Source organism: Miniopterus natalensis, chromosome 18, assembly GCF_054644295.1.
Source record: "Miniopterus natalensis isolate mMinNat1 chromosome 18, mMinNat1.hap1, whole genome shotgun sequence".
Classification (NCBI taxonomy): domain Eukaryota; kingdom Metazoa; phylum Chordata; class Mammalia; order Chiroptera; family Miniopteridae; genus Miniopterus; species Miniopterus natalensis.
In genome coordinates this window covers 40,833,909-40,965,619 of record NC_142098.1, presented here as the reverse complement: position 1 = coordinate 40,965,619, position 131,711 = coordinate 40,833,909, and the positions used below count along the sequence as shown (strand labels likewise).

At 59.1% G+C, this 131,711-nt stretch overlaps 11 protein-coding genes across 14 annotated transcripts in view; 9 read left to right on the top strand and 2 right to left on the bottom strand.

Moving 5' to 3' along the window:
* Positions 1 to 14,317, bottom strand: part of BRSK1 (BR serine/threonine kinase 1) — a 15,602-nt gene extending 1,285 nt beyond the window's left edge. Inside the window, exons 1-18 of the mRNA XM_087826946.1 lie at positions 14,182 to 14,317; positions 12,299 to 12,393; positions 12,103 to 12,188; positions 10,060 to 10,200; positions 7,631 to 7,747; positions 7,517 to 7,550; positions 7,365 to 7,433; positions 6,968 to 7,114; positions 6,464 to 6,495; positions 5,989 to 6,159; positions 5,394 to 5,491; positions 5,074 to 5,233; positions 4,794 to 4,854; positions 3,995 to 4,364; positions 3,560 to 3,608; positions 3,289 to 3,412; positions 2,599 to 2,803; positions 1,241 to 1,330 (exon numbers count right to left, since the gene is read on the bottom strand). Coding sequence (XP_087683072.1) covers positions 1,241 to 1,330; positions 2,599 to 2,803; positions 3,289 to 3,412; positions 3,560 to 3,608; positions 3,995 to 4,364; positions 4,794 to 4,854; positions 5,074 to 5,233; positions 5,394 to 5,491; positions 5,989 to 6,159; positions 6,464 to 6,495; positions 6,968 to 7,114; positions 7,365 to 7,433; positions 7,517 to 7,550; positions 7,631 to 7,747; positions 10,060 to 10,200; positions 12,103 to 12,188; positions 12,299 to 12,393; positions 14,182 to 14,317 — 2,185 coding nt within the window. The remainder of the gene's footprint in view (positions 1 to 1,240; positions 1,331 to 2,598; positions 2,804 to 3,288; positions 3,413 to 3,559; positions 3,609 to 3,994; positions 4,365 to 4,793; positions 4,855 to 5,073; positions 5,234 to 5,393; positions 5,492 to 5,988; positions 6,160 to 6,463; positions 6,496 to 6,967; positions 7,115 to 7,364; positions 7,434 to 7,516; positions 7,551 to 7,630; positions 7,748 to 10,059; positions 10,201 to 12,102; positions 12,189 to 12,298; positions 12,394 to 14,181) is intronic.
* A 3,815-nt stretch (positions 14,318 to 18,132) lies between these two features.
* HSPBP1 (HSPA (Hsp70) binding protein 1) lies at positions 18,133 to 24,676 on the top strand. The gene is made up of 8 exons (XM_016218343.2): positions 18,133 to 18,155; positions 18,488 to 18,784; positions 20,298 to 20,502; positions 20,833 to 21,057; positions 21,656 to 21,811; positions 21,928 to 22,024; positions 22,521 to 22,632; positions 24,229 to 24,676. The coding sequence occupies exons 2-8, from the start codon at positions 18,581 to 18,583 to the stop codon at positions 24,301 to 24,303; spliced, it is 1,074 nt and encodes a 357-aa protein (XP_016073829.1). The 5' UTR covers positions 18,133 to 18,155; positions 18,488 to 18,580; the 3' UTR covers positions 24,304 to 24,676.
* Positions 24,677 to 33,101: 8,425 nt separating this feature from the next.
* PPP6R1 (protein phosphatase 6 regulatory subunit 1) lies at positions 33,102 to 45,716 on the top strand. Its single transcript, XM_087826945.1, has 22 exons — positions 33,102 to 34,159; positions 35,734 to 35,920; positions 36,003 to 36,140; positions 36,239 to 36,304; positions 37,748 to 37,860; positions 37,950 to 38,063; positions 38,484 to 38,646; positions 38,747 to 38,899; positions 38,987 to 39,127; positions 39,644 to 39,708; positions 39,788 to 39,903; positions 39,988 to 40,073; positions 40,174 to 40,263; positions 40,344 to 40,441; positions 41,595 to 41,652; positions 41,739 to 41,902; positions 44,278 to 44,453; positions 44,534 to 44,711; positions 44,815 to 44,885; positions 44,996 to 45,077; positions 45,448 to 45,558; positions 45,641 to 45,716. The coding sequence occupies exons 1-22, from the start codon at positions 33,933 to 33,935 to the stop codon at positions 45,714 to 45,716; spliced, it is 2,673 nt and encodes an 890-aa protein (XP_087683071.1). The 5' UTR covers positions 33,102 to 33,932.
* Positions 45,717 to 45,793: 77 nt separating this feature from the next.
* On the top strand, positions 45,794 to 49,369 carry TMEM86B (transmembrane protein 86B). 3 transcript variants are annotated; one of them, XM_016218357.2, is made up of 4 exons: positions 45,794 to 46,871; positions 47,440 to 47,535; positions 47,808 to 48,054; positions 48,648 to 49,369. In XM_016218357.2, the coding sequence occupies exons 2-4, from the start codon at positions 47,485 to 47,487 to the stop codon at positions 49,028 to 49,030; spliced, it is 681 nt and encodes a 226-aa protein (XP_016073843.2). In that variant the 5' UTR covers positions 45,794 to 46,871; positions 47,440 to 47,484; the 3' UTR covers positions 49,031 to 49,369. The 3 variants fall into 3 exon arrangements, with proteins under 3 accessions (XP_016073843.2, XP_016073845.2, XP_016073846.2); XM_016218359.2 differs by lacking the exon at positions 45,794 to 46,871 and having other exon boundaries at positions 47,314 to 47,535; XM_016218360.2 differs by lacking the exon at positions 45,794 to 46,871 and having other exon boundaries at positions 47,315 to 47,535; positions 47,811 to 48,054.
* A 2,296-nt stretch (positions 49,370 to 51,665) lies between these two features.
* Positions 51,666 to 64,951, top strand: PTPRH (protein tyrosine phosphatase receptor type H). The gene is made up of 19 exons (XM_016218333.2): positions 51,666 to 51,716; positions 52,582 to 52,615; positions 52,822 to 53,088; positions 53,964 to 54,230; positions 54,591 to 54,854; positions 56,150 to 56,416; positions 57,324 to 57,593; positions 58,252 to 58,551; positions 58,886 to 59,152; positions 60,273 to 60,351; positions 60,465 to 60,489; positions 61,442 to 61,642; positions 62,058 to 62,148; positions 62,344 to 62,420; positions 62,506 to 62,640; positions 62,975 to 63,097; positions 63,313 to 63,473; positions 64,566 to 64,701; positions 64,805 to 64,951. Exons 1-19 carry the CDS (start codon positions 51,666 to 51,668, stop codon positions 64,949 to 64,951), a joined length of 3,162 nt encoding a protein of 1,053 aa, XP_016073819.2.
* A 2,267-nt stretch (positions 64,952 to 67,218) lies between these two features.
* SYT5 (synaptotagmin 5) lies at positions 67,219 to 72,133 on the top strand. 2 transcript variants are annotated; one of them, XM_016218352.2, is made up of 8 exons: positions 67,383 to 67,461; positions 68,055 to 68,227; positions 69,794 to 69,913; positions 70,005 to 70,172; positions 70,445 to 70,612; positions 70,825 to 70,942; positions 71,209 to 71,342; positions 71,895 to 72,133. In XM_016218352.2, the coding sequence occupies exons 1-8, from the start codon at positions 67,383 to 67,385 to the stop codon at positions 72,093 to 72,095; spliced, it is 1,161 nt and encodes a 386-aa protein (XP_016073838.2). In that variant the 3' UTR covers positions 72,096 to 72,133. The 2 variants fall into 2 exon arrangements, with proteins under 2 accessions (XP_016073840.2, XP_016073838.2); XM_016218354.2 differs by lacking the exon at positions 68,055 to 68,227 and having other exon boundaries at positions 67,219 to 67,461; positions 70,828 to 70,942.
* Positions 72,134 to 74,859: 2,726 nt separating this feature from the next.
* Positions 74,860 to 79,864, top strand: DNAAF3 (dynein axonemal assembly factor 3). The gene is given in 12 exon segments (XM_087827341.1): positions 74,860 to 74,944; positions 75,231 to 75,373; positions 75,758 to 75,851; positions 77,049 to 77,206; positions 77,546 to 77,728; positions 77,830 to 77,955; positions 78,061 to 78,183; positions 78,387 to 78,516; positions 79,124 to 79,238; positions 79,334 to 79,408; positions 79,490 to 79,817; positions 79,820 to 79,864. Coding segments are annotated over 12 exon segments (1,605 nt in total).
* A 1,383-nt stretch (positions 79,865 to 81,247) lies between these two features.
* TNNI3 (troponin I3, cardiac type) lies at positions 81,248 to 84,735 on the top strand. Its single transcript, XM_087827340.1, has 8 exons — positions 81,248 to 81,258; positions 81,527 to 81,539; positions 81,675 to 81,755; positions 82,188 to 82,229; positions 82,520 to 82,651; positions 83,052 to 83,141; positions 83,670 to 83,846; positions 84,652 to 84,735. The coding sequence occupies exons 1-8, from the start codon at positions 81,248 to 81,250 to the stop codon at positions 84,733 to 84,735; spliced, it is 630 nt and encodes a 209-aa protein (XP_087683466.1).
* Positions 84,736 to 87,739: 3,004 nt separating this feature from the next.
* On the top strand, positions 87,740 to 94,421 carry TNNT1 (troponin T1, slow skeletal type). Its single transcript, XM_087827339.1, has 10 exons — positions 87,740 to 87,765; positions 88,440 to 88,461; positions 89,870 to 89,933; positions 90,220 to 90,336; positions 90,564 to 90,641; positions 91,377 to 91,490; positions 91,817 to 91,926; positions 93,228 to 93,318; positions 93,455 to 93,495; positions 94,131 to 94,421. Exons 4-10 carry the CDS (start codon positions 90,238 to 90,240, stop codon positions 94,174 to 94,176), a joined length of 579 nt encoding a protein of 192 aa, XP_087683465.1. The 5' UTR covers positions 87,740 to 87,765; positions 88,440 to 88,461; positions 89,870 to 89,933; positions 90,220 to 90,237; the 3' UTR covers positions 94,177 to 94,421.
* Positions 94,422 to 96,825: 2,404 nt separating this feature from the next.
* Positions 96,826 to 113,546, top strand: PPP1R12C (protein phosphatase 1 regulatory subunit 12C). The gene is made up of 22 exons (XM_087826912.1): positions 96,826 to 97,146; positions 100,646 to 100,776; positions 100,859 to 100,977; positions 105,879 to 106,038; positions 108,034 to 108,178; positions 108,268 to 108,342; positions 109,000 to 109,073; positions 109,152 to 109,282; positions 109,420 to 109,493; positions 109,751 to 109,909; positions 109,985 to 110,052; positions 110,680 to 110,763; positions 110,973 to 111,063; positions 111,185 to 111,268; positions 111,352 to 111,412; positions 111,549 to 111,634; positions 111,747 to 111,787; positions 111,860 to 111,947; positions 112,156 to 112,260; positions 112,553 to 112,603; positions 112,793 to 112,843; positions 112,917 to 113,546. Exons 1-22 carry the CDS (start codon positions 96,826 to 96,828, stop codon positions 113,001 to 113,003), a joined length of 2,286 nt encoding a protein of 761 aa, XP_087683038.1. The 3' UTR covers positions 113,004 to 113,546.
* A 703-nt stretch (positions 113,547 to 114,249) lies between these two features.
* EPS8L1 (EPS8 signaling adaptor L1) lies at positions 114,250 to 124,886 on the bottom strand. Its single transcript, XM_087826911.1, has 19 exons — positions 124,870 to 124,886; positions 123,636 to 123,676; positions 123,307 to 123,365; positions 122,598 to 122,759; positions 122,172 to 122,321; positions 121,672 to 121,754; positions 121,015 to 121,276; positions 120,616 to 120,742; positions 120,337 to 120,425; positions 120,173 to 120,247; positions 119,921 to 120,069; positions 119,163 to 119,304; positions 119,015 to 119,043; positions 116,457 to 116,589; positions 116,228 to 116,359; positions 115,935 to 116,055; positions 115,618 to 115,792; positions 115,113 to 115,245; positions 114,250 to 115,034 (listed from the first exon to the last, which is right to left on the bottom strand). The coding sequence occupies exons 1-19, from the start codon at positions 124,884 to 124,886 to the stop codon at positions 114,948 to 114,950; spliced, it is 2,166 nt and encodes a 721-aa protein (XP_087683037.1). The 3' UTR covers positions 114,250 to 114,947.
* Positions 124,887 to 131,711: the final 6,825 nt, after the last annotated feature.

The window sequence follows — 131,711 nt, the reverse complement described above, 5'->3', positions numbered from 1 at the left end:
CAATATGGCTCTCCCCTAGGCAGACCAGAGGTCACCTCCTGCCCCATTCCCTTTTATAAGTCACCTGGCTAAGCCCCCAGGTGCCTGCTGGTCCTTCATCTTTGAGGGTGTGCTCTTTTGGGAACCCTGGTGCTAAGGCCAGCTTTCTTGGAAACCAGGCCTAGAAAGGGTCAAGGGCCCAGCAGAGACTCAGAGGCAACTTTCTCCACTTGCCACTGGTAACACTTGGGGCCAGGGAATGCCTTGCTGTGGGGGCATCCAGTGCACCCTGGGATGTTCCCCAGTATCCCTGGCCTCCAGCCACAAGATGCCAGTAGCATCCCCTTTCCCCCGAAATTGAGACAAGCAGAAAGGTCTCCAGACATCGCCAGATGTCCCCTAGGGGCTGCGGTGGGCCAAATCGTGCCCCCCTCCAAAGATGCCCACCTCCTCCTGCTGAGAACTAGGACTATGTTACATTACAAGGCAAAAAGGACTCTAGCTGTGACCCAGAGGTGAACAGGTTATTTGGATTATCTGGCTGGGTCCATAACAGAACCTTTCCCAGATGAGGTCAGTGTCACAGGGAGACATGACCTTCAAGGAGGTGCCCCATCATCAGCTGTAAAGATGGATGAAAAGCAAAGGAATTCCTACCTGTGGCCTCTGGGAAGGCAGATCTGGATACCCCCAACCCCTAGCCCCCAGAAGGGAGTGTGGCCCTGCCCTCCAGACACCTTGATATTAGCCCGTCAGTTCTGACTGGGGAAAGGGGCCCCAGTCTGGAACCACTACTCTCGAGCAGACTTTACCCTGGGAGTTGACCTTCTCTGGTGACAAGGCCACCCAGGTGTCTGCCCTCATGGCTCAGGTCCTATTTGCCTGCTCTTTCTCCCTAGGACCTATGGGACCCCTATTCCCACCCTATCTCATGAGAGGAACTGAGCAGGGCTCTCCTCACTTAGGAGTTCTGGTTATTCCTGGTTGCTAGGGAATTCCGCTCCCTGACAACAAGGCTAGCATCCAGGAAGCCCTACCCCCTAGAGCACAGAGCTCATGCGCCCAGGTGAGGCCAAGTCCTAGAAAGGGAACAAGCTTACAGCCCTGCGGGTGAGGCCTCAAAGTGACAACAGGTGGGCCTTGCTTTCCCACAGCTAAAGTCTCGCCTGCTAACCAAATGCTGCAGCACTTGGTCACCAGGGAGTTTCCCCTCCACCCCACAGGACAGAAGACGAGACAGCCCCATACCCCAGCCTCCCACCTGCCAGGGCCTGCACGGAGGGCTGGTCGTGAGTGCTCAGCAGCTGTGCCTGGATGGTCTCCACCACACGTTTGAACCGACGGCTGGGACCTGGAGGGGGCAGGGAAACAATGACTTGGAGATTGACAACCAGTGAAGCCCGATCCCTGCACCCAGAAAAGGACTCCCCTTCTCTTGGCCCCAATTTCCCCCGGGGCATCAAGCCATCATTTGCAAATGGAGCTAAGAGATGTTGGACTTAGAATAAAAATGGGTGTTTTCTATTTAAATAGTTTCTGCTGGAGGCTATGAAGAGCCAGAAATGTAAGAAAAATCAATGGGAGGAAAAAAAATCTTAAAATTGAGAACCTTCTGCCTATTAATCTTTTTTTTTTTTTTTAAGATTTTTCATTGATTTGGAGAGGGAGAGGGAGAGGGAGAGAGAAACATCCATGTGAAAGCCAAACATCGATCAGCTGTCCCCTGCATGCCCTCTACCAGGGATTGAGCCCAAAACCCAGGCACGTGCCCTGACTGGGAATCGAACTGGCAACCTTTCTGTGCCCTGGATGATGCCCAGCCAACTGAATCACACAGGCCAGGGCTGCCTATTAGTCTTTAAGGAAGAAAACAAAGAGCCATAATTCACTTTGGTGGTGTAACACCCCAGTGTCCCACAGCTGCCCAGTTTAGAAACTGGGAGCAAGCTCATCTCCCAGTTGTGACATATTAAGATTGGTGACAAAGACAGCAAACAGAGGTTTCCCTTGTCCTCCAAATTCTTGTTATCAGGACTCAGGAACCAAGTAGAATTGGAAACAAGGCATTTCCGTGGTTCTCATCTCTTGATTGGTCGAGGCTGCCTGGAGTTGGAGGCTGCAGCTGAGTTTGCAGGAAGAAGTGCTGCGATCTATTGGTAACATCTGCTCTGGGTGCGGGAATGGCCTGGCCCGAAAGCAGCACCCTGTGTCCTTGCTCTTCTGATATACAGTCTTAAAGTCATAGGAAGAGCCAGGTCAGGAGGTGCACCTTGAGCCTAGCTCTGTCACCGTGTGCAGGGCGACTCTGGTCAAGTCCACTGACCTCTTTAGAACTCAGTTTTCCTCTCTGTCAAGTGGGTGATTACTAACACATCAAAGGAAACAGTGCAAGTGAAGCACCGGGCACGTTGTAAACACTGTGTTACACGGTTAAACGTGGATGAGAAAAGGGGAAAGGAGAGGACGTGGGGGCCTGAGTGAGGGGGGGCTCGCAAGTCAGGCCCAGCTGAGCACTGTCTCCTCCTACCCCACGCTGCCCTCCTGGGCTGCTCTCCTGTCTCGGCGGAGTTGAGCATCCCAAACACGGGGCTGGGGGCAGTCCAGTCCAGCAAAACGTACCGGAGATGAGCGTAAAGGTGACAGAGTAGATGCCGCCGCCGCCGCCGCCGCCGCCATCCCGTCGCGGGGAGGGCTCCGGCCCCTCGGAGGAGCTGATGTCCACCTGGAAGCGGACGGGCTTCTGGAAGACGGAGGGGCCGCCGCTGGCCTTGTACTCGGCCCTGAAGCTGGTCTGTGACAGCACACTGTGACTCAGGCTGGGGATCTGAGAGGCGGGGAACACGAGGACGGGTGACCCAGGGAATGCAGAAGCAACCCTACACCTGCCCTCGCCCAAGGACTACAAGTTCCATCAGCCACTGGGGCAAAAGTACAAGGCAAGGCATCGGAATGCCCCACTGCCCCCTGGGATTTGTAGTCTTCCATCCTACCAGGACTAGGTTACACAGGGATGAATGGCTGAGGAACAGATTCCCAAAGCGATGGAAGGGGAATGTCAACTCGCCAGTCCTCAGGGGGCACTAGTACGTGGAGAACTGTAACGCGGGATCCTAGTCCACCACTTCCAGGCCCCAGGACACAACCAACCTCCTGCCTCCCTGCCTAGACAGTCACCAAACCCAACCGGCTGGGAAAGGACAAGCCCCACCAGCCGTAGGAGGAAGGCAGGCGGGTGCCAAGGTGAACCCCAGGGGCTGCTGAGACTGCAGTTCTGTGGCGCCCGGGGTGTGCGGGGACCCAGCTCCTCACCGACAGGAAGGCATGGACGATGTCCGCTTTGATGCTGCTGAGAGGTTTGTCCTTTAGCACGAGGAATATTTGTTCTTCTTTGTCCAGGGAGATAAAGTTCCCGAACCAGGAGCGCTTTGCCAGCCTGAGGAGGAGGGGATGGTGGGAGGAGGGTCAGGAGGGGTGCTGCGGAAATGGAAACCTCGTCCCGTCCCGTCCCGTCCCGTCCCGTCCCCTGCCCTCCCCTCCCCTGCCCTCCCCTCCCCTGCCCTCCCCTCCCTGTCTCACTCACTCCGGAGAGGACTCCGGCGTCAGACTGGACATCTCCTCGGCGGTGGGGACTGGGGAGGGGAGAGCATGGTCAGCACTTGTCCACCATCCTCACGAGCAGCACACAGGCCAGCAGCCGCCTCCAACCAGGGGGTCCACACCCAGCGTCTATGCACCGCGCCCAGGAGCTGAACCCCAAACGGCAAGCAGCCTAATGCTCCTTCCAGGGATGCGGCCCACCCAGGCCACGCCCCTGGGTGGGGCTTGCGTGCCGTGAGCCAATGGGAAGGCGAGGCGCAGCGAGTGGGCGTGTCCTGCAGAGGCGAGGCTCCGCTTCTCCCCGCCCAGTATCTGCATCTTTGCTCACAACTCGGTCTCATCCTAGGGCCTGGGAACCCCTTGCTCCCGCGACCCAGATGTCAGCCCCTAGCCCCTGCGCCACCAGGGACCCCCGTACCCTGCATCTTGCGCCGGTGGAAACGCGGGGAGCCCAGGAAGCTGTTGCGGATGGAGTTGAGACGACTCCTCCAGGCGGCTCCCCCGACGCCACCGCCGGGGCTGGGGGGCGGCGTTGTCCCCGGGGTCCCGGTGGGGCTGGCTCGGGGAGTGTGCAGGGGCGAGTGCAAGGGGGTACCCCCAGAGGAGCGCGGGGAGCCTGGAGGGCCAGGCAGGGGCGTGGAGCGGGCACTGGGGGGTGGGGGCTGCTCCCCGGCGCCCCCACCCCTGGGGCCTCGAGAAGGCAGCGTCTGCGTTTTGGAAGTCGGGGAGCCCCCTCCCCGAGCCTCATCTCCAGCCCCGGGCTCTGGTGAGAAGGAAAAGACCGGACTCTGCGGAGGAATGGAGCAAGGTGAAGATGGGCTACAACTCCCAGGAGGCTCCAGGCGCCCACTCTTACTCACTCACACAGGCGGCCCCACGAGGGCTGGACCTTGCAGTCCTATTATTTCCCCCCAACCCCTATCGTTAGAGGAGAGCAGGGATTTTTCCTACCATGCTCACTGCTATAAACCCAGCAGTGACTGGTGCATAGTAGATGCTCAATTAGCTTCTGTTACATGAGTAAAGGCACCCTATGAGGTGGGAATGGACAATGAATGTACTAAAATACTAATGAAGTCTTGGGTCTTTGGCCCTTCGGGGACAAGGGGGCAATATCTCTAAACTTGATGGGAATTGTAGGTTCTGCTGCTTGATCTTTGCTCCCCAGGGTCTTCACCCCCTTACCCTTTCTCCATTCACTGGGGGCCTGGCCTTACCCGAGGACTGCTCAGAGGACTGGAGGACAGGCCGGTGGAGGCTCCACTGACACTACGGGATCTGTTTCCAGGATAAATTTTTAAAAATCAGAAAGGAAAGGTTTCAAAAGGCTCAGATGTTCTTTCCTTCCACACTCCTTCAAGATGAGGAAATGAGGCCCAGAGAGGGCAGGTGGCTTGGCCCAATCACACAGCACCTTGGAGGTGGCGCTGGGGTTAAAACCTTGAACTCCCTCCCCATCCAGAATTGGGGATCCCACTGCAGGGGCCAGGTTCCCACCTCTGACTGTGCTGGGCCATCTCCAGGGCCCGCCGGGTGGGTACGGGGGAGCCGCCACCACCAGCATCAGTGATGCTCAGGACTTCCATGGACTTCCGCTCTGGCCGCCTTTTGCCATGTCGGCTCAGCATGGGCGAGTCCACACGCTTCCGAGGGGGGTCTGAGGGCAGATTGAAAGACTGATTTGTCCAGCTGTATGTGGCACTCAGACAAATGGGGAAACTGAGGCCCCAGTAGAGAGGGGTTTTGACAAGTCATATCCTACAGCCCCTTCCCCACCTCAGGAATCCAGGGCCTGGATTCCCAGCCCTGCCTCTCACCAACATCATTCCGGGGAGGCAGGTCCTGGTCCTCACAGCTGGGGTACCGCTCCTTCCGATCCAAAAGCAGATAATATATCATCTTTTCTTGGTTCTCCCTATGGGGATAGGAGATGATTGGGGGTCAGAGGTCAGGTCCCAGAAATAGTCTCATCCCCTCCCTGCAGCTATGGCTCTCTGGGGGTTGAGTCCATCCAGTAGCTCTATCTACAGTTCCATTTTCCTAGGTATCAAAATGGTTGGTTCTTTTGTCTTGGTGTACATCTCAGTCTCACTATACTAAAAAATGATAAAATTATCTAACATGTGAACGCTTACTCTATGGAAGTACTATGGGGGGCACTGTCTAAATCTGCCTCAACATTTATTAATACTTTTCAGCACCGGTTGGGCCTTTTCGCTGCTGGTCCTACTGCCCCCTTGTGGTTCCTCTGGGAACTTAAAACTCCACGCGGGAGTTTTAGGCCATTATGTCCAGAGTCTGGGCCTGAGCGAGGCTAGGCGTGCCCCCATCCCGCGGGCCCTCCACGGGGCTAGGGCAGTTGGCCTGCCTGACCTGGGCGAGGTGCATGGGTGACGGGGCGGGGTGTCTTACTCCTCGCTGCGCAGCTCTCGGTGCAGCCGCTCCCGGTCCCTGAAGCAGCCCAGCGAAGCCATGCTCTCCAGAACATCGGGGTCCAGCTCTCCATTCGACGGCAGGCTCCGCATGGCCACCCGACGGCCTGGGGCTGGCTCCAAGCACGGGTCCGGTTCATGTTTCCCGCCCCTGGGGAGGGGGAGAAACATCATAGGGAACCCGGACTTGAACCCTCAGCTTCATCCGAGTCTCAGGGGTCCTGGGTCCCAGCCTGCGCCTTTCTGGGGAACCCAGGAGTCTGGACCCCCAGCGCCTCCACCCATGTCTTCTCCCCTAGGACCCAGAGGTCCAAGCATCCTACCCCTCCTCATTCAGGAACCTCGGCATCCCACCCCCTAGCTGGCTCTGGCCCTGCTGTTCTGGGGGCCTTTGATATTTGGGCCCCTCTCCCTTCCTGCCCCAGAGACCCAGGTGTCCAGTCCCCCATACTCACAGGTACCAAGGATGTTTCTGAATTTGCTCCAGCTGTGAGGGGGATGGGTCGTAGAGAAACAGAAGTGAGGTCGCATTGTCACAGCTGGACGCAATGAAAGCTGATGGGGTGGTGTTGGCGGTCCCTAAGAGTGCCTCCTCCCTCCCCATCACCAAGGGCAGGATGACAGTTTATGTATCCCCCCGAGAGGCCAGTGAGCGCATCGCCTTGCGCACGCGCAGTCTGACTCCTGTAGACCAGCCCGGCCACATTTCCATGAGCAGTGGCACGCTGCCTGGGTGGGCAAATCTGCGCAAGCCCCCTCCCACCGAAGGCGGCATCCTTGCCTTTCCCAAGGGGTAGGTTCCCAGGGTTGCAGGCTCCCGGGGGGGCTCCTCTCCCAGCCGTCACCCCGGGCACCGACAGGCCGGTCCTGGAGGCCCATCCTCAAGACTGCCCTAGGGATTCTGTCCCTCATCACCCACTGTCCCTTCCCCTGTCCCGATTCCGGTCCCCCCAACTCACGCTGAGCCTTTTCTCGGGCTCCACTTCGATCATGCCCCTCAGGAGGCTCTGGCAGTCTGGAGGGATGAAGTGGGGCATATGGAAGACTCCCCGTTTCACCTTCTCCAGCAGCTGGCGGAGGTTGTCATCATCGAAGGGCAGAGCGCCCTGGGTGACAAATGGTCGGCTGCTGTCTCCAGGGCTCCTGGCTGCCCCATCCCACCCGGGGCGCCCCAGGACCACCCCACAGTTCTGTGACTGAATAGCGAGCTCCTGGATCTTGGTCTGTGGGTGGGTATCCCCTCCCCCAATACACGCCCTTTCCTGATACCAGGTAACTATGTGGGGAGAAGCCCTGGGGTGATGTGGCGCCAGGGGCTGCTCTTGACCCCGGGCGGGAGGGGTGAGGGCGCCTTACCACCAGCAGCGCGAAGAGGATGACACCACAGCTCCACATGTCAGCCCGGCGCCCGTCATACTTCTCCCCCTGGACGGGAGCAGGCCCGGCCCGACGGTCAGGTCTGCCCCCGGCTCCCTCCACCCGCTGCCCTCCGCCTGCTCCACACTCACCTTAATCACCTCTGGACATGCATAGTGGGGGGACCTGCGGGAGAGACGTGGCGTGAGCCTCGGGCCGGCTTCTCACCCCTCCCCGGGCACTCGGGAGGCCGGGCCCGGACTCACCCGCAGCTGGTCTCCAGGAGGCTGTCCCCCACCTGCAGGGACGCCATGCCGAAGTCTGCGATGCGGATGTTGTTCTTCTCGTCCAAAAGCAGGTTCTCGGGCTTCAGGTCTCTGTGGCTGAGACAGGCAGGTGGGGCTCAGGCCTCCTGGAGGCCTAGGCCCCCCCATTCACCATCGCTCACGGGGGGGACACGCCTGGAAACCTTGATGACAGACAGTTTCGTACATGCCCCAAAGTAGAAAGAACAAAGGGAAAGTCCCTGTACCCGCCTATCCCCTGGCTGCCCCCCCATACGAACTCAGGGTGAAGCTCTCATCCGCACCCCTAGGCACGGTCTCCTCTCACTGGATTCTTCTGTGAGAGAGCCCAAATGTCATTACTATTTTACCCACAAATATCTGAACATGTATGAAGTGAGTTGAGGTAAGCAGGGCTGATACTGAGCTGGCTCTTTAAATATTGAAATATTTCCTTACTGAGTAATAAAAAAATACTGCCACCCAAGCTGGTTACTGATTCTTCCCCTGGGACACACTCCCTATCTTCCCCCAGGCGAAACTTCTCAAGATTTAAGGGTTTAGCCTGGCCAGGCGTGGCTCAGCGGTTAAGCATCAACCTAGGATCCAGGAGATGGAGGTTCAATTCCCAGTCAGGGCACATGCCCAGGTTGCGGGCTCGATCTCCAGTCAGGGGTGTGAAGGAGGTAGCTGATCAATGACTTTCATCACTGATGTTTCTATCTCTTTCTCTCCCTCTCCCTTCCTCTCTCTGAAATCAATAAAGATATATCTAAAAAAAAAAAAAAGATTTAAGAGTTTAATATCTGGGGGGAGGTGGGGCCCAAGGATTCCACAGTTTCTGTGGGAAGTGGTGGGTAACTGGGTGCTACTGGTCATTAAATATATTGATATTGCCCCCTAGAGGTCAGTGTTTTTAATGTTAGGGTTTTGACAGTCTTGTCAACAGGGAGGTGTCTACAATTTAAATGGGCTACCTTTTTATCACCTGGATTTACCCTCAAGTCTGAGCCCCTCCACCCTGATCCCCAGAGCAGGAGGGGTGCAAAGAGATGAGGTTGAAAGATGAGCTGAAGGCATCCTTTTTTTCACTGTAATTAATCATAAAAATACTGCATATGTAATATCTTGCTTTGTGAGCTCAAGGCAATCCAGTGAGGAAAGGACAATCTTTTCATGTGGGCGTTCATATGCCAAAAGATGCACCTCAACCTTTACCTCGCACCATATACAAACATTAATTTGAAATGGATCCCAGGCCTACGTGCAAGAGCTAAAACTATACAACTTCTAGAAGAAAACATAGGAGGAAACCTTAGCGACCTTGAGCTGGGCAAAGATGTCACAAATAGACAAAAAAGCATTAACTATAAAAAAAAATTTCAACAAACTGGAGTTCATCAAATTTTTAAATTTTGCTTTTTTTTTTTTTTTTTAAAAAGATTATTCCCATTTAAAAAGTGATTTTATAGAGAAGAAGGGGGAGAGAGAGAGATTAGAGAGAAACATCTGTTGATTGCCTCCCGAACATGCCCTGACTGGGGATGTAACCTGCCACCTTTTGGTGATGCTCCAACCAACAGAGCCACACAGGCCAGGGCTAAAACTTTGCTTTTTATAAAACATTGTTATAAAAATGCAAAAGCATGTCACAAATGGGAAGAAAATACTTGAAAAATATACATCTGATAACAGATTTGTCCTTAGGATAAGTAACTCTTACAACTCAATAATAAAGACATATAACTCAATTAAAAATGGGTAAAGGATCTGCACAGACATTTCTCTGAAGAAGATGTATCAAGAGCCAATAAGCACACGGAAAGATGTTCTGCGTCATCAGCCGTCCAGAAAATGTAAGTCAAAACCACAGTGAGATTCCACTTCACACCCACTAGGATGATACAGTCAAAAAGTCAGACAATAACAAGTGCTGATGAGTAGAGAGATTGGAACCCTTACAGGCTGCTGGCAAGGACGCTGAATGGTGCAGCTGCTCTGGAAAACAGTCTGGCACCTCCTCAAAAGGCTAAACACAGAGTTACCATACGACCCAACAGTTCCACTCCTAGGTACGTACCCAAGAGAACTGAAAGCATAGGTACACACCAAAACCTGTCCATGAATGTCCACATTATCCATAACAGCCCCAAAAGAGAAAGAACCGAAGTGTCCATCAACTGGTGAATGGATAAACAAATACGGCTAATGCACACACTGGAATATTACTCAGCCACGAAAAGGAACAAAGCACGGACACCTGCTACAACATGTATGGAACTTGAAAACATTTTGCTAAGTGAGAGAAGCCAGCCGCAAAAGGCCACATGCAGTAGGGTTCTATTTCTAGGAAATGTCCCAAAAGGTGAATCCATAGAGACTGGAAGCAGATTACTGGCTGTGCCCCTTACCAGATGGAGTAGCTGTGGCAGAAGTCCAGAGCTGACACGATCTGGCGGAAGAACTTCCGGGCCTCCTTGGGAGTTAGTCTCCCCTTCTTTACCAGGTAGTCAAACAGCTCACCTCCAGAGACATGCTCCAGAACCAGGTACCTGAGGGACATGGAGGGGGCAGAGGGCTGGAAGGGGCATGTGGAGGACCAAAGAGCCTGGTCTCCCTCTTCCATCATTCCCTTGACCTCAGCATAAGACCTCAACCCCACTGGCCCCTGGAGGCAGAGAACCCCAATTCCCATGAGTCCCTGGGAGGAGGAGACTCCAATTCCCATGGGTCCCTGGGAGGAAGGGATTGCAATTCCCATCAATCCTTGGTAGAGACTCCAATTCCCATCAGCCACCAGGAAGTGGAAACTCAATTCCCATCAGGCCTGGGCAGCAGGGACACCCAGGTCAACTTCAGGGGTCAACACTTTGACTTATAGTTGTCCTCAGGAGAGAAGGCAATCAGAGGTCCCACTTTTCCTAGGAAATAAAGCCCCCTATTTCCATCGGCCTCGGGAAAGCTGAAGTTCTGACTCTCATTTGTTTCTGGGCTGTAGGTAATGGAATTCTCATCTGTTCTTAGACAATGACATTTGCAGTGTTTGCCGCTTCAACTGTCAACTTCTGGGAAGTAAAGACTACAATCAACCCTGGGAGGTAAAGACTGCAACGCCCATCAGCCTCCCAGAGGAAGAGACTCCAGTTCCCATCAGCCTTTGGGAAGCCAAAATTTGGTTGCCATCAGCCCTGGGCAGCAGAGACTCCTATGTCAACTCCAGGAGTATTAACACTTTGACTCTTAGTTGTTTCAGGAGATAAGGCAACTGTTAGCACCTGGAGGGTGGGGACCCCCAATTATCATAGAATTCTGGGAAACACCCATTAGCCTCTGAAAAGCCACTAAGCCTCTGGGATGAAGAAGCTCAAACTCTCCCTAACTCTTGGCAATAATGTTGGCAGTGTGCACCAATCTAAGTCAACTTCTGCGAAGGAAAAGAGGACAGCTCCTATCAGCCCCAGGGAGGTGGTAGAACTCCCAACTCCCATAAAGCTCGGGGTCCTAGACTCTAAATCCCATGAGGCTTTGGGAGATTAAAACTCTCACTCCCATTAGCTCCTGGGAAACAAAAGCTGTTTCTGTGAGCCCTTGGTAGGCTGCGAGTGGCCCCATCTGAGTGTGAGTGATGGCACCTGCAGCCACAGCAACACCTGGGGAAGTCCAAGGACTCCAATTCCCATGAGCCCCTGGGGCCACTGCAGCTTGCTGCCTGGGAAACCTGCCCTCCCAGCATCTGATGGGTGTTGGAGCCATTTCCTCCTGGGCACTGTGTGGCCGGGTTAGCGGGGCTGTCCCCTCTCCTGCGGCCCAGCTGTCCCTTGGGTCACCAGAGTCCAGACAAAGGCCCATTGTCTGAAGCCTGGACAGCTGGACTCCACCCCCAACCTTCCTGGGGGGCGGGTAATTGACTTCGAGATAGGGACTCAGAACACCCAAGGAGTCCCATTGTTGGGGTGTCCACTCATAGTGCCCAGAGTCATGTTGGGGGCTGAGGGCTCCAGTGCTCCAGGGTGGGGGGTTGGGAGGAGGCAGGAGACGCTGGGCTCCATGGCCTTAGCAAACGGAGGAATCTGCTCTTAGCTGAGGGATCCCGATTATCCAGTCAGTGTAGAGTGTACCCTGAAGTTCAGGAGGGCTGGACATGGGCTAGCGGGCAAGGGGATGGGGTCAGCCACTGTCCCGCACTCAGGGCGTCTCAGGCCTGGCAGGCCTGTGGCTGGGGCACATTATGCTCTCGGCATGTAGCTGGGTCAGCGTGGGGACAATCAGGGGTAAGCATGCATAGGGGAGTGTCCCTGGGCAGTAGGGAAGGGACTGGGCCTTCAACGGCCCAACCAGGAGACCTCAAGTTTCCCCAGGCCCCTCAAGGCCTTGTTTCCAGAATGGCTCCACCTTAGGAACTCGAGAAGGGTGCATGGGGTGGGGTGGGGGGCCGGGTGTCTATAAATACCTACAAATATTTCTTGTTCTCGTAGACGTCGTGGAGCTTGAGGACGTGTGGGTGTTCGATGAGCTTCAGGATGGCGATCTCCCGCTCCACCTGGGGCGTGGGGAGGGGCAGTGAAGGTGATGGTCACAGAGGAATGGAGGTCAGAAAGGCCTCGCCTTCCCACCCACTCCCAAAGCGACCCCCTCTCCTCACACACGCACCTTCATCAGCACCGATTCCGACAGCTTCTCCCGGTTCACGATCTTGATGGCCACCTTCTGGCCGGTGATGCAGTGGACCCCGAGTTTAACCAGTCCTGGGGAGCAGAGTTGAAAATGTGGGGTGTTCTTCTATAGCATCCTACCCTGCTCTGGCTCCTGAGACCCCTTTGCCGCCTGTGTCTTCCTCCTTCCCCTGCTGGCTGTTTCAGAGCGGCCCGGAGCACCCTGACCTGACGTCCTGTGGACCCACAGCCGCCATGCCCACACCCAGCTCTCCCCACCCGCTGCTGCCCATTTCTGCTGCTCCTGATGGCCCACCCACAGCCGCCCTTGATTCTCACCCCAATCCTCTGACCTTGGGGGGCCTGTGTAAGTTCATCTCTCTGCTCTGTCTCCATAGTGTGGTCTCCCCCATCTGCCTCCAACCCTCTCTCTCCTTCAACCCCGCAGTTCCCTGAATTCTCTGAGCTTCAGTTTTCTGGAGACTCCATGTCTCCAAGGAAGACAATTTCATGTTCACCCCTTTCCCAAACCATGCCCTCCGTTTTCTTCCAAACCCTGACCCTCCAATCCCCTTCTTTCATCTGCTGCTCACTGCAGCTATAGCTGGGAGCAGGCAAACCCCAAGGGTATGTCCCCTCCCCAAGGAAGCCCCAAAGCCACAAACCCATGAGACCAGGCCCCCAGCCCCTCCTGCCTCAGACCCATGAGTCCAGGCCCCCAGCCCCTCCTGCCTCAGACCCAGGAGTCCAGGCCCCCAGCCCCTCCTGCCTCTGACCCAGGGGTCCAGGCCCCCAGCCCCTCCTGCCTCCCACCCAGGGGTCCAGGCCCCCAGCCCCTCCTCCCTCCCACCCAGGGGTCCAGGCCCCCAGCCCCTCCTGCCTCCGACCCAGGAGTCCAGGCCCCCAGCCCCTCCTGCCTCCGACCCAGGAGTCCAGGCCCCCAGCCCCTCCTCCCTCCCACCCAGGGGTCCAGGCCCCCAGCCCCTCCTGCCTCCCACCCAGGGGTCCAGGCCCCCAGCCCCTCCTCCCTCCCACCCAGGGGTCCAGGCCCCCAGCCCCTCCTGCCTCAGACCCATGAGTCCAGGCCCCCAGCCCCTCCTGCCTCCGACCCAGGGGTCCAGGCCCCCAGCCCCTCCTCCCTCCCACCCAGGAGTCCAGGCCCCAGCCCCTCCTCCCTCAGACCCCAAGCCCATGGCTCCTTCCCTTAACTCAGGAATTCAGGTCAGCAACACCTTCACACTCTCGTCACTAGGACCTGAGGTCTGACTGTCCCCCCTCCCCCCTCCGGCCCAGGCCCCAGTGTCAGGGACGCCCTGGCCGGTCCCCAGGACACAGGTGTTCAGCGCCCACCCCACCAGCAGGAAGGCGCCGTGGCCGGTGGCCAGCGATTAGCAGCAGCACAGGAGGAGCCCCCGCCGGCGCGGCTGGGGGACTGCCTCTCACGTCCGCCCTCCGCCCCGCTCCCGGCCCCGACGGAGCGGGAGGATGCCGCAGGCACCGCCGCCCGGCCTCCCTCCCGTCCCCCCGCGGCCCTCGGGCCGGAGGGCAGTGCGGAGCGCGGCGCGGCCGCCGCGTCACCGGCCTGCGGCTCCGCTGCACCGAGCGGCTCGGCTCCCGCGCCCGGCCGCCCTGCCCGCAGCGCGCGGCCCCGCCAACCTCCGTCCCGGCCCCCGGGCCCAGGCCTGCGGCGCCCGCCGCCGGGACCCCGGAGTCCGAGACCCCTCCGCCCTCCCTTCTGGGGACCAGGCCGCCTGCACCCCAAGCCCCTCTCCTGCGCGGGACCGGGGGTCCGGGCGGCCGGCCGCTGCCCTCGGAGCGCCGGAGTCCCGCCTCCGCCCCGGCGCCCGTGCCCCCGCCCCGGTGTCCCCTCCCCTGGCTCACCTGTCTGTCCTTTGCCCAGCGTCTTCTCCAGCCGATAGGGGCCCACATACTGGGCGTGCTGGGGTGGGTGCGGGTGTGGGTGCGGGAGGTGGTAGGCGGGGGAGCCCCCACCTCCCTCCTTGGCCCCGGACGACATGGTGCCCTTGGTCCCGGCCCGACCGGCCCCCCGGCCGCCCCCCCTGCGGCCGGTCGACCCCTCTCTCCGGTGGGGGCCGGCGACCGCTCCGTCCCGGCCCCCCCGGCTGCCCCCCACCTCTCCGGGGGTCCCCAGGGGGCTGGGCTGGGCCCCCCCCCAGTCGGCGGGCCGCGGAGCTGGGGGAGGGGGGGCGGGCCCGGGGGGGGTCAGGCCCCGGGAGTCAGCATGGCCCGGGGGGGTGGCGCGGCCCCCCCTCCCCAGCGCGCCCCTGGCCGGCCCCCCTTGCTGTGCCTCCCCCCGCAGGGGGGGTCTGGAGCGCGGGCCGGCGGATGCTGCAGGCCGCGGCCCCCGCCCCCCACGCGCCCGCTCTCCTCCGCCTCCTCCTCCTCTCCGCCTCCCCCCGCCACCTAGTCCTTTCTCTCCCGCACGCTGACATCACCATCCGGGGACTCCGGGCCCTTCCCCAAAGTTAACCCTTTCGGAGGGGGGAGCGGGGCAGGGGGCGGGCCTGGGAGCCGGGGGGAGGGCGAGGCGGCGGGTGCGGGCGGGAGGCGGCGCGCCCGGGCTGAGGCTGCGGGGATGCGGGGATGCGGGGATGCGGGGCGGAGGGAGACGGCGGCCCCGCACAGCCCGAGGGGCAGCGAGGGGGACCCCAGGCGGGGCCACGCGGGGCGGGCGGCGAGGGGCAGAGGCGGGAGGGAGGGAAGGCGGGGAGGGGGGCGGGGAGAGCGCGGGGAGCTGTGCGGGAGCCGCGGAAGGCGCCAGGTGGGGAGGCAGGGACGCGCGAGGCGGCAGGTGCGCAGCCGGGGGGCGGAAAACGGGCGCGGGGAAGGCGCGGGGAGAGGTGGGAAGAGCTACGGACAGACGGACGAAGACGGGAGAGAAGGGTGCGCAGGGCGCGGGGCAGATGCCTGGAGGACGGGCCCGGTGGAGGGGCAGAGGGGCAGAGGCAGAGGGAAGGAAGGAATTCGGGAAGTTGCTGACCCGACTCGGAAATTTCCGTTTCTCCAGGCCCCGGAGCACGCCCGCCGGGGTCCCCTTTCTGACTCATATCCCCCCACCGCCCAGGGCAGGTGTTTTCAAAGCAGCTTGGTCCCATAGGTGCATGTAGGATCCCCTGTGTCCCCACAGAAACTTCCAGGGCCCCCTGAGGGCCCTGTGCATTTTTTTTGACCACTGGGTGTTCTCTGTGCCCGCCACAGGGTCCCTAGATTCTCATGTACGCCCCGACCGAAGCGTATGTCCCCACCATAGCATATCCATGGGTCTGCTCAGCTAGATTGTCTCACCATCCAGGACTCCCCTATACCAGGTTCCCAAAGGCGTGAGGCAGCCATGTCACCCCAAGTCCCCTCCAGAGGGTACCCCGGAGCCTCCAGCCTCCCAGTCAAACACCTGCATGCCGTAGCCGCTACTGACGCCAACTCTGGTGCAAGTGGTGAGGGCCCAAAAAGATCCCTGCCCTGTGGGGCTCCCGGTCCAGCGGATGAGGCAAGTGATAAAAGCACATAAACAAGCAAAACATATGGTCCGTTAGATGGTCCTGATGAGTGCTGAAGAGGAGACTGGCAGGGGAAGGGAACAGGAAGTGTTTGTTGAGCGCAGTATTTTAGATACAGTGCCAACAGGAAGCTGGAAGGCCGAGTGGGATCCTGCCTGATGGGTGTAGGAACATTGAAGGGGCCAGTGTGGCTGGAGGGGAGTGGGGGTGAGGGGTGAGACCAAAAGGGGTGAGGAAGCAGACCTTGCAGGGCCTCCCAAGCCCTGGTTTACTCCTGGTATTTTGTAATTATTAATAGGGCCCATTTTCATTCTCAAGTGTCTTACCAAAAATGAAAAATTATATGAGCACCCTACTTAGAGGTCATTGCAAAGGCTATGGCTTTTTAAAAAAATCCTCACCTGAGGATATGGTTATTTATGAGAGAGAGAGACAGACATCCATGTGAGAGAGAAACATCAATTGGTTGTCTCCTGCACCCACCCCGACTGGGGATCAAACCCGAAACCTAGGTATGTGTCCTGACTGGGAATTGAACCCACAACCTTTTGGTATATGGAAAGCTTCAACCAACTGAACTACCTGGCTAGGGCAAGGCTGTAGCTTTTATACAGTACCTGGGACCACCATTTAGGCCATTAACATTTTACCTATATTCATATATATATATTGTTATATACAGTTACATGTTACATGTGCATATATACTATGTATAATTTTATATGTATTATGTATAATTTTATATGTAAATATATATTATAGATAGACTTGTGCATAGATGTATGTATGGTAGGTCCCCAAAGATGTCACATCCACATTCCCAGGACCTGTGAATATGTCACCTTATACGGCAAAAGAGACTTTGCAGATGTGACTTGAGATGATCCTGGTTATCTGAGTGGCCTTTAAATGTAACCACAAGAGTCCTTAGGGGAGCGAGGTAGGAGGTTCAGAGTCAGAGGAGATGGGGCCACAGAAGCCGAAGTGATGTGGCCACAGTCTAAGGAATGCAGATGGCCTCTACAAGCTGGACAAGGCAAGAGAACAGATTCTCTCCTGAAGCCTCCCAAAGGAACACAATCCTGCTGACACCTCGATTTTAGCCCAGTGGAAGTCCACAAGTCCAAAGCCCATTTAGGACTTCTGATTGCCAGAACCATAAGATAATAAATCTGTGTTGTTTTAAGCCACCAAGTTTTTTTGTAATTTGTTACAAAATAGGAAATGAACACAATAGGGTACCCATGGGCCCAGACTCCTGTCTGATAGTTATCCTCCACAGTGCTACAAACACGCACACTCACACAGGCCCATATGTTTGTATTCCCTTCTCTGTCCAAAATATCACCCTGCACAACCCAGTCCCAGCAGCTCAATACACCTGAGACTCTGGGCCTCAACTAAAGCTGGAGAGGGGGCTCTTATGGAAGACTAGATCTAGGAGTTCATTAAGCCCACCCAAAGCAAACACCTCTGCATACCAGGCCTGCAGGGGCTCGTTCCCAGCCTTGAGCTCTGAATCTGGTGCGCGGAGGCTGCGAGCTTTCCGAACAACCTTGCCTGGGTATTTGCTTCAAGAACCCCCCTCCTCTGCACCTGGTAGGACACAGGGAAGATTCTACTAGGGAGAGGGGGTGATCAGGCGGGTCTGCACAGGGGCTGCTGCATGGAAAACGGGCAGATGGGGAAACTGAGGCCAAGAGAAGGGGTGGGGTGCGTCAAAGGCTGCCTAAGTCAGACATTAGGGGTGAGAACCCGGGGCTCCAGTAAACGATGGGGTAAGGGCTCAAATGAAGAGGAAAAGGCCCGCAGGTGAGGAACCAGCGCAACCTGACAGGAGAGGGCGGGGCGGGGCCAGAGAAGGGGCGTGACCGCGGCAGGGGAGGGGCTTACCGGGAGCGGCCCGTGCACTGGGCGGGGCTTAGCTGGCAAAGGCGGAAAGGCCTAGAATAAGGGCGGAGCCTGAGGCGGCGGGGCGGGGCATAGTGCAGAAGAGGGCGGGGCATGGGCTGGGCGGGCCAGATAGAGGCGGGGCCAGGCCGGGGAGGGGCGGGGCGTGCTGAGGGCAGGGTTGGGGGCTGCCGGGAGGATGAAGAGACCCGGCTCGCTAAGGGGTGGGACCCGGGGCGGGGCAGGGGGCGGGGCCGGGCGCCGCACGGCGCGGTGGGAAGGGCTTAAGGGCAGGGCGAACGCCTCAGCCCGAGCGTCGGAATCGGGCGGGAGCGCCGGAAACTTCCAGACGAGAATGCGTATTTCCGGTCAAGATGGCGGCGCCCACTAGAGTCAGGTGCGGGCCAGTCTGTCTTCAGTAGCGGCGGCGACTCGGAGCCCGGGGAGGTGAGGTCCGCCCCGCTCGGGCTCCCTTCTTCCGAGAAGAGGGAGGGAGGAGATTCGTTGATATGACGACCCAACGGGGAGCTTTGGAGGCGGGACAGTGGCGTTGCTAAGAGACGGGCACGCACACACTGGAGTTAGGGGAGGGGGTTGCTACGGTGCTGGGGAGAGTGGGTGGGGCCTGTTGCTAGGGAGGAAGGCGGGGCTTGTGGCTTTGGGGACGGGTCCCGCGGGCCCTGAGGGAGGAAAGGGGGTTGGTTGAGGTGCGTGTGGGCAGAGTGACTCGGTGTCATGGGGGGCCTCCGAGCCTCCCTAAAACGCCACCTTCTCAGCAGAACCCCAGGAGTCGACCCGTCGGGACGCCAGAGCTACCTCCGCGGTGACCACCCCTACCCCCAACACATTATCCGCTTCTGCACAAACAGCCCATGGCGGACCAAGGCTCGGGGGGCAGCCGCCTCCCCCTGGCTCTGCCCCCGGCCTCCCAGGGCTGCTCGTCAGGGGGCGGCGGCTCCTCGGCAGGGGGCTCGGGCAACCCGCCGCCCCCCCGCAACCTGCAAGGCCTGCTGCAGATGGCCATCACGGCGGGCTCTGAGGAGCCAGACCCCCCGCCAGAGCCCATGAGCGAGGAGGTAAACGGGGGGGCGCGAGGAGCCGGGGGGGGGGGGGAGCGGGGGGCGTGGGAACAGCTACCTCTTGGAAAGCGTGGCTTGGGGAGCTGGGAGCTGGAGTTTTCCTGGTTGGGGGGCGGGAGCCCGGGTGTGGAGGCGCAGTAGGCTGTATTTGTGCTAGACGGGGTTCTCGTAGGCTGAATGAAGGTCAGATCTCATAACTGTCTGAGGGGGCAGACCCCTGGGTCCTATGCTGGAAGGTAGAATAGCATCGTGGTAGAAAGAAAAGCAAGGGCTCTCCAGCCAGACAGTTCAGCCAGACAAGACTGAATTCCGCATTATCCAGCTGTGTGACCTTGGGTATATCACTTAGTCTCTCTGAGCCTCAAGTTCCTCATTTGCAAGTTGATGATGTTAAAAATAATAACAGCGCTTCCTAGGGTGGTTCTGAGGTTCCAGTTTAAGTAGGGCTCCACACTGGGCCTGGCGCTTAGGCAGCCTGGGGTTCATGCTCAATAACAGCACAGGCTGGCTCAGTTGGTTGAGTGTCATCCATGCACCAAGAGGTCACCGGTTTGGTTCCATCGGGGCACATGCCCTGGTTGCGGGCCAATTCCAGTGGGGGGGCGTGTAGGAGGCAGCCGATCTAGGTTTCTCTCTTATCGGTGTTTCTATCTCTCTCCCTCTCCCTTCTCTCTGTAAAATCAATAATAAGTTAAGAATGTGTTTTAAAAAAGAACACCAGCTCTATCGGCAGACTGCTTAAGTCTGACCACAGGCTTTGTGGATGGCTGACTGTGTGATTTTGGGAAAGTCACAACCTTTCTGTGCTACATCTCTGAGGTGGGGATGACAGGAATACTTCATAGGGCTATTTTGGAGATTAATAGCAATATTTGTTATAATGGCACTTTGTTAGTGATAGTGGTTACTGTACAGGCATACCTCGTTTTACTGTGTTTCATGGATGTTGCCTTTTTTAGAAACTGAAGGCAGGACCTTCCACCAGCAAAAAGATTAGGACTCTCACCCTGGCCAGTGTGACTCAGTGGTTAGAGCATTGGCCTGTGCACCAAAGGGTCTCGGGTTCAATTCCCGGTCAAGGGTACGTACCTGGGTTGCAGGTTCGATCCCCAGCCCGATCAGGGCGAATGTGGGAGGCAACCAATCAATGTGTCTCTCTCACAGCAATGTTTTTCTCTTTTCTCTCTCTTCCTCTCGTTCTCTCTCTAAAACAAACAAACAAAAAAACAGCCAACAAGATCTAATCTTCTCCTGCCCCATACCTGCTTCTCCGCAGTCTTCCCATCTCCTAGGTAACTCAGGACAGACACCAAGGAGTGCTGCTTCCTCTCTGTCTCCCACCCCATAGCCCATCTCTCCATAGATCTAGTGTCTAGACCAGCTGTGAGTAGAAATGAAGCTTGATATGTGTTGATTGAAGGATCAGTCAGCTCTCAGATGTTGGCAGTTGTTATTAATGACTTATTCATGAATTAATTTGTTGACTAACTCACCCCACCTTGTCCCCCAGCGGCGCCAGTGGCTGCAGGAGGCCATGTCGGCTGCCTGCCGGGGCCAGCGGGAAGAGGTGGAGCAGATGAAGAACTGCCTTCGAGTGCTGTCCCAGCCTCCACCCCCCTCAGCTGTCGAGGCTGAGCTGGCCATGGACCAGCAGGAGCGCGAAGGGGCCCTGGAGCTGCTGGCTGACCTGTGCGAAAACATGGACAATGCTGCAGGTATACCCTGGCTCACCCCAGGCTTGTGCCAGCTGCTGGGTCATCTTCACCTCCTGGTCTCTTTTTTGTCTTGCCTCCTCCTTAGTGCATGTCCTGCTGTGGCTCAGCCCTTGTCCTTTGTCTTGGCTTCCTCTCCAGGCTCCCAGCCTCCAGCCTTTTCCCCTCTAGTCTGGCTCTGACTCCATTCCCAGATGGGACTTTCCTGTCCCTCTCTGTTCGGTCCCCATGCCATCAGGAGTAAGGATGGCACCTTCTCTCACCCCACCCAGACAGCCTGGGGGGGAACAGCTCTGCCCATAACACTGGCTCTGTCTCCTCTCTACGGCACAGACTTCTGCCAGCTATCGGGCATGCACCTGCTGGTGGGCCGGTACCTGGAGGCAGGGCCCGCGGGGCTACGGTGGCGGGCGGCACAGCTCATCGGCACCTGCAGCCAGAACGTGGCAGCCATCCAGGAGCAAGTGCTGGGTCTGGGCGCCTTGCGCAAGCTGCTCCGGCTGCTTGACCGGGACCCCTGTGACTCAGTGCGAGTCAAGGCCCTCTTCGCTATCTCCTGTGAGTATCCTGGGGCTGCTGGGGAGGGGCCTGGGTCCCCAAGGTCTGGAGCTGGCAATGGAGGCAGGCCCTGTAGGGATCTGCTTGGGGGCAGAGGGAGAGGGGCTTCATTTGTTCATTTACCCCCAGCACTTGTCAGGACTCCGTGCTGGGTGCTGACACCAGGGTGGTGAGCTTGCCAACTCGATCTAGTCAGAGAGCCAGGTCTTAATGACACAGGACTGTCACTCAGCTTGTCACTTGTGCCCATCAGGGTTTTCAGCCTCAACCCTGTTGACATTCCCAGTTGTATCTCAGTAAAAATATACTTAAAAAAGTAATGCTTGTGAAGAGCAGGCGCATAAAAATTGATGATTGTGATGATGCTGGTGAAGATGATAATGGTGGTAGTGGTGATGATGATGATGCTGGTGATGCTGGTGGTGATGGTAAAGATGATGCTGGTAAAGATGATGATGGTGATGGTGGTGGTGGTGGTGCTGCTACTGGTCAAGATGGTGAAGATAATGATGAAGATGATGGTGATGATAGTGGTGGTGATGGTGGTGACGATGGTGGTGACCATGACCTTAAGGCCCATCCTCTCTCCTCTCCCCAGGCCTGGTCCGGGAGCAGGAGGCCGGGTTGCTGCAGTTCCTTCGGCTGGACGGCTTCTCTGTGTTGATGCGGGCCATGCAGCAGCAGGTGCAAAAGCTCAAGGTCAAGTCAGCATTCCTGCTGCAGAACCTGCTGGTGGGCCACCCAGAACACAAAGGTGGGGTGGCTGGGGCAGGGAGCCTCGGGTGGAACTGGAGGTTGGGTGGTAGGGGAAGGGAATGCACAGAGGAGGGGTGGGGACTGTCCCTCTGACCCTCGAGCCCCTTCCCTTAGGGACCCTGTGCTCCATGGGGATGGTTCAGCAGCTAGTGGCCCTCGTCCGGACAGAACACAGCCCCTTCCATGAGCACGTGCTTGGAGCCCTGTGCAGGTGTGCTGGGGCCCATGAGAACAAGTTCTGGGGCGGGTACCCCCACCTCCCAGAATGGTACCACTAGGCTCCGGCTTCCTCTTTCCTGGGACCCAGGAGTCTGGGGCTTTCCCTTGGGGAGTACTGGCCCTCTCTGAACCTGTTTCCTCACCTGTAAGGGGAGTGACACAACAGCCCAAGGAGGAGGGGGGAGGCTTTCTTTCACACCCCCACCCACTACAGTACAAGCGGATTAGTGTCTGAAAAAAGTGATAGGAGGGAGCAAATGAGTGAGCCGTGGCAGCCTTGTATGTGGAGTCGGCTCCAGGCCAGGCACTTTGTGAAGTGCTGTTTTATACAAGTCCCTGGAATGGGGTGGGGCAGCATGAGGTCCATGTTGCAGATGAGGAAACTGAGGTCTGGTGTGGGGAACTGTCTTTCCCCAGCTCCTTTGGTAGCACTGGGAGGTGGGCCTATGTTGAGGGAGGTCCCAAGAACTGCTCTCCTGCCCCTGCAGCCTGGTGACAGACTTCCCCCAGGGTGTGCGGGAGTGCCGGGAGCCAGAGCTGGGCCTGGAGGAGCTCCTTCGACACCGCTGTCAGCTGCTGCAGCAGCATGAGGAGTACCAGGTAGGGCTGGCAGAGGCCTGGCCTAGGGCACTCACCCTGGGGTCAGCAGGCGTGCCCTGCCCCATCCCTGCCCTCCCGATCGCTGTGGTCTGTTCTCCATGCTGTGTTTATGTTTTATCCACGTGTCTCATCACCCATGTGCCTTGTGTTGTCAGCAGGGACGAAGGAGGAACCCTTTCTTAAAGGGTTAATGAATTCATTTAACTATTATGCAGATCATTTATATCACATTCAAATATTCAGTAACTATATGTTAGGCCAGTAAAGAACAAATAAATGATAAATAGCAACCAACTAAATAAATAGATAAGTAAGAAATACATGATAAATAACAACTAAGTAACAGTGATAAAACTGGCTAGTGAAATAGATAAGTAACAAATCAGTCATAACTCATTAGGTATTTAATTACATAGATATTAATTAATGTATAAGTGATAAATAGCTCAGATATTTAAATAGATAACCACAAATAAGTGATAAGCAACAACCTGTCCCTAACCACCCAGTACCTCTCCCAGTTCCTGTGGCTTTCCTGAGATAGTCTGTGCACAAATGAGCACGCGTGCCTGTAAATTGCTGTCCCCTCCCTTCCTCTGTGTTCTGCCAAGTCAGCCTGTCCTGAGCTCCGAGTGCTCCTTGCCAGCACCCCCGAGTGCACACACTGCTTTCCTCGTACAGCTGCACTGTCACCACCCTTGTTGACGGACGCGCAGGTTGTTTCCACTCTCTGGGTACTAAAAACACTGCTAAAAGAGTAACCCTTCATGTATGTTACTTTATATGCATGAGTGTGTGTACACAACAAATTTCTAGGAAGGAAAGGACAAGTTAGGTACGATAAAGGTGAAGTCACAGGGTGAAGGGCTGTTTCGTCAGCTGTTGCCCAGTTGCTCTCCTTAGAGGTTGAACTGGTCCATAGTGTAGCCACCAGGGTGCCCAACATCCTGGCCAGGAGTGGCTGGCCTCAGACCATTGGACCTTTTTCCAAGCTGATGGGTGAAGCCAGTTGGCATTTGCGTTTCTCCCAAACGAAGTTGGGCATCTTTTTCCTTTCCTGTTAGCTGCTCATTCACATTTTGCCCCGTTAGCTGTGGGGTGGTGGTTTCTGCAGTTGATTTCAGTATTGACCATGTCATCCCTGTGTGAGGAGTCACAATTATTTTTCTGCCAACTTGGTTTTCTTTCATTTTGTTTCTGGCATCTTTTTGCTAGGCAGATACCTTGTATGTTTATGCGGTCCAACCCATCAGTGCTTGCTTTCTTGGTTTCTGGAGATTGGCTCGGTGGAAGGGGTTTTAAGTAGGGATAAGTAGTTGAGTTGTGTCAGCGAGTTAGAAAGAGCCTAGGGGGCTAATGTGGGGACAGACCAATGGGGTGCGGCTAGAGGCTGGGAGACCTGGGGTCTAGTTCAGGAGTCCAGACATGGGCGAAAAGAAAAACAGTGAGTCATGGATCTGAGCAGAGGTTGGAGAACTCAGGGAGGCTTCTGGGGCCCCGTGTCCGGGAGGGAAGAGGAGTGTCTTTGGGTGCAGCGCGCCTTGGAGGCAGGGGCGAGCCTCTGCGCTCAGGGGTCCTGTTCTTGCCCCAACCCAGGAGGAGCTGGAGTTCTGCGAAAAGCTACTACAGACCTGCTTCTCCAGCCCGACGGACGACAGCATGGATCGGTGAAACCCCGTGGCCCCTGGCCCCCTCTCTGTGGGAACCGTAGGCCTCCTGCCTCCCAGCCACGAGGCCCTCTCCCAGGGGAGAGCAGGGCCTTGTTGGTGCGGGGCGGGGGCGTGCCAGCTGGTCTCTGCTCAGCCCCCTGGAGGGGCACTGAGAAAGGCACCCCCTGGAACCCCACCTCATGCTCTCACTCCATTACCCCTTATGCTTCCACACGTCTTCCAATAAAGGTTTTGCTCTTCCTCCTTCGCTGCAGCCTTTGCCACCACCTCTGGACGGTGCCTGGGGAGGGGAGGAGGGGCTCAATGTTAGGGGGTCTAGGGAGCCACGAGTGGGCGGAGCCTGGGAATAATAAAAGTGCTGCTCCAAAACTCAGGGTCACTGTCTCCTGTCATTTACCCAGCCTCCCTTGAGAGGGAGTGTGAGGTACACCCATTCTTCTTTTTGGCCACCCGTTGTGGGATTTCTCCTCTATGTAGGGAATCCCCCAGGTTAGGTTTTCGCTCCACAGGTCCTCAGGCTGAAGCCCTCTTCTTTACCAGCATCCCCTGTAGGGGCACATCGTGGAACTTTAGCCCCCCAATTGGAGCCTGCTGCACAGCATGCTGGGGAGCACGTGCACCAACAGCTGGCGGTGCTGCTCAGATGGTGGAGGCCTGTCTGTGCCTGGGGCAGGCCCCTGCTTGGACGTGGGGTTCGTTCCCAACTCCAAAGCATGGAGCCTTCTCTCCAGCCTCAGAGATTTGGGGTGGGGTGGGGAACTGCCTCACTCCTTTAATAAATTGTTTTGTATATTAGGTAAAGGAGGTTCCACCGTTTGCAACCAAGGGTCTGACCATTGTCATTTTTTAGACAAGGAAGCAGAGCCCAAGGTGGTTAATCCATGGCTGAGTTCACAGAGCCAGGACTCAGACCTGGGCTGATTCCCAAGGCGGGCCCCTCCACCTTGTATCCTGGTTTCCTAGCTCCGTCTGGTGCCACTAATACCTCTCCTGTGGAATTTACTTGTACTCCTGGGATTTTGGAGGAACCGGTTATTTTCACCTGTCTTCCCAAATTCAGGATAAATGTGGTTACAGGATCCAAGAATTGGAGGTCAAATGCCATGTTTATTACTTGCTGCTACTTCACTCCAGCAGTAGTCACTCTTGTCCAAGTGTTCACAGACAGTACTGGGCAAGCACTGACCTCTGCTTGCCAACAATCACACCTGCAGCTCCAAGCTGTGACCGTGCCTCAGGCCACTGAGGTTGCAGTTGTCTGTCACTGCAGTCCCCACCTGATGCAAGGACCAAAAAAGTATCACATGCAACAAATACACTGGAAATAGCAAGGACCAGACCAGACATGGCTGGAAAATCAAATTATGGCCATGGGGTAATCAGCGAATGCAAGAGGAAATGACAAAGATTAAGGCAATTAGAAGCTAACAGATGTAAAAGGAAAAATGTACTCAAACATGATTCACTAAAATGCCTCTGAAACGAAAAAGGTAACTCTGCAGGTTAAAAGTAAAAGTTGAGTCCTTACACAGATTTGCTTGCCTTACTCTTAACAGTGGGCCTGTAACATGGGCAAGGGGTGGCTGTGAAAGTTGGGGAAGCTGAGGCTCAGGACCTTGCTGAGTATATTATATATAGATATCTTTATTGATTTCAGAGAGAGGAAGGGAGAGGGAGAGTTGAAACATCAATGATGAGAGAATCATTGATCAGCTGCCTCCTGCACGCCCCCGACTGGAGGTCAAGCCCGCAGCCCGGGTACGTGCCCCGCCTGGGAATGGAACCGTGACCTGGATGCCAGGCTGATGCTCAGCCGCGGAGCCAGGCCCGGCGGGGCTCTTGCTGAGCGTTGATGCCAGGTCTGGGGGAACCTTTCCAGTCGGTGCCCTAATAGAGGATTCTTTGTGCGGCCACTGGCAGCAGGAAAGGCTGGGTCTGGGCAAATGCCTGGCGATGGGACTGGACGAAGTCAGCAGCTGGACTCTGGAGCCAGAAGAGGAATATGAACCGTCCGGACCGAACGCCGAACGGCTCCCGCCTGCAGCGAGCGGGAGGAGAAACCCCGGAGCGGGATTTCCTCTGAGCTTTGGAACGGAGTCGCAGGGCGGGCGGGTGTGTGCAGCGCGCCTGCGCACTGGGATGCCTGGGTTTATTCGGGGAGACCGTTGGCCACAAACGGCGCAAGCGCACCCGAGGGGGCGGTTTTCTAGGTGGGCGGGGTCTGGAGAGGCCCGGCGCACGCGCACTGCCGGGCCCGGGCGCCCGCGGCCTCGGCGCACCGAGACGACCGCGGGAGGGCGTGGTCTCCTGCGTGCCCCCGCGCGGGGGGGATTGTGGGATAGTGGCGGACCGGGCCTGGCGTCGGAGGCCCTGAAGCCGACTGCAGAGCCGGGCGACGCTGCGGGAGTGGGGACCGGGAGGCGGAGGAAGCGCGCCCGAGTTCCGTCGCCGCCGCTCGGCGCCGCGGCCTGCTCGGACTGCGAAGGAGGACGTCTTCCCGACCTGTCTTCGCTTTGCCGCGGGGCGCTGGGCCGGGAAGACCGGGGAGACCGGGGCGGCTTCCCCGCTGAGGGCCTGCGCGGGCCTCGCGACCCCGCCGACCTCCCGCAGCCCCCGGGCGGGCGCGCGCCCACCTCGCCGGCGACCCCGCACCTCCGTCCGCACGCAGCCGGCGCGGACCCCCGAATTCTGGAACTCGGTGCGCGAGCGCCCCCCGTAGGCCCGAGGGCGTCCGCGCGAGACCCCGCCGCCCCCCGCCCCTCGCCCCTCACGTACCGGGCCCCTGAGCAGGGCCAGAGCCGCCAGCGGCGGGGCGGGGGGGGCGCCCGGATGAGCCCCGAGTGCGAGGAGCCGCCGCCCCCCCGCGCAGGTGAGCGGCCGCCCCGGGCTGTCCCCCAGGCCAGGTACCCCGAGTCCCGCACCCCGTCCCCGGGAGCCCCGCCTGTACCCTGGAGTCCACTCTACCTTTCTCCTCGGACCCTTCCCTGCTCCTGGGGCTACCCCTATTCTCGTCCCTCAGACCCCCAAGTCTCTTAGACTCTTTTTTCCAGCCCCCAAGTACCTTACGCTCTTTTTCTCAGTCCCCCAGTCTCTTCCCCTGTAAGTCATACCCACCCCATCTCCTCCATGGGTGCCCCTTGACCTCCCCCTGCCCCAGCTCACCTTCCCCAATCTCATCTCCCTCTGGACCCCGACCTCTCCCTAACCCCCAGGACTCAACCCCACTCTCTCCTCTGCTCCCCGACCCTCACTTTTCCCTCAGACCCTTCTGGTGGACACCCCATCTCCCCTCCTCCCCTGTCCCTTGCCATAGACTCCATGGCATCTGACTCTCACCCTTGGGCTCAGAGGGAGTGGGGCTTCCCTTCTCCCTGCCTAGGCTCTGCTGGGCTCGGGCTTCTTGTGAGCTGGGCTTTGGAGGTGCTTCCCATTCTTAAAGATCCGGCTTGCTGAGGGCAGGGCGGGGAGCCTGGGGCTGGGGCCCTAGGAGGGGGACCAGCCCTGGGAGACACCCGCAGAGCCAGACAGTCACAGTTACTGGCCGTGGGATAGAGGTCACTCAGGGTGCCGTGGGAGAGAGGCCCAGAGCTGAGGCACCCGTGAGACTGGCTCAGCAGGTGGGGTTTTCTCTCTAGGAAGGATGAGTAGGTGTTGACAGACGATGCTGGGCAGAAGGGCCTTCCCTGTGGAAGCAACAGCAGTTGCAAACATGAAGGCGGGAACCCTGGAGCCGGCCTATGCACCTGGAGCACAGATGTGTTGGGAGGAAGTAGCCAGGATACCTGGGGGTGTGTGGGGGAGGCTGCTTGTCCAAAGTGCCCTGGAAGACAACCTGGTGGGGTCTTTCTTGCTGCTCTTTGATATATCTGTACCTCTGTACTGAGGACGCACACATCATGATTACTTCCAGTCTGAAAAGCGAGGTGTTTCTGCCAAGAAAGATAGGTTGTCAGGTGTGGTTTGGGGTTGAGAGTTGTAAGGCAACATTGGGGGGGGGTCAGGTGGTGCTGACCTCAGCGCTCCCCTCCTAGGCTGCTGCTGGTGGTTCGCGCAGTATTTGTAGAAGCCTGTAGAATGCAGGGCACAGGTAGCTTTTAGGGTTCTTACTTGGTTTGCGATTATCTAGGGGGTGATTGTGTCCCCCAAAGGAACACTTGACATTGGCTAGACATATTTTTGGTTTTTATATCTAGCTGGGGGGATGTTATAGGCATCTGATGGGTAGAGTCCACAGCACTGTGTCAGTAGGGCCACGGTGGCTGCACCCTGCTCTCTCACTCGGTGTGACGTAGTTTTGGCCTATCTGCTCTGTTGCAACCCAAGAGCGGCTGTGTGTGGTGTGTTTTTATTTACTTTCGTGGTTTTAGTACTTTTTGTCAGGCCCTCTGCTGTTTCTTTCTATCAGGAAAATGCTTGTTCTGCCCCTCAGCCCCAACAACTTTTATTCAGGACCCGTGATGAAGCGACTTTACTTTTTATTCATCCATTAAGTCCCTCTAGCTGTGAGCCTACTCTTGTGCTGGGTCCTGGGAAACAGGCACCTGGTCGGGGAGGCAGGTGACCAAACAGGCAGATGCTGTCACAGAACCCTCAGATGCTGTCACAAGGTGACCACGGAAGCTGTGGAAGTGTGGAACAGGCCCCCCGACGCAGTCAGGGGAGGCTTCTTGGAGGAAGTGGTGTCTGTGCTGAAGCCTGAAGGACCCAGGAGGAGCTAGCGAGGTTTGGAGAGGAAGGCGGAGGGAGCAGCTGAGCAGGGCAGAGGCCAGGGCGCAGAGGAGCAGTCAGGTGTGGCAGGAGTGTTGAACGCCATGTGGGTGGCAGGCAGAGATGAGGTGAGAGAGGCCTAGAAGTGTTTGTGACAGTGAGAAGCCTTCCTGGTGGCCATGGGCTCCCCTGGGCGCCTCTGCTCCTCAGTGGGCAGGGTCAGCGCTGGGGGTGGGGACACGCCATCCTTTCAGGGCCGAGCCAGGGGTTTCACGATCTTCCCCTGGGAAGTGTGGTCAACTGCGAGCTGTCTCAGGTGAGGAGCCGAGGCTCTGTGGGGTTAGGTCCCCGTCTGAGGCCACTGGGGTTTCAGTTTGGACAGGCAGGACTGGAACCCAGGCCTTTCTGATGGATCACTCACTCTGCCCCTCTCTTTTCCCAGGTCCACTGCAAAATCTGTATGTTGTGCTTTTTCTTTTTTCCTTTGAACCCACAACCCATCCCAGACACTGTACTGAATGAGAGCCTTTGGGCCTTTCCTCAGTGCTTGGCCTGGTGTCCCAGCCCCTTCTGTTTCCTAATTACTCCATCCTCTGGGGTTGGCCCAGCACAGCCACCTCCCTTAGGAGAGTCTGCTTGGGGGTCAGAGGGCAAGGCACCTAACTGGGGACCCCCCAGGCTTTCCCAAGCCACAGTGAGGTCCCAGGCTATCCTCCCATGTGGCCTTAGCCAGGTTCTTCTGTGGCCTCCTCTCCCACGTAGGTGTCCTGCCGCCTGCCTTGCTGGGTCTGGCTTGGGTTGTATGGCAGCACACACACGAGATTCTGCTAACATTTTCCTGTCCATGGAATCAGAAGTTCCCCATCCCCTTTCCAGATTTGGCTGAGAGGTGACAGTGGGTTGGGAGAAGTTAGAGGAAGGTGGTCTTGCTGCCCTCTGACCTGCCATACCCTGCAGGGGGCTGGGGACTGGCTGCCCAGGAATGGATTCTCCCCTCTGGGCTCGCCTGGCCTGTCTCATGAGAGCAGCTGGTGGCCTGTGAGTAGAGATGGCTGAGGGTGGTAGCAGTCAGCAGGTCCCAGATAGCCTCTCCCAACACTGGAGCGTCTGCTGAGCCTCTAGGCAGCTCAAGTGGCCACCCCGGAGGCCCTCCCAGAGGTCTCTGCGCCCTTGACCTCCACTTCCGGGTGCTTCAGGGCCAGGGCAGGTGAGGAGGGGGTGTCAGATAAAGGATCTGCCCACGGTTCCCGGCAGACAGAGCTGTGTGGACTCTGGTGGCAGCTTAGTGACGGTGAGGATGGCTCTCTGGCAGCTGCAGGAGGGCCCTGTCTGAGGGACAGGAGCCCAAGAGCCACACAGCCACGCGAGACCCGAGGCAGTGGTGCAGAGTGGCAGAGGAAGAGGTGCTCTTGTGTCTAATGGCTTCCTTTCTCGTTTACAGTTTCCCCTTCTTCCGTTGGCAGTCAGTCTTGGTTTTCAAACGGTCGCTAAAAACCAGTGGTAGTCACTTCCGTTTTCTTGAAATTTGCTACAAGTTGAAAAGGGTGGGGGCGGCAAGGAGTGTGTCGACCGACTGAGTATTTGAATGACTTGAGTCACTCAGGCAAACGGGGCGCTGTCTTTCTCCAGGCCTGCTCTTTTGTTTTTAGCACTATCACCCAGGGGTATGGTGGTCTCCTTCCCTCCTACTACAAGTGTCCGGGCCTCAGCATGGCCTCAGGGACAGGCAGGAAGGGGCCGGCACCTGCCAGGCTCTTGCCTATCACCTGCCTGACCCAGCTGTCCTCACAGCGTGGCCCTTCCTGGCCTGCAGTGCCTCGTTTCGCAGACAGGAAGCGAGGCTCCTGGATGCCAGGACCCTGGCCCAGGCTCACCCACTAGAGGGTGAGAAGGAGAACCACCTCTCCTGTCGGCTCCCAGGGCTGCCAGCAAGTTCCATTAAGCAAGAAGGTGGGGCTGAACCAATAGGACCTGGGGCTGGAGTGAATTGAGAGTTTGTGGCAGGGAAGTTTTCTCCCTTCTCTTTTTTGTGTGTTCTCTTTTCCTGTTCTATATCTGCACTCTCGTTCTGTGTAGAGTTGAGAAGTGATGTGTGTAGGGTACCATCTACCACTTGGTCCTTGCAGCCTCCTGATTTTCAGAGGGGCGACCTGAGGTCCTGAGAGTTTAAGGAGCCACCTGGGTGGTGAGGCCCCTGGATCCACAGTGTGTGCCACCCAGCCCACCCCCAGTCTTGTTGCAGCAGCACCCCCCCTCACTGTAAATCTCTGGAAAGCCAGCTTTGGGAGGGAAGTCCATCTGCTGTCCAAAGCAGGTGGGGACTTCGGGGGATAGCCTGCACCTTCTAACCATTTGCTTTGGAAGTGGGTGGGCCTCTAGTCAGGACAGCGGGGCATGCAGCTGGGATCTGGGATCTGCCTCTTTGCAGCTGGGGCTCCCCCTGTGGGTCCATGTCCCTGCATCCATCAAGTGGGTATAAAAACAGTGCTCCACCTCATCATCTCAGTGACATGGTACAAAGTGTGCCACGCTGATACACAGATTCTCTGCAGGGTTGGCTGGGCTCTGCCCTGCCCCCCACCTGGGGGGGCTACCTAGCTTCGGGGGACCATGATGTGAGGGAAGGAGGAACCTGGGTGGGCTCCACCTTTCTGTGCTTCAGTTCTGTGGGCAGCTGGCGCCCAGTCAGCAACGGATGGCAGGCCATGGAGTGAGGCCTGGCCCCGCAGGGTGCTCAGAGCTCTGGTCTGTTTGTTTTGGTGACGGTTTTTGTTGAGATGTAATTCATACACCGTATGATTCACCCATTTATAGTGTGCCGTTCAGTGGCTTCTGGTCAGCCGCAGAGTTGTGCAGCATCACCACTATGGGTGTTTTAGTGGAGGTGTAACTGACAAGGAAAATGGTATGTAATTGGTTTTAGAACTTTTGGGGGACTTTTTTTGAACAGCCTTTTCCCAAAAGGAAACCCTGTACCTATCAGCAGTCATCTCTCTCAGCTCTTGAGAACCACTATCTTTCTCTGGATGGAGTCATGCCGTATGTGGTCCCTGGTGACCCCTTCGCTTGCTCTGCTTGGCGGCCTTTTGGGCTCTCTGGTCCCCTTATTGCCACTTTGAAGTCTCCGATGTAGAAACAGATGTTGTTCTTACAATTTCGAGGTTCTTGTAGCTCCAGGTGGTGGTCCCAGCTAAGGTTCTGTGCTAGGTGCTGTCCCCAGGCACTGACGGCGGCCTAGTGAAGAGGGTTCTGTGCGGTTCCATCTGCATCCAGCCCAGGCATGTGTAGTGCACAGGATCATTCCTGTGGTAGTGGATGTGCTGGGCAGGTTGGGACATACTCCCGGAGGTGGTGGACGGAGGTGGGCAGGGGCCCTAGTGCTTTGAATGTGGAGACTGGAGAGCCCATCATGGGGCTTCGGGCCGGGAACCAACTTGAGACACTCAAATTTGTGGCTCAGAAAAGTGGCCTGAATGGGGGTGGGGTGAAGGACTGGGACAAGTTCCTATGTGCAGTAGGATAGGACCCCGTGAGGTGCTGTGCCCTCCTGCCTGTACCTGCTCACGGGCTGTCCTCCACTGTCCAGGCGTGGGCAGCCAAAGCTTAGGAACAGACATGAGTCCCTCGGGATTGTTGCGGATTTAGAACCACTTGTTCCTGGTCACAGCCAGTAGTCAGCTGGTCGGCTGGGGTGACTGAGGTGCCTGTGGAGGCTGGAAAGGACAGCTGGGGGCAGCGGTGTCTTGAATGCACTGGGGCTTAGAAGGCTGGTCACCTGTGCCCACTGGCTCCACCCAGCTGCTTCCCGAATCAGCGTCTTTCTCCTCAGGCTGTTGCTTTGTCAGTGGCTGGAGCACTGTCCATGGCCAGGGTAGCGTGGGGCAGAGAAGACTCGGAGGGCATCGTAGGAGAGGGACTGGCGTCTGCGGGCCTGGAGGTGCCCAGGAGGGGCGTATCGGCCTCTTGATCTTTCCGCAGTGGCCTCTACCTTAGGTGGTCTTCGTGAGGCAGGTGACAAGTGAGCTTCAGTCAGCGCCTGTGCTGGGGTGACGGCAGCCCCTCAGTCATGGCCATGGGTACAGCACTCAGTGCATGGTGGACTTGTGGAGCAGCTGGTGGTCTGGACTGAGGGGCCTATAGGTGGCGCTGACTTCATGTTCGTCAGGGGCTTTGGCCTGCCTGGCACCTAGGGAGCACTCGACAGGAGATGCTCCTAATGCCAGTCAGCTACCTGTGCCAGGTGGGCTGGGCCACTGCCAGGCATGCAGGGTAAGAGCCAGGGCACCATCCTTTAGGTGGGGGGAGCTGGCTTGCCCTCCCTGCTGAGCCGGTTACCCCATCTGTCTTACATCTTTTGGGCCCATCAGTGGCTGTTCTAGGAGGACTCCCTCCCATTTCCCTCTTCCCTGTCCTGGGCTGTGGGTGGGTAGGGGTTTGGGTGTGTTTGTGTGTGTGGCATCCAGGCAACAGCACAGACTTCCCTCTGCCTGCCACTGCCCCACACCCTGCACCACGTGGCAATTTGTTGGGCTAGATGATAGCTGCACGCTGGCTGTCATGGGGCACGAATTTGTCCAGCAAACAGATTGAAGCGAGTGTGATGGCAGGGGTTCCAGGATGAGCACAGCTCTGGCTCCGCCCCTGGGGCCCCTGTCCAGATGTGGGGACAGTGAACACAGGCGGGACCATGGTTGCTCCAAGCACGACATCAGGACTCTCTCTCACAGGCCCTGTGCACGGTCCACGCCAAAGGGCTTTCTCTGGGCCTGGGGGCCGACAGTTGGGCAGGACAGTTCACCTCAGGTGTGAAGGCACCCCTGGACCTTGGGTCTGGACCAGAAGCACCTGGAAGCGTCATCAGGTCTGGTGCTTGCTGGGCTGGGTGGCGGGCTCAGTAGTGAAAGCCCCTACCCACAGGGCGCCATGTTTTGGAAGTTTGACCTGCACACGAGCTCGCACCTGGACACGCTGCTGGAGCGGGAGGACCTGAGCCTGCCCGAGCTGCTGGACGAAGAGGACGTCCTGCAGGAGTGCAAGGTCGTTAACCGCAAGCTGCTGGACTTCCTGCTGCAGCCGCCACACCTGCAGGCCATGGTGGCGTGGGTCACCCAGGAGCCTCCAGCCAGTGTTGATGAGCGTCTGCGCTACAAGTGAGCCACCTGTTCTGTGCCAGGGCCCCTGGTGGGGACAAGGAAACCAAGGCAGAGGAGGCTGGGCCCCTGGGTGCAGACCCGCAGCCTGTGCCCCAAAGCACTCGTGGTAAAACTGTTTAGGAGCGTCTTTATTACAGGTTTTGCAGACAGTCTCCAGTGGGGGCTGAGTAGGGCCCTCGGGGGCAGCATCTAGCTGGTCTTGTTCCAATGTACCCCACCCCAACCGCAACCCCAGATTCTTTTTCCTGGTGGTCTTTTCAATTGGATTTTTGTTGAGATGAGTGGAGAATCACAGCAGTTGTGAGAGAGAATGCAGAGCTCCCTGTTCACTGCCTGCTTTCCCCCTGGCAGCATTGTGCAGAGTACAGCAGTCACAGCCTGGGTGGTGGCATGGGACGGCCACAGGCCCTGGTGTGGTTTACAGCAAGTTCTCTTAACTCCAGATGACATCTTTTTACCTGTAACTCTCTTGTAAATTTCCCCTTTTTGGAGCATGAATGGGTGAGGTCTCCCCATGCCCGGCCTGGTGCCAGGCTGTGAGCAGAGTTGGCACGGGCCCTAGGTGGGCACCGTCCCCTCCTGCACCACTCCTCAGCCCTTCTCTCCCCGCTGCCCCAAGTCACTCTGTGGGTCCTTAGGGCCCTGGGGTGTGCTGGGCACCGGGCTGTCAGTGGCCTGTTGGGGGTGTGATTGGCATGGTCTCCATAACAGGACTTCTGTTTTCCCTGGTCTTCGCCGCCCTTCTCGGGCCCGCATAGTCCATCCCAGACATGGGCTCCCTTCTGGCTCACCTCCTCATTCCCTGGTGCCACCCCCTGCCCAGCCCCCCTGCTCTGCAGAGGGGCATGTGGTCCTCATCCTGCTCTGCATCTTCTGTGCCTGGAGGCCTGAGCCAGGTGGTACAGGGTGTGGGCTGCCCCTCGGTGTGCCCTTTGTGAAGTGGGAGGTCAGTGAGGGTGCAGGGACTTCTGGCAGGGTCAGCAGAGTCCTCCGTGCCTCCTGATGTCCATCTGTCTCATATACCTGCTCCCACGTGCGTCTTTTCCCTGCTTTGTTCTGACCTCTGTTCATCTTTCCCCTCCCAGCATCCCCCCTCCCTTGAGTGTGTCCTGTGGCCCCAAAGACTGGGCTCTGGCTCACAAAATTAGGGAGACACAGAGGGAGCCCCCATTTTTACCTCTATGCCCTCCTGGCCCCTGGGTCCCTGCCCTGCTCCAAGGGACCCAGGGGAGGAGGCACACAAGACCCCTACAGTTCACAGGGTACCTCTAGCAGGTGTGGTCACCTGGGGCCTTGGTCACTGCTGAACAGGGCGGCCCTGGAGCCAGTGTACAGAGAAGGGGTGAGGGGCGAGGTTGGGTTTTAGATCACCTGGATAGACTGAAGGGGAAGCTCTGACAGTGACCTGCTGGGGCAGGGCCATGGGGACCGGCAGGCAGGTGTCCAGGAGGTGACAGGCTTGCCTGGTAGAGGTCAGGAGGGTGGACACAGGGAGGGGAGGATGGCCCCACCGGCCCTCCCCCTTATCTGCTGCCCTCTCTGGATGTGACAGCCCCCCCGCCCCTCCCCAGGTACCCCAGTGTGGCCTGTGAGATCCTAACCTCAGACGTGCCCCAAATCAATGACGCGCTGGGCGCGGACGAGTCCCTGCTGAACCGGCTCTACGGCTTCCTGCAGAGCAGCGGCTGCCTCAACCCGCTGCTGGCCAGCTTCTTCAGCAAGGTCATGGGCATCCTCATCAACCGCAAGACCGACCAGGTGCGCCCGGGCCCGGCGGGCGGGGGCTGGGGCGGGGGGCCGGCGCGGCCGGGGCCTCCATCTGACGCGCCCGTGCCCCCAGCTCGTGGCCTTCCTGCGGAAGAAGGAGGACTTTGTGGACCTGCTGCTGCGGCACATCGGCACCTCGGCCATCATGGACCTGCTGCTGCGGCTGCTCACCTGCGTGGAGCGGCCCCAGCTGCGGCAGGAAGTGGTCAACGTGAGCTCGCGAGGGCGGCGGGCGCCCGGAGGGCGGGCGGGCGGGGCGGGGAGAGGGGCGGGGTCGGAGCCGAGCCCCGCCTTGTTTCTCACCCCAAGTGGCTCAACGAGGAGAAGATCGTCCAGAGGCTCATCGAGCAGATCCACCCATCCAAGGACGACAATGTGAGTGTCCCCTTCCTCCCTTCAAAGAGGACAGGGAGCCTTGGGAACGGTGTGCCCCGCTGCCCACGCCCAATGTAGGGGCAGAACAGAAAGGGGTTCACATGAGGAAGGTTCTGAGCCAGAAAGTTGGCCTGTCCTCCCTGAGCCGGCAGGTCTGGTGAAGGTCCTCTGACTCGGGCTCTGTTCCCTGTGCCCTTGCTGCTGCCCTTCCCGGGCGGTCATCCTCTCTCCCTCCTTGCCGGCTCTGTACCTGGACGAGTCCTGCTTGTCCTCCAGAAAATCCACCTGGGGCCCTGCATCCTCACCAACGTGTCCCCAGCCCACAGTGTAGGGAGTCAGCACCCAATGCTTAGCCAGCCCCCATCCCAGGAGGGTGATGGCTATCCAGGCCTTTGTCAGAGGGACAGCGGTACCCACTGTGAGCCTACGTGGGTCTAGGTTCTGTCTGTAGGTCCCAGGGCTGCTGGGTCCAGGGTCCAGGGTCCAGGGTCCAGGGTCTGCCTGTGGGCCCTGTTGGGTTAGACTCAGCATTCCGCTCATGCTTATTTCTTGCTTTTTTTTTTTTGTAACAGCTTTGTTGAGAATAAGTTATGTAGTACACAGCCCCCTCCCCCCCATTTATAATACGGGATTCGGTGGTTTTTCTTTTTAAATGTTTTTATTGATTTCAGAGAGAGGAAGGGAGGTGGAGAGAGAGATGGGAACATCAATGATGAGAGTCATTGATCGGCTATCTCTTGCACGCCCCCCGCTGGGGATTGAGCCTGAAACCTGGCCGTGTACCCTGACTGGGAATCCAGCCCTGACCTGGTTCATGGGTTGACGCTCAACTGCTGAGCCACGCCAGCTGGGCTTCAGTGGCTTTTAGTATATCCAGTTGTGCAGCCATCCCCACGCTGGTTTTGGGATATATTTCATCACTCCCTATGCCCATTAGCTGTCACTCCCTCTCCCCTCATGGTTCCCCAGCCCCGGCAGCCACCAGTCTGCTTTCTCTCTCTCGGTTTGCCTCTTCTGGGTGTTTCGTATACATGGAATCATACAATGTGGGGCCTCTTTGCCTTAGCACTGTGTTCTGTGTGTATCCGTGTCAGTGCTTCATCCCTTTCTGATGCTGAGGAATGTTCTGCTTGTGGGCAGAACACGGTTGCTTACCATTCAGTAGTTGGTGGATGTCCCTTTTTTGGCTACTGAATGTCGCAGGAGACATCTGTGGGATGTCTCCTTTTCCAGGAAGCCTCCCCTGGTTTCCCCTTTCTCTGTGTCTTGAGCTTCCTCCTTCGGTACTTGTATCCCTGTATCTGTGCCATTCTCCTCCCTGTCCCTAAGAGCCAGGGCCAGTTGGTCAACTCATTGGTGGAGGCATAGGGGGGGTCCCGACACCAGGCTTTGGAGGGCCCCACAGCCAGACTGGGGTACTCAGCTCTTTCTCCATCTCCCCAGCAACATTCCAACGCGTCCCAGTCCCTGTGTGACATCATCCGCCTCAGCCGGGAGCAGGTGATCCAAGTCCAGGACAGCCCGGAGCCTGACCAGCTGTTGGCCACCCTGGAGAAGTGGGTTTGCCAGCGCACCCTGGCCCAAGGAGGGTAGCTGTCCTGGGGACCTGGGTCCCAGGCCCTTTACCCTGACCCCTTCACTCCAGGCAGGAGACCATCGAACAACTCCTGAGCAACATGCTGGAGGGGGAGCTGAACCCGTCCGTGCTCGTCAGTGGGATCCAGGTGCTGCTGACCCTGCTGGAGCCCAGGAGGCCACGGTGAGAGGCTACCTCCCAGGCGGCTCTGCAACTCCCTGAGGACATGGCCTCCTTTCAGGGATGGAGGTCACGGGACACGACCTCCATAGTAGTGTCCACTTCACAGTGGTCACTGTGGTCTGAGAGGAGAGTGCTCCTGTTCCCATCTGACAGCCAAGGAAACAGGCCAGGTCAATTAGCCATAGCTTCCAAATCCAGGGTCCCTTGGGCAGGTTACTGCCCAAATGCAGTGGTGTGTCTACCCTAGGGTCCCAGGGCCCCCGGCCTGGGTGCCTCCCTCTCAGTCCCTCCCTTCACGTCCTGACCAAGAGCAACTTCTCTCTCCTTTTCAGATGTGCTCTGTGCCCACGCACATGCCCACGCCCACGCCCAGGCTGTCTGGGCAGCTCACTTGGCCCTCCACTCTTTCCCCTGCTGCAGGTCTGAGTCTGTGATTGTGAACAACTTCTTCAGCAGTGTGGACGGGCAGCTGGAGCTCCTGGCCCAGGCGACCCTGGACAGTTCTGTGTCCAGCATGGGTGCCCTGCACGCCCTACGCCCCCGGCTCAGCCACTTCCACCAGCTGCTGTTCGAGCCCCTGGAGGTGGGCTGGGCAGGCGGGGAGTGGCGGGAGTGGTGGGGAAGGTTGCTCCTTGGTCCTGGCTGGCAGTGGGCCAGGAATCGAGCCTCCACTGTGTCTGCAGCTGGAGCCGCTGTGCACGACATGGGGCACCCTGGACCCACCCCTGGGCAACACACGGCTGCATGTGGTCAAGCTGCTGGCCAGCGCCCTGAGCGCCAACGATGTGGCCCTCACCCAGGAGCTCCTGGCACTGGACGTGCCCAACACCATGCTGGTGCGGGGGTGGGGCACTGGGCAGGGTGGGGTGTGTTGGGCGAAGCCTCAGGGGTCTCTCCATGCCAGCCTGCACCTCACCCCCCAGGACCTCTTCTTTCACTACGTGTTTAACAACTTCCTGCACACACAAGTGGAGGTGTGTGTGAGCACCATGCTGAGCGCTGGGCCCCCTTCCCCTTCTGACAGCATCCTCGAGGCACCTGCCCCAAACCCTGTCGTGAAGCACGTAAGCTGGGGTGCCCGGATACCCCTCCTTCCCCAGGGGTGGGCTCTGCCCCCTATCTGTTCCTCGCCTGTTGTGGAGCTAGTACTTGGTGGGTGACTTCGCGTCCTGGGTGTTGGGGGCTTGGCTTTGTCTTTAGGTTATGTCTGGGGGAAACAGAGGGTGACCTGCAGGGAGGTGAGTGGACACGCGACCCTAGGATAGTGGGTGTCCTGGGAAGGATGCTGCCAGGGTGACGGCTGCTGCAGTGGACAGGGATGCTGCCCTGGGTGTAGCCAGGGCCCTGGGGGAGGAGCTGTTCAGAGGGAAGGTTGGGGTTTGTGGTCTAGATTGAGTAGGACTTGGACAGGCGAATGATGTTTCTGGGGGAGCAAAGCGGGGCGCACAGGAAAGGGGGCAGGTGTGCGTGTGTGGGCTGTTTGCAAGGGTGTTGTTCAGAGAGTGAGCAGAGGCTTGAGTCCAGACCCTGGTGGGGGCTGCCCTGTGGGTGGAGCGTAACCTGGCTGGTCCCTCCCCCAGCTGCTGCAGCAGTGCCGCCTGGTAGAGCGCATCCTGACGTCCTGGGAGGAGAATGACCGTGTGCAGTGAGTGTCCTGCCTTCCTTCTGGGTGGGGAGGTGGCATGAGCAGCCTGTGTCCAGCTCCGGCCTCCCCTTTCCTTCAGGTCCACAGGGGGCCCACGGAAAGGCTACATGGGCCACCTGACGAGAGTGGCCAACGCCCTGGTGCAGAACTTGGAGAAGGGGCCCAATGCCGAGCAGCTGGGGCAGCTGCTGAAGGGTGAGGTGGGCCTGGCCTGCGGAGGAGGGGTGGGGATGGCCTAGGGCTGCCCTCACGCCCTTGTCCCTGTCCCTCCCCGAGCAGAGCTTCCCGCCGAGCAGCAGGAGCAGTGGGAGGCCTTCGTGTCGGGACCCCTGGCCGAGACCAACAAGAAGAACATGGTAGACCTGGTGAGGCCCCTGCTTCCAGCTTCTATGTTCTCAGCTTCCCTGTCCTCACGGCCACCCCTGCGGCCACAGGCCCTCACAGCCCTGTCCCCTGCCCGCCCAGGTGAACACCCACCACCTGCACTCCTCCAGCGACGACGAGGACGACCGGCTCAAGGAGTTCAACTTCCCCGAGGAGGCCGTGCTGCAGCAGGTGGGCTGCGGGCTGCAGGGGTCCTGGGCCCCGGCTCTACGCGCCACCAGCCTCTGACCTCCACCCACCGACCCCCGCAGGCCTTCATGGATTTCCAGATGCAGCGCATGACCTCGGCCTTCATCGACCACTTCGGCTTCAATGACGAGGAGTTTGGGGAGCAGGAAGAAAGTGTGAAGTGAGTGTGCCCCTCCGTGAGGCTGCCTGCCGTGTGGCTTCTGCTGTCCTTCCTGTGTGTGTCCTCCCTGGGTTGCTGGAAATGTGTGGGATGGGCCCCAGAGGCCAGGGCCACCTGTTCCCCCTCCAGAGGCCTTGGGGTGATGAGATTTCTTTTTAAGTATGTTTTTATTGGTTTTTAGAGAGAGAGGAAGGGATAAGTAGAGAGAGAGAGAAACATCAATTGGTTGCCTTCAGCAAGCATCCTGACGGGGGTTTGAACCCACAACCTGGGCATGTGCCCTGACCAGAAATCGAACCCACAACCTTTCAGTGCACAGGACACTCAACCGAGCCACCTGGCCAGGGCAAGGTTTCTTTTCAGTGGCCAGTTCCGTGTGTTTGTATTTGGGGCAGCCGCATTTCATCATTGCCTCTGGCGTTGTGTCGTGAATGTTATTTATCCCCTGAATTTTCTGCCACAGGCATCTGTTTCCTTTAGAGTGAGAGAAAAACTGAAAACTGAGTAATGCTTTGTAAATTGTGTGGGCAACCTTGTGGCCACACCACGTAGACCTCGAGGGGGAGGCACCCTGGGAGGAATGCAGGACACTGGGTTGGGGCACCAAGTGGCTCTTCACCACCCACCTACCCAGGGGCCTCCTTTCCGCGCCTGGTCCTGCCACTGTCAGCCCCCGGCCCGGGGCAGGTCACTTGGGTGGGTCTGGTCTCCTTGTGTGCACCTCAGGGCTGAAGGGTCTGGCAGGTTCCGAAGGGAGCCTGCCCTGCAGGGCCCTGAGGGAAGTGCCCACTGAGCGGAAGAGGTCACTTTTGAAGAATGAGCCCTGATGCCCTCAGGCAGACGGTGGGGAAGCAGATGGAGAAAGGCCCTTTTGGCCCCTTAGGGAAGCACACAGGGCATCCAAGGGGTGGATCCAGGGACAGAGTCCCCTTGGACACCTCTGGATGAGGGTTGGGACAGGAGGGCAAAGGGCAGGACCTCAGCTCTACAAACGTCCACAGGTGATGGGCATGCGCTGCTAGTGTTCGCTTGGTGTTAGTGAGTGGGGAAGTTTGCAGGGACGCAACTGAGAATAGTGAGGGTACAGGCATGGACGGAGCAGTGGGAGACAGCCTGTCTCAGCGTCTCCTCCTTGCCCCTGCTGCTTTCCCAGTGCGCCTTTTGACAAGACAGCCAACATCACCTTTTCCCTCAATGCTGATGATGAGAATGTGAGTGCTGCCCCATCCTCGGGGGGGGGGGGGGGGGGGCTGTGGGCAGTACCGCCCACCCCACCCTCCACCCCTGCACCCTGCAGCCCAACGCCAACCTGCTGGAGATTTGCTACAAGGACCGGATCCAGCAGTTTGATGACGACGAGGAGGAGGGCCAGGGCTCTGGGGAGTCTGATGGGGAGGACGGCGCCTGGCACAGCAGCCAGCTGGCCAGGGGGGCCCGCCTGGGCCAGCCCCCGGGTGTGCGGTGAGTCCCGCTCCCACCCCCTTTTCCAGGAGCAGTTCTCATTGGCTGAGTGAATGAGAAATATGGGAGAATGGAGTGTGTGTGTTAGTTGGGGCATTCTGAATTCTGAGTGATAGAAACCCAGTTCCCGTGGGTTAAGCTACAACAGGCATAGGGTATCAGCTTGTGTGTGGCTGGAACATGAGGCTCCTTCAGGTCTGGCACGATCCAGGTGCATCTGCAACCAGTATCACTCCTTCACCCCTTGACTCTGCTTCCCAGTGTGAGCGCTTATGCAGGTATTCCTCATGATGGGGTAGGATGGTCCCATCAGCTTCTCCTCCTAATTTCAGTAAAATGACAGGTGTGGGCCATCCCTTCATCACAGGCCCAAGGTCAGGAAGCTGTGACCAGTCCTTTGTGCCAATGTTGTGTTATTTGTCTCCATACTGGCTGGCCCAGCATCACTGGCCATGTAGGTTTCCTACTGGGGACAACTCAGTGCTTGCGGCAGCCTCTGCCCCTGGAGCTTCTGATTGCAGGACTAGAGGGTTTTACCTCTTTAACAGACGTATAACAAGCGCAGAGGCGAGTGTGTGAATCCTGAGTGTGTGGCCACATGGGACCATCCCTGCACCCCGGAGGCTGCTGCCTGCCCTCTGAGGGTGCCGCTGTCCTGGCGCCTTCTCTGTAGATGGGTGTAGATGGCTGTGGCTTTTCTGCTTGAGAGGCCCTCGTTGCAGTGGGTGTGGTGGGCTCATTGGCCCTCAGGTGTCCAAGGTCGTGGTTCACCCACGCTCTCCTAAGTTTGCATCGCTAGCTCTCACGGTGACATCTGGCCCATTCTGAGTGGGGCGGGGTCCAACTTTGTTCCCTTGCTGTGGGATGCCGCTGTCCCAGCAGCACTGTTGAGGGTACTGTCCTTTCCCCACACTGGTCCTGGCACCCTTGCTGGCAGTCACTGGACTGCATGCAGGGTTTATCTCTGTCCTCTCTCTCCTGGCCCCTTGGCCTGGACATCCCTCTGTACGCCGGGACTACCAGTCATGGTCACTGTTGTGTTGTAGTGTTTTGAGATTGGGAGATGTGAATCCTGCCGCTTTGCTCAAGGTTGTGTTGACTATTGGGTCCCTTGAGATTCCCTGTGAGTTTTGGGATCAGCTTGTTGGTTTCAACAAGGGAGCAGGCTGTGCTTGCTGATGGGGCCTTGAGCCCCTGCTTGGGGGCGTGTGGCTGTTGGAACCGTCTCCTGTCTCCTGGTCTGTGAGCGTGGACTGTTTCCATAGGTTAGGCTTTTTAAAAAGTATGTATCTTTATTGATTTCAGAGAGAGGCAGGGAGAGGGGAAGAGAGAGAAACATCAGTGATGAGGGAGTCACTGATCGGCTGCCTCCTGCACACCCCCAACAGGATGGAGCCCACAACCCGGGCCTGTGCCCTGACTGGGAATCGAACCACAGTCTCCTGGATCCTAGGTTGATGCTCGACTGCTGAGCCACGCCAGCCGGGCAGGGTTGGGCCTTGTTAATGTTCAGTAGTGTTTTGTAGTATTCAGAATACGTTTTATGCTGCTTTTGTTAAAGTTACTCCTAAGTGCTGTATTCTTCTCGATGGAGCTGTGAGTGGAATTGTCTTCCTGGCCATTCTGAGACTGTCGCAGTGTACCACCCGCAGTAGGTTTTTGGATGCCGACCCTGCGTCCTTGCTCTCGCAGAACGCACTCCCCTGATGGTTGTCTCGATCCCCAGGATTTCCTCACTCAGAGTCGTGCAGTCTGCAGTTAGTTTACTCCTTTCTCTGTTCTGGGTGTTTTTTGTGTCACTTTCTTGACCACTTGCCGTCCAGGATGGTGTGGAGCCGATGTGGGAGGGGCCGTCTGGTTCCTGATTTTGGGGGACTGGGTGTGGTGCGAGTGGTGAGTTTGGAGCTCCCCTTTTGGGTTCGAGAAGCTCCCTTCTGTCCCCCGTTTGCCAAGTGCCTGGTGTATTTTCGGTGATGAGCAGATGCACTCCTGTGGGGGTGGGGGTGGGGGTGGCCCTCGGCATGTGCTCGGCCTTCTTGCCGGGGGCAGTCGGGCTCTGTCCCAGGTCTCAGCCACGTTAGCACGGCCCCACGTGCCAATGTTGCTCTCGGCCAAGGACACAGTGGTGACAAAAGTCCCCTGAGTTTGTTGTTGGGGGAAGAGTCCCCCCGCGAGGTCGTTTGTGCAGGAGGGTCTGTGAGGGAGACGGGTGGCCTTCCTGCCCTGGTGCTGGCCTGGTGCTGTCACACTTGGGCCCGGGCCGACCTGCCTGTCCCCCGTCACCTGTTGCTCCCTCGTCGACAGGCCTGGGGCTGGGAGGTGGGCAGGCGCCTCCCGCTCGGCCCTGCCCTGCAGCTCACGCTGGTGTCCGGCAGGAGCGGAGGCAGCACCGACAGCGAGGACGAGGAGGACGACGGGGACGACGGGGACGACGGAGACCAGGACGAGGGGGAGGATGGGGAGGACGGCCCGGCGGATGGCCAGGACGGCCAGGCGGCCCGCGGTGGGGCCGGGCCCTCCCCTTTCCCCAGCCCCGGCCCCCAGCCTCCCGGTGAGTGACTGTCAGGGTGGGCGTGGTCGGGGTCGGCGCTGCGCCGCCTGCCCGCTCACCGCTGCCCACCTCTGCGCCAGGCCCCGGCTGGACAGCCGCCTTCGACCCAGTGCCTGCAGACACCCCCACCAGCCCCCGGGGCTCGGGAGGGGAGGAGCCATGCGCTGGGCTCCCCACCCCTCCAGGGCCCCTCGGCGTGCCCCAGGGCCTCCCTGCCCCAAGGCCTGCCAGCCCTGCCCTTGGCACCCCGCAGCTCAGGTGAGGCTCAGAGGGGACACAGGGATACGGGCACCCGTCCTGGTTCCCTTAGGCTCTGGGGCCAACCCAGCCACCTCCTTGGGCTGCTTCTCTTGCCTTCCAGGTCCCAGGACCCCACACCCTCCTCAGCACCTCAGGAAGCCTCAGACAGCGGCAAAGTAGCGGAGCCCTCAGGTCAGCCATTGCCCACCCTGCCCACTCCATGCCCTCCACCCTCTCCCTCTGTCCCCGGGCCTGGAGGAGCTCGCTGAGTCCCATGTCTCGGGCCTCTTTCTCCCACACAGCCCCCTGCCAGGCCTTGGTCAGCTTCAGGGACTTCCAGGCCACCCTCAGAGAGACAAGCTCCGTCCCCAGCTCCTTGGACAGGTAACCTGCTGGGGAGCAGCTTCTGGGCGGCCTTTTGGGGGAGGTGAATAAAGCCTGGCCTTAGGATTATCCCAGGCCCCAAGCTGCTCCAAGGGGCCTCTGTAGGAACCGCCAGGGGTGTGCCTGTGTCACACAGGATCCTGGATCCCAGGCCACCAGCTCAGTCCATGGGCAGGAGGGCGGCTCCCTGAGGACCAGGAGGGGACAAGGAGCATGCAGAGCCATGTCCCAGTCACCCTGGAGTTCCTTCTAGGCCCGATCCTGGGGTCTGGATGTGAGGCCCTGGGCTGTGCCCTGCATCCCTGCTCACAAGGCTTCCTTCGAGGGCTCCAGCAGGGTATAGGCCACTGACCCCACCCATTCCCCACAGGGCAACCGGAGACCCTGCTACCTCTGTCCCAGCCCCTGGATTCCCCCCACCTCCCCAGACCGTGGAGAGGGAGAAGAGCCCAGAGCCCTTAGGGCTCCCCCAGAGCCAGAGGTGAGCATGGGGTGGCCTCGCTGCTGGTGGGGGGGTCATTGTGGGAGGAGGCACGGACCTCTCATGCCCTCTTTCCTGACAGTGCCCAGACCCTCCAGCTGCCTCCAATGCCCAACGGCTCTGCCCAGGGAGGGCCAGTTTCCCCAGGCTCCCAGTGAGTAGCAGAGACCAGGAGGCTGGGGGGGTGGCCGGCTGGCCGGCGCCTCACTCCGTCTCCCTCTTGGTTCCCAGGTGACTGCCTGGTTCTGGTGATGGCGGCTGAATCCTCACCCTGTGCGTGGACCCTGCCTGGGCGGGGTCAGGGTGGGTCCTGCGATGGCCTGTTGCCCTGTCACCCCATCCCGTCTTCATCCCCACCCCCATGTTCTCTCCTCTGGGCTCCAGGAGGCTGGTACCAGGGAGACAGGCCCCACCCACCCCCATTTGCACTGAGAAAAGAAATGATGGAGTTTTGTGTCCTAGAATAAAGATATAGAGTCTGGTAGAGAGACAGGTGAGAGAGAGACAGAGAGAGGCTTATATTATATATTATATGTGTGTTGAGGGAGGAGGGGTAGGAGAAGAGCAAGAAGGAAGCCAGGCCCTGGGGCAGCGGGAGGGAGGGGGGTGGGCCTTCACCCCATCCCAGCAGGGCTGCGTTGGGGTCCCCTAGATGCTGCCCACCCTCCCCTCCTGCCATGCCCACACCCACACTTGGCCTTTCAGCTCATGTCTACCTGGAGGGCCGAGTGGGGCCGTGCCTTTGCCCAGCCCCACATCCGGACCCTGCACTTTCCCTGGGGCTGGGAGTTAGAGGACTCTCCGCCTGGCCCAGTGGTTCTGGGGCTGGGGTCCCCATCTGAGGGCGCCTCACTGGTGACATTCCCATGAGGCCCTGATACACTCATGAGACCCCTGCGCCTCCCACACACCCTGTGGCAAGGGGTTAGGGGGTCCGGCTGGGGTCCCCTCCAGTGCCTGAGGTCTAGGGTCCAGCCAGCTGCCAAGTGCCCTTGTCCCAGCTCCTCCTCGGGCTGGTGAGTGCACGCCCTGCGAGCTTCTGTTTCATATTGCAGATATAATAAACAAAGGAGGACAGTTTAGTTCCTGCTGCTCAGACCTTGAGTTCTGGGGTGTGGGGTGAGGCGCCTGAGTATGGCCCGGCCTCGCCTGGGACCTGGTCACGAGAGCCGTCGCCACGGGTCCCTAGTCGCCCCAGCCCCTGTGTCTGCCATGTCTACCATTCAATCCTCATTTGCCTGGCCATGGAGGGGACCTTGCAGAAGCCACATGTCCCAACCCCTCTCCTCTGGTGGAGCAGAGAGTGATGGGAGGTGGGTCACCAAGGAAGCCAGACTGGCCTGTGGTGTGCCCAGTAGGTCCATACCTTCCAAGGGGGAAGTTGAACAGATGGAGGGCATTCACCAGACATGCACTCACCAGACCCTCGTGGGAACCCTGCCATGTCCAAGGCTGGGCCATGGGCTGGTGGTGACCTGCCACCAGGAGGGCTGTTGTCATTGGCACTTGTTATATCAGGAAGTGTCCCTGAGGAGGCCCTGGGGTGGTGCAGGGTGGTACAGGCTCCCACAGGGAGGGAGGCCCAAGTGTAGAAGGACCCCGTGGCAAGGGGGGAGGGGTTTTCTCCTGTCCCTTGCTCTGGGTGGTCCTCCACCGAGCACAGGATGGTACCCATCCCCCGGGAAAGGAGAGCGGGGACTGTAAGGGGCATGTGGTGGAGGGGCAGGAAACCAGGGGGCAGGGGCACCTTATCTGCAGGTGCCAGGCAGGGCTATCCCTGGGTAGGGCAGGGGCAGCATCTCCCTGGGCTGCTATCAGTCCCAGAGTCCACAGGACGCTCCTGGGTTAACGTGTAACCACACTGTTCTGCCACCCCCAAAGCCATTGGTGCCCACACACAGGCCACTGTGGGGGTCACAGGCTGACATGGACGCCCGGAAAGAGGGGCTGCCCCGAAATCCTCAATTCTCAGCCCAAGTGAGAGCCCCCCAAGTGTGGGAGAGGGGCTGGGCCTGGGTGCTGAGCAGGCTGGAGGAATGGGGGATCCTGGCCTCCCAAGAGGAAGGGTTCTGGGGTGACTGGGTGGAGGTGGGGAGGCCAGATAGGGCCTGACCTCCGGGGCTGGGGGCTGGGGGCTGGTGGGAGCCTCATCCCGGGGGCCGGGGGCCGGGGGCCGGGGGCCGGGGGCCGGGGGCCGAGGGCTGGGCTGGGCTGAGCTCCAGCGTCTGAGCCACTCCCTTGTCCCGAAGCAGCCACACCTGGGCAGCCTGAGCCCCTTCTTTCTCACCTGCGTTGCCTACTTCCTGCTCTGGATCCCTGAGGACCCGCCGTCCTGGGTGGGCGCTCTGGTCAAGTGCCTGCCTGTGCTATGCCTGGTGGGGCTCCTTCGGGCGCACTCTGGCTCTGGCAGGGCCTACAGCTCTCTACTGCAGGGGGCCCTGCTCTTCTCCGCGCTTGGGGACGTCTTCCTCATCTGGCCCCAGGCCTTTCTCTATGGTGAGCAGAGTCAGCCAGCGGCATTGTCCCTTTGGGACCCCCACGCCAAGGGTTCCTGGGTTAGGGTGATTCCCCAAGCAAGGTGGCGATCAGAGGTCCTGGGGCACCTTCAAAGATCCTGGGGGAGCACAGTGGCTGACACATACCCAGGCCCCTGCCCTGAGGGAGCTCCTAGCCTAGCAGGTGTGAGCGGCTGGCAGGAAGGAAGGAAGGAGAGTGTGGGGTGCTGGTGTCACAGTCTTGAGTAGAATAGTGTTGCAGAGAAGGGGTCGTCTTGGTGGGGGAGTGGAAGGACAGACGGTCTAGGCAGAGGGACCAGCAAGTGCAGAGGCCCTGAGGTAGGGGTGTGCCCGGTGTGTGCATCCAAACAGACCTGGGTGCTGAAGCCAAGTGGGAGCAGAGCAGGTGGGAGTCGGGCAGCTGGGAGCTGAGTGAGGACTGACCCTGCATGACCTAAGGGCAGGGGGAAGCTGGGCCACCCAGGAGACCTGGTGGGACCTGGTGGGGGTGGGGGCTGTCCTGTCCCTCAGGCCGTGGCCCGAGGAGATGCAGGGAAGCAGGTCTCACTAGGTGCCCCACCCCATGTCCTCCAGGCGTCCTTGCCTTCGGCATGGCCCAGCTGCTCTACTTCTGGGCCTTCGGGCTCAGACCCCTGCGGCCAGGCCTCCTGCTGCCCATCATCCTGGCCTCCCTCCCGTTCTACGGCCTCCTGCTGCTGCACCTCCCACCTGACATGGTCCTGCCGCTGACAGCCTACGCCCTGATCTTGTCTGCCATGCTGTGGCGCGGCCTGGCCCGGGGCGGGAGCGCCGGCTGGGGTGCCCTGCTCTTTGCCACCTCTGATGCCATGCTGTCCTGGGATACCTTCATCCAGCCCCTGGCCCACGGCCGCCTGCTGGTCATGGCCACCTACTACGGCGCCCAGTTCCTCATCACCCTGTCAGCCTTCCAGAGCCCCAGGCTCAAGACCAACTGACCGGGGGCCCCAACAGGCCAGCGTCCATCAGCTCCCCTCCTGCAAGGACCTAGACCTTCCAGATGGGGAACCACCCTTGGGGGCTGGAACCAGGCTCCCAGACTCCCGTCTGCAAGCCTCTGTCCACCTAGAGACGTGTGCAGATTTATGAGTCCACTGCCCCACCTTCCCTCGGTTCTGATCCCGTGTCGCTGGCCCCCTTCCCACTGGCCCTAATCAGTCCCTTTGTTACCTGAGTAAAGGGGGCAAGGAAACAAATAAATAGGCGTCTCCTTTGTTTGGGGAGGGACATGGGGCATTCTTTCTTTCTTACAATGAAATTTATCATTTTTAAGTGTACGATTTGGTGGCACTGATTACATTCCCAGTGGTGTGCACAGGCTTTTCTGTTCTCGTGGGAAGGACACTGACCGTGAGATTTGCCCTTGGGCCATGTTATCATATAGAGTGTGATGCAGTCTTGTTGGCTGTAAGCACAGGGAACTTGCCAGGGCCCAGGGTATGTGGGATGTGGCCTGCCCCCTCCCGGGGCCTTTGATGGCCGAGGGATTCATGTGCCCATCCTTGGGATGATTTTACAGATCTGAGGCCAGGAGGAGACTAGCCCCTGTGTTTCTGTGGCTGTTGTCACAAATCACCACACACTGGGTGGCTTAAGACACCAGAGGTTAGTTTTCCACAGTCCTGGGGCCAGATGTCCAAAGGCCAGGTGTTGGCAGGGCCACACTCCCTCCCAGGCTTTGGGGAGGGTCCTCCCTGCCTCTTCCAGCTGCTGGTAGCCCCAGCCATCCCCGGTGTCCCTCTGGAACTATGCATCCATTTCCACATGGTGTCCTTCTGGGCATCTCCCAAGGACATCAGGCATGAATGCCGTGGCACGGCCTGGAGAGGGGCAGGTGTCCCGGGCGGTGCACCCTGCTCTTCACAACCTCAGATGCCATGTTGGTCCTGGATGCCTTCATTCAGCCCCTGCCCCACACCCGCCTGGTGGTCGTGACCACCTGCTACGCTACCCAGGTCCCCATGGCCCTGTCCACCAAGAGTGGGAGGCTCAGGACAGACTACGTGAAGGTAATAAATTGAGCACCTTCTCTCTTCCTGGTGCCTGTCCCCCAGCTGCTGGTGGCCGCTGGCAATCCTTAGCTTCACCAGGGTCCAGTCCTACAGAGCAGCAATCACCTGCTATCAGTCAGCCCCTTAAAAACATGGGTCCGTGGAATATTACATGGCTCTAAACAGGATTGAAGTTTTGTTCCGGGCAACAAAATGCACCAACTTTGAAAACCTTACCCCGAGGGCAAGATGCCCATTCCAAAGACCCTTCTTACAGGGTTCAACTTCTATGGGATGCCCGGAATGGATGAGTCAGGAGGCAGAGTGGATTAGTGGTTGCCTAGGGCTGGGGTGTGGATGGCAGGATTGGGGGGGTGAAAGCTTAATGCAGAGACTGGATTCTGGTTGCCCCTCCTGCAGTGGGTAGTCGTTAAACATCATGATAGGACTTCGAGAAAGTCCACTTTTGTTGCTCAGGGCCAGCTGGTAAGGCAGGCAGGTTTGCTCTTGGGGGACAGGAAAAGAAATCCCCATTTCCTCCCCTCTGCCCAGTGAAATCCGTCCATCTCCAGGTCTTTAAAGGGTGTCCTGGCTGACAGCATCAGGGAAAAGGCAACTGTGGCTTTGCCAAGGACCTCCAGGCTGGTGGCAGCTTTGGGGACTGAGCTGGAGGGCCATGATGCCACCAGGATGATGCCCTCCCCCCTCCCAGTCTTGCTCTGTTTCTTCCTTCAGTCCCTGAGAGAAGGGAGCCAGGAGCCCTTCGTCCTGCAACGTGGCGAGGTGGCCGCATTGTCCCCAGGGTCCTCTGATCCTGGCTCCCCCCAGGTGGCTGGGAAGGACGCCCAGTGATGGGCGAGGTGGGCGTCTGGGCTGGTTCACCAGCACGAAGTCAAGGAGGACCTAGTCACAGGCGAGGAAGGCAGGAACGGAGTGAGCGTCGCTGACGTGGGCTCAGAGAGCGTGACGCACACAGTCAAGCCCAGGCTCAGCTCCGAGTCCGCGCAGGTGCCGACTTGGCCCCGCGGCGGCAGAGAGGAGCGGGCTTGTCTCTGCCCTGGAGAAGGACAGGTACACAGGCACACGCAATGTCCCGAGTATTATAATCAGAGATTTGCTTAGGTAAGCTCGCACAGGAGGGCGTGGTCGAGTCCCGGCTCGGCCAGAGGTGGGCGAGGCCGTGGGCCTTGGCTGATGGAGAAAGAACTTGCCAGACACAGGGAACGGCAGGTGCCAGGAGCCTGGGGTTGGACACAGCCTGGGGCACCTACAAACTAAAAACTTAAGAACTTTTGGAGAAGCTAGGAGACTGGCTGGGCCAGTGGCGAGACAGTGCCCCATCCCTGTGCTTTTCTCGCAACAGGGGAGGGTCCAGAGGCCACGACCCAGGCAGAGGGCAGAGGGCAGGGGCCGGGGCGGGGCTGGTGCTCTCCCCGGAGCCTCCACTTCCTCCTCCCCCCTCCCGCCCGGACCTGCGGCCTCCAGGCCCTTGGGCTGGGAAAGGGGAAATGCATGCATTTAAAGTCCGGCAGGTGGAAGGTCGGGGACTGGGATACCTGGGTCCCTCGGAGAGCCTGCAGACATGGCCTGGTCTGGTGGGGGCCTCAGGGCCTGGGGGAGCCTGATGCTGCTGGTGAGTGTTCCCAGCCAGCCAAGAGGGATCTCAGGGAGGGGGGGCCCTCTGCTGGGCCTGAGGGATTGGGGAACTGGGGTCCCTGAACTCAGGTTCTGAGGGAGTGAGGGCCGGCGGTTCCCGGGAGAAGCAAGAAGTCTAGGTTCCAAGGAGTGTTGGGGGTCTTACACCTGGGCTCTTAGATACAGTAGGGTCTGGGGTGAGAGTAAATTCTGCTTTATATAGATCCAGGAGTCCAGACCCCAGCCCCTCCTCCCTCAGACCCAGGAGCCCAGGCCCTCAGCCCCTCCTCCCTCAGACCCAGGAGCCCAGGCCCCAGCCCCTCCTCCCTCAGACCCAGGGGTCCAGGCCCCACCCCCTCCTCCCTCTGGCCCAGGGGTTCAGGCCTCCAGCCTCAGACACCATCAGACTCGGTGTCCGGCCTCCGGTCCCCGGCCTCAGTCTCTCCCGGGTTCCGTTGTTGGTTACTTGTATTTTAGCATTATTTTTAAACAGTAGTATGTTGCTTACTTTCCTGCCTCTAGTCTTCCCGGGCCATACTTTTCAGGAAGTGAAACCATTAACTTTATCTCCCGGCCTAATCGGTGGAGCCAACCCCAGCTCCTGGGTCCCCGGAGCCCCGCCTCTGTCCCCACCCCCACAACACAGGCCACCCACACCCAGAAAACACAGCTGGCCATTGGAGTGACCTTCCTGGGCGCCCAGCCGGGGGAGGCGGTGCCAGCTGTGCCGCGTCCCAGCTCTCCTCCAGGCGGGGCGCCGGGTGGGGCAGAGGCCGGAGGGCGGCTGTTGGCCCAGCCCCACCGCTCACCTGGGCCCGGCAGGTGGGGCTCGGACTCTGATTCTCCCCCTGGGCTCTCCCCAGGGCCTGTGCATCTGGACAGGCGCCAGGGCAGCCGGTGAGTGACCCTCGCTGAGTTCACCGCCCACACAGAGAGCTTGCACCTCAACTCTGTTTCTGGGGGGTGGGTCTCCATGGAGGGTGCAAGGACCCCTGGCAGGTGCTGGTGGGGGTGGTCTTTCTGGACTCAGGGCGAGAGTGGGGAGAGCCAGGCCAAGGGTGGCGCACCCCCGCCCACACCTGGCCTTCCTTCCCAATTCTCAGACCCTGACTTGGTCAAGAACCTGAGGGTGGAGAAGCGGACCAACAGCTCCATCAGCCTGTGCTGGGACGACCCCAAAAGCCCGAACTCTCAGAACTACACCTACTGGGTGCAGTGGACCAACCAGGGTGACAAAAATGAGACTCGAAACACGACAGACACCTGTTTCACAGCGGACGGGCTTCAACCTTCGTCCTCCTACAAATTCTTCGTGTGGGCGGAGGCAGGCGGAAGCAACGGCACCCCCGGGATGCTCCAGGCCACCACAGGTGACCGCAGCCCCTGGGACGGCTGTGGCTGCTTGGCTGCTTGGCTGGTTTTTGAAGGGAGGCGGCCTGCAGGGCTCACAGCAGAAGGGGCAGGTTCTGTAGGCGATGGCGAGCCAGTGGAAGCCACACTGCGAGGTCTAGTTTTCTATCAGGCCCATTGAAATAAGTCAAAGGAAACAGGTGAAATTCGTTATAAAGAGAGTTTATTTAGCCCCGTAGGTTCAAAATGGTATCCCTGTGACGTGGCGCCCGAATCACAGAGGACCGATGGAGCCCAGGCCAGGAGCTCAGTCGGTCAGAGCGCTGTCCGGCCACGCCGAGGTTTCAGGTTCACCCCCGGTCAGGGCGCACTCGGGGGTCAACCAGTGATGCGTCAGTAAGTGGATCAGCGAGTCCACGCCCTCCCCCCTTCTCTCCGCCTCGCCTCCTGAAGTCAGTTTAATGAGATTTTGTACAGGCTTAACTTCATCCCAATTCTTCTTCAAACTCAGTATTTCATTTTGTGTTTTTTAAGCCTCACCTGAGGATATGTTTATTGATTTCAGAGAGAGAGGAAGGGAGAGAGAGAGACATCCATGTGAGAGAGAAACGTTGGTCGGTTGCCTCCTGTGTGCGCCCCGACTGGGAATCAAACCCGCAGCCTAGGTATGTGCCCTGACCTGGAATCAAACCCGCAGCCTTTCGGTGCACGGGAGGAGTCTCCAGCCAACTAGGCCACCCGGCCAGGGCCCAGTGTCACCTGGAGGTCAGGCTGCTGCATTCGGACTCGCAGGTGTAGCCGCGGCCCCACCGTTCCGGGGCCCAGTGGGGAAGGCAGGCCTGGAGATGTGGGCCCCAGAGACCACAGCTGATTTCCCCTCCCGTCCCCTCCTCAGCCCCTAACAGCGTCAGGAACCTGAGGGTGGAGAAGCAGACCAACAGCTCCATCAGCCTGCGCTGGGAGGCCCCTGAAGGCCCGAACTCTCAGAACTACACCTACTGGGTGCAGTGGACCAACCAGGGTGACAAAAATGAGACCCGAAACACGACAAACACCAGTTACTCAGTGGAAGAACTTAAGCCGGCAACCTCCTATGAGTTTTCTGTGTGGGCGGAGAAGCATGGAGTGCACGGCTCCATGGAGCCCCTCGAGGGTGCCACAGGTCAGGAGCACCCATGCCCACTCTGCCCACTCGCTGGTTTCTCCCCTGGGGGTGGTGGGAGACGGCTGAGATCCTTTGGAAGGAGGTGCCAGCAGATGGGGGCCAACATGTCATTGGGCCTCACAGGGCCGGACCTTCTGCGAGGCTCCAGGAGAGACTGGCCGCATCCCAGGGGTTGTCCACGGGCCCTCCTACCTCAGAGTTAGGGGCTCGGAGAGCTTTCTAGACCAGAATGCTTGGGGGGAGGTGTCTCTGCTTAGCAACCAGGGCTGTGGAGGGGGCTGAACTGGGGACACGGAGGGGGCTGAACTGCGAAATGACCTGCTCCCCTGCTGAGCCCCTGTCTTCGTATGGTCCCAGCGCCCAACTCCGTGAGGAACCTGAGAGTGCAGGATCAGACCAACAGCTCCCTGAGCCTGCGCTGGGAGCCGCCCGACGGCCCCGGCCTGAGCTACGCCTACTGGGTGCAGTGGACGGACGGAGGTGGTAAAACTGAGACCCGGAGCACAGCGAACACCAGTGTCATCCTGGACGGACTAAAGCCTGGGTCCTCATACAGACTTGCCGTGTGGGTGGAGAACAAGAGCGTCAACAGCTCCTGGGTCACTCACCAGGCCGCCACAGGTGACAGCAGGGCCGTTTGTTTTTTCGTCATTGTCATTTAGTTTTTTTGTGTTTGTGTTTTTGAATCCTCACCTGAGCATTCTTTTTCCATTGCTTTTCAGAGAGAGTGGAAGGGAGGAAGGGGGGAGGGTGAGAGAGAAACGTCGATGTGAGAGAGACACATCAACTGGTTGCCTCCCGCATGTGCCTCCTCTGGGGGCAGGGAGGGAACCCACAACCCAGGTATGTGCCCTAGGCCAGGAATCGAACTCATGGCCCTTTGGTGCGTGGGCCAATGCTCTAAACACTGAGCTACACAGGCCCGGGCTGTTTGTTTTTTAATGAGAGGTGATAGGTGGAAGTGGTAAACCGTCAGGAGAACGTGGCAGATTCTCTAAGCCCAACGTTTTGGGTCACGTTGAGCAGGAGGTGAAGGAAGAGCGTCCATGGGGTTCTGAGCGGGGATCGGTCTGGGTGTCAGACTTAGAACCCAGACCGTGATACCAGAGAGTGTCTTCCTGAGCAGCCAGGCTGTGCAGGGGGCAAAGGCACACAGCATCAGCTCTGGGCAGGGGTAGGTACTGTGGAATGTGGACCCTCGGGTTCTCGGAGTCTTCTAGTTCCCAGCTGTGTCAGTCTTTTTATTTATTTATTTTTAAAATTTATTTTTATTTTATTTTATTTTAAATATATCTTTATTGATTTCAGAGAGAGGAAAGGAGAGAGAGAGAGAGAGAGAAACATCAATGATAGAGTCATTGATCGGTTGCCTCCTGCAGCGCCCCCTACTGGGGATTGAGCCCATGATCCGGGCATGTGCCCTGACCCGGAATTGAACTGTGACCTCCAGGTTCATGGGTCAACGCTCAACCACTGAGCCGCTCCGGCCGGGCTGTTTGTTTTTTAACCCTCGCCTGAGGATATTTTTTCCATTGCTTTTCAGAGAGAGTGGGAGGGGGAGAGAGAGAGAGACAGAAACATCGATGTGAGAGAGACACATCGATTGGTTGCCTCTCGAATGCTCCCCGACTGAGGCCGGGGATCGAGCCTGCAACCCAGGTATGTGCCCTTGACTGGGATAGAACCCAAGACCCTTCAGTCTGAGGGCTGACTCTCTAGCCACTGAGCCACGATGGCAGGCCAGGACCTCCGTCTTAACGAGATGCCAGTGTTAGGTGTGCACACTGCAGCTTGCCCTGTGTCCTGGGATCAGTGCTAGAGGCAGGCCTGGGAGCTGTGAGGGTTAGGAATGCCCATCGAGTGCCCCCTCTGACCTGCTCCCCCTCGGACACTGATCCTTCTTCCTGATGTCCCAGCCCCTAACCTCGTCAGAGACCTGAGCATGAAGAAACGGTCCAACAGCTCCATCACCCTGAGCTGGCAGGTGCCTGAGGGCCCCGACCTTCTGAACTATACCTACTGGGTCCAGTGGATGGGTGGCAGTGATGGAACTAAGACCCAAAACACAGCAAACACCAGTGTCACAGTGGAGGGACTGGAGCCCGGGACGCTGTACGTACTCTCTGTGTGGGCGGAAAAGAATGAAGTACCTGGCTCCAGGCAGAACAGCAGCGTTTCCACAGGTAAGAGCCACCAACGTCCACTCCATTTTGGCAAGAGGCCAAGTTGGCAAAGATGGCACCGGCTCTGGGCTCTGGCGACTGTGTCTTCAGCCTCACTGAGCCAGACCCACCCCCCCAGAGTCCACAGATGTGGCCACAGCTGGGACTGAAGCTGAGCGTGGAGCTTCAGGAGCCCAGCTGTCTCTAGGTCCCATTGCTAGGAAGTGTTCTTTTATTTTCTTTTTAAAAGCATAATTTGTTGATTTTTAGAAAGGGAGGAAGGGAGGGGAGGGAGAGAAAAATCGATGTGATGGTTAAACATCAGTCCGCTGCCTCCTGTAGGCCCCCTGCAGGGCATCAAGCCCATGACCCCTGCATGTGCCCTGACTGGGACTCAAACCAGCAACCGCTTGGTGTGTGGGAAGACACCCAACCCACTGAGCCACATGGGCCAGGACAGGAATGGTTTCTCTCTTTCTTTCTTTCTTTCTTTCTTTCTTTCTTTCTTTCTTTCTTTCTTTCTTTCTTTCTTTCTTTCTTTCTTTCTTTCTTTCTTTCTTTCTTTCTTTCTTTCTTTCTTTCTTTCTTTCTTTCTTTCTTTCTTTCTTTCTTTCTTTCTTTCTTTCTTTCTTTCTTCTTTTTTTAAAAATCTGATTTTCGAGGGAGAGAGGAAGGGGGAGGGGAAGAGACGGATTTGTTGTTCCACTTAGTTACCCGTTCATTGGTTGATCCTTGTATGTGCCCCGACTGGGGACTGAACTGGCAACCTTAGCGTATCGGGATGATGCTCCGACCGACCGAGCTACTCGGCCAGGGCTAGGAAGTGTTTCTTAACAAGCTGGGCCGCAAAAGGAGCAGGGACATGACTATGTTCTGGACTCCTGTGGACGAGGGTCATGGAAACCCAACCATCTTTTCCTTCTGCCAGTCCCCAATGCAGTGACAAGTCTCAGGATACAGCACCAGACCACCAGCTCCATCACCCTGAACTGGGCAGTGCCCCAGGGCCCAGGTCTCCCTCCCTACACCTACGGGGTCTCATGGATCATGGAGGGCAGCGCTGACACTAGGTCCGATGACACCTCGGATACCAAGATCACACTGGAGGGAATGGAAGCCGGGAGCCTGTACACATTCACCATCTGGGCGGTGAGGAACGGGGTCAACAGCGACAACGAGACCCTCACCGGGGCCACAGGTGAGCCCCGGTCGAGTTCTGGACCCGGCACTCCTGGAACGGGAGAGGAGAGCGTTGGGAGACCCCTCTGCAGCCCCATCAGACCTTGAGCTCACAGGTCTGCTTCTAGGGGGTATCTGTCCTCAGCAGCCAAGGTTTTCCAATTTGAGGGTCTGTCTCTGGGGATGAAGAGAGCCCCTGACTGTCCAGCACCACCTCTCAGGAATCAGTAAAGTCACCGCCGGCTAGACAGTCATCCACAGCTTATGCTGGTGAATTAGGGGAACCCACAGAGCCCCGCCTCCATAGGGAGGGTCCTGAGCATGAGAGAAACCACCATTACCCCAGGGACTAGGGTCCCTGTTGATGGACGGAACCTGGAACTCTTCAGTCTCTGGCCATTTGGGTTAAGAAGACTGAAGTCAACAGCTCCATTTAGAAACTTGGTGGATCTAGAAGTGAGAAGGGTGGTGGGTAGGACCCAGGGCTGCAGACCCAGGAAAGAGGGGACCTGGGTGATCCTGATCCCCACCTCTTTTCTGTGGTTTATGCTCCTTAGGAAGCAGACCCATCCAATAACTGGGGCTTCTCAGCTTTGCAGGAAAAGGGGAGGCGAGCAGGCTCGGGTGTGAGGGTCCTCGAGGATCCAGCCCCTTAAGTTGTCTGTCTCAATCCTCAGCTCCCAACGAGGTCACAGCTCTGCAGAAGAAAACTCAGACCAACAACTCAATCACCCTGCGTTGGGAGGCCCCCGCAGACCCCCGCTCTCACCTCTACATATACTGCATCCAGTGGGCCGGTGGGGGACATCCCCAAAGGGAAAAAGATCCCCAAGGACACCAGGGATCTGAGAGAGGCAGGACCAATGAGACTTGGTATGTGGCGGAGGCCCTGGAACCCGGGACCCTGTACAACTTCAGCGTGTGGGCACTGAGGACCGAGGTAGCCAGCTCCACACAGAGCCTCCGCGCGTCCACAAGTGAGATGGGCCCCCTTGTACCTGGTTGGGGGACCGGGCTTCGTTTCAACTGGGGGGGCAATGAGAAGTGAGTGGACTACAAATCCCATCAGGCCATGGGGCCATATCTGTATATGCTGCAGAGGGTCAGAGGGCTCATGGGAGTTGTAGTTTGTGGGGACCTGTTGTGAGTCCATTTGGGGAAGACAGAAAAGGAGGGGTGAAGAGGTATTTTGGTTTGGGGAAGGAAGGATGGGCTCCTCCCAGAATTGGCATCACTGGTGTGAAGTGGGGGAGGGATGGAAAACCACCTTCCACGGCACCTACTGACTCTTCTTGTCATCCCCCCCCCCAGACCCGGACCCTGTCACCATCACCTCCTGCATCAGCACCTCTGGTGGCTATGGGGTCATCCTCACCTGGTCCTGCCCCCCAGGAGGCTATGAGGCCTTTGAGTTTCAGGTGGGCGGGCAAGAGGGCTCCCAGGATGGCGCCTCCTGCGGGAAGGACGTGCCTGTGTCAGGCCTCCAGCCTGCGCGGTCTTACTCAGCCACCGTCAGGACCATCTGGGACGGACTGAAGGCCCCACCTACCTCTGTGACCTGCCACACCGAGAGTGCAGGTGCGCAGAGCCCCGGGAGACAGAGAAAGTCTCCCTAGACCCCTCGGGCCCTGTCGTGAGGGAGCCTTACCTACCCATGGGGTCCTTTTTGTTTGCTTGTTAGTGTTTGTTTTTTGCTTTTCTTAAAACAATTTTACTGAGCTGTAAGTCACATAACATACAACGCACCCATTTAACGTGTACAGTGGCTTTGTGTGTATCCACAGTACTGTGCAACCACTAGCAGGATCAGTTTTAGAATATTTTTATCACCCCATAAAGAAAACCCCCTTCTTTTTTTTTCTTTTTTTAAATATATCTTTATTGATTTCAGAGAGAGGAAAGGAGAGGGAGAGAGAGAAACATCAATGATGAGAGTCATTGATCAGCTGCTTCCTGCACGCCCCCGACTGGGGATCGAGCCCGCAACCCGGGCCTGTGCCCCGACCAGGAATCAAACCCTGATCCGGATCCTAGGTCGACGCTCAACCGCTGAGCCCCGCCCGGCCGGGCGAAAACCCCCTTCTTAAGCCATCCCCGCCTAACTTCCCCAGGTCCCCAGCAACCAGGTCTAGGGAATCTCTAATTTATTTTCTTTCTCTATAGATTTTCCTGTTTTGTACATTTCCTGAAAATATAATCACATCACATAGCATGTGGTCCTCTGTGACTGGCCTCTCACTGAGCCACACCGGCCGGGCGGGGCTGGGTTATTCTTCGCTGTGGGGGGGCCTGTCCTGTGCATTGGGGATACCGAGCGGCCTCCCATTCAGTGCGAGTGGCACCCCCCCAGTGGCGATGAGCCAGAATGTCTCCAGGCAGTCCCTGAGGTCGCTGGCGGGGCAAGGTCGCCCTTGCTGAGAACTGTTAGCCTAGGTCAAGGAGGGGAGTGTCCTCTAGCAGCCAGGTCACCCGAGAAAATGATGCATTTGGACCAGGCTCCTCGGGAACTGAGAGGCTGAGAGGAAAGGTTGGGTGGGGATGTGAGGCTTTATCCAGATTTTTCTCCTGCCCCCTCTGGCCCAGTATCTACCCTGTAGGCCCTCTGGTCACAGTCTGGGCGTAAAGATGGAGACAGGAGAGATGGGGCGTCGGGAGCTAGGGCCAGGGCTCTAAGGGCTCCGCACCCTCCTTCCCCCAGGGGTCATCGCGGGGGCCATTGTTGGCGTCCTTCTATTCATCGTCCTGGGGGGCCTGCTGGCTTTCTTCCTGAAGAAGAGGTGAGACTCAGCACAGGACTGACCGACTGCCCGGAGGCGGGGCCGGGGAAGGGTCAGGACCTCTGGCTCCTGCCTCTCTCCCTGAGCCTTTCATCCCAACATCCTTCCCCCAGGTATAAGAAGAGCCAGAAGAACTCAGTAGTCAGGTGAGCAGACCGCTGGGGAGCACCCAAAAGAATCGCTGTCAGGTCAAATCAAGGGGTGTTTGCTGGCCGCTGAGTGGGCCAGAGGGCAGGATCAGGGAACCCACCCACATTCATGCCCTGATGCCCTCTGCCGCAGGGGTCACGGCCCTTTCATCGCTTCCTGCCCCCTAAGCAGCCTGGGCCGGTGATGTTGGAATCAGTTCCAGTTTCTTTTTTAAATTTTTATTTATTTTTTTAATGTTTTTATTGATTTGAGAGAGAGGAAGGGAGAGGGAGAGAGAGAAACATCAATGATGAGAGAGCCATTGAGCGGCTGCCTTCTGCACGCCCCCGACTGGGGATCGAGCCTGAAACCCCGGCACGTGCCCGACCGGGAATCGACCCGCGGTCTCCTGGATCCTGGACGGATGCTCCACCGCTGAGCCCCGCCCGGCCGTGCAGAATCAGTTCCAGATTCAACTCTGTTGGGAAAGTTCCACTCACTCATCCAGCAGAATATGACCTATTATGTGTCAGGCACTGTGCTGGGTGCTGAGGAAACTGAGTCAAACAGAGATCCCTGTCCCCGCGGAGCCGCCATCCTAGTGCAGGAAGACGCTGGTGAACAGGACACTGAAGGTGATACCTACTGGGAGACAAATAAAGCAAGAGACGAGGCCAGGAAGGGTGAAGAAATATTTTAGACACGGTGTTAAAATGAGAGGCAGTCGGCCCTGGCCAGCGTGGCTCAGTGGTTAGAGCACCGAAGGGGCTGGGGTTCCACCCCGGTCAGGAGCATGTACCGCAGTTGCGGGTTCACTCCCCGCCCCGGCCGGGGTGGTTCAGGAGGCCACCGGGCGCTGTGCCTCTCTCACATCGAAGTCTCTCTCCCTTCCTCCCTCCCTCCCTCTCTCTCCGAAAAGTAATGAAAACAATTTCCTCCTGTGAGGATTAAAAAAAAATAGTTTCAAGCTTCCAGCTGTAAGATGCGGGAGTTACGGGCATGTGGACAAGGACACCCCTCTTGCCCCGAGAACACCGGAGTGAAGGAGGTTAAGATCTCTGTCCCCCCCAGCTTCCCAGGGGACATCCTGGCGGCCGACTTTGCCGAGCACGTCAGGAAAAAGGAGAAGGACAGCAACTGCGGCTTCGCCGAGGACTATCAGGTGGGTGAGGCGGGCAGAGCAGGCCTCCGCCGAGCCGGGCCGCCAGGCTTCCCGCACCCTGGGGATTACACAGAATCAGCGACGAGTACCCCGTCCGCTCACACGGGCGTCCTCGGGTGTGGCCCTGTCGGCGAGTCAGGGGACTCGCGGGGAGGGGCCCTGTGTCCGTCCCAGACGGACACCTTGGTTCCCCGGACACCCCCTCTCTCTGGCCTGCCCCGCTAGTCCCCACCTTCCCCGCAGTCACCCCAGATGCCCCCGGGGGTGGCGGCACACGCACGCTCCATTTCTGCGGGGGCTGCAGACCTCCAGGGCGCAAGGGGCAAATGGGGGGCAAAGGGAGCGGCGGGGGTGTCCTTCGGGGAAAATGGAGGAATCCTTACATCCCTGCACCCCTCCTCCGCCTGCACCCCAGAACCTGGCCCTGGAGGGCCATGGCCAGTCTCAGGCGGTGGCCTCGGCTCCCGAGAACAGCGCCAAAAACCGCTACAGGAACGTGCTGCCCTGTGAGTCTCCCTGCGGCTGACCTCGCCTGTCCCCGGTCCAGGGCCTGTCCCTTCCCCCGGGAGCCGCGGGCTCCCGCCCCAGTCAGTCCTTCCAGCTGAGGCCCCAGCCCCTCTCCCAGCTCCCCGTGTCGGTCTGCACCTCAGCGTGACTTCTGTCGCCCTCTCTCCGCTCTGCCATGCTGGCCTCTCCCCTAGACGACTGGTCCCGTGTGCCCCTGAAGCCCCTTGGAGGGGAGCCGGGCTCTGACTACATCAACGCCAGCTTCATGCCTGTAGGTCGGGACTGGGAGCTGGGAGGTGCTGAGGCTGCCTGAGAAGCTGGGGGGGGCTCACCATCTGCCCGTTTCCCTCGACCAGGGTCTCTGGAGCCCCCAGGAGTTCATTGCGACCCAGGGCCCCCTGCCCCAGACGGTGGGCGACTTCTGGCGCCTGGTGTGGGAGCAGCAGAGCCGCACCCTGGTCATGCTGACCAACTGCGTGGAGCTGGGCCGGGTGAGAGGATGCCTGCGGTGGGGCAGGGCTCTGGGGTACCGACCCCCAACCTCCATTCCGAGACCTGCCCCGGATGCTGGTTCCAGTGTCCACCCTGACCCCCACCTCACTGATTCTCCCAAGGACCCCAACCTCCCCCACTGCCCCCAGTGTCCACCTGTGGGTGGAGGCTGATCCCCGTGACCGTGGCCTTGAGGAGCCCGGTCTAGGATGGATCTAACCCTGGCTGCCTGAGGGTCCCAGGCCCTGAATACAAGAGCCACCATGTGGAGGGGCCTCCGGGCAGGTTCTTTGGGCCTCCTGTTCTCTGACCCTGTAGACCTCCCTCCCCCAGGTGAAGTGTGAGCATTACTGGCCTCTAGACACCCAGCCCTGCACCCACGGGCACCTACAGGTGACCCTGGAGAGTGAGAAGGTGATGGAGAACTGGACAGTCCGAGACCTGAAGCTGCGACATGTGAGTCCCCCCACCCTGCCAGCTCTGTGCGCATGGCCGTCAATTCCTTCATTCCCACCCCACCCCGGGGCCTTCTGGGCAGTCCCCTCCCCACAGCTCCCCGGGAACCCTATCCTTATATCAGCCTCCCAAGGGACCACAGATTCCCCCACCAGCCCTCCCCAGCCCCCGCCCAGGTTCTGAGCTCTCCCTCTCCCGACCCACCCTCGGTCTAGACGCAAGAGCAGAAGACCCTGTCCGTGCGACAATTTCATTACGTGGCCTGGCCGGACCACGGCGTCCCCCACTCCCCGGACCCCTTGCTGGCCTTCTGGAAGATGCTCCGGCGGTGGCTGGACCAGACCCCAGAGGGAGGGCCCCCCATTGTGCACTGCAGGTGAGGACCCCCGCGACCCCGTCCTAGACTCAGAAAACCGGGTTATCTGGGTGCCAGGGAACTTGTAGGGGAGACAGAGGGAGGCGGGCAGGGGGGCAGCTGGAGCACGAGGGTGCCCGTGAGAAGATGGGAAGGATGGATGAAGGTCAGGGAGGGGGGCACGAGAGGGGAGCAGCAGCGAAGGGGGGGTGTTAGGGGGGCCACCAAAGGGATCGAGTCCCAACCTGGGCATTTGCCCTGATTGGGAATCGAAGCGGAGACCTCTTTGTTCATGGGTCCATGCTCAACCACCAAGCCACGCCGGCTGGCCAGTCATAACTCTGTTTTGTTATTTTATTTTATTATTTTTTAAAATATATCTTTATTGATTTCAGAGAGAGGAAAGGAGAGGGAGAGAGAGAGAAACATCAATGATGAGAGAGTCATTGATCGAGCCCACAACCCGGGCCTGTGCCCTGACTGGGAATCGAACCCCGATCGCCTGGATCCCAGGTTGATGCTCAACTGCTGAGCCACGCCCGGCCGGGCTAAATTCTATTTTTTAATTACAGTTCACATTCACTATTATTTTGTTTTAGTTTCAGGGGTACAGCATAGCGGTTAGACAGTCATATACTTTACACAGTGATTCCCCCCAATATTTCAAGTCCCCACCTGGCCCCATCGGTAGTTATTACAATATTATTGACTATATTCCCTGTGCTGTGCTTTACATCCCCATGGAAAAAAAAAAATTAATTATCATCTTGGGAGTGCATCTCCCCATGTGTGAACCTCGGTTCTGTCACTTACTAGCCAAGTGGCTTTACCTGGCCCGGCCTCCGTTTCCCCATCTGTAACATTGGCCTGCGAGTCGTTCCTACTTCTCAGGTGTGGGAACTTGGAACGGGGCCTGGCAGGTAGAAAGGACTCCACACAGAGTCCTCTGGCATTACTTTCTCCTTCACTAAGTGCCCCCCACTTACACTGTGTCCCCCCGGAACCGTGTCTCGCTGAATAATAGCCTAAATCACTGGGTGCTCCAAAAACAGATCCCTGCTCTCTGTCTCAAAACCCTTTCCTGTGGCCTGACCCCTCCCTGGCCCTGCCTAGCGCTGGTGTGGGCCGCACGGGCACCCTCATCGCCCTGGACGTCCTGCTCCGGCAGCTGGAGTGTGAGGGCGTCGTGGGGCCCTTCAGCTTTGTGAAGAAGATGCGGGAAAGTCGGCCCCTGATGGTGCAGACTGAGGTGACTGGGGCCCTTAGGGGATGGGCGGCACGGGGAGGGGGGTCCCCGAGGGGAGCAGGCCAAGGCTCGGGAGGCATCCCTCACACCTGGTGCCCCTCTCCAGGCCCAGTACATCTTCCTGCACCAGTGCATCCTCCGGTTTCTCCAGCAGTTGTCCCCCGTGCCAGCCAAGAAGGGGGTCATATATGAGAACCTGCTCTTCGAGAATGAGGCTGCCATCCAGAATGAGGCTGCCATCCGGGCCCACTAGGGAAAGCTAAGCTTTAGGGGGCCGAGACCCCAGCCCAGCCAGACTCAAGTTCTGGATGCAGACTTCAACCCAGATTCCTGGACCCCTGGGAGAGTACAGGGCTGGGGCCCCAGACTCCTGGGCCTTGTAGGAGGAGAGGCTGGCAGCGCTGGGGGAGAGAGGTGAGGTGGGAGCCGGGATCCTGCTTCCTTGAAGGAGGGGAGGGATGGGGGCTAGGATGTCCTAGTTCAGGAGAAGGGGCTGGGGGCCCGGGCTGCAGGGTGTCACAGAGACAAGCTGGATTCTGAGGAAGGAAGGAATGAGGGTCTGGGATTCTGGCTACCCCAGGCGCAAGTTGGGCAGGATCCTGCCCATGTTTTACTCCATAAACCATAAATCTCCTAGGATCTCAGGTTTCCCATCCCCCCTGCCTGTACATATTTTTTCCCTTCTATCCCATATTTATTAAATCACCATTCTCTGCAGAAATACTTGCCCCAGTGGATTTCTGGGTTTGGAAATAATCTTGGGGTGTGTGTGGGTTCCTGGGGATGAGATATTTAGGTACTGAGGCAAAAGTCCTATGGAGGCCCTGGCCAGGGTGGCTCAGCGGAAGAGTGTCGGCCCATGCACTGAAGGGTCGAAGGTTTGATTCCAGTCAAGGGCACGTAGCTGGCTTGCAGGTTGGCTCCCCCCACCCTGGTCAAAGAACGTGTGGGATGCAACCAATCAATGTGTCTCTCTCACATCGATGTTTCTCTCCCTCCCTCTCTCCCCTCCCTCCCTTCCACTCTCTCTAAAGTCAATGGAAAAAATATCAAGTGAGGATTAATCCAAAAATAAATACATAAAAGTCCTAGGGAGCTAACCAGAGGGACCCACAAATTTGCACCTGAAAAACGTTGGATGGTAGAGAAGGCTGGAGGTACAGTTCCACGTCCACGGCAGTGTGGGCGCAGTTCCCTGGAGTTTGTGGCCTGGGCCTGGAGACAGGGGGATTTAGAGGGTGGGGTGATCCCTGGGGGAGACTTTCACGCGGAGTCTGGCGCCTGGGTATCTGAATACCGTGGGGAGGGTCTCCTGGAGTCTAGGACTGGGCATCCTGGCGCCGGGTTCTTTAGGCAACACGGGAGGTAGGGAGAGGGCGGCTAGATGCCCGGTGGCTGGACTGGAAGGCAGAAATCCTGGAGGACCGGGATGCACACCGCTGCTGGCTCCCGGCTGGGGGCGGGACGGGGCTTCCACGCACCCGGGACTGAACGCGCGCGCGCGGCCCATCGCCGCCCGCCCCCGGCCCGCCCCCCGCGCTCAGATCAGCACCGCGGACAGCGCCGCGGGCCTGCGTCAGCCGGGCGGCGCCGCGGAGTCTCCTGGGGAGGGTCTGGTCCAGCTGCCGAGCAGGTGAGCAGCCGCGGGGAGCCCCTCCCTAAGCCTCACCCTCACCCCACCCCTAGAGGGACGGGGCGCTGGGCGCAGGGGGTACCCTGGGGGACCGTCAGAGGGAGCGGGAGGGCTGGAGCCTGAGCAGGAGACAGGTGTGGAGACAAAGAGCCGCGGAGAGGAAGGAGCGGGCGGGAGCGGGCACCGAGACAGAGCAGGCAATCGGCAAAGGGCAGGGGCGGCGCGGCCCCGACGGGTCCGGGCAGAAGCAGGGGGTCCGCAGGGAGGGGCGGAGGCCGCGGCGGTCACGAGCGCAGGTGTGAAGACCGTGCCCGGGACGCGCGGGGGAGACGAGCAGGCCGAGAAGGACGTGGGAGCCGGCAGAAGCAGCAGCCCCCCCCACACCCCCACACTCCCCGGAAGAGTGGGAGAGGCAGAGACTGAGTCTCCGCCTCCAGGGCCAGATGTGGAGGAGGGGCCAGCTGTGGGCGCCGGACCCACGGGCGCGGCCGTCCCTCCCCACCTTCGCTCGTCCCGGGGTCTGGGTCTGGGGTCCCAGGCCCAACAGAGAGAGGAGCCGGTCGGCCCCCGGGGGCACTCGGCTTCAGTGCGTAAGCCCTGCCCGTTGTCGTGGCAACAGGCCGTTGCTGGGGCAACCAGAGTGGTTCCCACCGGGACCTAGCAGAGCCGGGCGTTGCTCCGGGCAACTGGGTGCGCTGGTTCCCACGCTCGCCTTCGCCCACTTCCGATTCAGGTCCCGGAGAGGCGCCAGGAAGGGGCAAAAGTTAGGGGGGTCCCTGCGGGGACCCGGGACCAATGGAGCGTCCCTTTGGGATGCAACTAGGTCCAGGAACGTACCCCTAGCGCGCTCCCTCCGACGCGGAGAGGCTGAAACTACAACTCCCAACATGCCTCGCGGCGGGTGGCTGATTCCCGTGCGGCTGGTCGCCCAGAGCGCCGATGGGAGTTGTAGTTCTTTGTTGTTGGGAGGACTCAATGATTGCATGGGGTGGGCGTCGGGGACTGGGACGCTTGGGTGCCTTCTCAGAAAGGACCTTAGGATCCCACAGCCATGTTCCCGGAGCCCCCAACCCTGGGACCTCCAGCGACCGATGCGCCTCCGGACTCCAGTCGCATCAGCCACCGCCCAGGTGAGCTAGACCCGGGGCTGGAGCGGAGGGAAAGCCCGGCCAGGATCAACTGGGGCAGGATTCGGACGGGTGGACTCGGCTGGCGGGCTGGAAAATCCGGGTGGGGTCGTAGTAGGAATCCTGGACTGGCATCTAAATGAAATTCTGGACTGGAATCTAAATTAAATGGGAAGAGAACAGGTTTGCTAAAACACACACACACACACACACACCCCAAGAATCAGACCAAGGGGTGTGGGATGGAATGGGCTCTTGGATTGGTGAATTAGAGGGTCCATCTGTCCCTTCTTTTAAAGATAGGGAAACAGGCCTGGGGAGGGGTTCAGGCTTCTAAGAGCATCAGAAGTTGAGCAGAAAAATTCGAATGGGGGTGTAAATGATAGGCGAAAAAATCAGATGGTGTCAGGCTCGGTTAGGGCATCAAATCGCTTTACAGGTGAGATCAGTTGGAAGGAAAACGCGGGAATAAAACGGAATGGAAACGGCTGGAGAGAAAACCAGGCCAGGATTCCAGCCTCCACATGTCACCCGGACTGAACCAGCGGGCTGGCTTCCTAGGGCCTCAGTGTCTGTTGTGTCCATGTCCTCCGCAGTGCCCCCCTGGGCCCTGGCCACAATCGTGCTGGTCTCAGGCCTCCTGGTCTTCAGCTGCTGTTTTTGTCTGTACCGGAAGCGTTGTCGGAGGCGGATGGGCAAGAAGATCCAGGCCCAAGCCCAGGTCCACTTTCAGGAAGTGAAGGAGCTGGGCCGGAGTTACATAGACAAGGTGTGGCCTGGCCCAGCCCTCTTCTCTGCCCCTTCCTGCACCCCTGCTCCTCTCCATGGACCCGCAGCGTCAGTCCCTGCTCCCTTCCCTCTATGCCCACCTATTCGTCTACCTCCACCGTGTGTCTAGCCCAAAACTGACCCTGGGGACCTGAAGATGGACCAGGCTTAGTCACTGTTCACAAGAACCTTCCAGTTTGGTGGGGGAGTCAGACACATGTTCACAGTGCAAGGTGGTATGTGCCCCATCAGAGGCAGCGCTGGGCATACGGGAGCACAGAGGAAACACCTGGCAGCCTAGAAGGTCTTAGCAGGCTTCCCAGCAGAGGAGACTTCTGTGCTGAGACCCAGGGGGCACACAGAGTTAACAGAGTGGAGGGAAGGGCATTTTAGCTCAAAGGAGAGCATATGCTGGGGCCTGGAATCCAGGTTGTCAGGTGTATTTGGGGAACAATGAGTCATTTTCACAATGGGTGGGGAATCTACTGTGCTGGAGAGTGAGGTTGCTGGAGAGCCAGCAGTGGCCACATAATGAGGGTGACTGGGAGCCATGGAAGCTTTGAGCAGGACAGGGACAGGGTCAGATGGGTGTTAGGATGAATCCCCTGGAACCCACATGAGGACAGACCTGGGGCAAGCAGACCAGGCAGGAAGTCATATGGCAGCCTTGAGACGGTGAAGGAGCCTTGAGCTATAAGAAGCTATTGGAGTGGAAAACAAAAGGTTACAGGTGCAAGGACTTGAGCATTAGGTCTCTGAATGCAGAGTGCAATGAGGCTCACCTGGGAGGCAGAGGGCCCTGGGTTTCCAACCAGCTGTGTGGCCTTGGGAAGTTCACAGTCCCTCTCTGAGCCTCAAGTTCATGGTCCATAAATCATATTTCCCCTCTTCCTTTCTCAACAAGTAGCTTTTATCATTCTGGTATCCAGTTTCTATCCCTACCCCTTAAGCCAATGACTTCCAAAGGCCATTACATCAGAATCGCCTCTGGTGCTCATTGAAAAGCAAATTTCGGATCTTGCACCAAACCCGCTGCTGAGTCAGAATCTCTGAAGTGAAGGCATTCAGCCACACTAGTCAGGGGAATTCCGATTCACGTTGAATTTTTTAAATTGGTGGCTTAGGTTAAGGAGAAGTCTTCTGATTTTGCTGTTCTAGTTTAGAATGGCAAATACACAGTAAGTGTGCCATTTTGCCTTGTCAAAAGAATGCGGCAATTTGCACAACCCCAATACTTCCATTAGCATGTGAAATAAAATCTCCTGCCTCCTTCCTGAAGGCAGTGAGACACTATTACGCTTGTTTTTCTAGGCTACCATGGGTGCCTGTTTCACCACTGCCTAGCCCCAACCATAGCAGACATCACTAATCAAACACTGAAAACACTACACCATGCGTTGCTTCATTCGCTGCCTGTGGCAGACATCACTAATCGCACACTGACTCTGCTTAGCCAGCAAGTGCTCAGGTATAACCTAGAGATGTGTGAGTCTCCCCTGGCTTCTGGGACTGGAGGATGACACTCTCAGGAGACGAGTTCACCGGCCCTTGCCCCTGGCTCCCTAAGGTGCAGCCGGAAGTGGAAGAGCTGGAGCCGGCACTATCCGGGCCAGGGCAGCAGGTCACAGAGAAGCACGAGCTGGGACGCCTGCAGTACTCACTGGACTATGATTTCCAGAGTGGCCAGGTGGGTGTGGATGAGGGGGAGGCCTTGCAGGGGAGGGCCCCAGCAGGGTCCAGAGGGAAGCTAAGGCTAGAGGTCCCTCCTCACTGTACAGCTGCTGGTAGGCATCCTGCAAGCCGAGGGCTTGGCAGCCTTGGACCTGGGTGGCTCTTCGGACCCCTATGTGCGAGTTTACCTGCTGCCAGACAAGCGGAGGCGGCATGAGACTAAGGTGCATCGGCAGACGCTGAACCCACACTTTGGGGAGACCTTTGCCTTCAAGGTGAGCACCTGCCCCCAGTCCCTGGAACACTGGGGGCTGACCCCTTCAGCTTTTTCTGCAGGCAGCCTCAGCTACTAGCTCTGGGTTGTCCCTTTGGGACACTGCTGACCCTGGGGCTGTTCCCTTGGATCTGGGTTGTACCACTTGGGTTCCACGGACCCCACCTGAGTCCCTCGCTGCCCCACTCTGGCCTTCCACCTGCTGTGCTGTGCCCGCTTCCTTCCTGACTCCCTCCCCTCCACCTTGCGCTCCCTCCGCGCTCCCCCACCCAGGTCCCCTACGTGGAGCTGGGAGGCCGGGTACTGGTCTTGGCGGTGTACGACTTCGACCGCTTCTCCCGCAACGACGCCATCGGGGAGGTGCGGATCCCCATGAGCTCCGTGGACTTGGGGAGGCCGGTGCTGGCCTGGCGGGAGCTGCAGGCGGCTCCGCGGGAGGAGGTGAGCGCCCTGGCCACGCCCACCCCGAGCCCGGGCCAATCAGATCACAGGCCCCGCCCCGCGGGCGCCAGGCTTCGCACCTGCTGCGCTCGGATGGCGCCGCCTAGGGGCCTCCTGGGGTTAACTCCGGACCCTTCGTCCCAAAGCAGGGGGCGGCCGCGGAGGGCGCGCGTGCGGTGCGGCGCTGGGACGGGTCCCTCCGCGTCTTTTAGCAGGAGAAACTAGGGGACATCTGCTTCTCCCTCCGCTATGTCCCCACCGCCGGGAAGCTCACCGTCATCGTGCTGGAGGCTAAACACCTGAAGAAGATGGACGTGGGAGGGCTGTCAGGTGTGCGCGAAGCTGGAAGTGGGGGTGTGGTGCGGGAGGGGCCCTCTGGCCAAGGTTGGCAGTGTCCGGCCCGAGGGTCTTCTGGGGGCGGGGGAGGCCCAGGCTGCCATGGGAGGGTATAGGTTTGATTTGGGCAGAGAGAGAGGAGACCTGAGGGGTGCCCGGGGAATCTCTATGTTGTTCCAGAGAAGTCTTGTGCGCCCCCCTCAATCCGATCCCCCCACTAAGCAGGGCGAGAGCTCTGAGACTCCTCCCCCCTCTCCCAGACCCCTACGTCAAGGTTCACCTGCTGCAGGGCGGCAAGAAGGTGCGGAAAAAAAAAACAACCATCAAGAAGAACACGCTGAACCCCTATTACAACGAGGCCTTCAGCTTCGAGGTGCCCTGTGACCAGGTCCAGGTGAGCTAGGCCTGCCTCAGCCCCTTAGAAACGCTGCTGGCCCAGGGAGGGAGACTCTTTAGCTACCTCCAGGGACCAGGGCCTGGGGGTGTCTCAGGTTGTGCTCCCAGTTTCCTTCCAGGAGAAGCAGGTGACGCCACCCCACAGGCAAGACCGGGACGCCCCGCCCCTCGGGAGCCCTGGCTACAAAGAAAAAGAGCCTGCCCACAACCCTTTAGGGTCAGGTGCCTCCACTCATTTAAAAGTCCTGGAGGTTTGCCCCGCACCCTTAGGTGGCAGCTCCCTAAGGAGGCTCCTAACAACCCTTAGCCACTGGATCCTGAGGGCTTCTCACCTGTGGAATCTGATCGCACTGGGAGAAAGACTGAGGAGCCCCTCTAACCTCTCCCCCCTCACCCCCCCACCCGAGCTCCAGGTGGGTTTTAACCCCGGGCCCTAACAAGGCCCCCAGGGCTCTTCAAGGGGAGCTCCCCTTAGCAGTGCTACCTGAGTCCCTCCCGGTGCCTCTGTCCCCCACTCTCCTGTCACCTCTTCCTCTTGTGCCCACCCCAGAAGGTCCAGGTGGAGCTGACTGTGCTGGACTATGACAAGCTGGGCAAGAACGAAGCCATCGGGAGGGTGGCGGTAGGGGCAGCGGTCGGCGGGGCTGGCCTGCGGCACTGGGCAGACATGCTGGCCAACCCTCGGCGGCCCATCGCCCAGTGGCACTCACTGCGGCCCCCTGACCGAGCGAGGCCACTGCCTGTGCCCTGACCCCCTCAAAGCCCCTGACCCCAGACGCCTGGCCAAAGCTCTGCCCAGGCCCACCTTTAAGCCTCTCTGAGCACTAACCCCCACCCCCACCCTCACCCCCACGCCTCCACCCCAACCATCTGACCCATTCCTGCCTTCTCACCCCCATTATGCCAATCAGGATAACTTGCCAACTCCCCCACCACACCTACTCAGAAGCCACAGGGACCCCTGGGGGAGGGGAGCAGTTTGGCCTTCCCCCAGCCCACCCTCTGCTTTGACAATCAGTGATCCCATCTTACTGTCCCCTTCACCCTACAGAAGTTCACCCATCCTGTCCCCAGTCTCATTCCTGCACTGCTCCTGGGGCCAAATAAAGCTCAGAAACTTTGGTGGCCTGGCTGGATGCTTCTTGTTGGGGGTCTGCAAGGGCAAGGGCTGGGGCCCAAGAGGGAGCCTCACCTCCAGGGGTGGGATCACACAAGGGCAGGGGTAGGGCTGCCCATCCTTGGAACCTACCGGGGGAAATTCACCCACCCACTCATGCATCCATTCATTCCTTCATTTGTACAGTCACTCATTCCTCTGAGTGCTGTGAGGAGTCGATGAGAATTTTCTTACCTGGGGAATTTATCCTGACTTGTGTCTAAGGTCATGTAGCTGGGTGAGGAGAGGAGACAGAGAGCAGAGGCTCCTTGGGTGCTGCATTCTGTACTGGATGTTGGAGCTGATCTGGAGACATGTCTCATTCAATTCCCTGACCTTGTAGAACTCACAGACAGGTTCTCACCTGGCTAAGGCCTTTCAGCCAGCAAGTGACAGGACAACATGTAAACCCAGGCATGTCCGACACCAAAAGCCACATTATCAAGCATCCTGCTGTCTGGTCCCTTAAATATAAAGTAGTGGGGACCCTAGCCAGTGTGGCTCAGTTGGTTGAGCATTGTCCCATGCACCAGAAAGTCACCAGTTCAATTCCTGGCTAGGGCACATTCCTGGGTTGTGGGCTCAATCCTCAGTAGGGGGCCTACAGGAGGCAACCCATCTATTCTCTCTCACATTGGTACTTCTCTTCCTTCCCCTCTCTCTAAAATCAATAAAAACATATTTATAACAAATATTAAATAAAATAGTGGGAGTCACAGGTAGACTTTTGTGGACATTCTGCTGGGAAGGCAGGAGCAGAACTTAGAGGATGATCCCCAGCTGGGGTTGAAAGGACAAGCTGGATTTTTCCAAGGGGAGAGTGGGGGAGGATGTTAGCTGGAACAAAGCAAAGAACACAGTCCTGTAGGCAGGAGAGCACTTGAGTGCTTTCCATAGTATGCTTGCTGCTACCAACTTCTGAAGCCCTAGTGTGTAGTTTGCCCATTCCCATGGTGTAAATACTCCCACTGTGGTTGATTTCAAACCTCCAGTGCGAAATAATCAAATATGGAGTTGAGAATGTCTATTAGCACACCAACATGTAGTATTTCCCAGGGTCAGGACCAGGATCCCAAAATTTAAGGCAAAGCCCAAAACAAAATGCTCAGTAGTCAAGGTAAATAGTGTTTTAATGCAATATTCTAAAAAAATAATGCAAAAAAGAAATCCACAATGGACAAAATATAAAAAACTTTAAAGACAGGATGTGACCTTGCACTTGGACCACTGTGCCTCATCCTAATCCTGGCCCTAGTTCTAATAAAACTTTATTTACAAAGATAAAACAGCTTGTGGTTGCACTTTACCAACTTGTTTTTTTAAACTATTGTATCAAAATAACGCCCTGGCTGGTGTGGCTCGTTGGTTGGAGCATGGTCGTCCCATGCACCAACAGGTGGCAGTTTCCATTTCCGGTCAGGGCACATACCCAGGTTGAGGGTATGATCCCCGAGCGGGAGGCAACCAATCAATATTTCTCTCTTTTACTTCCTCTCTCCCTTTCTCTCTCTGAAATAAAAAAAAAAAAAAGTATTTCCTTCATACAAGTACTGTAGATGTAAATAACCTTAAGACCTTAACAGTAAAATCAGTGGTGAGTTTTGAGTATTACTTTTATTTTAACATAATGTACTCCATTGAAGTTTAATTTTTAGCAATTTAGTAAAAAAATTAATTTTTAGTAATGACTAAGTGTAATACGCAGGTCACAAAATTGCTGAAAATTTAACAGCCAGGGGCCAGTGCTGGCTGGCGGCAACACTCAGCTGTGCAGCCCTGCGGGGGAGAGGCAGGGTGCGAGGGGGAAAGGCGACACAGACGCCTATTGTTTAAGACCCAGGCCACCGCACTTTAATTGTGATCGATCAAGGCTCCCTCCAGTTCTTCCGAACTTTGAATCAGTCCAGGCGTCATCGGTACCAGAAATGTGGACATCCCCAGGCTCCTCCGCAGCCTCTCCCCGCACCGTCGTCATGGCAACCGCGTCCTCAAGCCCTCCTTCCTCGCACGCAGTGGGAGCGCGGAGACACGCTCCCATTGGAGGAAAGTTTTAAGTGGGCGGGCTCCGCTCGTTCGCGTCGGCGAATTCATAGGAACGGAGCCACCCCGCATACTCCCATTGGCCGGTTGATCAGAAAGGGCGGGGCTATGGGCAGGACTTGCGGGGTGGGAGCGCGACCGCGGGGCAGCGCCTGGGAGGGAGAGAGCGAGGGGAAGTCCCGGGGTATTTGGAAGGATAAAGGTGAGGCGAGGGTCACCTGGAGGGAAGGGGCGAGAAATCAGGGGCAGTGAGAGGGGAAGGGGTGGGCGACGCAGAGACGACGTTTGGGGATTCTCTGGGTGTCTGTCCCGCAGGGCGATGACCACACCGGCCGGCTCGGGCGCGGGCTTTGGCTCCGTGTCCTGGTGGGGCCTGTCCCCAGCGCTGGACCTGCAGGCTGAGAGTGAGTTCCCAGCCCGAGGGCCACATCTGTCCCAGCGGCTGCCTCCGCAGCCTGGCGGGTGGTGCGCTAACGTTCTCCGAGGTTCCAACGGCAGGGGGCGCCCCGGAGTGGGCAGCCCAGGTGTCCTCTCTGAGGACTACGAGTCCCAGAATGCTTAGAGGCACAGCTCCCTTTGGAACTTAAGCCGGAGGTGCAAGTCCTGCTGGGAGTTGTAGTCATTGTGCTAGGGGAGGCTGCGGAGGGCGCTCTGCAGGCCGCCAACCCCAGCCTGCTGTCGCCTTGCCAGGTCCTCCTGTGGACCCAGGCTCACAGGCCAATACAGAGCACGGGATCCCCGAACTAGATGTCCTGCTGCTGGGCTCCGTGGATGGGCGCCACCTGCTTCAAACCCTGGCCCGGGCGGCGCTCTGGCCTCGCAGGAGGTTTCGCGTGAGCTGGGATTCTGGGGTGTGGAAGGAAGATGAAAATGAGAGTCCAGATTCCCACCTCGAGGGAGGAGGAAGCTGGGGGTCTGGACCCCTAGGGGCGAGGGAGATGGTATCTGGGAGCCCCAACCCAAGGGTCCTGAAAGAAGTGTCTGGGGTTGGGGATTCCTGGGTTCGAGTGGGAGAAAGAGAGCCTGAGGACAGGGTCTCCTGAGTAGTGGTGGGGAGGAGGGCTCTGAGAGCCCGGACTCTTGTGTTTGAAGGGGGGAGTTGGTGTAGGGGTCTCCCAGGTCCCGTAGAAGGAGGGGGCTGCAGTCTCCCACTCCTCAGTCTCCCAGGAGCCAGGGACACAGATGTCAGAATCATTGTGCCCTGTCCATCCTTCCAGTTCTACGTGCTGGAGAATAATCTGGAAACTGTGGCCCGACACATGCTCTTCTTCAGCCTAGCCCTGGAGGATCCTGAGAAGATGGGGCTGCAAGGTCAGTGGGAAGGACCAGGGCGTTCTGGCCCCCAATCCCTTCCTTGTCTCTGCAGGGATTCTGGCTTTTCAATGATGCAATTAAAAGCTTTGGATGTTATTCCCTATCTCACCATTTGCTCTCTTATTTGAGAGAATTCCAAGAGAAAATCTACACAAAACTCTCAGAACAGTGGGTAGCACAGCGTAAGTGTTCAAAACCTCCTACGGCAGGACAAGCCCCAGAAAGATCAGGGGACTTCCTGAGAGCCAGTGAGTCTGCAGATGTGAGGAAGGTTTGGCTGAGCTGAGCTCAGTCCTGCCCCAAGCCTCCCCAAGTGAGAGGTGTGAATCCCAGGGAGCCAGCCTGGAGGAGGCAGCCTCAGAAGTGAGGCTAAAAGGAGAAGGGAGGAAAGGAGGATGGGCGGGGACCCAAAAAGTGATTATTTTTCAGTAACAACTTCAGCTTAGCACCTAGAGTAAGTCTGGACTCAGACAAGCTGTGTTCAAATTCTGGCTCTGCTCCACAGAGTACTTTCGAGGACTCAGTGGGGAAAAAATGCATAGCTCCTGGCTTCCGATATAGACTCAATACATCTTAGGGATTACTGCTATCAATAGTGTGGACGGTAGCTGTCATGGACAGCCCAGGGCACTCATAATACAGAGCACTTTGTATAAAGCTCTTAACCAACTAGAACTAAACTAATTTACCTATATCTATCTAACTAAAGGTATAGAGTTCTCTTTTATAAGGTTCTTAAACTACTAAGATGAAACAGTTTATTTAGATATGTTGATATAGATATATGTGTCTACAACTAAAGGCACATAGTTTTCTAAGATCCTTCGCTAAAATGAAACAATTTATACTATAACATTTTAACACACATGTATCTCCCTCTCGGTCTATAACCTTTTCTTTTTTAAGGCAAGGGAAATGCAAACATGAAATTCAGTATTGGGGTTATCTTGGAGGGGTAGAGGAACAGACGAGGAGACCTAGGCGAGGTCTGAGTTGTTCTTTGCGTTCTAGCTGTTGAGGTGAGTGGGGAGTTCACTGGGTCCGCTGTGCTTGTTACATGACTAATGATAAGATTCTACAGGGAAGGTGTGTGTCATATAGAGCGTGTCATTCTATAAACAGGGTATGAGACGCTCATTTCTGGGCTCACTCCTCTGCGCCCCCCACTACTTTTCTCCCCCCCCCCCCCCCCAGAGAGGAGTGAGGCCTTCCTGGAAGTGTGGGGCAACGCTCTGCTGCGCCCCCCGGTGGCCGCCTTCGTGCGCGCCCAGGCAGACCGCCTGGCTCAGCTGGTCCCGGAGCCCGACCGCCTGGCGGAGCAGCTGCCCTGGCTCAGCCTGGGCGCCCTGAAGGTGACTCCGCCAGGCCAGGCTCTGTCTGGCCTCCTCCTGTCACCGCCTGGGGTCTGGGTGGCCACGGGAAGAATGGGATGAGCGGTCCAAAAGGGTTTGCGTTGATGGAGTGGGCTGGGGACTCCGAGTTTGAACCGCAGCTCCACAGCTCCCAGTGGGATTTGGCCTCAGGGGTGGCTCCTCCTCTCTGAGCCTCAGTTTCCTCATTTGAGAAGCCTAGGGGGTGGCTTCTACTCTCTGAGTCGTGCCTACAGCCTGGGGTGGGAGGGGGAGTCAGACAGGAAAGGCCGCCCCCCTGCAGCCGCTCTCCCTGTCCCCCGCGCCTGCCTGGATGCCCAGTTCCGCGAGCGCGACGCCCTGGAGGCCGTGCTCCGCTTCTGGGCCGGCGGGGACCAGGGGCCCCAGGCCTTCCCCGTGACCCGCCTCTGGGACATGAGGCTACGACACTACCTGGGCTCCCGCTATGACTCCCGGCGCGGTGTCAGCGACTGGGACCTGCACATGAAGCTGCATGACCGCGGGGTGAGGGGACTGGAACCCCCAGTCCTGGGTGTGCAGGGGGAACGGCCCGGGCCCCATCTGCGGGATCCACTGAGGCCCCTCTTCCTCCTCCCCCTCCCCAGGCCCAAGTCATCCACATCAGGGAGTTCAGGCGCTGGAGGGACACTGGCGTCGCCTTTGAACTCAGAGACGCCAGCGCCTACCAGGTGCCCAACCGGACTCTGGCATCCGGCCGCCTTGTGAGCCACGTGCGTGTCCATTCGGTACCCAGGCCAACTCCTTCTTTGGGGGGAACCCAGGAGCCCAGGTCCCCAACACCAGCCTCACCCACCTCCTCTCTCCCCGTTTCCCAGCGCGGGGAGCGCGTGGCAGCGCGAGGGTACTGGGGGGACATAGCCACGGGGCCCTTCGTAGCCTTCGGCATTGAAACGGACGACAAGAGCCTCCTGCGGACCAGCAACGGGCAGCCGGTCAAGGTGTGCGCCCGGGACAGGTTCTCAAGGCCCCGCCCTCTGCATGCCAGGCCCCGCCCACACCGCCCTGGGCTCCGCCTCCACGGGCTAAGCTCCACCCTTCTCTGTTTCCTAAACTCAGTCCGGGGAATCCGAGCTCAGATGCTAGCTCCGGGGATTGGGGGTGGGAGGGGTGGCTACTCCTAGCGCAGCCCCCCCCCCCCCAGACTGCCGGCGACATCTCGCAGCACAATGTGACAGAGCTGTTCCGCGCGATGGCCGCCTGGGGGCACCCGAGCGCCACCCAGGGGGACCCTGCGCAGGTGCCCGGCAACACAAACGGAACCCCGGAGCCTGGTAAGCGAGGGGCTCCGCTCTAACCCTTGGGATGGGAGGCGGGCTCGCGGGACCAAGGGCACACATCACCCTCGAGGCGAGTGGGACCCAGACCCCGCCCGGGCTCCGGGCTCCAGGTGTTTCGAGTCCGCGCGGACTGCTCTGGTCCCCAGGGCCTGGCGAGCGGGGGCCCTCCCTGACAGCATGTTCCTCTCCTCCTCTGTAATCTCCCCCTCCTAAGTCCCGACACCGTTCTTAGCACCCTGGATTCCAGTGGCTGAATTCTGATCCCACCTGCGAAATGCCGACCATTCAAACGTGCTGCTGGGGCCCAGGTCACTTTTGGACAGACGCCCCTCTCCCCAAATCTGGCCGTGCCCCCTAACCATCCCCAACCTGGCCCTCCCCCGGGTCTGGATGCCCTGTCTGGCATGGCCCACTCTCTTTCCCTCTCTTGAGTCTCAGTTGCTCGGTCTGTAAAATGGGTTTCTGCCTACCGGGCTGACCATCCCAGAATTTCCCAGGAATCCGCCTAAGAGAAAGGATGACAAAGGGCTTCAAGACAGCCAAGCAGTGTAACCTCCAGGCTTTGTGTGTCTGCCTCACTACCTCTGCTGGTCTTCCCCAGCAGCGCCTGGCCCGGGATCCTTCACTGTCCACTTCCTGCCCCTCGGTTCTGCCCAGACCCTGCACCACAAGAGCTGCTACAAGGGCCGGTTCCAGCTTCTCTACGTGGCCTGTGGGTAAGAGGGCCTGGGGTGTCCTAGGCTTCCCCCTCCAGCCCCTCCTCCCTCGAGACCTGAAAGTCTGAGCCTCTGCCCTCCCGTTTCCTCTGCAGGATGGTCCATCTTCTCAGCCCTGAGCTCGGGGCCTGCGTGGCCCCTGGAGGATGCCTGACTGTGGAATTAGCCCGGTGAGTCAGCGGAGCACAGGGCAGGGGACCAGGCTGGGGACCGAAAGCCGGGTCCCCTAACACGCTGTCCCTCTATCTCAGGTATCTGGTGGACCTGCGGCAGGAGCAGCTGCAGGGGTTCTCCGACCGGGTTGGGGAACTGGCTCTGGCCGCTGGATTCGCCCCACAGCCCCAGGCCAGGCCCTCTGAGACCTTCGCCCGCTTCTACAAGGCTGGGGACCCTGCTCCCGTAGACCCAGCGGTGGAACCCGGGACTCTGCCCCCTGAGGCAACAAACCACCTCTCTGAGGACCTGACCCAGCCCCTCGAAGGTGGAACCCCACTCTCTGAACCCCTCAAACTGCCCTCAGCGTCTCAGGCTTCTTCACTGGAGGCTTTGGCTCCATCCACAGGGAGTCAGACCCTAAAACTGGAGAGTCTGACGGGACCCTCAGAGGCCACGTCCCCCATCTCTAACTTCTAAAGTCAGGTCCTGGAATTAGAACCCGCCTCTAGAACGCTCAGTTATACCCTCCACGTTCTCACTCAGTCCCAGAGGTGTTGCTCGAATTTCAGATTCCATTTCTGAGATTCTGTATTCTGTCTCCAGAATTCTAGATTGTTCTCTCAGAGCTCTACACCCCACTCCCGAGGCTCGGCAGCCTAGAGATCCGGCCCTGGGTCTCAGGTCCTCTGCGTGGTCCCCAGGTGCCCCATCCCTACCTGGATGTTGGGGATGTCTCCTCTCCCAAGGGCTGGCCAGCACCCATGTGGTCCAAATAAAGAGAGCAGTGTCTTCTCTGTGTGTCCCTGTGTCCTGTCCTCAGTCTGTCTCCAGGGCCGGGAGTGGGGAGGGGCTGGGAGAGGTCAAGAAAGGAGAGCCAAGACCAGATTCCTGATTTTCCAAGTGGACTAGGAGTGGATTTCCCAGTGCTGTGGCCTGAGTGCCTGCCCGGGCACTGCACACGTGGATCCTCAAATAAATCAACATTTATTGAGTGGCTAACCGGTTTGGGGTGCCAACACTCATCGTGAGATGACGAAAAAGACAGACAAAGCTCCAGCCCTCATGGAGATTGCAGTTTAGTGAGGGGATGGGACACAGATTCCCGGGTCTGAGGGAGGAGGGGGGGGGGCCTGGACTCCTGGTCTGAGGGAGGAGGGGGGGCCTGGACTCCTGGTCTGAGGGGGGAGGGGGGGCCTGGACTCCTGGTCTGAGGGAGGAGGGGGGGCCTGGACTCCTGGTCTGAGGGGGGAGGGGGGGCCTGGACTCCTGGGTCTGAGGGAGGAGGGGGGGCCTGGACTCCTGGTCTGAGGGGGGAGGGGGGGCCTGGACTCCTGGTCTGAGGGAGGAGGGGGGGCCTGGACTCCTGGTCTGAGGGAGGAGGGGGGGCCTGGACTCCTGGGTCTGAGGGAGGAGGGGGGGCCTGGACTCCTGGTCTGAGGGGGGAGGGGGGGCCTGGACTCCTGGTCTGAGGGAGGAGGGGGGGCCTGGACTCCTGGTCTGAGGGAGGAGGGGGGGCCTGGACTCCTGGTCTGAGGGGGGGGGGGCCTGGACTCCTGGTCTGAGGGAAGGGGCCGGATTCCCAGGCAGCCACAGCGGCGGGGTGATCCAGCTGGAGCACGGCCCGCCCCGCCCCTCACGCGCCCCGTTATCTCGCATCCTGGGGAGGAAGGGGGGGCAGCTGTATATTTAGTCTCTGCCCTCGCCCTTTATCAGTGTCCTCAGTGAGGCTCGGGCAGCCCGGAGGAGACTGAAGTCCCCGGGGCCTTCAAGGTCACCCCGGACGCCCCCTCCCTGACTCTCCAAGAGCTTCTTGTCCCCTCTCTGCCTCCTGCAACCCCTTGGCCAGTCTCAGCATGGCGGACGAGTGAGTGCAGCCGGTGTCCCGAGGCCCGGGGCAGTGGGAGGCAGGGGGCGGTCTCCTGGAGGGGTGAGCGCCGCGGGGCGGGACCCCTGGCCTGAGGAGGGAGGTGGGGCAGGACTCCCGGGGCTGGAATGAGACTCCTAGGACCCGAGACGGGGGAGCTGGTGCCAGGACCTCTCGGTCAGACGGCTTCTGGGGCGCGTTTGGAGACGGACAGGGCAGGCCACGGGCCGGCGTTAACCCCCTTCCCGGTTTCTCTCCCTCCCTCCAGGAGCAACGACGCGGTGAGCGCGGGCGCGGCGGGGCCGCCGGGCCGGGGAGGGCGCTGCTGCGGGGGGGGCTCGGGCGGGGCGGCAGCCCGCGGGGAGGGCGTGGAGAGGGGCCGAGCGCCGAGCTGACGCGCCCCGTTCCCCACCCAGGCGGGGGAACCGCGCCCCGCCCCCGCTCGACGCCGCTCCTCCGCCAACTACCGCGCCTACGCCACCGAGCCGCACGCCAAGGTGAGGGCGGGGCGGGGCGGGGCGGGGCCTGGAGTCAGTCCCTGGACCATACCGCGCACCTGGGGGAAGGGGCGGAGTCACGGCCGCAACGGGGCGGGGTTTGTCGTGGGCGGAGCCTAAAGGGTGAGGCGTTTCGGGGGCGGGGTTTCACAAGCACCAGGCTCGGATTGGCGAGAGTTGCCTATGGGCGGAGTTGCGTTGCCCATGGGAACGGCGATAGCTTCGGAGGCGGTGGGCGGTGCTTAGCCAGAGTCAGAGGCCCAGATTGGTGGATTGGACTGAGGGGCGTGGCCTCGCGTACTCCGAGGGCGGGAATTAGAGGCGGGCTCGAATCTGGACCGGGCTTGAGGGGGGCGGGCTCTTAAGCCCCACCCACTGCCCACCTTTGGGTCCCTCGCCGTACTCTTTCCTCTCTCCATCTCATTCCGGCAGAAAAAGTCTAAGATCTCCGCCTCCAGAAAACTGCAGCTGAAGGTGAGAAGATGCCTTGATGGGGAGCCGCGGTGTCCTGGGGGGGCGGAGCCTGATAGTAGGGTCATGGCTTCGAGTGTACGAGTGGGTGGGACTTGGAGTATTGGGTTTGGGGGCGTGGCTTTGGGCTGGGAGCCCCGCCTTGGAATGATGAACCTTGAGGGGCGGGGCCCTAGAAGACCTAGGCGAAGCCTGGGGTTAGAGGGTGGGCGGGGCCGAGGCAGCCTCCCAGCCAGTCTCCATCCCGCTCCCGCACGTGGGCTGTGGTCCCTCCATCCCCCGCCCCCTCGCAGATGCTGATGCTGCAGATCGCGAAGCAGGAGCTGGAGCAGGAGGCAGAGGAGCGGCGTGGAGAGAAGGCTCGTGCTCTGAGCACGCGGTGCCAGCCCCTGGAGTTGGCCGGGCTGAGCTTCGAGGAGCTGCAGGTACAGGCTCTAGTCAGGGTCTCCTGCCCAGCCCGAGGTCCTGGGTTCCTGTGTCAGGTCGTGCATCCTTGGGGCTTAGGTACAGTCACTATCCTTCCCCTTCTGCTCTGGACCTTGGGGCCCAATCTCCCAATTTTTACCTTCACGAGTTCAGAACTATGGCCTGCAAGCTGCCTGCAGTCTCAAAATCCATTAGGGATGGAGGTCGGTTCCTCCATCCCTAATTCTGTAGATTCTCAGGATTAGTGGCTCTGGAGTTCTGCTTTGTTCGCAGTTCCCAGGAGACCAGCTTCCCTCTAGTTCAGGACCAGATATCGAGGCCCCCAGCCCCAATTCCCTCAGACCCATGGGTCCGGGTCCCCAGCCTTCCCCTACCGTACATGCCACGTTTCTTCACCAGGACTTGTGCCGACAGCTCCACGCCCGCGTGGACAAAGTGGATGAGGAGAGATATGATGTGGAGGCCAAAGTCACCAAGAACATCACGGAGGTGGGAGGCACGGGGCATTCCTGGTCCCTTCAGGGTAGGAAGCAGTGCCTGGGGCTGTGGTCTCAGCCTGGCCCCTTGTAGCTGCTCGTGGTTGAGGATCCCAGGGGACCCAGGTCACCTCCGTGAGTCTGGCAGGGAGGGGAGCTAAAGGACGACTGCACTGTGGCTTGGCCAGGCTGTTACAGGCAGAGGGAGATGGACAGAAGAAAACACGTTTGTGAAAATATGTGGCTGGAGTGTCAAGTGGTGGTAAAGGAGCTCAGGCATGGACTGGGCACCGTGAGATGCAGGTCGCAGGCCTGCCAAGGGTCAGTGGTTTTCAGAGAGATGAGGCTGGGGTGGGTCTGGGAGAGTTTCCAGCTCAGGATGAGCAGCTTGAATTTTGTCCCAGAAGCAGTGGGAGCCTGAGCCAGGAAAAACCTGCCTGAGGCCTGGGTAGGGAGAGGAGGGCAGTGGGGGGGTGGAAGAGTGGGGCGGGGGGTGGTGGAGGGAGAGGTCTCCACCTCCCTCATGCCCCCTCACCCCCAGATCGCAGATCTGACCCAGAAGATCTTTGACCTCCGGGGCAAGTTCAAGCGGCCCACCCTGCGGAGGGTGCGGATCTCTGCGGATGCTATGATGCAGGCGCTGCTGGGCACCCGGGCGAAGGAGTCCTTAGACCTGCGGGCCCACCTCAAGCAGGTGAAGAAGGAGGACACGGAGAAGGTGAGTGTGGCTGGGCCAGGACCGGGTGCCTAGAGGAGGGGTGTGGGGGCAGCAGACCCAGCGCCCAGCCTCAGGGCACGTGACTTGGGATTTTTGAGGAGGAGAATCTGGAAAGGAACCTTCAACTGGAAGTATAGGAGGGCACAGGGAGACAGGAAGCAGGGGAAGGTAGAGGAGACTAGAAGCGCATTAGGAGAAACGAGCAGCATGGAGTTAGGATGTGCACGAGGGTTACAGGAAGTGCAGGAGGGAGACAGGAAGTGCAGGAGGGAGACAGGAAACGCAGGAGGGAGACAGGAAGTGCAGGAGGGAGACAGGAAGTGCAGGAGATAAAGACAGGAAGGGCAGGAGAGAGACCGGAAGTGCAGGAGGGAGACAGGAAGCGCAGGAGAGAGACAGGAAGTACAGGAGAGAAAGACAGGAAAGGCAGGAGAGAGACCGGAAGTGCAGGAGGGAGACAGGAAGTGCAGGAGAGAAAGACAGGAAGGGCAGGAGAGAGACAAGAAGGGCAGGAGAGAGACAGGAAGTGCAGGAGGGAGACAGGAAGTGCAGGAGAGAAAGACAGGAAGGGCAGGAGGGAGACAGGAAAGGCAGGAGAGACACAGGAAGTGCAGGAGAGACACAGGAAGGGCAGGAGGGAGGCAGGAAGTGCAGGAGGGAGGCAGGAAGTGCATGGGGCAAATTGGATGGGATTGTTGAAGGGACAGGAAATGTTCCAGAACTAGATCCTTGGGCCCAGCAGCCTGGAGGGCAGTTGGAGGATATTTGAGGGAAGACACTCTAACCTCTGACTCCGTTTCCCCAGGAAAACCGGGAGGTGGGAGACTGGCGCAAGAACATCGATGCGCTGAGTGGCATGGAGGGCCGCAAGAAAAAGTTTGAGGGTTGAGCTGGCCTGCCCGACGCCCCGCCCTGAGGAATAAAGCTTCGGTCCGAGAGCAGTGGCTGTGTGTCTGCTACCTGGGGCTTGGGTGTGGGAGTCAGAGAGCCGAGGGCTGGGCTCCGGGAAGGCACACCGCACACCAGGAGCAGAGCTGGGTCTCCAACTGGGGTGTTCTGGGCTCCTCTGCTCCATGCGGGAGCCACAGAGATGCTGAGACTGAGGCCCACAGAGACAGAGAGAGACCAGAGAGAGAAACAGGGAGACCCAAGGGGAGAGGAGGAAAGACAGACTCATGGAGAGAGATACACGCAGCGAGACAGACAGAAATGAGGACCTGTGGAGGGATACCTGCAGAGACAGGAAGAGAGACCCCAAAACAGCTAAAAAGGTAGAGACGTGGACATAGACCCAAAGAGAGACAGACAAGGGGTCACAGACAGACACACGGGAGACCCGGAGAAATGCATAGAAAGAGAAACACAGAGATCGTAGAGAGTGAGACCAGGACCCGCTGAGAGACAGGGAGGGGCGAGGTGTTTGCTCTCCTGGGCCGGCTCCCCTGGAGGTCAAGGTCATGGCTTGGCACGGAAGGAGGGGGAGAGATACCAAAAAAGGTCCAAGTCAGATAGAGGTGGGGGGGGTAAGGTCGTGCGGGCCTGACACCCCTCCTTCTTTCCTCCCCCGTCTGTCACACACCTGTTTCCTTGCTTTAGCGCCTGTTGTCACCAGGGTGGAATTCTGGTGACAGACAAAGGGTGGGGGCAGGGAGTGTGAGACAGAAAGATGGACGGAGAGAGACACAATGGGGAGTCACCAAGACAAAGGAGAGACAGAGACAGAGAAACAGGGTGTGAGAGAGAGACACCCAGAGAGACACAGAAAGGGGGACGAGAGCCTTGGAAAGAGAAAACGTCCCCTGTACCCCTGTCATCAATAAGCATTCTCCAAGGACCTCTGTGTGCTAAGCCAGGGACTTCAGAGCCTAGAACACCATGTGTGGTAGGGAGGTGGGGACCCGGGGGTCGTCTCGCCCAGCCTGGTGCTCCTGGGAGGCACCCGTGGGGCGGAGAAGGGGTCTCAGCAAGCAGGAGGGGCCTGGATCATTAATGTGGAGCCAGAGTGGGGGCAGGGCGGCCTGTCCCCCGGACTAGTGTTTGGGGAAAGGAATTCTCCCCCCTTCCTGGGGCGGGGCTGAGCTCCGCTATAAACTGGGGGTGCTTCAGCTGCCCAGCACGTTCATACCGCTGCAGACCCAGCCTCAGGTGAGGGCTCCGGGGATCTCCTGGCTGGGAGGGTGGGAGACAGAGGGGAGTGGAGATGTAGGGAGGCGGAGGAGCATGGATATGAGGATTTGGGGGTTACAGAATCTGGGGGGTCCTTCTGGATTTGGTGTCCCAGAATATAACCTTGGGACATAAGTCTCAGAGTCAGGGAATCTCAGAAATTGGGGGTGTCTGGGCTTGGACTTCAAGTAGTCTGGGTGTCAGGACTGGGGGGTCAGAATCAGGGGTTCTAGGAGTTGGGGACACAAGCTCTGCAGGCTTGTGATTGGAGGTGGCAAAACTTTCAGTGTCATAGTTAGGAGGTACTGTGAATTGGGCCTCTGAGTTTGGGGATCCGATTTTGGTGTCTCATGATCTTGAGGTTCAGAATTTAGGAGGTGTCAAGACATGGTGTCTCAGAATCTGGACATGAGGACTCACTGGTGCATCATAAATTGGGGGTCTCAGGATCTGTGGGTATTGGGATTTAGGGGGACTCAACGTGGGCACCTTGGGGCCTGGGAGGTAGCATAGATTGGGGGTCTACTTAGGGGTGAGGGTGAGGCCTCGGGCGGCCTGCCTCCTCCCTGGCTGTGGGTGAAGGTGAAAGGAAACAGGTGGGAAGGTGCCCCACCAGAGGGGAGGGGTGGGACCTGGGGTTGGGAGAGGGGACCGGGTGGGACTAAGTCTCCCAAAGCCCTCCCCCCACTCCAGTCCCTTTTTAGGAGGCGTCCTCTGTTTTACTGTCTACGACATCCCCCCGAAATAGCCCCTGGGGGAGGGGCAGCTATTGTCTTCAGGCCACTGTCCCTGCCCAGATACCGTCTCCTAATCCCACTCAGATCGGGTTCCCGTGGACGTGTCACAAGACAAAAGAGGACAGCTGGGGGGGGGGGGGCGGCAGCTGCAGCCCTGGGGCTGCGCCTGGGCCGCACCCCCAAGGCCCTGTCCTCACAGGGCTTCGTGGTCGCACCCCAGGAGTCGCACTCCTCTCGCAGTCCCAGCCCCCCAGCCCCCAGCCCCCCAGCCTCCCCTTTGGGGCTCCACCCCACGCCCCCAATTCTCTTCGGTCTTCAGGTCGCACCAGGATGTCGGACACCGAAGAGCAGGACTATGAGGAGTGAGCGACGCTGGCGGGAGGGCGGAGGGGGGGGCTGGAGAAGTGGGGACACCCCCCCCCACACCTAACTCCCTAACTCTCCCCCTCTCTCCCTCCCTCGCACCCCTGTTCTCAGGGAGCAGCCCGAAGGTGAGTGGGGAGTGCGCTGGCCCTGGGGGGCTGGGGGCCCGCGGGTCTCCTGGGGGGCCGGTGCTGAGGGGCGGGTGCCCCCCAGCCCCTCGCCCCTCTGGGTTTCCCAGCGTCCCCAGCGCAGTCTCCGCACAGCCGCGGGACACGCTCACCGACGGTCGCAGCGGAGCCTGGGGGGTCCCCAGGTCTCAGCGCCCCCCCCCGGCTCCTAACGGCCCCTCTTCTCCGCCCCCCTTCCTGCAGAGGAGGCTGAAGAGGAGGAGGAAGGTGAGCCCCGGACTCCGCGGGTCCGAGCCGGACGCGGGGGGCCGGGCGGAGCGGGGACCACTGTCCGGGGGTGGGGGCCGGGGTGGGGCTCCCGACCGCCCGAGTTTCAGGTCCTTTAACCGCCTCTCCGTCTCTCCCCTCCCCCTCCCGCACCCGGGTGTGGCCGCTCCCCGTTCCCCGCACCTGCCCCCCCAATTCCTCGCTTCTCCCCTGCCCCTCCCCCAGCCCCCGAGGAGCCGGAGCCGGTGGCAGAGCGAGGTGACCGCGGCTGCTTCGCTTCCCGACAACGATCTCGGGGCTCCCCCACCCCGATATCCTCCGGACCCCGACCTCCGCGTGGACTCCCCCCGCCCGCCTAGCCCGCCCGGGGCGCGGTCCTTTAAGCCCCGAGAGCCCGCGCGCCCTCTGGTGGCCGCGAAGGGAAACTGCCTCGCGGCGGCTTCCAGCCTCTCCTTCCTCCTTAAAGGGACCGACACCCAAGCCTTCTCCCCCGGAGGATGCTCACAGAAGGGTTGGGTGTTTGCGCAGAGGCACCCCGCCCCCGTTTTCGCGCCCCCCCCGACCCTGTCTGTTATTTTTCTCCTCCATATACATTCAAAGTTTGGGGCCTGGGTTGCAGATAGGGCTGGGGGGGAGTGGGGGGTGGAACTGCGCTGCTAGGTCTTGATGGAGGAGGGCGGGAGCTCTGGGTATGTCGAAGGGGGAGGGCCTGGGGTTTGGAGGGACCCCCACTCCAGTTCTGAATGTATATCTGATGCGTGTGACCCTCTTCCTCCCTTCCTGCCACCCTGATTTCCCTCCCCTCCCTTTCTTCCCCACGCCCTCCCCCACCCCCCAGAGCAGTTGGAGGAGGGAACTGGGCTCCTGGGGGCCAAGGTTTGGGGGGCTTCTCGTGAACTCTGGCTAATTATCTCTTTGTACCTTCCCACCAGAAGAAGAGCGCCCCAGACCAAGGTGAGCCCCTATGGGGGGGATCCAAATCACATCCTCCTAAGCATGCCACCCACCTCCAGAGACAGCAGAGACAGGGTACCGGGGTGGCAGAGAAAGGGGGGGGCATTGAAACAGAGGAATGGACAGTCAGAGGTCCCTTCTTTAGCAACTATTCCCCGGAGAACTTCCCACAGCATTTGTCAGCCCTGTTGGTGAAACAGACCCAGACACAGTGATGGAACCAGCAAGGGGACTGGAGTAGCACAGATCAGGGCTCAACATTTGTCCTAGGCAATCAAGGAAGGCTTCCCAGGGGAGGTGACGCCCGTCTGGCTGAAGGAGATAGAGGGGAGATTGTAGATGAGAAGGTGGGGCGGTGTGTGCAAGGTCCAATGGCTGATCTAAGCCAGTCTTCCAGGGAGCAGATGGAGGCACGGGCCAGTCTGACCAGGAGGCGGCTGCGGGAGCCCATGGGGGGTGGACCCTGGAGGAGCTGACATTGGGGCCAAAGCTGGGAGATGCGAGGAGGCAGCAATCTGAACATGAGAAAAAACCTAGAAGCAGAAACTGTCTGGGCCTGTGTGGGCAGGATGGTGAAGGCCAGGGCACTCGGGAGCCATGGAACAGTTTCGAGCAGAGAGACCTAGGGTCAGATCCGGGCGAGGGAGCACAGATGTGCCGCATGGTCAGGGAAAGCTTGGTGGAGGAGGAAAGGCCCCAGGCATGAAGTGTATTGGGACAAGGGCAACGCCATCAGAGGGAACGGCCCGTGCAAAGGCCCTGGGGCACAGGATCAGGCCGGGAACCATGACATGCGGCCCGTGTCTGAGTGAGGAAACGAGACGCTGGAGAAGCTGGCTGGGGCTTAGGAGAGAGCCTGGGCTGCAGACGGAGTTGGCGAATCCTCCGTAACCGACGGTCATCGAGGTCGAGGGCCGACCGGGCGTGAGAGTGTCCTATGAATGAATAAAAGGGCTCACTGGGGGACAAAGAGACAGAGATGGGACAGCCAGAGAAGCAGGGAGCAAGTTAGGCGCTCGCGCTCTCAGGAACCAAAAAGGCTGGAGGGCTGACCCCCTCCCCCAGCAGCCCGCCCAATGCACTATAACGCGCGGGTACCTTCAAATTCTTACCAGCTGCATTTCACAAAGTCAGGGGAGCACCCAGGACGAACCTTAATGTCACATTTTGTGCGACCTGTGCTGTCTGAGATTCCATCATTTCAGCCCGTAATTAACAAAACGTGAGGTTATTTTGTTTGCACTAAGTCTTTGAAACCAGGTGTGCGTTCCCCTGACGGTCCCTCTGTGCGGGGACCAGGCACATTGCAGGGGCGCGGCGCCGGGTGTGACGCGTGGCCGCCACCCTGGCAGGGCCGGGGGCGCGGGGCCCTCACGCTGCTGACTGACCTTCTCTTCTGTCCGCTCAGCCGCCCGGTGGTGCCCCCATTGATCCCCCCAAAGATCCCGGAAGGGGAACGTGTGGACTTCGATGTAAGTAACAGGCATCCCGCCCCCAGGAGCAGCTGCGAGCCCGCAGGGTGCCTTCGTGCAAATAAAAAATAAAAATAAATAAAAATAAGGGCGCTTTCTGCCTCCCTTGGGAATTACGTCCTAATAGCCCAGAACGGTCCCGTCGGAACACGGTGCTCTGCTGCCCCCTGCTGGAAATTTAGTCAACTGTCACCCCCACGGATCCCGCCGGGCAGGGCGCCCCTCCCGAGGTCCCGGGCGCCGCGGGGTGGGGTGGGGATGACCGGCCCCCGCGCCCGTCCCGCAGGACATCCACCGGAAGCGCATGGAGAAAGACCTGCTGGAGCTGCAGACGCTCATCGACGTGCACTTTGAGCAGCGCAAGAAGGAGGAAGAGGAGCTCATTGCGCTGAAAGACCGCATTGTGAGTGGAGGGGGCTGGGGCTCCCCAAGTTCTTCCCTCGCCCCCATGCCATCCTTTGGGGCTCGGGGGATAACGGAGCATAGTTCCTGTCCAGTACAGACCTTTCGGAAAGGGACCCAAGTCTGGCCACACTCACAACTTGTGCATTTTTTGCTCTTGACCTGGTCTGGGGAGGAGTGGCGGGTGGGGGGTGATCCCTGCACCCCTCACTCTTCTCGGTCCCCCAGGAGCGGCGCCGGGCGGAGAGAGCTCAGCAACAGCGCTTCAGGACCGAGAAGGAGCGGGAGCGGCAGGCCAAGCTGGCGGTGGGTGTCTCCCTCCTCTGGGAGCCCGAATGTTCCTCCTGGCGCGGGGCGCTCTAGTTTCCATTCCTGATGTTCTCTGTGGTCCCAAAGAGGTCCTCGTGCTGTATCACTCAAGGATCCTTCTGTTGGAAGGGACAGAAACTCCAACCCAAGCTGGATTTGGCAGAAAGAGGATTCTATTGGCTCGTGTAAAACAAAAGCCTAGGGTGAACCTGCTTCAGGCACAGCTGGATCAGGGGACTCAAATAATATCACCAAGAAACCGCTTTTCTCTTCCCATCCCTTCGCCCATCTTTCTGTGGACATGGCGGTGACCAACTCATGTTTGCCTGGGCCTTTCCTCGTCTGAGCCCTAAAAATCTTGAATCCCGTCTGTCCCAGGAAAAGTAGAATTGTTCACCTGCCCGTAGTTGGGGGAGAGTGGTTAGAATGCGTCCATCAGGCCTTGGAAACGTGACCTGCGGTGGCATCAAGGAAGGGCCCACTTGGTCCACATTTAAGGAACAGGAGTAGGGTGGGGTATTAGGGGCGCAGGGATCACCACCCACCCGCCACTCCTCCCCAGACCAGGTCCCACAGCCAGGCCTGGGGGACAAAGGGCCCTCTGCATGTTAGCCTGTCCCCACACTGACTGCCTCTCACCACGGGGTCTGCACCCCTCCCACATCCCCACCTGGGCCCCCTTTCCCCACAGTGGGGGGCAGGCCTTGGGGTTTAACCCCTTTTCCCCCACAGGAGGAGAAAATGCGGAAGGAGGAAGAAGAGGCCAAGAAGCGAGCCGAGGATGATGCCAAGAAGAAGAAGGTCCTGTCCAACATGGGGGCCCATTTCGGGGGCTACCTGGTCAAGGTGAGCTCCGCTGGCTGGGGCCTGAGGTCTTGGCTCCCCGGGGGGAGGCAACTGAGAGCAGAGACTTCTGGTTCCTGAGGGAGGAGGGGCTGGGGGCTGGACCCCTGGGTCTGAGGGAGGAGGGGCTGGGGGCCTGGACCTCTGGGTCTGAGGGAGGAGGGGCTGTGCCCTGGACTCCTGGGTCCGAGGGAGGAGGGGCTGGGGTCTTAGATGCCTGAGGTCCTGGGAGAGATGGTGGCCTGGATCCCAGACCCCTGGGTCCTCACATGGGGAGCCATCTGGAAGATTTGTACCCCAGCTCAAGGTGTCCCCTTCCCAATCCTCAGGCAGAACAAAAGCGGGGTAAGCGCCAGACGGGGCGGGAGATGAAGCTTCGCATCCTGTCTGAGCGTAAGAAGCCTCTGAACATCGACCACCTGGGAGAGGACCAGCTCCGGTAGGCGGGGAGGGCCTGGGTGTGAGATGGGGAGATAAGGGGACCCTCACCCAGACCTGGGTGGGCAGAAGCCCTGGTGCTGTGTGACTTAGGGCACGTGTCTCCCCCTCTCTGGGTTGCTGTAGCCTTCTCTGCGATACAGGACCCACTCTTTGTGGGTGCCAAGACCTGGGAGTAAAGGTCAGCGAAATAATAGTATTTTCCATCCATTATCTCACCTACAACAGCTCAATGCAGACTTTTTTTTTTTTTCCCTCACCTGAGGATAGTCTTTCCATTGCTTTTCAGAACAGTAGAAGGGAGAGAGAGAGAAACATTGATGTGAGAGAAACACATCGATTGGTTGCCTCTGCACGCACCCCACCAGGGCTGGGGATACAGCCTGCAACTGAGGTACGTGCCCTTGGCCGGAATCCAACCCCAGACCCTTTGGTTTTCGGGCCAATGCTTTAAGCACTGAGCCAAAACGGCTAGGACTGCAGTAGACTTTTCTCAGTTAAGGATAAATTTGGTGCCCAGTAACTGAAATTTGACTATAGCAGCCTAAAATACAGAGCTTCAGCTTTTCACATAGAAAAAACCTGTAGTCCAGTGTTGAAATGGAAACTCTACAAAATCATTAGAGCCCCAGACTCCTATTTTTCTGCTCCACTGCTTTTAGCCCAATATTTCCATCCTCAGAATCACCGTCCTGGTGCAAAACGGCTGCTGGAGCTCCAGCCATCACATCCAAGCAGCATAAAGAAATTGCAAAGGAAGAGCCACAAAAACTTCCCTGGAAGAAGCCCCATCCAATCACCTACTTTCAGCCCACCGACCACCCTACCTGCGAGGGAGGTTGGCAGAGTGGCTTTTTAACTGGGCTTGTTACAAAAAGTTCTGTTTGTAAGGAAGAAATGGGCGGGCAACCAGCCATCTCTTTCACAGTTTTATTTCTACATTTATTTTTTATTTTTTATTTTTTTTGAGAGAGAAACAGGATCCTAGGGGAAGTCACTTGGCCATAGCCACCACCCAGAGAATTGGAGAGCAGGGACTTGAACCAGGGCTTTCTGACTGCGGAGCCCGGGTCTTAGCCACCACCTCCTTCTCACTTAGGGGAGTATGAACCCCTTATTCTGGGTAGGAAGAGAGTGGGCAGAGGTCTTTTAAAACCCTTTGCTTCAATTCACATTGAATATTTCTGCCTCAAATATTAACAAATTCAGAGTCACACTGTGTGGCTTTGGACAGTTCCCTCAACCTCTCTGAGCCCAGAGCGCGGCCAGGCCCAGGCCTTGACCGCCTGTCTGCTCCGCCAGGAACAAGGCCCAGGAGCTGTCCGACTGGATCCACCAGCTGGAGTCGGAGAAGTTCGACCTGATGGAGAAGATGAAGCAGCAGAAATATGAGGTTAGACCTGTGTCTGCTGGGGGCCCTGCTGGGCGGGGGTGGGTGTGGGTGGGGGTGTGTGGGGGTGGGTGGGGGAGGTGGGGGTGGTGTGTGTGTCCCAGGCTGTTCCAGCATCTCCCCCGGCCTCCCTCTGCAGATCAACGTGCTCTACAACCGCATCAGCCACGCCCAGAAGTTGTAAGTGTGACCCTGCCGGAGCCCCATGCCCTCCCTCTCACTCTCGGGGTCCCTCCTTCCTTCCCCATTCCCCTCGCTCCCCCTTGGTGTCTGTCCCTTTCTCAGTCTTTGTCCCTCATTCCCTGTCATCTCTTTCTGCCCTCTGCCTCCCTTCTCGGGTCTCAATCACCACTTCCGTGTCCCTCTAAGTCACCGATTCTCAAGGATGGGGGGCGATGTTGCCCCCCACAGGGGACATTGGGCAAAGTCTGGAACTTTTGTGGTTGTCACAACTGCATGGGAACTGACATCTAGTGGGTGGTGACATCCAGGGGTGCTGCTCAATACCCTACAGTGCCCAGGACAGCACCCCAGAGCAGAGACCCAGACCCAAATGCCAGCAGTGCCAGACCCCCCGGGAATCATAATTGTGACTCACACCAGCACCCCTGTGAACACCTCCACTCAGCGCAGATGCCCACCGCACATGGCACTGGGGTCTTTCATCATGAACCACCCACCCCAGCCAGTGAACTCCAATGACAACTCCAATCTGCACGCCTCTCCCTCTGGGTCCGGAGGGCGGGTATTTTGGGGGGCCCTATCTCAGAGGTCCAGGAAGCCATCCCTCCTGATACCCCCTTTTTCTCCCACAGCCGGAAGGGGGCAGGGAAGGGCCGCCTTGGAGGCCGCTGGAAGTGAGAACGGGGTGGTGGGGCACCCCGACGCACCAGGAGCCCTTGGAGCACTTGTCCCACCTGTCTCTTGAAATAAATGCTCTGCCTGTGGGCACCTGCTGAGGTTGTTACTATTATTGTTAACTTCCTGCCAGTCTCTCACAGTTAATTAGGTTAACTCACCAGGTCTGGAGAATCCTCATATTATCACAACAGTATGTAAAGTTAAACCCTCACAAGGGCTGGTGGGAAGGTAAAATGGGCGGCGCTTTGGAAAACAATCAGGCGGTTCCTTAAAACGTTAAACACAGTTACTGGCCCAGCAATTCCACTCCTAGGCACCTGCCCAAGAGAACTGAAAGCGTAGGTCCGCACGAGAACTTGCACACCAATGTGGCGGCTGCGTTATTCACAGTAGCCAAAAGGTGAGGACAACCCAAGGGCCCATCACTGATGAATGGCTACAGCGGAATATTATTCAGCCATGAAAAGGAACAAAGTATTGCCACCTGCTACAACGTGGGTGAACCTCGGAAACATGATGCTCAGTGAAAGAAGCTAGACGCAAAAGGTCACATAATGAGTGATTCCATTTACATGGAATTTCCAGAAGGCAAATTCCTAAAGGCAGAAGGTTAGGTTAGTGCTTTCCAGGGACTGGGACAGGGTGGGGGAAGGGATAGGGAGGAGAGGGCTAAAGGGATTAGCATTTCTTTTGTGTGTGTGTGTGTGTGTAAAAATGTTCTGGAATTAACGGTAGTTACACAAACTTGTGGATATAGTAAAGAACCACTGAATTGGACACTTTGAAATGTTTTCGGTATATGCATTATATCTGATTTTATTTTATTTATTTTTAAAAATATATCTTTATTGATTTCAGAGAGAGGGAGAGAAACATCAATGATGAGAGTCATTGATCGGCTGCCTCCTGCATGTCCCCCAACTGGGGATAGAGCCCACAGCCTCAGGCATATGCCCTGACGGGGAATCGAACCACGATCTCCTGGATCCTAGGTTAATGCTCAACTGCTGAGCCCTGCCTGGCATCTGATTTTAGGAATGCAAAACCAGGCCCTGGCCCGGTAGCTCAGTTGGTTGGAGCATTGTCCCAATAGGCCAAGGTTGCAGATTGAGCCCTGGTCAGGTCACATACAAGAAACCACCAATGAATGCACAGATAAGTGGAACAACAAATCAATGAGGGTCATGGGAAGTGTGGGCTTGAGGACTACATATCCCAAGAGCCACCAGGACTGCTATTCCCTTTGTGTCTATGGCCAGTGCTCCCAGGGCCTTGTGGGACTTGTAGTTTATTTCTTTGCACAGGCCGCGCCCCCCCCCCCTTCCCCAGGACTTTGGAGAGGGCGGATTCTGTTGCTTCTGTCCAGATTTGAGCCCCTTTCTGTAAGACTTTTATGGGTCTTTATCCCGGTCTCAAAGTGCCTGCACCTCTCTCAACTTGGATTTTGGAGCAGGATACTTAAGCTGAGGATTGTTTCCTGCTTCAAGGTGCTAGGTCTGAGACCTCACCCTCCAAATCTATTCGCCTGCCTCGCTGGGGAGGACATACAAATCCCAGCATGCCTTGCGAGCATGTAGGGGCTGGACTACATTTCCCAGCGTGCTCCACGACTGTAGGTGAGACCAAGAAAAGGACGGGCCAGTAGGTTATGGGGGCGCTCATTGTGGACCCCTCCTCACGGGATTCTTTCCGACGTGATCCAGGAGTTATCCTCATGGACTTTGGATTTCTCTTGCCATTGAGCCTGACTTCTTGGGGTGCATTGGGGATCTGCTTAGGGTCAAGTGACCCTTTAGGGGCGTGGCCCTGCGAACTACATTTCCCAGCACACCCCTAGGCTGTTGGCCAATTGCCGTGAACTTTGTACAGCAAACTTAATTTCCCAGCATGCCCTTGTGGGCCACCCAGGAAGGCTTGGACGAGAATTGTCTTGAGAATTTAGGGGTTGCGGACTCAATTTCCCATGGTGCCCTGGTGTTTTTGACGACTTAGGGAATCCCCTTTCATTCATTCATTCAAACACTATTTTCCATCGCGTATTATTAGGCTCCTTTCTAGGCTCTGGGAACGAGAAGTGAAGGCAGAAGACAAATTCGCTGTTCTCCTGCAGCTTATTTCTGGTTGAAGGGAGCAGATAGCCCATAATACATAAATTAGATGGTACAAGGAAAGCTGATAAGGTGTGTGGAAAAATTAGTGCTTTATCTTTTAGGAATTCTGGGCTGTAGAGTCCCTTTCCTACCAGGTCCCGTCCCCGTGGTAGTCAACTACGTTTCCCAGCATGCCCTGGGGCACACCTCTGGCCTACGGACTCCATTTCCCAGCGTTCCCCTGAGCATTCCCTCCATCAGATTTCCGTTTGCCTTCCCAGGGTACCTGGGGGCAGATGAAAGCTGGAATGTTGCCATTAGCAACTTCCTGTCGATAGAGACTCCATTTCCCAGCGCTCCCCGCGGTTCTCCTCCGTCCGCGGACTGCATTTCCCAGCGAGCCCCGGGACGGCGTGGTGACGTCGCGCGCCGGGCGGGGCCGGCGGAGCCTCGGGCGGGCGGCGCGCGGCGGGCGGCAGTTCCCGGCGGCCCCGGGGCGGGCGGCGGCGGCGGCGGCTCGGCGCTCGCTCGCTCGCTCCCGGAGCGGGCGGGCGGCGCGATGTCGGGCGAGGACGGCCCGGGGGCGTGCCCGGGGGCGGCGGCGGCGGCGGCCCGCGAGCGGCGGCGGGAGCAGCTGCGGCAGTGGGGGGCGCGGGCGGGCGCCGAGCCGGGCCCCGGGGAGCGGCGCGTCCGCACCGTGCGCTTCGAGCGCGCCGCCGAGTTCCTGGCGGCCTGCGCGGGCGGCGACCTGGACGAGGCGCGCCTGATGCTGCGCGCGGCCGACCCCGGCGCCGGCGCCGAGCCCGACCCCTCGGCGCCGCCGCCCGCCCGCGCCGTGCTCGACTCCACCAACGCCGACGGCATCAGCGCCCTGCACCAGGTCAGCCCGCCCGGGCCTCTCCGTCCCCTGCTGGCCCCGTCCGAGCCCCTTCCCTCCCCACCCACCTCGGGCTCCGCAGCCGGCCCTGAGCACCCTCGGCCTTTGCCACTTTGCGCCGCCCCCTCCCTGGACCCCAGTCGTGCCGCTGGCCGCAGCCCGGCCCCTGGCACCGGCCCTGGTCTTGTCCCGTCGCGCTGCCCTCGCCCAGCCCGAGCGCCCTCTGCCAGGGTCGCCTGGGCCACCCCCACCGGTGCCACCCCTCCTCTGCCATGTAATGCCGCCACGCTTTCCTGAGTCTGTGCCACCTCTCCCAGCAACACTGGCACCCCCTCTGGCGCACTGTGGCCCCCCCTTTCCAGGCAGGCACCACTTTCCCTGGGGAGCATCCTCCCTCCCGGGCCTGTGCTCCCCTGGTCCCTGCGCTGGGCCACCTCTGTGACCGGCCCGGGTCCTTCCACGCCTTGCAGGTTCCGCCCTCTCCCCACTCGTTCTCCCCGCGGGCCTGTGCCCTCTGTTGCCGTCTGAGGATGGGTTTTCCCGACGGTTCATGCCGCCCTCGGGCTCCGCACCCTTGGAGTGGATGCGCCCCTTGTCTGGGTCGCCCGCCTGCGGCTCCCACACCCTCTTGGTTCTCCTGGACCTTCTGTGCCACCTCTTGCCTCCCCCCTGCTGCCTTCTCCTGGGGGTGTTTCTCCCACAGGGGCCTCCTCATCTCCCCCCCCCCTTCCTGTGCCCAGGCCAGGCCTGCAGCAGCATCTGCTTTCTGGGCACCCCGAAAGCACCCACCCCTTCCTGGCTCTGGGCCACTCCCCGTCTTCTGGTTATCTTGCTTTCTCTGCCCAGAGACCCTCTCGCCGGTGGATTTGGCCAGCTTCTCTCTCCCACAGACTGTGCCATCTCCTAGCCGTCTGTCGTGTCACCTTCCCAGGGGTTCAGGAACCCCGTCAGTCCACACCCTCCACAGCCCGGGCCCTTGTGCTTTTCTGAGACAACCTGGTTGCTGCCTCCAGTGTCCCTGTGTCCCAGAACTAGGCCACTTACGCCCCAGGGTTCTCTGGTTCTGGGTGATTTTATCTGTCTCCCTCTCCCCACCCCCACGTTGGGACCACCAGGGACAGGACCAGCCACAGGAGAGCCCCGCCCCCTCCCCCATCCCTGACGCCATCTCCTTCCTAGTCTTCTCATATTGACCCAGTCCCAGCCCCTTCCTCCTTGCCAGGACCCCTGGGGTTTGGTTACTGGTGGAGCCAGAGTGGACGCTGGGCAGGAAGGTTGGCGGGCAGTGGGGGGGATGCTCGCACAGGCCTGCTTCTCAGGAAGAGGCAGGAAAGTAGAACAGCCCCAAGTTCTAATCTCAGCTCCTCAATGCTGTGACCTTGAGTTAGTGTCTTTTCTCTCAGTGCCTCAGTTCTCTTATCTGTAAAATGGGGCCAGGCCCTCCCTGGCAGGGCGCTGGTGAAGGATGGAGATTGTGTGTGTTAATAGCTCCCTTTGGGAAGCAGCCTGGGTGGTCAGTGGGGCATCCCTGCCCTTGGTCTGAGTGCTACTCCTCCCCCTTTTTTCCCCCACCCCCCCCAGGCTTGACCCCTGCAGAAACCCTGGTGCCACCTGGGCATTTTCTTCCACCCAGAGGAGGGCTTCCCTGAGCCCATGTAGGGTCTCATAGGTGGGCCAGCCCAGGAGAGGGTCCTCAGGCTTCAGTGTCCCCCTTCCTGTACCACTGTCGTGCCCCTGGCTCCCCTGGATTTTCCTTAAGGGGCTCCTGGCACTGCTCTTCAGGCCAAGCCCTGCTAAACAGCATCCCTTTGGCCTGAACCCTGCAAAAGGCCACTCTGGCCTTGCCCAGTGGGCTGTCTCTCAGGTGGGATCTCTCTTCCACTTTAGGCCAACACTTGATAAACTCGCTGCCAGGGCTCTGAGGAGACCTGAGGGTCAGGGTTTCCCAGGTTCGGAGCAGGGAAGTTCCCCTCTCAGATGTCATGGCCAGCCAGTGGGAGAGCTGGGTGTGGGTCAGGTCTGGGCCTGGGGTGACCAAGTCATGCTGGTTTGCCCGAGATGGCCCTGGTTTTAGCACTGAAAGTCCCAGAGCCCAGGAAGCCCCCAGTCCAGGCTGACCGATGGGGATGGCTGCTCTCTTGTCTGGGTGAGTCCCAGGTCTGTAGTTTCTGTTGTGACTCCTCCCCGAGCGAGTCCCTGGGCACCAGCCCTGTGCCCTGCTTGTGTCCCTAGGAGTTTTCGAGCCTCAGCTTGGTATACTCTCCTCCCCCTCGAAATCGCCTTGTGCATTCGTGGCGAGGGGTCGGATTAGTAGGAGGGACTGGGAGCCAGGATTCTTAGGTCTGAGCAGGGAGATGCTGGAGACCTGGTCCCTTGGGTCTGAGAGAGGCGGGGCTGGGGCCTGGATTCTTGGGTCCCTGGTGCCCAGGCCTCAGGCATCTTTCACATGGATGCCTTTGCCGGGCCAGGTCCTTGAAAGGGAAAGGCCCATCTCCTTCTTTGCCCCCCTCCCCCATCGCCATGACAACCGGGTGGAAATAAACGGAGCCCAGAGTTCATCCCGTTCCCAGGGCACGTGTGGCCCCCCTCTCACAGCCTGAGTTTCCATGACTTCATACTCTTGGCCCTTGCAGCTTCCTCCCCCCTTTCTGGATGGGCAGTTTTGGAGAGGTGAGGGACTTGGGGGGTTAATTTACCCTGAGGACCCAGGAGTCCAGGTGCACCAGCTCCCTCAGACGCACTCAGGTCCAGCACCCGCCCAGGGTCTGCATGTGCCTGGGGCTTTTGTCTCTGGAGCTTCAACTTTTCCTTTGTAAATGGAATCCTGACCGCGGAGACCCCTGGGTGCAGTGCTCAGTGTGGAGTGGATCCTCAGTGCGTGTGACCTGTGGCTCCTCAGGCCCCAGGTCCTGGGCACACGCTGACACAGCCTCTCCCTCTTGGAGTCCTGCCTCGGACCCTCACTCTGCCCCACGCTCCAGGGCCATGCCGTCTCCCCTCGGGGCGTGGCGCAGGGCCCTGGTCAGCCCTGGAGAGCACCTGCTGGGGCTCAGGGAGCAGGTGCTGGGCCTCTTCCCTTCAGTTCCTCACTGAAGCCCCGTCCTGGTCCTGTCCGTGGCGACTGGGGTGGGTCACATCAGACAGGCACCAGCCAGGATCCCGGCACGGGGATTAGAAGCAGCCTTCTCTCCTCTGTCCAGTTCTGATTCCCGGGGAGCTGGGAGCCCCCCTCTCATGGTCTCCACTGAGCTCTCATGCCCGCTCACCTCCCCACTGGGAAGCCAGGGGTATCTCAGACAGCTGGGTAGCTGGAGGGGCCTCCAAGGTCTGGTACCTTTCAGGGCCTGTCCCAGGGCCATCGGTTCTCTTCCTGAATTGAAGGCCACTGGGCCCCTGGCTCTGTCCCAGGGTCCCTGGCAGGCAAGGGTCCTGCCCCACTGGGTGTGTGGTGTCTGGATGAGCTGGGGGCTGACAGCCTATCTCCCCACCCCACCCCGCCCAGGCCTGCATCGACGAGAACCTGGAGGTAGTGCGTTTCCTGGTGGAGCAGGGGGCCACGGTGAACCAGGCGGACAACGAGGGCTGGACGCCCCTGCACGTTGCCGCCTCCTGTGGCTACCTGGACATCGCCAGGTGAGGCAGCGGGAGGGCGGGCAGGGCCTGGCAGAGGGGCTGGGGCTCGGTCTCCTCAGCCCTGACCTCCTCCTGCCCCCAGGTACCTCCTGAGCCACGGGGCCAACATTGCTGCTGTCAACAGTGATGGGGACCTGCCCCTGGACCTGGCCGAGTCTGACGCCATGGAGGGACTCCTGAAGGCGGAGATCACCCGCCGAGGTGGGCTCTGGTGGTTGCTGGGGTGGGGCTCCTCCCGGTGGCCTCAAGGTGCTGAGTGTGGGAATCAGACTGTTGGGGCTCAGGGGCTGGCCTCTCCATCTCCTAGGATTCTCTGACTCGCTCTTTGCCTCAGTTTCCTTACCTGTGAAATGGAGGGATAAGTAACTGCTCCCAGGGTTGCTGAGCACCTTAAATGAGTGAGCGTAGAAAGTGCTTGTGCCACCACTGGGCACAGAATTAGAGCTCAGACTGACATTGACCCGAACATCATTTTACCCTCTGAGTAACTCAGGACACTGTGGGGGTGGGGGCTCATCCAAGGGTCTGTGAGGAGATTGCGGTACCCCTGATGCAGGTGTTCTCAGGAGTGTTTGCTGAAGGGACTAGAATGTAGGGTTCCTGGAGGACTGGTTTCCCCATGCTCAGGATCCCTGAACCCCAGGGGTCCTTAGTGTGGGGTCCAGGACCCCTCTATGTTCCTCACCGTATTCATTTTTCTCGGGAGTGTGTGTATTGCTTTTAGCAGGTTCTCAGAGGGGCTTGTGACCCCCACACACCCCTAAATATAGCTGTCTAGGACGAGTTGACGTGAGGGCTCCTGGGGCAGGCTGTGGACTGACTGTCCTGGAAGCAGAGGACAGGGGGCAGGTGGGCTGGGGGACAGGAACAGCTCAGGTCTCAGGGGGCTTGTGATGCCCGTGGGACCCGCAGGAGCCCTGGGCCAGCTTCTTGGGTTGGCACTCTTGCCGTGTGTGTGACGGAGGATGCTGGCAGCGTCGCCTGGGTGGAGGGCAGGGTTCAGTCAGGTCTGGAGGACTGTGGAGGAGGTGACTGATGCCAGGTGCCCTGCCGCAGGCCCTGGCAGTAACTGTCACGGCCTGGCCTCGGGCAGGTGCCCGCTCGGTACACCGGGGGCCTGGGGGCCCTGCTTTGGTTAAAGTAGGGGAGTGAGGAAAGCAAAGGTAGAGCTCCCTCCTCTCCAACTTTACATTTTGAAAAACTTCAAACTCAGAACGGTCGTGACCTTCACTGAAGCCCCCCTATGCGGCAGTGGGTTTACGGAGATACAGCTCACAGCCCGTATAGCTCGCCCATTAGTATGTTCACAGCCCTGTGCACCCATCACATCGGCTTTTGATCAGCCCGAGAGCAACCCGGCACTTGCTAGCCATGACCCTGATCCCAGACCCCCCACACCAGGGAACCACCCATTGGCTTTCTCTCTCTAGGGGTTTGCCAATTTTGGATATTTTGTATAAATGGAATCATAGAGATTCATCAGTTTTGTAACTTTTGGGCTCATTTCTGTGGGCTTCCCTCCCCCCTTTCCTCCCTCCCCCCATACATAAATCCATCTCTTTTTTCTTCCCTCCCTCCCTTCCTGGCTTCCTCCCTCTCTTTCCTGAACCATTTTGAGAATATGTTGCTGACACTGTGACCTCCACGGGAGACAGGAGCCAGTGTCTCCTAGAGCAAGGACACTCCGCGCAATGGTGTGGGGTGTAACATTGTTACTCTCCTGGCAGTGTGAGGTAACATTGTAACTGTTTGGGCTGCATGAAGATCACTGTTATCTGCGGGGCAGTGGCCTTCTCTGGTTCAGGACCCACAGTCACTCTGGGAGACAGGCCCTGTCTGTCTGCCCTGTTACTGTTGCTGTTAACCTTGAACTTTGTTCTGGGGTTGGCGGGGTGGCTGTACCGTGGAGGCATCGTCTTCCCTTTGTGCTAGAAGTGGTCTGCAGGGTGGTGCCGGGAGGCTGCTTCTGTGGGCCTCCACCTGGAGTCCCTGGCCCTGGGGGCACAAGGATCGCCGTCATCGTCCGTGAGCGCTCGGACATTCTGGATTTTTCTGGAGGAATTGCCCATAGCACACGTCAGCCTCACAGAGGCCTGTGCTCCACTCCGCGGGCGAGGAGGTGGGGAGGTTGGCTTGTCGGAGACGGCAGTGGTGTGGCTGGGAGGGGACGCTGCTGCTTCTGCCGGCGGCTCCGCGGGCCTCGCCTTCACACAGCCGCCTCAGCAGAGCCTGGGGCGCAGGCTGCAGCCCAGCTGCAAGGAGGACACATCTGGGAGGCGGAGCGCCCCCAAGTGTGCTGCGCCTCGGGACAGGTCGGGCTGGCGTGTAGCCGCGGCAGCCACGCACAGCAGGGCCGGGCCAGGTGGTGGCGGTGGACAGAGGCCGGACACCTTGGGAGGGCGGCGTGGCCCACGGTGTGGACACAGTGGAAAGCTCCGCGGCCTCTTCTTTCTCAAGCACAGCCCCCCCGCTGCCCTGCCGGAGCGCCGGCCGCCTCTCCCCGAGGTTGCGGGTCGCTGAGAGGCCTGGTCCGCTCAGCCGGTTCTCCTGGGCCCAGCTCCCGTCCAGCGTGAAGGCTTCTGGTGCGGTTGGCTCGGGGCTGAGTTAGGCCTGACCTTGCGAGGACCAGAAACCCGTCGCGGCCCGGCTCAGCTAAGAGGCGGCTCGTGCGCCCCAGTTCCCAGCAGCCTTATGCCCGGCGGCCGGAAGGTAGAAGCAGCCTGTGGCCATCCACGGGCGAGTGGACAGGACGTGGTCCAGCCACACAGTAGAGTATTACTCAGCCTGAAAAGGAAGGAAATTCTGGCCCTCGCGCAAGCGCGGGTGAACCTTAGGGACATTCTGCTGAGCGGAATGAGCTGGTCACAGAAACGTGCATATTGTGGGATCCCAGTTATACGAGATACCCAGCGGTCAGATTCATAGAGCAGAATGGCGGTGACTGGGGTTGGGGGTGTTATTATTTAAGGGGACAGCCTTTCAGTTTTGCAAGATGAAGAGAGTTCTGGAGATGGATGGTGGGGATGGTTGCACAGCAATGTAGACTTTGTGGGACGAAGTCAGGTGTGGACCCCTCTACCTACCTGCTACCCTAGCGGGGAAACCAGCCGGGGACTGTGTAAGTGTGTGAGTCTGGCTGTGCTCCAGTAAAATTTTATTTACAAACAGAGGCAAATCCACAGTGACAGAAAGTGGGTGGGTGGATGCAGGGGCTGGGGGAGGGAGGCCCCTGGGGGGTGGCTGCTCACTGAGCTCGGGGTTCAGGAATTAGTACGGTGGTTGCATGGCATTGTGGGTGTGCTAAATGCCACTGAGTTGGGACACTTCACAATAGTGAAATCGGTACATTGGTGCTATCTTTATTTGACCACCACAGAAAAGACAGAAACACAAAAGCAGGTGGCTGTACCCAGGCTGTCATTTGCCAGCCCAGGAAGAGGTCCGTCCCAGTCGACTCAGGGAGGACGTCACAGAAAGCAGATTTGAGAAGGATGAATACAGGCAGGCAGAGCGCAGTGCCTACTGTGGCCGCTGAGGCAGTCGGCAGGCTCGCCCTCGCCCTCCCCCCAGTCTCGCCCATTCCGCTGCAGTGGGGTTGGACTTAGGTGATTCCCTTTAAGGAAGTGGCAGAGGGTGAGGAGAGGGCGGGCCGAGTCCCCAGCACACTGCCGGCCTCCACCCCACGCGGCCTGGAGATGGGCTCTAACCAACCAGACATTCCTGGAATAGCTGCCACCCGCCCTCCTGCCAGCTGGGAGTCCCAAGGTGGTCCCATTGGCCGCTCTGCCCAGGTGCCACCAGGTGGCGCCAACACGAAGCAGGCACTGGAGGGGTTTGGTTCTCTCAGCCAGGGCGGTGGGGCTGGAGTTTCTGGGACCCCAGGTAGGGCTCAAGCCTGCAGTATGCGCAGTACAGGTACAACAGGGTACACCTTCACGAAAGCCAGTGCGTGATGGTTACCCCTGGGGCCGCAGGGAGAGGGATGGGATCAGCGAGGGGCACACGGGCTTCTGTCGTCTCTGTCATTTTAATTTTTAAGCTGAGGGGTGATGAGGGGTGTTCTTTGCCAGTGCTGTCCATTGGAAAACCCATGTGAGCCACAGAGTAAGTGAAAATAGGTGCATTTTAAAAAGTAAAAAGAGCCTTGGCTCATGCGGCTCAGTTGTTGCTGGTTCCACTCCCTGTCAGGGCACATGCCCAGGTTGCATGCTGGATCCCCACTAGGGAGCAGCTGATGGATGTTTCTAATCAATGTTTCTCTCTCCCTCTCCCGCTCTCTCTAAAAAGTCAATAAAAACTTACTTGAAAAGTAAAATAAAAAAGTGAAATGAAACAGGTGAAAATTTAGTAATATGTTTTTTAACCCAATATACCCAAAATACCACTTCAACATGTAATCAGTATAAAGAAAGCTATTCATGAGTTGCTGCACATTTTTTTATACTTCAGAATCCGGCATGTGTTTTATGTTTATGACACATCAAAGCCTGGACTAACTTGGATGTGTAAATTATTTTTTATTTCAATTATTTTTTAATTGATTGTAGAGAGAGGAAGGGAGAGAGAGAGGCATCAATGTGAGAGAGAAACATCAGTTTCTTCTTGCCCCTACCAGGATCGAACCTGCAACCTGGGTATGTGTCCTGACCAGGAATCAAACCTGCCACCTTTTAGTGCATAGGATGACTCTCCAACCAACTGAGCTACACCGGCCAGGGTGGCCTGGACTGGCTACATTTCATTTGCTCAGTGGCACTTTGGCAAATGTGGGAAAGGGTTGTATCAGTAGTGACAGGAAGAATTAGATACAGTCAAATGCTGGATTTGTTCAGTAAACTTTAGTTGTTATACTTAAAAATAACGATAAAGGTGATGCTTTTGTTGAAACGGGAAAATGCCTGTGATATCCATTCTCCCAGCCCCCAGCAGGGACTCAGAGACCCTTAGTGGAACCCTGGACTGCACAGAACATGATTGGGAAGTTGGTGAGCTGGTCCAGGTCCTCTGAGTCCCAGAGCAGCACACAAAGAGGGACAGGGTGAGCCATGCTTCCTAGACCTTGGGGTATGAGTCCCACCTGTCACCCCTTCTTGCCCTCCTAGGTGTGGATGTGGAGGCAGCCAAACGGGCCGAGGAGGAATTGCTACTTCATGACACAAGGTGCTGGCTGAATGGGGGCGCCATGCCTGAGGCCCGGCACCCCCGCACAGGGGCCTCTGCACTGCATGTGGCCGCTGCTAAGGGCTACATCGAAGTGATGAGGTGAGCTGGGCTGGTGAGGACCCTCCCTTTCCCCTGCTCATTATGTGAGGCCAGTCTGGACCTTTTTGTCTTATAACTTCCTGTGGATTTTGTCTATTCCCATTTTTAGTGTATGTACTTAAGGTTATGTATTTGCCTCTAAATACAGCCTTAGCTGCATCTATGTCTTGATGTGTAGGCTTTTCATCGTCATCCAATTTAAAACATTTTCCAACATGTAATTTTTCTTCTCTGACTCATGGATTATTTAGAAATATGTTCTTAATTTCTAAATACATGGGATTTCTTAGTCATTGTTTCATTACCCTTGTCCTGGCTTAATTGCACTGTGGTCAGAGAATGGGGTTCTGTATGATTGCAGGTTTCTGAAATTCTTGGAGGTTTGCTTTATTTTATTCCCCAGTATAAGTAAGGCGGAAAAGAATTGTGTTGGCAGGCACAGTGTGGTATGTAGGTTATTGGGTCAGCTTCGTAGTCGTGCTGTTTAAGGCTGTGTCCTTAGTGGTTTTCCCCCTTCTGTGTGTTCTGACAGTTATTGTAAGAAGTGTGATAAAACATCCATGGCTGTGGATTTTGCACATTCCTTCTTGCGATTCTATCAGTTTCTGTTACATATTTCAAGGCTAGGTTGTTTGGTGCATGTAGTGATTAAATTGCTATGGCGCAGACTCCCTTTCTGTCATTCGCCTCGGTCTTGTCCACCTTCAGCTGCCCCGCTCCCTTCTGTTGGAACTGGTTCCAGTTCTTATCCTCAGGCTCCCTGCTCTCTCTTTAATCCTCCCTCTCTCTCTTTTGTGACATTACGCTTTACTTTTAGTATGAAAATGGAGTTAAGATGGACCCCTTTGTCTCTGTTCACCTCCGTGTTGAATCTCCAGGTGGGTTTTCCAGTGAGGTGTTTGGGATGAGCCCTGACAGCTCCAGACTCGTGTCCCAGCTGCTCAGCACTTGCTCCTGGAGTGTAGAGTGCCTCATCCTTGCTCCAGCAGAAGTCCTGGGTCTGACACTCATGGGGCTCATGGGCACCTGCCCGTCCCAGAGCCAATGCCTGTGACCAGGGGGAGGGGCTACTCTACATGGTCAGGCCCTGTTGAGAAGGGGTGGCTGTGTGAAACACCGTGGTGTCTTGGGGACACCTACCAGGCAGGGAACAGCAGATGCAGGACCCCAGGTGGGTGCACCCTTGGAGAAATAGCAGGACACCCAGCAGGGCTGGAGCAGAGGGAGCTCAGGGGACAGGAGTGTGACCACGTCGGCAGGGCCACATAGAGGACCTTATGTTTAACAAGGCTCTTTATAAACTGCCTCGTCTTTCCGTCTTTTCCCGCCTTGCTTTAGCTCTTGCTCATTGACAGAGCCAACACCAGTTCTCTAAAGCAGCCATGTCTGCCCCAAGCTGAGCTTGCAGACTGCCCTGGACTTGTAGCCCTGCCTTCCCCTGAATCGTGTGGTCTGAGGGATGACTGTCCCCAGGGAAGACCGTCTAAGCTGGGGCTTCTCAGCCTTGGCTTTGGTGGCGTTAGGACCAGATTATCCTGCTGTGGGGCTGTCCTCTGCACTGTAGGAGGTTTAGCAGCATCCCTGGCACCAGCCCGCTTGATGCTGCTGGCACCTACCCCAAGTGTGACAGCTGGAGTCTGCTCCAGACCATCACCAACTGTCCCCAAGGCGACATGGCCCTGGCTGAGAGCCGGCGCTCAGAGCTGCGTGGGTCCTAGGACACTGCCACCTGGCTGCGCCTCCTGGGGTCTCATCCTTGTCATAGGCTTGGGGCCCCCACACCCACCCCCTGCAGGCATAAGGAGCAGGGCACCAGAGGCCACCTGCAGGCCAGGGGAAGGGTCAGAGCTGGTGGCAGAGGGCTCACTTAGGGGAGGGGCTTGGGACAGTTGTCCCTGTACCACCTGGCCCAGGACGCGTTTAGCTGGTGGTGCCACTGTAACCCGGGAACCAGACTCTGTCCTGGCCCCTGACTGTGAGCTCTCCAACCCCCAGGCTGCTCCTCCAGGCTGGCTATGACCCAGAGCTCCGGGACGGAGATGGCTGGACCCCGCTGCATGCAGCTGCCCACTGGGGCGTGGAGGACGCCTGCCGCCTGCTGGCGGAGCACGGCGGGGGCATGGACTCGCTGACCCACGCCGTGAGGCCCTGGTCCTCCCACATGGGGACTGGTGGGGGGTGAGGAGGCCCCCACACCTTCCCCATCTGCCCTTCTCCCCGCCCGCACAGGGGCAGCGGCCCTGTGACCTGGCTGACGAGGAGGTGCTGAGCCTGTTGGAGGAGCTGGCCCAGAAGCAGGAGGATGTGAGCCTCGGCCCCGCCCCTCCCATCAGCACCTCTGGGGCGGGGAGGAGGGCTCTGGTTCCCTGACTCCCTAGCGCCCACTGCCCCTGACCTGCTCGTTCCCACTGGTGACCGAGACCTAGTGGAGGACTTGAGGAGGGCACTGCTGGGCGGTCACAGGAGGCAGGGCCTGGGGTCCAGATGGACCTTGGGATGCGGAGAGGTAGTCTGCCCAGGCTTGGGCTGGGCCCCGTCACCTCTGGGTGCCCCCCTACTAGCCCTGGGAAGAACGGGGAGGGAAGAGTGGATGGTGTGGACTCGGGCTCAGGCTCCAGCTCTGTCCTGGATTTTCTGTGGGAGCTCAGAGAGGAAGCGAGCTGGCCAGGCGTGTGTCTGGGTCTTGAGAGGTTGGGAGGAGTTTGAGCAGATCTCCCCTGGAAGGTAGGGAGAACCCTCTGGGGATGAGACTGGAGGTGGAAAGCGGGAGGCCCGGTAAGAGCAGGGCCAAAGCGGCTGCACAGCTGTCTGCAGCTCTTGGTGCTGTGCTCCCCGTGTGGAGCACCTATGAAGGGGGCGTGGCCACCACAGCTGTGTGGGTGGCCCTCCATGTTGGGGACATGGGACCCAGGAGGGACCCCAGTGTTCTGTCCCTCCTCAGCAGCCCCCCTTTCCCTGCAGCTGCGTAACCAGAAGGCAGCCTGCCAGAGCCGGGGCCAGGAGTCTCAGGTGTCGTCCAGCAGCAAACACCGAAGGTACAGGGGCATCGCCTGGGGGCAGGGGGCTGGCGGCACCCAGGGCTTGGACCCCGACACCTTCTCCTTCTCCACCAGGAGCTCTGTGTGTCGTCTGAGCAGCCGAGAGAAGATCTCCCTCCAGGACTTATCCAAGGAGCGCCGGCCTGGAGGGGCAGGGGGGCCCCCCATCCAGGATGACGATGATGAGAGAGAGGAAGGCCCCACAGGTGAGGGGCTGGGCCTAGACCCCTGGGTCTGAGGGAGGAGGGTCTGGGGGCCTGGACTCCTGGGTCTGGGGAGGAGGGCCTGGTTCTCAGAGGCAGCTGGCATGCTTTTGTTCTGATCTCATTTTCTTACCCAATAGAGCCACCACCCGCAGAAACCAGAACCCTCAATGGAGTGTCCTCCCCGCCACCCCCTAGCCCTAAGGGCCCCGGGGTGAGTCTGGGTGCCCTGGAGGCTGCGCATCCAGGGGGTAGGGGAGGGCTCCGATGAGTCTTGTAAATCTCATCTGGGTAGGTCGGGTGAAGACCACAGTCCCTAGAATCCTCCATTACAGCTGACCACCTTTTTCTGGTTGCACCTGCTACAGGGGCTGATGGGAATTGTAGTTTGTTATCCTTCTGGGGGTAATATTTGAAATGTATGGGAAGAGGGACCACTTCTCCATAACTGAGACCTTTCTCTTCCCCCAGACCTCTGAGGAAGTCCCCTTCTCCAGGCGCTTTGGCCTTCAGAAGACTGGGAGCTCTGGGGCCCTGGGCCCTGCAGATAGGCAGGGGGCTGAGGGTGCCCCTGGGGCTGGGCTGCAGCGCTCAGCTTCCTCCTCGAGGGTGGAAGGAACCTCCACTCAGGTGAGTGGGGTGAAGGGCAGGGGACCAGGCCCTGCTAGTGAAAGAGAATACCTCCCTCCTTCCTTCTCCCCACAGGCCAAGGAGCCCCGTCTTGCCAGAATTGCCCCCACCCCTTCCCGGAAGGTGCCGGAGCCCTCTGCCCTGTGAGTACCAAGGGCCTGAACCCAGCTGAGATGATTGGCAGGTCTGGCTTCCAACCTTGCCAGTGTGATCCTGGACAAGTTCTGCTCTCTGGGGTCTGGTCCCTGCTCCCCACCACTCTGCCTCAGTTTTCCTTTTGCTGCATCAAGTGAAAACTCAATGTATAAGGCCACAGTGATCTGGCCTCCTGTTGCCTGTCTCCCTGGCTTCCACCTGCCCCTTTTCCAACACGGCACACTCCTGCCCCAGGGCCTTTGCTCTAGCCCCCCCCACCCCCCAGTCTGTCACCGTCTCGGGAGGCCCAGTGAGGCCACAGCTCCCTCGCAGCAGTGCCTGGACGTGCCGCCCTCCCACCTCGCGTGCTTGTCTTGTTCCTTTTTTCCAGTGTGCTTTACCCTCCTGACCCGTCCTGTGATGGACTAATCTTTTTATGGTTATTGTTTATTTTGCATCCTTTCCACTCAGACTTGACTCACTGGGCAGAGGTTGCCTGTTGCTCTTGCTCGTGGCTGTATCTTGGGTGCCTGCCACCCAAGGCGAGCTTGGGTACTGTTTGCTGAATGAATGAGTTCACACAGGTGTGAGAGCTCCAGGCCTCCCCCCTTGGATAACTCCACTCCTCCCTCCAGGATTCCAGAGCCTGAATCCCCAGGGAAGCCAGCCGTCCCTGCAGCCTCCACAGCGCCCACGGTGGACTCCCGGGACCGCCGGAGGTAAAGAGGCCCTGGGGGTAGTCTCCCAGCTGGAATAACTACCTTACCCAGGAGGCCCCAGAGCTCGGCACAGGAGCTCCCAAGGGAGAGTTTATCCCAGGGTCTGCTGAGAGTTGGAGTCCTCTTGCAGAACTTGCCTCCCACTAAGGGTGTCAGCCATGGGACAGGCCCAGAAGGAACTGTCCCTGAGGTCAGGGCCCTTCACGCAGGTCCTACCAGATGCCTGTGCGTGACGAGGAGTCTGAATCCCAGCGGAAAGCTCGCTCCCGTCTCATGCGACAGTCTCGGAGGTCCACACAGGTGTGGGGGGTGGGCTGGGCCTGGAGTCTGGGGTCTGAGGGAGGAGGGCTGGGGACTGGACTGGGGTCCTGAAGTGGCTGTGCCCTGAGCCCTGGGCCCTGACTGCCCCCTGTCCCTGCAGGGCGTGACTCTGACAGACCTGAAGGAAGCGGAGAAGGTGGCAGGGAAGGCTCCAGAGCCAGAGAAGGCATGCCCACAGAGCCTGGTGAGAGGCCGCGGGGCCAGGTGACTGGGCATTGGGTAGTACAAGGAGGCCCTCGTCCTCTGACCCCTGCCCCTCTCCCACAGGACCCTTCCTGGCAACCCCGAGCCCCTGGGGTTGAGAACTCTGACGGCTCTGCCCAGAGAGGTGAGGTCAGGTCTCCGGGAGGTCGTCCTCCTGAGCCCACCCAATACCTCCCGCCGCAGTCTTCCCGTTTCCTGGAGTCTTGGGCCCTGGGACCCTGACACCAAGACGGGATTCCTGATTCTTGCCCCTCCCCCAGTAGACACGCCTGACGGGCAGGGGCAGGGACCACAGGCCGCCAGGGAGCAGCTCCGAGCTGGCAGGGAGCGGAGAGGGCCTGCGGAGGTGAGGCTGGGCCGGGAGTGGGCAGCTGGAGGTGTGGGTGGGCTTTGGCAGCGGTGGGGGGGGCTGGGGCACACCCCATTCCAGCACCCACTGAACCGCACCCCGCCCACAGGGGGAGGAGGCGAAACCAGCGGACAGCAGCCCGGAATCCAGGTACAGGTCGGGCAGGGCAGGGCCTGGGCTGGGCGGGCCTGCGCCCCTGACGTGTGCTTTCCTCCACCCCAGCACTCCCGAGGCCGGCCCGGCACCGCGAAGGCACCGGGACCGCCACCCAGAACCCGAATCGGAGGAGCCCGAGGGAGGCTTCAGGAAGGTTCGCGACCCCACCCCACGGTCCGTGCCGTTACCCAGCCCCGCACGTCTGCCCCACGCGCCTGCCCCACTGCCCGTCGGCGCCCCGCCCGCCGAGTCCCCGCAGGTCCGCCCTGCCTCACGGGGCCTCGGCTGTGCCCGGCGGGCCCCGCCTGCGGACGGGCCGCAGCTCGGGCCTGACCCCAAGTGCCCCTTCCTGGTGTCCCCAGCTCTACGCCGAGCTGCGCGTCGAGAACGAGAGACTTCGTGAGGCCCTAACCGAGACCACGCTGCGGCTGGCGCAGCTCAAGGTGGAGCTGGAGCGCGCCACGCAGGTGAGGGCGCCGAGGCCCCGCAGGTGGCCCAGGCATCCCTGTGCGGGGTCTGGGACCTGTGCGTCCGGGAGCTGGAGCCCTGAGGGTGTGTCTGAGCTGAGCAGCGCCTTCAGGGGCGGGCCTGAGGGCGGGGCCTGGTCCACAAGGGGGCGGGGCTTGTGGATGAGCTGTGGGCTGCACCGCGCGGTCCAGCCAGATTCCTGGGCTGCCTTCCCTCTCCCACTGCTGGTTCCCAGCCCCGGCCATTGCGGTTTGACGTCTCTGACTCCTGCTCTCTCTGTGTCCCCACCAGAGGCAGGAGCGCTTTGCAGAGAGGCCAGCCCTCCTGGAGTTGGAGAGATTCGTGAGTGGGGCAGCTGGGGTGGGTCAGGACCTGTCTCCGGCCTTACAAGCCTATGGAGGTCTGCATGGAGGGGTCACATTGACCTTCTGCCCCAGCCCTTTGACCTTTCCCCACCACTCTCAAGCCTTACTCACCCTCTGGTCCTTCCCAGCCCCCAGTCCCTTGCCCTCACCCTTCTGTTTATTGCAGGAGCGCAGGGCCCTGGAGCGAAAGGCCGCTGAGCTGGAAGAGGAGCTGAAGGTGAACTCATGGGGCGTGTGGGCCATGGGCGCAGCCTCCCTGGTGCCACCAGCTAACCTGCCCCATCCCACAGGGCCTGTCCGACCTCCGGGCCGACAACCAGCGCCTCAAAGATGAGAACGCGGCCCTGATCCGCGTCATCAGCAAGCTCTCCAAGTGACTCGGGGGATGTGCCTGCACCCGCGTTTATACAGCTGCTTCTGCCACATGCACCCTTCCCCTGTGTGAACACGAGTGACAGGGCTGCCGGGGAGTCTCTGAGAAGCCATAACCTCCCCTCGGGACCTCTAGACTGAGAGGGGAGGGCAGAGTCCCCAGGAGCCAAGGGGGCCGTCTGGGGCCAGGATGGAGGGGGAGGCTGAGCCAGGTAGGGGGACCAGGGCTGCAGGTGGGACCAGGAAGGAACCGAGGACCAGGAAAGGCCAGGACCAGTAGCCAGGACCAGAGTGGCCGCCCGGAGGTCCCCTCTCACGTGTGATGCCACCCAGTCACCCCTCCCGCTCCTGAACAGGGATCCGAGAATGTGCCAAGTGTCCCACCGGCCTCAGCCGGGTGGGCCTGTATATAGGGTCCGTGTGCAATAGGGAGGGACGTCTTCTATTTTTTGCTGCCCCCTCCCCGACACTGTCTGGGGCAGGGGGAGAAGGTATTTTCGAGACATAGCACAGGCACCACAAATAAAAGTCGTGATGTTGCCACTCAGTGACCTTGTCCCCTGCTGGAGGCGGGGCGCCACCTCTGTGCCCGGCTGTGCATATCAGTGACCACACCACGGGATCGTGCAGGTGGGGTGCCCAGGGAGGGGGTGTGCCTGCTCCCAGCTGGTGAGGGGCTGCAGGAAGAGTCAGGTGGAGCGGAGGCCCAGGCCAGGGCTGCCATGGTCACCAGCAAGGTGGACGTGAGTGTTGAGTTGGGGAGCTGGGGTCTTGTCATCACTGCTTTTGAAACAGTCAGTTGCCAACATTTAACATTTGAGTAATTCACATAGTAAAATCTGGAGTTTGATTTCTCTAAAAAATAGGAAGCTGTGGCAGACAGTGTGAGCTCTTTAGTCCTGCAAGTAACAGTGGGCTGGAGCTGAGTGGGAGCCATCTTCTTCCAGGGTGGGGCATTCATTCATTCTTGGTCATAATCTACATGCCAGGCCGTCCTTCCTGTTGCCGATAAGGTAGTGAATGAAAAGGGGAAGATCTTGAACATCTTAGGAGGAGAGGCATGAGGCACCCAGCAGTAAAAATGAATGTATCTTAGGTGGTGATGCTATGGGGAAAAGGCAGGGGGAGGGAGGCATGTGTGTGTGTGTGTATGTGTGTGTGTGGTTGAAGAGGTTTGGGGAGTGTTTGGCAGGGAGAGGGAGGCGGGGGGAGGGAGGCGTGTGTGTGTGTGTGTGTGTGTGTGTGGTATTGAGGTTTGGGGAGTGTTTGGCGAAGGGAAGGACCAGAATGCATGGAAGAAGGGCAGTAAGATGAGGCTGAAGAGGTGTGTGGGGACCAAACCCTCGGGGCCTCAAATGCCAGTGGGGCTGAGGGCTATGGGGACCCGGAGGAGGGTTTTGAGCAAGGGGCGGGCTGGGGTATTGGGTGTTAGGAAGATCCCTCTGGACTGAACTGGAGGGCTGGAGGTCAGGAGGAAGCCTGGGTCAGGGCTCTGGGTAAGGAGAGGAGGGTTCAGAGAAAGAAACCAAAGAAAGTGGGGACCTCTCCTAGATTCCTCCTATGAAGCTAAAACGGGTGAGGGGCAGGTTCCTGAGTCCCCTGGTAGCCGGGTAGAGAAGGGACATTAGTTGACAAGGCCTGTTAAGAGGAGGCTGTTTATACACTGCAGCACGGCAGTGAGCAGGGCTCCCGAGCATGCCCTCTCCGGGGTGCGCCACAGCAGGGTCCATATGTTGTCCCCCCCCCCCCCCCCCAGTCCAGCCAGGCCCTGCTTGACAGTCCAGCAAGGATGGTCCATTTCATCCACCGGGATGGGGGAAGACCAAGGCCAGACAGGGTCCGCGACCCTTCGAGGGGTCTACTGCCCTTGGGGGGTGTCTGCAGAGTCCGTGCTCCCACGGGGCGCGGGGAAACCCGCTGCCTGGACACTTCCACCGGAGGGTGCAGGGTCAAATGACCTGTGTTTCCGCCTCGCCTTCCACCTTCTTCTTTTGCTTTTCCATCACCGCCTCCAGCTCCGACACCGTCTCTCGGTCCTGGAGGGCAGGGCGGAAATCAGGACGCGCGTCCGAGCCCGGGCGCCCTCCCCCGCGGGCCGGGCCGGGCCGGCTCACCTGCAGCAGCGCGCGCTGCACCGTCACCTGGCTGTACACGCGGGCCCCCTCCTCGGGGCTCACCGCCCGGAACTCCTCCTTCTGCAGCGAGAAGATCTGCGCGCCCGTCAGCACGCCCAGCGCGCCCACCGTCCTGAGCAGGGTGACGGGGCTCTGTCAGCCTGCCGGCCAATCAGGACTCAAGCCTCCCATGCCCAACCAATCACTTCACGCCCGGCCAGCCGTTTGTCCAATCAGGAGCGTGCTAGCCAAGCAGGGGCGGTGCGTGCATCCCCACCCACCAATCACAGTGTGCCGCGAGTGGGCGGGGCACCCCATTTTGAGGGAGGCGGGACTTCCCTGGAGCCTGGGAAAACGTGCCAATTGCAACCTGCCGCTCGTAGATAGACCCGGGCTTAGGACCCGTCCGGGGCCCCCGCGGGCCGCACGCCCCCTTTGGGCCAATCAGAAGGCTCCGCCTCCAGCGCGCAAGCCGCAGGCCCGCGGAGCCGCAGTCGCCACTCACCCCGAGCTGAAGCCCTTGGCCTGCAGCCAGGCGCGGACCTCCGAGGCGCTGGAGCGCGGGCTGAGCTGCGGCTCCGTGGCGCGGGGTCCCGGGGCTGTGCGGCTGGGCCCCGAGCGGCCCTGGGCCAGGCGCGCCTGCAGCTCCTCGTTGACGCTGAGCATCTGGCAGAATTTCTCTGCGTGCGGAACCGAGAGGGGGGCGCACTCAGGGAGAGGGGCCCTCGAGATGGGCCAGTCTGCTCTTCCTGAGCCGCGGTTCCCCGGCCCGGAAGGCGAGGACAGGGGCCGCTCCCCCGAAGTGGTACCCCCGCCGCTCACCCTTCTCGCCGGGGTCCAAGCTGTTGAGACTGTCGCAGCTGTCCCAGTGGGGCCGAGCAGGGGCGGGGGCCACGGCTGGGGCCGGGGCCGGGGCCGGTGGGGGGGGCGGAGTGCTGTTGTCCTAACGGGGACCAAGAGGAGAGCACCTGGGATCAGAGGACTCCGAGTCCCGGCCCCTCCTTATGGAGAGAAATTTCTGAACCCCAAGCACCTCCTCCGCCAGTACCCTTGACTAGACACACCCCTCGTTCCCCGCACCCCAGAGCCTCTTCCCTTAAGACCCGGGGGCTCACCAGAATGCGGGCAGGGCTTTGGCTGCGGCTCCCCTGGGGCCCCGCGTGGGGTGTCAGGATATTATAGGGCACGTATCCCTCCTGCCCGCGCTGGTCCCGAACCTTCCACCACTTACGCTTGTCATCCAGGACCTGGGGGAGGTAAGAAGGGAGGTTCAGCGCTTGTGTCTGCAGTTAGGGTTGGGTCCACTGCAGCAGCTCAGCACCCCCCCCCCCAAACCCCTCTAACCTCCAACACGTCCCGATGCTTGACGGATAGCTCGCTGCTGTTTCGGGCCAGGAAGTCGTAATTGCACAGGACCCACTTCCCCGCCGGCTGCGGCTCTGGCTGGGGCTCAGCTTCTGACTCCGCATCTTGGTGACTGAGGAGAAGGGGGAGGGTTGGGGGTAGGAGGCAGCCAGCTCCACTGCTCTGGGCTGCAGGGTGTTGGTGTGATTTGGGGTTAGAGCCAAGCAGGGGCCGAGGCAGGGGGCCAAGTTAGTACTGTTAGTAGGGACTTAACATTGGAAAAACAGCTGGTGTATATTTGGCTTCTTATGTGCCTAGGAACGTGGGGTATGGGTGCCAGATCACCTCAGCTCTATAGATGAGAGCATTCGGGCTAAGAAAGGTACAATGTCCCAGGTCACACAGCTGGCAACAGCTGCGATTTATTGAGCATCTACTAAGTACTGGGCTTATGATAATGATAACTCACAGTCATAATAAAAACAATAGTGCCTGGCCGGGTGTGGCTCAGCGGCTGAGCGTCGACCTAGGATCCAGGTGATCAGGGTTTGGTCAGGGCACAAGCCCGGGTTGCAGGCTCGATCCCCAGTCAGGGGCGTGCAGGAGGCAGCCGATCAATGACTCTCTCATCATTGATGTTTCTATCTCTCTCTCCCTCTCCCTTCCTCTCTCTGAAATCAATAAAGATATATTTTTTGAAAAACACAAAAAAAGTATATGGCTGATGTGGGATAGTGGTTAGAGCACTGGCCTGTGCACCGGAGGGTAGCGAGTTTGATTCCCGGTCAAGGGCATGTACCTGGGTTGCAGGTCTGATCCCTACCCCCAGTCGGGGTGCCAGTGGGAGGCAACCAATTGATGTGTCTCTCTCACACCAATATTTCTCTCTCCTCTCCTCTCTTCCCTCCACCCTCCCTTCTACTCTCTAAAAATCAATGGAAAAAATATCCCCACTCCTTGGGTGATTATTATTATTATTTCCATTTTACAGGTGGGGAAGTGGAGGAACAGTGACGAGAGGTGACCACTGATGTAAAGGCTTCAGAGCAAGAAGGGCCACAGCCGGCCTGGAACCCAGGCAGGCTGGCCCCAGAGTCATGTCCTGAGCAGTTCTGCCCTCCTGTGCGTGCGGCTAGATGTGAACCTGGGCTCTGCCGCGGCCTAGAGCTCCTAACTGACAACCTGCACAACCTCATGGATGTCTCACTCTTCCAGGAAGGGATTACTATTCCCATTTTCCCCTTCAAACAACTGGAGGCACAGGGAAGGTAAGTTAAAAGCCGGGGCTGTCAGAAGCACAGGGGTGGGGGCAGGTTCCATGAGACCAGGCAGCTGGGGGAAAAGGAGTGGGATTTGGGCTCTGAGCTCCCCCCAGTAAGAAGGACCTCAGCCCTGATCAGACCTACCTGTGCAAGGGAGGGGGGATCTTCAGGGCCACGGCGCCCCCTGTGTGGGGCAGGCAGCTCCCAGCACGCTGTCCCTGCTGAGACCCTCTGCCCGGGCCCTTACCCAGACCCCCCCTTCTGTTCCTCCAGCCTTGCTGCTTGGTGTCCTGTCATCCTACTCAGCTTCCCTCCCATTTGCCCCCAACTTGCCCAGGGACCCTAGAATCCTGGCCCCTCTCCCCCCTTCTTCCCCCAGGCCCCAAGAGTCTGAATCCCCCATTACTTGTTGGAATCATGAAATTGAACCCCCAGTTCTTTCCTCCCTCAGAGACCCAGGAGTCCAGGTCTTAGGCTTTAATTTCGTCTCCCTTTTAACCCTTAAAGGCTCCCAGACTGACACCCAGCAGGGTCTGAGACAATTGCTGCAAAGCCTTGGGAAAGCAAGGGCCCAGCCTCCTGGCCTTTACCTCTGTCAGGAGCCCAGAGAGACTACCGCTTCCTGACTTTCCCAAAAACCTGCCCCTCAGCCCTTGCAGTCCCGAGCCTGCATCTCTGGATCTCCAAGGTCTCAGACTTGAGCTCTTTCTTAAAACTCAAATGTTTACTCCCAGCCTCTTCCCTCCAACACCCAGGGCTCTGTCCCAGTAGGGACCTAAGCATGGAGCTTCCCAGATCCTGGGAAACCTAAGTGCCTTCTCCCAGCCTTTTGGGGACTCAGGGTCCAACTCTCAAGACTTTACCCACACTCAGCCCCCTCCTCCCTCAGACCCTGGATCTGGGCCTCCAGCCCCCTCCTCCCTCAGACCCTGGAATCTGGGCCTCCAGCCCCCTCTTCCCTCAGACCCTGGAAACTGGGCCTCCAGCCCCCTCCTCCCTCAGACCCTGGTATCTGGGCGTCCAGCCCCCTCCTCCCTCAGACCCTGGCATCTGGGTCTGCATCTCCCTCCTCCCTCAGACCCAGAAGTCTGGGCCCCGCCCCCCGCTCCTCCCTCCCTGCTCCTCCCCCCTCTCCCAGCCCCGGCCCCACCACCTGGTCACCACCTCACCCACCTGGGAAGAGCCGGGAAGACAGAAGGAAAAAGACAGAAAAAAAGGAGGCGGAGTCAGCGCCGGGAGCCCCCAGGACGCGCCCGTCCTGGACCCCACCTGCCCCGCCCTAAGGCTGAGACTCACCCATTGACAGCGATCTGGGGGGCGCTTTGCTGCAGGAGATAGAAGGCAGCAAGTCAGGGCGGGGGGCGGCCTCTTCCCAGACTGCCCAGTCCTGGCCCTGCTGTGTCACCTGGGGGAACCTGCTGCCCCCTCCAAACCTCAGTCTCACCTGCCTGCGCCGCCGCTCGTGCTGTAGCTGTTTTTCTACTGGGTCCTCCCAGGGGCGGCCCTGCGGGTCTGTGGCCGGCGGCTCCCAGCCGCTGTAGAACTCGGGGATGTATGGGGGTCCCTCCTCCGGGGGCAACTCCAGCCTGCAGCCAAAGACGGGCGAGGGCTCAGGGACTCTGGCCCGCCCCAACTTAGTCCTGTCACTAACCTCACTTTTCCCACCCCCGTCCCTAAACCGCGCTCTAACCCAGCTATTCTACCCTCGCCTCCCTATAAGCCCCGCCCCCACATCAATTATATTTCTAAATACACCGATTCCAACTAATGCTCCCACCAGCTTCTGAATCCAAACTGGTTTCTAGCTACACACATTTCTGCTACCCCACGAGGCTCTCTCCCTCCAAGAGTACAGACTGCGCCCCCTTTCCGACCCACGGACCAAACCTTTCCTAACCCCCGCCCCTTCTATATAGCCCCGCCAGAGGCCCCGCCCCATTCCCCTAAGCCCCGCCTCTCGTTCCTGTTCGGTTGTCTGATGTAGTCTTAAATCTCTCCTTCGCATAAATTTCTGGCCTTTCTGCCAGTCAGATGCTGGCATTTGTCCTAGGTCCCACCCTTTCTTCATTGGCCGCACCCTCCTGTCTAAGCCCCGCCTTAACCCTGCCTTCCCAGTCTCACCTTTCCAATCAGCACATCCCCTGCCTCACAGCCCCGCCCCTCAACCACCACGCCCCGCCCCTCGACAACCACGCCCCTCACCCCGGGCGGGTCCACGAGTCCCCCAGCGAGGTCCAGAGCTCATTTTCACTGGAGGTGACATTGTCCCGCAGCAGCGCCACGGCCTCGGACGTCAGGTGCGGCCGCCGCACGCCGCTCGCAAACTTGGGTCCGCCCGACATGTCCACAATCTGCCGGGGGGGGCAGGAAGGGGCACGCCATCAGACCCTCTACCAGAGGAACCCCGATTCCGCCTGCCGCAGGGGGCGCGAGGGCCGAGGCGGGCGGTCTCACCACGTGCAGAGGGCCGAACAGGAAGTGCAGCAGCTCCGCGGAGGAGGGGTTGGCGATGTTGCCGCGCAGCCGCGCCTGCGGGTTGGGGGAGGGGCGGGCATTAGCGCGTGGGCCGGGCAGGCTCGCCGTCCCCGCGCCCGTGCTCCGCGCGGACGCGTCCTCACCAGCAGGCTGAAGGCGTACTTGATTTTCTGAAGCACGTCGGTGTACTCGGCCTCGCTGGGCGGCTTGGCCCGCAGCGCCAGGAGGCCCTCTGTGGGCAGGGGGGCAGGCGAGGGGAGGGGGGACACAGAGGAAACGTCAGAGAGAGGGAGAGCCCCCAGAGATCGGGATGGGGAGTCAAGCTGGCAGGGGTGCGAGGGGAGACCCCAGGGACAGGGAGGCTGTTTGGGAGTGCCCAGGGGAGGCGGGTGCTCGGGTTCCCACCAGGGGGCGCCCCTCACCCCCGGCCTCCCGGCGCCGGGTCCTGCGGCCACGCTCCCGGTGCTCCAGCACCCGGGCCGCCTCCGCAGACTTCTGCAGCTTCGACACGAAGCTCTCCACGTCGTCGAACACGTGGTTCAGTATGTCCTGGGGGACAGAGCAGGGGGACGAGTGAGACCCCCGAGTCCCGGACTCTCATCACTCGGGTCGAAGCCCCGCAGCCAGGAGCGCTCAGACACCCCCGGCCCAGGCCACACCTTCTGACGCTGGCCCTGCCCCCGTGCGGGCCCCGCGGGTCCCACTCGCAGGCGTCCGACTACGCCTGGGGACCTGGCCCCACCTCCGGACGGAGGGCTCACCCCCAGCGGCCCCGCCCCCAGCCTAGCCCCGCCCCCGGACGGCTGGCCCCGCCCACTCACCACGTCCCGCTCCGCTTGCAGACCGGCCAGGTCCGGGCCGCGGGGGCCCAGGTCCGGCGAGGCCGGGTCCGCGCCCCCGGGGGTCTCCGCCCGGCCCGGCCTCCGCGCCGCTTCCGCCTCCGGGATGGGCTCCGCCTGGGGTCGCCCGCGGCTCGCGGCCGACTCTGCGGCGCGGATGGCGGCGCGGACCGACGGGCGGCGCTGCAGGGGCGGGGTCTCGGCGGCGGGCGAGGGGCGGCGCTGCAGCTCCTCCTGCGTGGCCCTGCGGGGCAAGAAGGGGAACCGGAAGCTGGGTCCCCCCGAGGAGTCCGGAGAGTGGAAAAATTCGGGGCTTAATACAGACACTGGCCCAAATGGGTCAAACCTAGGCCCAAAGTGGTGGAGAGAAATCCAAGGCATTAGGGGCGGGGGAAGCAGCTCTCCAGAGGAAACCAGGCCAGGGAGGAGACAGCAAGGACCAGAACCAGGGAAAGCAGGGGCCCGGAGGCGGGCGCACTTGTCTGGGAGGTACACGCAGCACTCGAAGAGGCCTTGACTCCCTTCGAAGATCGTTCTGCTCGAGGCTAGCGGAAACAGCCCAGTTCTCGGGTGGGGAGACTGAGGCCCAGGAGACCCACCGTCCCCTTTTCTCCGCGGCTTCCAGCCCAGCCCCCTTACCTGAGCGCCGCCGCCCTTCGATCCCCTTGGCCAGAGCGGTAGTTGTGCAGAGCCCCCTGGATGTCCTCCTGGATCAGCTCCGCCTGCCAATCACGCCGTCAGGCCACGCCCCTCCCCCACCGCCCGCCCCGGGACGCGCGCGGCATGGATGCCTTGGCCGGGTCCCAGACCACGTCCAGTCATCGTTCACGCATGTGGACCCACGCAGATCCACGCCCTAGACTCACACCTTCGCCCTGAATCTGTCCCCGACCTAGGCGACGCCCCCACCCACGGCGCCCCGGTCCAGGTGGCTCCCACCCCTCGGTCACACTCACCCCCCCACCCCAGTTCTGCCCCCTCTCCCACATTCCGTCCGAGTCCAACCCGCCCTTTCCAGGCCGCGTCCCCTTCGCCGACCCTGACCCCGCCTTTGCCCCAGGCCCCGCCCTTTCCCGCTCCGCGGGGGATGCGCGGGGTCCCAGCCCCTCCGTCCCGGTGCCCGCGACCCCCCAGCTCACCCCGAGACGCAGGCCCTGGAAGAAGTGCACGTCGGGCTGCGCGCGCTCGGGCTCCTGGCACACGAGCAGCAGCAGCGAGCGGCCCCGGCCGGGCGGCACCACCGCGTCGCAGCGCACTATGGCGCCCAGCGGGTAGGACTCCAGCTCCTCCTGCGGCGGGACGGCGGGTAAACTGAGGCTCGGGACCGATGACACTGCTGCATGGGGACTGCAGTGCCAGCAGGTGCGGGCGCTGCGCAGGGCGGCTCGGCGGAAACAGCTGAGGCTAATAAGGCTCAGAGAGGGGGCGGGCCCCTCCAAAGTTCCCCGAGACACGACGCAGGGAAGCCAACATTTAGGCTAAGACCCCCCACGTCGCTGGGGCCGAGCTCTCCGTGCCCCGCTGCTCAGTCCCGCCGCGTCTTCCACCCACGTGGCCCCTGGTACCTTGGAGACGTGGTCGAGCAGCGTGACGTGGTCGGGAGACACGCGCAGCAGCATCTCCTGGGCCCAGACGCGGCCCTGGCTGTCCATGACGGCCAGCTTCCGAGAGGCGTCCTCCACGGTGTGCACGCCGTCCTCCTCGCCCAGGCAGAACGTCACCAGGTGCTGGCACGGGCCACGGAGAAAGCGGTGAGTCCCAGGATGTCCCCGGAATCAGCCTTCTGGCTTGTGACTAACCACACCTCCTCCAGGAAGCCTTCCCTGATCGCTCGCTCCAGCTACGGGCGCCTCCACGCAGCGCCTTTGTTTCTCTTTCACCAGAGTGACTAGCCCCGGGGTCTGTCTTCCCACCCAGACGGTAGGCTCCCCGGAGGCAGGGGATGGTCTGGATTATATCTGGTCCCTCCAAAGCACCTCTACCTGCATCAGAGCAGCTGGCCCCCTCTGTTGGACCTCTGCACCTTGTCCAGCCCCTACTCATGCAGGATTGCATCTGATTTGGGGCTGTGGCCAGGCCGGTCAGCTCAAGGGCTGGTCCAGAGGAAAAGTTGGCAGGTTCAAGTGGCACTGAGCTCCCTCCCTGACACCCGTGTCTGAGGCAAGGCCGAGGAAGCCCAGTTTGTAGAGGAGCAAACTGAGTTGCCCAGGTTCTTTCTGCCAGTCTCCCTTTGTCCCAGAAGACTCCCTGTGGCAACGCAGACCCCAGACTTACGTTGACTGGATACTGGGAGACGTCGGCCATCACCACAGTGGAGTAGCGCTTCCTCTGCTCTGTGGGGGAGGAGGAAGGTGGATCCGGAGGCCTGGGTCCTTGGTTCCCTCCTCCCTCAGACCCAGGAGTCCAGGCCCCAGCCCCTCCTCCCTCAGATGCAGGGGATCCTGCTCCAGCCCCTCCTCCCTCAGACCCAGGAGTCCAGGTCCTCAGTCCCCTCCTCCCTCAGACCCAGGAGTCCAGGTCCTCAGTCCCCTCCTCCCTCAGACCCAGGAGTCCAGGTCCTCAGTTCCTTCCTCCCTCTGGGGTTTCCTGGCCCATAAACTCACCATAAATGGACTTGGCACTCGGTTTGGGGGCAGCTTCCGGGCTGGTGAAAGAAAAGAGGGGTGAGAGGGACAGTGGGAACTGGGGACAGATCATGGGCATTTCAAAAGCCAAGAAGAGCAGCGACTTCATTGAGAGGGCACTGGGGAGCCATGGAAGGATCTGAGCAGAGCAGGAGAGGGCAGAGCTGGACTTTAGTAAGACAGGTGAGGTGACGGTACTGGGCAGTGCTGCGGAGTGTGGTCTCTACTGTCACACAGACCTGGGTTCAAATCCCGTCAGCTACTGTCTTGCCTTATGACCCAGGGTAGGAGACTTCATCTCTCCTGCCTCAGTTTCCCTCTCTGTAAGATAGCAGTTAGCTTCCCTATAGCTTCCATCTGGTAGAGCTGCTGCGTGAATTCAGTGAGATGAGGGAGTTGAAGTACCTGCAGCCTCAATAACTGTTATTGTCATTATTATAATGCTCAGGGCTTAGCACACTGTAGGTGCTTAATAAATGGGAATTTTTACAATAGAATTAGTGTTTGGAGCAGATGGAGAGTTACCTTCTTCCCCTCCCACCCCCATGGGCCAGGCTCTACCCAGCCAAGTCCTTCTCTGTCTCCTGCCTTCAACCTCTTCTTCAAGGTCACCTTTCCAAGAAGAATCCCCGAGTCCCCATTTCCACAGGAACTCCAGAGGCTCGGAGCCCAGGTGGGGTGAGGGATGAGGGATGAGAAACGCTTTCAGTCAAACCTGTGCTCCTCATCCTGCTCCTGTCAGTCAGATCCACCTACAATTTGATTACCCCTTGGCTGGGGAACTCACTACCTCACAGGCGGCTATTCCCACGTAGCTGCCTTTGTCCTCCGTGTTCATGCCAAGGCTGAGCCTTCACTACAGACACCCAGACTCTTCACAGAGGGCTAAAACCCATAAAAATGTTGCTGCATGAGAATAAAAAAAGCTGTCCCTGTTTCGCAGACAAGGGACTGAGGCTCAAAGAGGCTACGCTCCTTGGCCAGGGCCACACCACTGCTGAGTGTTAGCGTCTGGATTAGAACCCAGGTCTGTCTGCTTGGAGTGGAGCTAAACTACCTGCTGGGCTGGGAGGGAGGCAGCCCAAGCCCAGGCTTCCTTCTGAGTGTCCAGACCTAGGCTCCCGTGAATGTCCTGCCGGTGTGTGTGTGTGCGTGTGTGTGTGTGTGTGTGTGTGTGCCGGGGTTGGGGGCCAGGTGGGCAGGGGGCACTTACCTGGTGGTGGTGCTCATGATGCCGAGAGTGGGCAGCTCTTGCCACCAGGAGGTGCCCTGGGAGCCAGCAAAGAGGTGAGGGCCTGCCCTGTACTTCGGGACCTATGATTCCTGGCCCAGCCCCTCCTCCCTAAACCCAGGAGTCCAGGTCCCAGCCCCTCCTTCCTCAGACCCAGGGATCCAGGCCCCCAGCCCCTCCTCCTTAAACCCAGGAGTCCAGGCCCCCAGCCCCTCCTCCTTAAACCCAGGAGCCCAGGCCCCCAGCCCCTCCTCCTTAAACCCAGGAGCCCAGGCCCCCAGCCCCTCCTCCTTAAACCCAGGAGTCCAGGCCCCCAGCCCCTCCTCCCTAAACCCAGGAGCCCAGGCCCCAGCCCCTCCTCTTTCATACCTAGTACATGGTCCCTCAAATCCTTCAGAAATCCATGCATTCAATTCCCTAATCTCCGTGTACCCCACTTGCCTCCTCTACCCAGAGTCCCAGCCTGACCCTCTCAGGGCCCTGTCCTGGCTCTGGCTCCGAGGCTCTCATCCCTGAGAACCAGAGGGTTTGACCCCAGGTCTCCTCAGAGAAACTCTCAGCCACTTCCTAGTCCCTGTGACCCCATATTTTCCTTCTAGCTATGGGGACCCGGCTTTCAGCCCTTGCCTCCTTAAGACTCAAGACATCAGGTCCCCCAGCCCCTCCTGGGCCCCCTCCTCACCTGCCCCGTCCAGCGTCAGGCCCCGTCAGAGGAGAGGCCCGCTCTGCTCTCCTGTCCAGACCCAGGGCCCCTCCCTCCGGCTCCCTCCGGGGCCGCCCCGCCTCCGCATACCTGAGCACTCACCTGGCACTGCCCGCTCGAGTGGCCCCTGGGCGGGGCTGGCTTCGAGACCCAGGGCGGGGCTGGAACAGCCTCAGGAAACTTGTCTCCTCATAACAACAATAGAGCAATCACAAGTGTCCTGCGACACCACCACTCGTTAACGTCTCAAATACTCCCTTTAATTCTCAGTAGAACCCTTTGAGGTAAGCGGGCACCATTATCTTAGTTGTATAAAAGCACCTGCAGGGTGTTCAGGGACATTAACCTCATCTCCCTCCCCCCCCATCACTCTGTTCCAGCACCCCCGCCTCCCTGCTGCTCCTCCAGCGCCCAGACCCCATCCTGCCTCAGGGCCTTTGCACTTGCTGTTCTTGCTTCCTGGAATACTGTTCCCTTGGCTCGCCTCACCTCCTTCAGGTCCTGCTAGAATGCCACCTTCTCAGAGAGGCCCCCTGGACAGCCTGTTTAAAATCACAGCACCTCACCCTGGCCGGGTAGCTCAGTTGGTTAGAAGGTTGCAGGTTCGAACCCTGGTGGGGCACATGCAGGAAAAACCAATGATGCGTAAATAAGGGGAACAAAAAATAGATGTTTCTCTCTCCCTCCCTCCCTCTCTCACTCTCTCTCTTTCTCTCCCTCTGTCTCTAAAATCAATCAATAAAATAAAATACTAAAACCATAGCACCTCTTACCCTCCCCTCCTTCGCCATCTCTTCCTTGCTCCGTACTTAATTTTTCTTCGAGCGTTTATCACCTTCTAACATTCTATTACCTGTTTGTTTCGTTTATTAACGTCTCGGCCGTTGGCATGTGAGCTTCATGGGGGCAAAGGCTTTTGTACATTCCATCCCCCACTCACTGGGGTCCGGCATGGAGATTGGGGTCCAGCGCGGAGCAAGTAAGACATTGAATTGGGGAGCTTTTTGCATTTGGTGCTTTCATTGCCTTATTATTTCATTGTTTCTTTGAACACACGTTGGCCCCGCAGCCTCCACTGATGAGACGGCAAATGGGGGACACACCCTGCCCTAGATGGAAGGGGGTGGAAGATCAGAGCGAGGGAGAGACAATCACATGGGGGGGTGGTGGCAAAGAGCCCATGGTGCGGGTCCGAGTCCTGGGTCTGCCATTTCATAATTTTGGTCATACTTTTTTTCTTTATAAAGATAGCTTATAAGTTCATTTTTTAAAAATTGATTTTTAGAGAAAGAGGTAGGGAGAGGGAGAAAGAGGAACCTCGATGTGAGAGAAAAGCACTGATTGCCTGCCTCTTGCATGCACCCCGATCAGGGATCGAGCCCGCAACCCGGGCACGTGCCTTGACTGGGAAGGGAACCCGCAGCCTTTCGGTGCCCCGGTGATACCAAGCCAACTGCGCCACCCGCCAGGGCTGGTTGGACTTACTGCGTGCTTAAGGCCCTTCTGAGTACATTACGTGTGTGTGGGTGATCCCCGCAACGATCTAGGAAATGGGTCCTAGGAACCCCATCTACACATGAGGAAACTGAGGCTCCTCCAAGTGAAGTCTTGTCTACAGCCACACAGCTGACACATGCCGGAGACGGCGGGCCCCGGGCTGTGCGATGTACACCTTCCGTCCCACCCTGACCTGGCCCCTTTACGGCTGTGTGACCCTGGGCAAATGACTTAACCTCTCTGTGCCTCACCGAGTCGGAAGGATTAAATGAGATTCCGGAGAGCTCCTAGCACAGTAACTGGCAAAGAGGAAACTAGATGAGTGTTACGGTGACAGAGCTGATGGTCTTTCTTTCCGCAGGATGCAAAGGACCCGGCGCAAGCCCAGAAGAGCTGCTGAGAGGGGCAGGGCAGGCTTCCTGGAGGAGGAGGGGCGGCCAGCGCTGAACCTGAAGGGCCAGTTTGGCAGCTCAAGGTGGCCTAGAGGATGAGGGAGGAGTGTTCCAGGCTGGGGCGCTCGCTGAGCCTCGGAGGGGAGGGCCGAGGAGTGGGCGCTGTGCTCGGCTGAGCACCCCTAGGTGCTGCCGGCGGGCGGAGGGATCAGAGCCCCTCTGCAGCTTCTGCCACTCCGTGTCCCTGTCACAGCCACGCCACAGATGATTTCTGAGCTCGGCCTTGCCTGGGTTGGGGTCTGAGGGAAGGAGCAGGGCCTTTACCTTCTGTGAGGCAGACTGAGTGGGATCGGCACCCCACGGACAGAGGAGCAGATAGAGGCTCAAAGTAGGGGGCCAGTAGCCCGAGATCACAGTGCCCAGGCTGTGACACTAACGCACATTTAGCTGAGCCCAGGTCCCTTTCTTTACGTGCAGGTGGAGAAACTGTCCTCATAGAGGAAATTGGTGGGAGTCAGGGCCTGGACTCCTGGGTCTGAGGGAGGAGGGGCTGGGGCCTGGGTTTGAGGGAGGAGACTGTCCCAGAGCAGGCACCCCCAGACTCCCCCCCTCGCCCCCAGAAGCCTGGAGCAGCAGGTGAGACCGAAACCAAGTCTCCACCCTACTTGCTGGGCCCAGTGGCTCCTTCCTCCTTCTCTGGCTGCAAAGGAGGCCGCTCCCTCTCTCCAAACCATAGCAAGTGGTTCCCAGATTCCTGTGGGGGCTCCCACCCTGTACGGCCTGCTCAGTCAGTCCTGGGTGGAGCCAGGAATCCGGGTCTTGGAGCCTCTCCAGGGGGGAGCCGGGCAGCTGAGAACCCAGCCCCTGCCTGCCCATAAGGCCCTTACTGTGCCTTTCACTGAGCGGGCTTTTTGGGGGGACTGGACTAGTATTTATTCTCTGGGTTGGGGAGCCCAAAAACGAAACAGGACTCTCCACTGGGGCTTCGTAAGCTAAGATCCCCTGTGTGTTGTATCCGGATCCTCTCCCTTGTCTTCCTGCGCCCTCCTCTGATGAATTTGTAGGACAGGGAAGGAGGTCAAATTCCCGGGAAATGGGAGGTAAGGCAGGTAGCTGTGGGAGGGGCGTAGGTGAGAGGGAAGCATGTCAGGGAGGTACATTTACTCACCTAGTGCTGATTTATTCATTGAATAAATGGGTCCTGAGACCTAATTGATGCCTCACCCTCTGCCCTCAAAAGAGTACAGTTGGGGAAACAGACCCTGCTGGGACCCACAGTCCCAATTCACAGTGACATGTACGCCAACGGCGGTGGCACAGGGCAGTGTCCCCAGAGGAGGCCTTTATTCCAGCTTCGCTGTGGGTGTGTGTGGCAGTCAAGGAAGCCTTTCTTGCTGAAGTGATAACTGGACAGGGTTCTGAAGGATGAATAGGAGTTCGCCGGGGAAGATGTGGCAAGGACTGATATTCTTTTCTTGTTGTTAATTCTGACCAGAGGATATTTTTCCCATTGATTTTAGAAAGAGTGGAAGGGAGGAGGGAGAGAGGGAAGGAGAGAGAGAGAGAGAGAAACATTGAAGTGAGAGACACACGTCAATTGATTGCCTCACATACACACCTGACAGGGGGCCTGGATGGAACCTGCAACCCAGGGATGTGCCCTTGACTGGGAGTCGAACCCGAGACCCTTCGGTGTTGGGCTGAAGCTCTAGCCACTGAGCCACACCAGCCAGGGCCAGGAATGATATCCTAAGCATGGGGAGTGGCCCAGGGGAAGTCCCGAGGTCATGCAGCAGAAATTCCTAAGCACCTACTGTGTGCCCAGCACATTCTGCGCGCTGGCCAGAGGAAACCCCTGCCCATGAGTTAGTCATCCTAGTGGGTGTGGTGGGGAGTCGCAAGATAAACAGGCGGGAGCACATACTCGAAGGAGACTTTCAGACTGTGGCGAGCGCTGGGGAGGAAGTGAAGGAAGGGGAAGAGCTGGCCGACCGAGGGACAGACGGCAGGTGCGGGCCCTGCAGGTGGGGTGCGCAGGCCCGGCCTCCGGGGAGGGGCCTGCCAGCTCTGACCTGAATTTGGAGAATGAGAGGGTTTCAGGCTGAGGGAATACCTTGGGGACGCCGGGCAGGAAAAATCCCTAGGAGGTGTGGCTGGCTGGAGGAGGCGAGACTGGAGACCCAGCCATGAGGACGGTCACCACGTGGGTGACGACATCGAGACTTGCAAATGAGACGGTGGCCAAATTCCAAGTCACATGGATTTGCCCGAAGCCTGAGTCTCAAGGAACTCCCAGGCTGGCTGGAGAGGCGACACAAACGTGGGCTGCTTTGTTTGTTTATTTTTTAAATATTTAAAAAATTGATTTTAGAGAGAGAGAAACACTGATTTGGTTGGTTCTTGCGTGTGCCCTAACTGGGAATTAAACCCCCAACCTTGGGGTATTGGGACAACACTCGAACCAGCCGAGCCACGCCGGCCAGGGCAAACGTGAGTGGGTGGCCCGGGCGGAGTGCAAGCCCAGAGGAGCCCTCGCCAGGCCAGCGGGTCAGGAGCTTTTTCCTTGGAGGTCCTCTGGGGTCCGCCAGCCGTGGGAGGGGCGGGGACGGGCTGAGGGCCGGCCGGCGGGAGGCGGAGGGTGGAGGAGGGAGGCTGGTGGCCCAACTGTTTGTTCTCTGGGAGGGATCGGAGGGGGGAAGGTCTCCAGAAGCTGCAGGTGCCTGGCTCCCAGGCTGGGGTGCTGGGCCTACGGGGCAGAGATGAAGAAAGAGCTCATTTTATTATCATTTCTTCCTTCCCCAAAGGAGCAGAAGTCCTGGAACCTGCTGGAAGGGCTGGTGGGAATGTGAGGTGGGAGAAGCACGGAGGGTGCTTAGATTAGGGCTCTCTCGCTCTCTTCCCTCTCTCTAAAAATCAACCAGTCAGTCAATCAAAGAATACAAAGAATTCCCATATACTAAACCCAGATCCCCAGAAGGAGGGAGTGAACATAAACACTTTCGCTTTATCTTTCTCTCTCTCTGTCTCTTTCTCTCTCTCTCTCTCTCTCTCTCTCGCACACACCCCTTTTTTCTCAACTGTTTGTCATTGCAGACTTGATATCCCTTTACTATCCCTAAAAACTTTATATATTTCCTAAAAACAGCAGATTTTGAGAGAGAGAGAAAGAGAACGAGAGAAAAAGAGATAGAGAGGGAGGGAGGGAGGGAGGGAGGGAGGGAGGGAGGGAGGGAGGGAATTGGGCCCAGGAGCCCTCTGATGGGAAGGCAGAGGGCATTGTGGGAGAATCCTCTCAGCACCTGGGACAGCGCCCAGCATCTCTCGGGCCTTAACATCAACAACCGAGCACAGGCGTACCCTGCCCGGCCCGGGAGAGTCTGAACACTGTGGGTGTCTGGGAACCAGGTGGGGGGTCCTCAGAGGAAGGAGTCTGCAAGCATTGCTCCCTCTGTAAAAACAGCAGCAGCCAGGGACCCCCCGGGTGCTTGTTGCCTGTCGGTCAGCTTTCCAGAGTCGATGGCAGGAGCCAGGAAAGTACGGCCCTCCGCTTGCTTTTCCGAGTAAAGTTTTATCGGAACAGGGCCGTGAGCATTTGCGTATTGCCCGCGCTGCTTTCCTGCGACCTGGCCCTTCGCAGAAAACGTTAGCTGACCCCCGTCCTAGAGCCTGACGATGTGAGGAGCAGAAAGGTTGAAAAGCCTCAGAGAGGGACGCTTTGTTCAAGGCCGAGGGCACCAGCATCGGAACCCAGCGCCATGTTCTTTTTTTGTGGAGAGTGGAAGGGAGGGAGGAGGGGGAGGGAGAGGGACACACTCACACACGCGGATCGCTTGCCTCCCACACGTGCCCTGATCAGGGCTGGACTGAAGTGCGACCCCGGTAGGTGCCCTTGTCCGGAGAGGAACCCAGGCCCTTCGGTCCTCAGGCTGATGCTCTAACGGGCCAGGGCCCCATGTTCTTTATTTTAATTCTCTCCCCTTGTTTTTCACTGTGGTGAAATACTCATAACATAAATTTACGATTTTAATCATTTTAAAGTAGCAGCTCTGTGGTGTTAACTACACTCACACTGGCGTGCCACCCTCGCCATCGTCCCCAGAGCTCTCCGCCCTGTAAAGCGGAAACTCGGTCCCCATTAGACACCAACCCCCACCCCTCTCCCCCGCCCCCGCCCCCGCCATTCCCCTTCTGTCTCCATGGGTTTGACTGGCCTAGACACCCCCTAGAAGTGG

Excerpts from the sequence above, each read along its gene's own strand:
- TMEM86B (XM_016218357.2), top strand. The coding sequence starts at position 47,485 with ATGGACGCCCGGAAAGAGGGGCTGCCCCGAAATCCTCAATTCTCAGCC. Across the intron at positions 47,536-47,807 it reads ATCCTCAATTCTCAGCCCAA|CAGCCACACCTGGGCAGCCT; the intron begins GTGAGAGCCCCC and ends CTTGTCCCGAAG. Across the intron at positions 48,055-48,647 it reads GCCCCAGGCCTTTCTCTATG|GCGTCCTTGCCTTCGGCATG; the intron begins GTGAGCAGAGTC and ends CATGTCCTCCAG.
- HSPBP1 (XM_016218343.2), top strand. The coding sequence starts at position 18,581 with ATGGCGGACCAAGGCTCGGGGGGCAGCCGCCTCCCCCTGGCTCTGCCC. Across the intron at positions 18,785-20,297 it reads CAGAGCCCATGAGCGAGGAG|CGGCGCCAGTGGCTGCAGGA; the intron begins GTAAACGGGGGG and ends CTTGTCCCCCAG. Across the intron at positions 21,812-21,927 it reads GGGCCACCCAGAACACAAAG|GGACCCTGTGCTCCATGGGG; the intron begins GTGGGGTGGCTG and ends CCCTTCCCTTAG.
- PPP6R1 (XM_087826945.1), top strand. The coding sequence starts at position 33,933 with ATGTTTTGGAAGTTTGACCTGCACACGAGCTCGCACCTGGACACGCTG. Across the intron at positions 36,141-36,238 it reads TGCGGCAGGAAGTGGTCAAC|TGGCTCAACGAGGAGAAGAT; the intron begins GTGAGCTCGCGA and ends TCTCACCCCAAG. Across the intron at positions 44,454-44,533 it reads CCCCGGCCCCCAGCCTCCCG|GCCCCGGCTGGACAGCCGCC; the intron begins GTGAGTGACTGT and ends CCTCTGCGCCAG.
- TNNI3 (XM_087827340.1), top strand. Across the intron at positions 82,652-83,051 it reads TGAGCTTCGAGGAGCTGCAG|GACTTGTGCCGACAGCTCCA; the intron begins GTACAGGCTCTA and ends TTTCTTCACCAG. Across the intron at positions 83,142-83,669 it reads TCACCAAGAACATCACGGAG|ATCGCAGATCTGACCCAGAA; the intron begins GTGGGAGGCACG and ends CCTCACCCCCAG.
- PPP1R12C (XM_087826912.1), top strand. The coding sequence starts at position 96,826 with ATGTCGGGCGAGGACGGCCCGGGGGCGTGCCCGGGGGCGGCGGCGGCG. Across the intron at positions 111,269-111,351 it reads AGGCATGCCCACAGAGCCTG|GACCCTTCCTGGCAACCCCG; the intron begins GTGAGAGGCCGC and ends CCTCTCCCACAG. Across the intron at positions 111,788-111,859 it reads GACAGCAGCCCGGAATCCAG|CACTCCCGAGGCCGGCCCGG; the intron begins GTACAGGTCGGG and ends CCTCCACCCCAG.
- EPS8L1 (XM_087826911.1), bottom strand. Across the intron at positions 122,760-123,306 it reads TCTCCCAGTATCCAGTCAAC|CACCTGGTGACGTTCTGCCT; the intron begins GTAAGTCTGGGG and ends GGCCCGTGCCAG. Across the intron at positions 115,246-115,617 it reads GCCAAGGGCTTCAGCTCGGG|GACGGTGGGCGCGCTGGGCG; the intron begins GTGAGTGGCGAC and ends CACCCTGCTCAG.
- PTPRH (XM_016218333.2), top strand. The coding sequence starts at position 51,666 with ATGGCCTGGTCTGGTGGGGGCCTCAGGGCCTGGGGGAGCCTGATGCTG. Across the intron at positions 51,717-52,581 it reads GGGGGAGCCTGATGCTGCTG|GGCCTGTGCATCTGGACAGG; the intron begins GTGAGTGTTCCC and ends GGCTCTCCCCAG. Across the intron at positions 62,149-62,343 it reads CTACAGGAACGTGCTGCCCT|ACGACTGGTCCCGTGTGCCC; the intron begins GTGAGTCTCCCT and ends CCTCTCCCCTAG.
- TNNT1 (XM_087827339.1), top strand. The coding sequence starts at position 90,238 with ATGGAGAAAGACCTGCTGGAGCTGCAGACGCTCATCGACGTGCACTTT. Across the intron at positions 91,491-91,816 it reads TCGGGGGCTACCTGGTCAAG|GCAGAACAAAAGCGGGGTAA; the intron begins GTGAGCTCCGCT and ends CCCAATCCTCAG. Across the intron at positions 91,927-93,227 it reads CTGGGAGAGGACCAGCTCCG|GAACAAGGCCCAGGAGCTGT; the intron begins GTAGGCGGGGAG and ends CTGCTCCGCCAG.
- SYT5 (XM_016218352.2), top strand. The coding sequence starts at position 67,383 with ATGTTCCCGGAGCCCCCAACCCTGGGACCTCCAGCGACCGATGCGCCT. Across the intron at positions 69,914-70,004 it reads ATGATTTCCAGAGTGGCCAG|CTGCTGGTAGGCATCCTGCA; the intron begins GTGGGTGTGGAT and ends CTCACTGTACAG. Across the intron at positions 70,613-70,824 it reads AGGCGGCTCCGCGGGAGGAG|CAGGAGAAACTAGGGGACAT; the intron begins GTGAGCGCCCTG and ends CGCGTCTTTTAG.